The sequence below is a fragment of the Abramis brama genome (assembly GCF_963993115.1).
Source record: "Abramis brama genome assembly, chromosome: 14".
NCBI lineage: Eukaryota > Metazoa > Chordata > Actinopteri > Cypriniformes > Leuciscidae > Abramis > Abramis brama.
The window spans coordinates 30,313,450-30,457,628 of record NC_139976.1 but is presented as its reverse complement, the minus strand read 5'-3'; the positions used below and the strand labels follow the sequence as shown (position 1 = coordinate 30,457,628).

Below are 144,179 nucleotides of genomic sequence, written 5' to 3'. Positions count from 1 at the left end.
AGGGAACAGTCCAGGTAAAGGTCAGTGAAAGTGATTTTGTGTCTCTTTGGGATGATGGCACCACAAGGCGCCGTTCACTTGCAGAACACAAGCTTCTGGAGACACATAGATCTGAAGCAGTGAGTTTAGGTCTTGCTGCAGCATCTGGATCAGTTGCAGAGGTTTGACTGATGCTGGAAGGCCTGCCAGGAGAGCATTACAATAGTCCAGTCTGGATAGAACAAGAGCTTAGACAAGGAGTTGTGTGGCTCCGATAGGAAGGGCCGGATCTTTCTGATGTTGTATAAGGCAAATCAGCAGGATCGCATGGTTTGGGTGAAAGTGAAACCATAAGCAGTTTTGTCTTGGCAAGGTTGAGTTGAAGGTCATTCATCCAGCAAGAATTTTCCATCAGGTAGGCTGAGATGCGAGCAGCAACCGTCAGATCCTCTGGCTGGAATGAAAGGTAGAGATATATGTCACTAAGTGATAGGAAAACCCATGTTTCTAAATGACAGAGCCTAGTTACAATACCAAAAAAAAAAATTTATATAGATAGATAGATAGATATAGATGGGTGGAATCTAACACAATTGTGGTCTTACTGTAGCAAAACCAAACCTTGTGCAGTGGCCTCACAAGGATCAAATGAATATTCACATGGGAAAATATAGTATAAAACAAATTAAATTTTCTGCCACTTTTAGTGCAATCATATGAAAACAGAAGACTCTGCCATTACAATATTTTGAATTACTTCTTCCCATACCTTGTTTGCCATGATCATTCTGCTTTCCACTTGACCTGAAATCACAAAAAAATATATATATATATATTTATTTACAACTTAGTATTACATTTACACATGTCAGAATATGTTCAACTAGGACAATGTAAAACCTCAACTTACTTTAAGCCTAATATATGCACATATATGCATTATATAGCTACGTGTTGGCAAGCAGATGCAGCCAGAATATGCAATTTATCATGTGGTGTTCTTATTCTAGTCTCATGTGCTTTCCTGTATCATCAACAAGTACAGTATTTACTGAATTAGTTTTCTTAACGGTCTTGACAGCCTAGTTAACCCTCACGAAAATGAACTATGGTTTAAAAAAAACCAAAAAAAAAAAACCTTGGTAACGTTAGGCCTATTTGTAGTATAACTGTGGTTATTAAAAATTGTACTAAAAATCCGCCAAAAACGTGGTTACTATTTTTTAAGAGAAGAGTTTTCAGCTTCCAGACAGTGTTTCAAAATGTCCCGCCATTTAAGAGATTGATTTACTGACAGATACTATCGCGTATTAACAAAGATCTTATACACAATTAAACGGACTTTGATATGTATAACAAGTCTACGAAAGCTTGTTTTAGGTCTTTTGAGGTGTGTGTTCAACTGATCTTTCTTAAAACAGATGTAAAATGTAAAGACGCATGCTACATTTTCAGTGTTTTGCCTCCAGCTCTCGCCAGTTAACTGAACATTTAAAATGCTAACGTTAGCTTGAAAACTGTAACGTAAACTTAACACAAATGTAATATAAAATGTCGTTCACATGTAGACTCTTACCTCAGCCAGTGATAGGTTGGCATGATGTCCGCTGTGACGAACCAGGCTCACTGAAAAGGGCGTTATTTCCGAAGAATCCAAACCACTGATCCAGAGTGGTAGAGAAAACTCTCTCTATGGCTCTGCACTGATCTATATAGATCAGTGATCCAAACGGACTGACTGACAACAGGGCTCCTGCTCACGGCTGCTCTCAACGAATACGATTGCTTTGAACCACTGTTAACATCATAATCCACTTCACGAGAGTAGACTGAATTCAAATCTCCCGCTTGCCCTTGATACAGATCCAAAGTCGACTTCTTCTTCTTCTTATGGAGTTTTATGGCGGTTGGCAAACCAACTTTCGGTGCATTACCGCCACCAACTGGACTGGAGTGTGAAGCACTAATAATCGTTTAAAAATTAACAACGTAAACAATAAGGTTGAGAAAAAAAATAAAAAATAAATTAAATTAGTAAAGATTATATATATTTAAATGTTATATTATTTATACCCATTACTTTATATTCTCCAGTATACTCCTATTGCTTTAAAATATTTCATTATAACACTATATATTTTATCTTGTTCTGCATGTATTTTCAATAGGCTTTCCATATTAAATGATACAACCTCCAATTTTCTTACTTCCTTCATAAGTTCTACTCTTTCTTTTACATATTTTATACATTTTATTAACACATGTTCAATTGTTTTTGCCTGATCACAATAATTACATTTACCCGTTTTATGCTTTCCTATTTTGAACAATGAATGATTTAGTCTTGTGTGTCCTATTCGAATGCGAGAAATAATTGTATCTTCTTTTCTATTCCTAAAAACACTTCTTCCATTTCCTACTTGTTTCTGTATACTGTACATATGTCTACCCTTGTTATCACTATTCCATTCTTCTTGCCATTTGTTGTTTATGAATTCTTTAATTTTACTTTTAACCTCTTTTTTGTCCAAAGTCGACTGATCAGACAGCTAACCGTTGTGGGCGGGACTGAATAACAGCGGAAACGTAATGGCGGCGAATTTGAATCTGCGTCATCGCGCGCGCACCCACCCACACACACAACACACAAAGCCCTGAATGTGCAGCAACGGAGATTTGGAAAAATATTAATAAAATTAAATTATGGGAGAATAAGACAATGAAATAATGAGCAAAATGAGCATCTATTTTCAAGACAAGATTAAAAGACTATAGCCTATGCAATAAAAAAGAATTCAATACAGGCCTAGCCTATGTAGGCTAGGCTACTGTACATATTATTTAACCTTAAAAAAACTCACTTTAACCCCCACATGCTTAATAATCTGTAAGGACAACATATTGAATAGATGCAGATTTCTGCAGTTATACCTTCTTTTCTTTTTCTAATTTCACAGAAAAAATCTGTAAAATATTACTTTGTAAAAATACAGACAAGTTCCTTTTAAAAACGTAAAATTGATGTAAAACCAAAATACAAGCAATTACCTGTAAATTTAATAGTGGACCTTTAAATTACAGCAAATATCTGTAAAATAACAGGCATTCACTGTAATGACAAAACGGTAAAATTCTGTAAAAAATATACAGACCATTACCTGTAAAATTACACTTTTTTTTTACAGTGTAGGCAACATAAATAAAAGCCCAAAATGTAGAAATTTACATTATTTATTTACTTAAGAACAATCAAATAGTACAAGAACAAAAAAAAAGACAAAAAACTGAACAGAAAAAAAAACAATTTATCTTTTTGATCTTCTCAGCTCCGTGAGCTTCGAATTGATAGATGTGCCTATCTGAGCTAGGCATCATGTATGACAGTTGCCAAAGTGAGATATGAGCTACAAAATGACCAGATCCTGCCATGAGCTATATGACATATCTTGTATGTACATATAGGGCTTATATGTGGATATAAAGAAGCAATACAGGAGACCTATATGGCCTGTATATGCATATATATGCACCTCAATTATGCCTATATGTGGCATATATACGCATATATGCAGCATATATATTATCATATATGTGCATATATGCTGTATATATGCAGCATATATGTGCATATAAACAGCATATAGGTTTCATATATGCGCATATAGGCTATCCTCATGTAGGTTCTTTCCATGTGGGGAGTTTATTCTCAAGATTGTATTTAGACTTTTTTTCTCGAAATTTAACGAGTTTAATCTCGCATTATAATGACTTTAATCTCGAGATGGTTTTATTTTTTTATTATTGCTTGGCCCTAATCCTCTACCGTAGATTTCAGTGGTTTGTACATGGTGTACAAAAAGTTCCATCTCTAGTTATTTAAAATCTCGATAGTTAGACTTATACAATATTTTTTTAATAAGGAATTGTCAAAGCTCAGGCTTGTCATGTATTTGGCTTTTTATTTTTGGATAAGAATTGTGAAGACCCCCATACTGAGATATAGGCTAATTTAATTTTCACATTAAATGAAATAAAGTTTTCCGTGGAAAATGTATTTTCTGTCTTTGACCCGATTTTAGCAATAACAAAGATAACTGATGGATCCTTTATAATACATGATATGGTACAACTACAGTGCAATGCAAATAGTAAGTATAAGAGAGAAGTATAGGGAGAGCGGGGCACAAAGTAACACTTTTTGACTTTCTCAGTTTGTGTAAATCTACTTATGGTTCAGAGTATTTATTTTTTCCCACATTAATTTCCCACATGTCTAGTATAATTATGTGTTTTTGTTTTATTAATACAGTATATATTTTTTTCTTGATATACCCCGAAAGAATGGAAGTGAAATGTGACAACATGCCCCATAGGTGGGGTACATTGTAACATGTGAGGGGCACATTGTAACATAACATATGACAGCTTAAAATGTTATCTGATCTAATAAAAAAAAATATACAAAACAAACTAAAATATTTTCTAAATACAATACAATTAAACAACTTTTTCATATAAAATAATGGCAATTTTTAATAATTAAATATAAACTCATTTTTGAGTTTTGACTACGAACACATGAAAACACAGCTATACAACATAGTTCAAAAACAAATAAATAATTAGTAATTTCTGAATAAAGACTCTCAGTCTTTATTCACCTTTTTCTCACGTTTTCTCAATAAAATTAATAAAAGTATAGAATATAATAGCATATTTCTAATAGGGGCACATTGTAACGCAGTGTTACAACATGCCCCACCTGCACAACTGGGATTTAAACCCGGCTAGTGTCTTCTGCTAGTTAGCGAAGCATTAAATAACTATCTCAACTGTTAAATAACATCTTGGAGATTAAATAATATCAGATTTGTCTTATTTAAAATAAACACAAAAAATAGAGATGAAAAATTAACTTAAGTAAGAAATTTACTTTTGCTATGGTTTAATAAATGTCTATGGATATCTTCCAAAAAAAAAAAGTAAAATACAGTAAATATTTTATAGTATATATAGTAAATACACAAAGTTTCGTCATCAAAGCATGTGCGGAAGTATTTAAAACAAGCGTGTTACAACTAGCCCCGTGTTACGTTGTGCCCCGCGCTCCCCTAATAGTAAATAGTTTAGTGTATAGTCAATAAAATAAACAAACAGTAGGCTATACAGCTAATAAAATAGTAATGCAGAAAGCAGCTCTTTCGGCTAGCCTATAGCCTATGTAGCAGAAGCAGAGATGACACGGAGCTGCTGTGCTGTAAACTGCACTTATTTGGATCTATTTGCATCCTTATTTCCATTTCCTGGAGTATCTGGTAATGTTAAAATGCAAAACTCTGATCTCGTGTCATAAAACTTTATATCTTGAACATGACCACAAAGCACATAATTATATGCATCTAAGGATTTATATGCCCGCAGTTGTTCCTTTGTGTAGGCTTTTCCCCAGGCAGTTTTAAGCCCCTGTTGTTCCTCATGCGTCCAGCAGGGGGAGAAGGATATACGGCGAAATATCATTAAATCGACGCTCGAAACTTACACTTAAATAACCGTCCTGTCCATAGACTTTGACTAATTTAGTGTTTTTTGTTCATTTAAATATAAACGTTACAGTGGAATGATCTTGCACTACGGATTAAAATATCTGTAGATATTCAGTTGGGCTTCACTCTCTTCACTCAGCCTGCAGAAGACTATTTGTTTTTGTGAATTGAAAAATTAAAAATACACACAGTTGGATCAAATGGACAAAGTAATGATATATGACCTACTGTAGAATAGTTATATTCGTAGGTTTTAAAACAGGAGACTGAGTGATATATGTTGTGAATTTATATAAAGTTACATTTAGGTATTAACCATATTTAACCCATTAGACATACAGCACTGTGTAAATATGGATCCTTGATTAAATATCTGCTGTACTATTCACTATTGGTCACCATTGGCACTACAGCTACAGAACAGTGTCCTACAAAGCATTTTATGAAGACAAACACAATTGATCCCTTTTCTAAAATTCTAAGGGACATTTTAGAAGAAAGAGACAATATTCTTGTTCACAAAAAAAGTTATTTATTAACAACATGAATTAGGATGACTTCCGTAGATGACTGCCATATGGCGTGCCACTCTTCTTTAACTGGTTTTCTATCCTCCTGTCAAAGTGCTGCTCACTGATAAAAAAAAAAAAAGTTGGATAGTGGTAGAAAAAAATGGTTATTTGTAAATAATGGCATGATGTCATGTTTGACCATTTTTTCCTTTATAGGGTCCTTACAGTACCTTATGTCAATGACAGGTCCTCGCAGAAATTTTTCCTCAGCTTCCAAGATGGACAAATGTCCCACAAAAGCCAGGGCACAGATGTAGGCCATGAGACGGGACCCCAAATTTGGGCTACCGGTACCATTTTGAGGGATTAAATTTCTTTTTGATTTTCATGAAGGTACACATCTCTAGTGTTGGAAAATGTGTGATAGCATCCGATCCATGGTAGCTTTCATGAGAAATCAACACTTATATCATCCTATCTCAAGGTAAGGTGTTCAGTGACTACAAGAGAGAAAAATGCTTCTATAATCCAAACGGTTGTTTTTTGCATTGGAAGAGGCAGTGTCGGGGCTTTAAAATGATGTGTCAACCACCTTTCTAGGCCTCTGGGGCGCTGAGAAACTTTGAGTTGAAAATCGTTTAAAAGAAATCGTTCTATTGAACAACAGTTTATGGTGATGTGGCTGTTTTGTTTTGTATTTTGATCCCATGCTTTTTCTGATTTGGACTTTTTCACGTAATTCTACTTGAGAATTTTGTGCAAGTACTTTTCTGGAGGTGTGATAATCAGATGTTTTATGCTGTTTCAGGCTTAGTGGTGGTGCTATCCACTTCAACATGGAAAAGGAGAAGGGAATGCCAGAAGACAAGTGTATCATACACCATGCTTCCTCAGGCTCTGATACTATACAAATACAAATTATACAAATTTGTACAAACTCAATACTCTTATACAAACTCCTATACAAATTTCATTTATCCTTTTTCTTGACATATGTTTGAAAATCGTCCTCCGTAACCAAAAACTACCTTGAATCTAATGCTATCACACATTTTTCAAATACAGGGTCATATACCTACAAAAAAATCACCATGCGGTTTAATCCCTCAAAATGGTACCGATCAACCCTCTGTCTCACGGCCTAATGATGGACCACCAGAGAAAGAATTGAGATAGATCACACCCCAAATAAGCCAAGCATAATTTTGTTGTTTAATGTTTAATTTTTTACAACAAAATCAAAAGTGCCTTTTCTATATTAACCACAAAAACTATTCTTTATAGAGCAATGGTCTCACATTATAGTAAAAATGTGATTCTGACACGATGCAGAGCACAGCTAACACACGAGACCTACCTCTGGAAAAAGGACATCCATAGTGAACTTGATCTTGTCACTGTGGGTGGGTGTGGGTGTGCTGTCCAGAATTGATGGCAGGTGAGTGTGGGTTGCATCAATTTGCTCCTGATCTTGAATGTACAACGGCACAGGCACTGTCTTGGTGGAACACTTGGAAAAAGTGTCAAGCCACTTTGATTTCTTTTGGCCACTGATGATTGGACACTGATGCCACTGACTGTGCAGAGAAAATTGAAAATGACATTAAAAACATGTCCATGTATGTCTCTGTAAGTCGTTTATTTAGAGATGTGTGTTTATAGTTTATACAAGTTTAGAGAGAGAGAGAGAGAGAGAGAGAGAGAGAGAGAGAGAGAGAGAGATTTTCATTACCTTAAGTAGCTGAAGCAAACACACACCTTTATGAGAGGTGTGTGATCAGAGTACGATAAAACTCATGTTTAGTGCACATAAATTTTAGTCCAGATCAGTAAGCTATTTTAAGAAAAATGTAGCCTATATTAAGATATAAATTAGATAATTAGATCATCTCATTTATAAGAAACAACTCAAACCAAAATCTACAGTAGCCTACATTCAAACCATATGGGACTAAAGTTTTTAATGTGGGTTTTATCATGACGTCGGAAATAATAAAAATATGTTAGTGAGTGTGCAGTTCAACTCTTTACTTAGAGAGAGAGAGACATACATATTGTACATACAGTACATAAATGCCTATTATAAATGTGTCTTTTGTGTGTTCACACCAAAAAAACAAGTTCCAATATCACTGTTACTCCAGAAACCATGTGGAGTTTGTTTTAATGCAAGGATCAAACAGGGTCTTACCAGAAGAGGTCATCTCACGCAAGCTAAAGACAGACAACAAAATAAAATGAAAAATAAAATTAATTTTTAAAGTGAGTGAGACAGAGCGGGTAAAGAGAGGACTAGGGGCAACTAAACCTACACGGTTAAGTTTGAGCCAGACAGAACATCAACCTGACCGTCAACCTACTTTTATTGTCTCTCGAAATAAATTATAGAACCATCTATTGACATAATAAATTAATTGATATCAACCCTTAGCTAATCGTTTATAAATAATAAATGTTGCATCATTGCTAAACAACAAGTTAATTATTTAACATACCTCAATTCGTGTCGCTTGTAGGCTAGGGGCGTAAAACTGCCTGGGCCATATACAGTGGTGGTCAGAATTAATGGCACCTGGTAAATATGATCAAAAATGGCTGTAAAAAATAAATCTGCATTGTTTATCCTTTTGATCTTTCATTCAAAAAATCAGCAAAAATCAAACCTTTCATTGAAGTAAAAGAATTGAAAGTGGGGGGTAAATCACATTATAAAATAAATGCTTTTCTCCAAAACACGCTGGCCATAATTATTGGCTCCCTGTTATTAAATACTTTTTGCAACCTCCTTTTGCCAAGATAACAGATCTGAGTTTTCTTCTATAATGCCTGATGAGTTTGGAGAACACCTGACAAGAGATCAGAGACCATTCCTCTGTAGCGACACTGAGAAGGAACCAACCACCAACTAATCTTCTTCCAGAAAATTAATTCAAACTTTCCACTTCCTGCCGAACAAAGGGGAAGATTTGGTCAGGACTTCGTATCCTCATCAATCTTGTCATGGGGTCCAGGCATCACCGGTCTGACTAATTAAAAGAGCCCCCAGCACTAATGAAATACCTGGTCAATGCTAGCTTTGTTGCCAAAATACTGATTGGTTAAGAGAAAGACAGAGACCAAGGTCTCACACAAGAGTCCTCACATTCCAGATTCAAATTACCCAACCCAGAGCCATGAATCATTCACAGTCTCCAGAAAGTCTGCTAACCAAAGACTTTTATTGGTTAACTTTAAGGAAGAACGTTGTCAACGTTTGATAGTTTTGCAAGATGGATCGGTTCGGAAGATGGTACTGCTCAGGGCCCTAACAAGAGGTCACATGACCCCTGCGACTAACAGACCCCGTCTTTCTTAAAGACCAAGGTCCCATGAGATGAACAAAACAGACGTCAGCAGGAACTATACATGACCTCAGATCGGAATTTCTTAAAGCCCATAAACTTTACACACCAACACACTTTACATATCAAAATAAATAAAATCATCACAGAACAAGTTTCGATGAACATCATGCAACTACATAATCCTATGTGTTTCTACAATATATGTGTATGTTCAATAAGTTTAAATCCCATGTAAGTCATTTAATGGTTATAACTGTTAGATGTTTGAATGAAAGTGTGTTGTGTTTCATATCAGTATGATCGTATGCTCGTGATTCAAAAGATGGCTTGATTGAAATCTGTGTAAAATGTTTCGTATTCTTATAATAGTAATGATGTCTAAACTGTGGCCTCTGTACTCTCTGCTAGAGCTTGGAAAGTAAGGAGATCCCAGATAATGCATGATTTACGATGAGACAAACAAAGCCAGTGTCTAATTAGTCCGATCTCTTCAGGAGGGGGGACAAACTTTGAGTTTAAAATCTTAGACCCGAAACAAAGTTCTCTCTCTCTGTGCTGCTCTATCTCTGTGCTCTCTCTCGATCTCTGGGCTCTCTCTCTGTTCTCGCTCTCAACAAGGGCAGAACAAAAATGCAGCGGGAGATGAAGATCTAAAACCAGATTAGCAACCATGTAACCGCAGAGACAAAGAACCCAAATTAAGATCAGAAGAACGGGTTCAACAGCTTTATTCAAGCCATCTTACAACTCTCGTCTCAATTTTCTTTTCTTCTCTAAGTTTTCCTTTATTTTCCGTTGTGAGTCTCGGTTTTAAGTTAAGTTTTGCTGCAAAGTTTCGGTCCACGATTCACGGCTGCAACGCACGCTTTCAACTTCAAAGACTTTTCATTCCGCCAGCACACCACGTGACTGGCCGCCCCAGACACCAGGCACAAGGAGACCAGCCAACGAACCCGGGGAAACCCCCTTTTAGCAACGAAAGGAATTCCCAAAAAGGAACGCAAAGACAAGCAAGTACCTCCAGACTAAAAGTTGAACTGGTGTATTGATATAAATTTAATAACCTGTCTAAGAAACGATAGAAGGGTTAAATTAATGATTGATGGTTCGTTCCAGGTCATGTCTTAAGTGCATATAGAATCTTGAGATTTCATCATCTCACTCATCATCATCTCAATCTTTCCTCACTCTCTTTCTTTCTGCAACTCGTATGAATGTGTGTGTGTGCGTGTGTTTGTGTTAGATATTAGTTTTATGTGTTAGAATAATCAATAAAGTCATGTTTGTATTTTAAAGAGAAGTATTACTTGTGTTATGTGCTTACGAATTTAATGTCTTAAACTTCTGATCTAAGTTACCTTGCTAACCATAGTGTTTCACTATAGTTCGGATATTTATATCCGTTGCAGAGTTGATAGTTACAGCCAGTTCAAATGAACCGCGAACGAGTCATTTGCTCGGTTGTAATAAGTGACTCTTTCGAATTCCCTATAAATTAATTAATAATTCCTTTGAGCTAAATTGATGAATCACTACAAATACAAATATCTTACACCTCCATACAGAATCTCTCCAGATCCTTCAGATTCACAAGTTCATGTTGGTGCTTCTTCTGTTCAGTTCAGCCCACTCATTATAGGGTTCAGTTTAGGAGACTGGGACGGTCATGGCAGAAGCTTCATTTTGTGCTCAGTTACCCATGTTTGTGTTGATTTTGATGTTTGTTTTGGACCGTGGTCCTGATGGAAGATCCAACCACGGCCTATTATAAGATTTCTAGCAGAGGTTGTCAGGTTTTGAGTTTTTTTATCTGTTGGTATTTGCTAGAATCCATAATACCATGTATCTGAACAAAGATGTCCAGGACCTCCAGCAAAAAAATAGGCCCACAACATATAAGATCCAGCAGTATATTTAACCGTAGGCATGGGGTACTTTTTATTCCTGTCTGCACCAAACACATCTGGTGGGTTTGCTGCCAAAAAGCCCTTTTTTTGTTTCATCTGACCACAGAATCCGGTCCCTTTTGAAGATCTAGTCGTGTCTGACAACTGAATATGCTGGAGTTTATTTCTGGAGGAGCGAGGAGGATTTTTCTTGAAACCCTCCCAAACAACATGTGGTTGTGTAAGGGTTGTTTGATAATTTTTTTAAGGCTTTCTGACCCCCAAGACTCAAGTAATCTCTGTATTTCTCCATCTGTGATCCTTGAAGAGTCTTTGGCCACTCAAACTTTCCTCCTCACCGTGCATTAAGACAATATAGACGTCCTCTTCCTGGCAGATTCGTAACATCTTTAGTTGATTGGAACTTCTTAATTATTGCCCTGATGGTCAAAATGGGAATTTCCAATGCTTTAGCTATTTTCTTACAGCCACTTTCTATTTTGTGATGCTCAACAATCTTTTGATGCACATCAGAACTATATTCTTTGGTTTTACTCATTGTGATGGATGATTAAAGAAATCTGGCCTTTGTGTATTCGTCATATTTAAACTCCTGTGAAACAAGAAGTCATAGCTAGACAATTTCATGTTCCTAGTCACCCTGGTGTGCTAAATAAAGGTAAATATTAATGGGAATATACTTCAGAGATAATTTACTTGTAAAAAATTCTAGGGGTGCCAATAATTATGGCCAGCGTGTTTTGGAGAAAAGCATTTATTTTATAATGTGATTTACCCCCCACTTTCAATTCTTTTACTTCAATGAAAGGTTTGATTTTTGCTGATTTTTTGAATGAAAGATCAAAAGGATAAACAATGCAGATTTATTTTTTACAGCCATTTTTGATCATATTTACCAGGTGCCATTAATTCTGACCACCACGGTATCTGCCGGCTCCAGGTCTGCGGCCTCCCCATATAGCCATTTTTGGGCATGAAGTAGGCTACGTGTATTCGTGGGACATGTTACGGGACATGTTATAATTCATGTTAGGAATAATTGACGGCGGGACTTTCAATTATTAGAAAAAAAAAAATGCACAGCCGAGGTGGTAATGCGGTCACGACGTGAAGCGGAGTCAATTATTCCGCTTATAGGCCTACTACGTTACAACACCTCGAAACATTGTTCAGATGATGTAGGCTATTTGATTTCAAGACGTTTCTCAAGTTTTTGTCAGTAAAACGCTCTTGTGTGTAGGACTAATTTCTCACGCATCTAATCCCAAGCTAATTCCAAAACGTCATTTTAGAGCTATGGAGGTTTGAGCCACTAATCTTGCAGGTATTAATGCAATTATTAGAGAGAGAGAGAGAGAGAGAGAGAGAGAGAGAGAGAGAGAGCAATAATGAGCCAGAAAAGCATGTGTGTCAATATTATTTTATTTATGAATTCCTTTTGATTAATTAGTTATTTTTTCTTCTATTATTGACAGTAGGCTAGCCTATAAATGAAACACAAAGCCCTTTTAACAAGTAGGCCTAGGCCTATCAACATTTATTTATTTGTTATATTATCTGCTGCAATAATAACGAAAACCCGTGCAGCAGGACTATCAATTTATTCAAATAACTTTATTCAGTTTAATTTTCTATTTATTATAGATAGGACTATATACTTTATTAAAATTAAACTGACCGTTTCCATTGATTGTGAAGTTAGACATTGAAAATGGCAGATCGAGCGCATGGGGCTGCATGTTAGCATGTGATCCATTAAAAATCCATGCAACTGAATTGTTAAAATGAACAAAAACTTATTCAAAAAAAGAACCTTCTATATATTTCATGTATTGATGAGGAGTAAGAAGGGAAAGAGAGAGAAAAATGTATAAAAATGAGACGTTGGAGGGAGGGGAAAAGAACTGTCCATGGAACTGGTTTAACTGTTCAGCACCTCCCTGAGTATATAACTTTTTTTCCCCCTTTACCTGAACACAGAAATTTCATGAAGATTGTCAGCTGTCGAACTTCAAGGGAGAAATCTGTTTTCACTCCTTTCTCTCTTCTGCTGTTTGTCTCTAAAGTGGTCTCTAAAACAATAAATTCATCAGATCTCCATTTTTCCATCTTTTGGGTGAATCTGGATCCCATCCACATACGCCTTCGCTCCCACAAAGTAGGCTGTATTTCCAGCTTTCCTGGTGCGCTCCACCTCTGGCCACAGCCGGAGGTGGAGCGTCTCGTCTCACTGTCTCGCTGCTCTATCAGCGGGCGTCAAATCTTCCTTGAATTACAACTTGTTAGTCTTCAAGTACTTGCTGGTTTTGGCTGCCCTCCAGAGAATATCTTTCTCAGATCGTGAAATGAATCGAATGATCACAGGCCTGGCTCGCTGGTTCTCACTGTTGATCTTGTCCAGTCGATGAGCCACATCATCTGTGCTCGTGTTGAATTCTGGAACGACCGCACGACACACCTCCTTGACTCTAGCCTTGACGTCATCCTTGCTGTTCTCCTTTAGCCCGTAAAGCCGTAAATTCCACCTCCTTCCATAACTCTCCGCATCGGACAACCTCTCTTCTAACTTCGCAATTTTCTGTTCATAAGCTTCATGTTTCTGCTTGAGAACGTCCATTTCGATACGAAAGCTGCCCAATTCGTTGTATATGCAGTCTACTTTCTCCCGCAGATCTTCGACGAGCACAGCATTTTCAGACACCTTTGATTCAATTCTGTCCATCACTCTTACTTTTCTCAGCATTAGAATTCTTTGCGTAGGAATGTACTTCACTTTGTGTGCGCTTTTCTCCTTTCCCCGCCATGACTAGGCCCACTATGCACGGTTTAGTCAAAACACTTCTTGAAGAATAACACGGGGTAAAAGTTGATTGATTTCAAAAAATTCGACACAAAGTTCATGTAAAATATTTTTTTGTCGTCAGTTCATAATAAAAAGTAAAGTTAGAAGGGAAATCCCGGGAAAATGATCTCCACTTAGAAAAGGTCATCTGCACCCACCGCCATCTTGGCCCTTAGCCGTTTGTGCTGCAGATGCAGTTCAGAGAATTGGATCTGTTAGATTTACAACACGTGAATTCATCCACTTCTCCCGAAATACATAAAAGTAAGTGGCTGGTGAAGAATAGAATAGAAGAATAGAGTAAACTTTTACTTTTAAAGTAAAAAAACTTTTAAAAGTTACTTACACAATGTATATGAATAAAACGTGTCTAATTATAATGGAAAGGATTATTATTGCCTCTTCCTTTGACATCAGTGTGTATTTCACAAACTCTAAATGTATTGTTTTTTTAGTACTTATATGTCTGAAACCTAAAATAAACATTATGTGGTTGAAAACTCTGAAAAGTTGTGATATATGACAGCTCTGAGCACGCCTTGTCTCTGGCTCAGCGCCAGTCAACGCGCGAAAGTACATTTGAATTTAAGCATTTGATCACGTCATGCACTGACCGTTCTAATCACACCGGTGTGATCGTACGTGCGAAAGGATATGTGTAGCCTATAATTCAAAAAAGGAAATCTTGAACAACAAATGAATAATGTACTTGATTGTGTGGTGCATATATCGTTTGTCTTGCTGCAACTGTAATTATTTGAAATGTTCTAGACATCAATGAACGAAAACAAAATGTTACCTGCAAAAAGGCACTAATGCAATAAGCTATTGATAGAATTATATTTGAATCTATTTGGATAATTTATGGTGAAACTAGAAATACACAGGAGATGCATCTTTGAATATCATCTTACACCACATTAAAAACAAAGCATAGAAATGATATTGTAATCAAGTTGAAATACTGTTGATTTTTGCCATGAATAGCCATTGCTGCTGATATGGCATTGAATAAATAAATACACCACATGCATCATAGTTTAATATTTGCAAATGGGCAAAGCCGTTTTAATGTGGACTCTTTACCTTTTTAGGAAGCTGGACTGTGATATTCGTATTCAGCTGCCGCAGGTGTTAGATGAGCACTGTAAAATAGAGCTGAATGAGAACAACGAGGTAATTATGCTGTGGTATAACATTATAAGTTTGACTTTATCATTTGTTTCCTTAAACTGTTTTTTGCATATAAGAACACATGACATGCTGTTCATTTATTGTGTCTCTCTTGTTTAAGCTCATTTTGACCAATTTAAGCTCTGTGAACCCCACATGTATTAATGGACAAGTTCTCAATCAATCTGAACAGTTAAAGCATGGTGATCTCATCACAATCATTGATCGTTCTTTCAGGTGAGTCTGATTTTTATTATAATTATTATGAAAAAAGTCTACAGTTTTCTTTAGGAGATTTGGAGAATCCTTGTTCTGAGAATAATTTGTTTTGTGTGGTTTCATATTGTCATAATGCTAGGTTTGAGTACCCACCTCCTAAGACACAGAAGAAGAAGAGACTGTCCACGGCTGGAAAAGACAAAACAGTTCAGGTGTGTAGCTGATGTGAGTCTTGTGAAACAGATGATGGGTATTTTTGTTCATTTATCATTTATTTCTTTTGTTAACTTTTGGTTCTGTCATCCTGTAGGCTTTGCAAGACCAGCAGGAAAAAAGCACCCCTGTTAATGCAGAGAAGAGGAAGTCAAAGCATTCATTGGGTTAGTGATCATGAAATCTATTTTCTGTAATGTTCTATAAATTTCACATTTTACGTAAGTTGTTTTTCCCCCTAGTTTTGCTAATTCTGCTAGAATATAATTTTATATCCGTGATTGTGATGTGTGCTATATTTACAGACACTAGTTTAAAAGATGGGTCAAATTTACTGCCATCTGTGGATCAGTCTGTTGAGAATGAACCAGAAGATGGCAAAATTAAAAAGGACAATATGTCACCTTTTTGTGAGCTCTACCAAATGGTCAAACAGGACCTTGTTGCTAAATCACCATGTAAATCTGAGCTACCAAAAACACCTCTTGCAAGACCTCAGGTTGATCATGAGGAAGCTCCCGCTGCAGATGTTAAAAGTAGGCCTAAACCGGATACAACTCCTTTTACCAAGAAGCAAAGATCCTTGAAATCCAGTTCTGAAAATATTACTGGACCAGCTATCCCTCAGAGCTCACCTGCATCTGCTAGAAGAGCATCAACTTCAGCTGTTGAGGCTGCCAGTGACATGTCTTTAACGGAGACCCCCAGGGTGCAGGGGAGGTTTTCAGTCTCTCGCATCAGTACTCCATCGCCTGTCCAGGACCAGGAGGAGAAGTCTGAAGTAGAGTCAACCGTTGTAGAAGACATGCCTCAGAAGTGCGAAACGCCAAAGATACCCTTAAGGAGGAAGAGCATGAAGTCTTCTGCAAGAAAAACTCCTAATGGTGCGTTCACACCGGACGCGAATAGCGCGTCAGGCGCGAGTGATTTCAATGTTAAGTCAATGCAAAGACGCGTTACGCGCGTAAAAAATTCCTGCGGCGCGAATGAGGCGTTTAGCGCGGCGCGGTAGACGCGAATTCGCCTCATTCGCGCGTCAAGTTCGCGCGAATGACGCGAATTGAGCGTCTGGCGCGTTAAGCGCGTTACGCGCGAATGATTTTATTAGTGCTATTTGTGCATTCACGCGTTTGACGCGAATTCGCGTCTGCCGCCCGAGTTGAAAAATCTGAACTTCTGCGTCAATTCGCGCCGCGTTAACCAATCAGGAGCCTGCTTGCATGCTGCTGTCACGTGGTGAAGTGACAGTTTATAATGTTATTTTATGTTTGGCCTCAATAAATTATTTTGTAATATGACTAAAATGCACAATAAAGCAAATCAAAACATAAAACTCTCAATATATGAGAGATACTCATTTTGTATTGAATGCTATTTATTCCATATCTATTCTAGATTATATGAAACATTATTAATCTAATGTAAAGACAACAAACACAATTTAGTGTATAAAAACAAACAAAAATCACAGGACAGGTTTCACTTTTGAAGGCTGGCTCCATTTATTATCAAAACAAAAATAAATCACAGATAAGGTGCGGGCGAGGGTGAACCTCGCGCCGGGCTGTACAGCGCGGGCTCGTCAGGCAGCGACCACTCGAGGCCGAGGCTTATACGGCCTACGCTGTCCTCGTCAGCGTCCTCACCGTTAGGTCCACCAAACCTACCTCCTGGAGCAAATTGTGAAACTCCTGAAACCCTCCGGAGGGTTTGGTGGACCCGAGTACAGCGACGATGTCCCCTACGCAGCTGTTTCTGCTCTCCAGAGCATATACGAGCGGTGATTCTCTCGATTAATGCTAATGCTCGATAAACAAAAAAAAGATGGCCGCCAACAGGTTTCGAAACTTTCGCCTCTGACGCGCGTGACGCGCGTAAATTTCGCTTCAAACTTTTGATTTTACGCGCGTCAATTTCGCTCTTGACGCGCGAATGCACACAAAGTAGTCAAGCGCATAAATAGACGCGGCAGGCGCGAATTTGACGCGCTATTCGCGTCCGGTGTGAACGCACAGTAAGAGTGCAATTAAAAGTGCACTTGATGTAATTCGTTCAAGACGCAGTGGAGCGTCACGGGCTAATCTAAAAGGTGAAAGATTTAATCTGGTTATATTTATGTTGTCCTGTTTTGAAGATTTAATCTTTAATTGATTTAGATGGTTTAAATAAATATTTAAAATGTATGTTTGTTTCTCTGTTTTAAGTGTTGACCTCTTGGGCTGATATTGTGAAGTTTGGTCAGATCAAACCTCAAACAGAAGTTACAACTAAGAAAAAAACCACAAAGAGCAACGTAGTCAAAAGAAATGTGGTACTAAAACCCAAGGTAAAATGCAAAAGATTCTTATCAGTCTCAAAAATATGTTTCCCATAAGTTTTTTTTTTTCTGATTCATTTTTCTCATTTCTGTTGATGGTTTTAGCTCATTGAAGGGCTGATTAATCTATGACTTAATTACAAATTACATTTAATTACCTATGCAGACACCTGCACAGAGGTTGAAGGATGATATCAGCACTGGGCATGCAGCATCTCCAGTCACCATTGTTGTTGGCAAAGCCCATGTGAGGACTAACCAGTCTTTTGGGGCTGCACCTAAAATAGTCACCAACATAGCACTATTCAAGAAGGACATGAAAATGGATGAGGACTTTATAGGTTTGTTCAGTATTGAAGAAAACAATGTATGTAATAAATGTTCTGTGAAATTGTTAGTTCAAATTCTAAATGTTTTGTTAGGTGTTGCAGACATTTTCAAAACACCAGCCAACAGCAGGTCTAAGAATATGGTTCCCATAAATAATGAATGTCCCGATATGCCTTTGGATGAGATTTCAGTCATGAGAACACCAGAAGAATCGGGTTAGTGTTTTGGACTTGTCGCAAGTTAGTTATCTACTGTGTATTGTTTTGATATCATTGATTTCATGCCCTTGTTTTTCACTGCCCACACAGGTGAAATGATTGTCTCTCTAATAAGTGTGATCTCCACTGCCAAATGTGGACAGTACAAGAATGAAGCAGTAACACAACTTCTTTTGGACAACCAGGATGGTAGTTTATTGGAAGATGAAGGTCTTTCTCAACTCACTGACAACTCAAATGAGGCAAGTGGCCATGGCATCATTCCAGATCAAGAGATGTCCCCCAGTGACCAAACAGAAGAAGAGGCTGCCCCTGAAATGGTAGTCAAAACCCCAAAACAGAAAGCAGCACCATCCTTGTGTCTCACTGGAGTAAAACGACTCATGAAGACACCCAAACAGAGGGCTGAACCAATTGAAGACTTAAGAGGAAAGCTGCTCAAGACCCCCAAGGAATATAATCCTCCCCAGGAAGACAGTCTGGAAGGCATTAAGGAACTCCTAAAGACTCCCAAATACAGGGGAGCTCCAGTAGAAGACATGGTTGGACTGAAAAGAGTGATGCAGACCCCAAAAGAAAAGAATAACCCTGTACTGTGCGCAGCTGGTCTTCAAATTAAAAATGACAGTATGTCACATTTTTGTGACTTTGCTGCTAAATCACCATGGAAATCTGAGCTACCAAAAACACCTCTTGCAAGATCTCAGGTTGATCATGAGGAAGCTCCCGCTGCAGATGTTAAAAGTAGCCCTAAACCGGTCACAACTCCATCTACCAAGAAGCGAAGATCCTTGAAATCCAGTTCTGAAGATATGACTGGACCTGCTATCCCTCAGAGCTCATTTAATTCAAATCAGGAAGAGACACCTGTTGATGATATGCCATTTGTAGGGTCCATCACCCACTCATTGACAGAGAAAAGTGTAACTCCTGTCTCCCAGAAGAAGAGAACACCATTGAAAATGCCTCAGAATTGAAGTGCTGGTGAGGTTGTCCAGCAAATTCTCTTAGAGCCTCAGCATGAGGAGAAAACTCCTAAATCCCCGGAAGGAAGGAGAAGTGTTGGATCACAGGATCAGAGCCTTGATCTCCAAATGCCTTTGGGCCAGCTTCAGACTCCAGGCCTAATAGGCAAGAAGACTGAAGTGAAAATGTCACGAAGAACATCCGTAAGATCAAATCCTGGCAATAGGTCTGAAGTCCAAGGTGGTCCACATGAGATTAAAGCAATATCTAGTTATAGGATCAAAGGTGAGACAGAGTCTTTTTCTCCACATGAACACAACTATTTTTAACACCCTAGAAGTAGAGATGCATAAGTAACTGCTCACTCAATCTCATTACTAAATGACAACAATTCGCCTCTGTCTTTTAAACATTTGACAAAATCACAACGGAACATTCAAATCTGTGTTTGCGCTGCTGCTGACCCAGAGAAAGCAGTTATTATGTGTAGGTATGAAACAGCTTCACAAACAGTATTTTCAACCACACAGTATCGTTGTTTCTGTCTTGCAAATATTCAAATTATCACAGAAGCACTGGGATAAAGGTTTATAGTTCGGATATAAACACTGATGTCTACGGTAGCGATCATAACGGTGCGTGTCCACTGGCACAGAGTGTCCGCAGTGCATTGTGGGATTGAAAGAGTAGAGAGCGTCAAAAGGTTGGGCAGTTCAAGTTAAGTTAAGTCAAGTCATCTTTATTCATATAGCACTTTTAACAATACAGATTGTATCAAAACAGCTTCACAGTGATAACATGAAAATAATACAACAAAGTTTGTTTTTAGAAGAAAATTGCATCATCGTCCACCTTAAGTAAGGCAGATCAATAATATTGTTGAATATTAAATGTCCCCAACTAAGCAAGCCAAAATCCAAGGCAACAGTGGCAAGGAACCAAAACTCCATCAGGCGACAGAATGGAGAAAAAAACCTTGGGAGAACCCAGGCTCAGTCGGGGGCCAGTTCTCCTCTGGCCAACGAGCGAACAGTGTATGATTATGATTCAGGCAGCATTACAGGTCAGAAGTCAGATTGGATCAGAACATTCAGAATATTATCCAGTTCCATCTGGTTGGAAGTCAGAGTCATCACGCCGGTTTGGAGACGAGTTCTTGACTTTATGCAAATATCAAGTGAAAAAAGCGGTCGGCAGCCAATCGCTGTGAGGTTCGGGTTGTGACGTCTGTTTTGAGAGTTTAAAAATATGCAGATTGTGCTGGAGTTTATGCTGGATTTAGTGCGTAAATAATTTTATTTACAAATTAGACGTGGGTAGGTTTACAAAAGTTTATAAAATTGACAGAATATCTGTACTTGGAGCATTTGGAAACAAAGCTTGCCTATTTTTCCAAATCTCGTGCATCTCTGATGATTAAATTGTCCGTGTGTTGAAAAAAAAAATTGATTAAACACACTCACAACAGACACACCCCAAAGCGGAGGTGTTATAGCGTTGTCAGCGGCACTGAGCAGAGTTTTGCCACTGTAGTGGACACGCACTGTTAGAGCAATTCACATTTTGTAAAAAACTTGGCGCTTCAAACAACGATTGTATCGATTACATTGTTATGCCACTAGTTGGTGACAAGTGACTGTTTATAACAGAGGTCTTCAATCCTGCTCCTGGAGGGCCACTGTCCTGCAGAGTTTAGTTCCAACCTGCTTCAGCACACCTGCCTTTGAATATTCAAGCGATTCTGAAGAGCTTGATGAGCTGATTCAGGTGTGTTTGATTAGGGTTGGAACTAAACTTTGCAGGACAGTGGCCCTCCAGGAGCAGGATTGAAGACCTCTGGTTTATAACATGAGCTTTGTCCCAATTCAGAGGCTGTGTCCTCCGGAGAGGCATTTAAAGTGTGATTGCGTCACAGCGGCGCAACGAAGGCTGGATCCCAAATGGCACACTTCATGTGGACTTCCGGTCTCGTGGCCTTAAATTGCGCATGCTCGGCAAGTGAACGAGTCTGTAAAGTGTCCCATTCGGCATTTCAGCGCTTAGGAGTGTGCTTGCGAGCGGCGCTTTTGTGCCCCGCCTTTCGTACCCTCCACATGAATTGCCTACCCAGGAATCATTGCGAACAGATAAATGAGGGTAGAGTTTTGTGGCTGTTTGACTTTTGGTGGCATGATGTCATCAAGCCTGTCCCAAAATGCACTCTCGTGTACCCTTGTGGACTTGAGGCCAGGTCTACACTTTTTAGGTCTGCACTTCCTGAAGTCACCAAGTGTGAACTCGAAAGGGGTCCACAAGGCCATTTGGGATCCAGCCAAAGGCTACCCCGATTCTAAAGCGACTTCAAATGTGCCCTTCGTTTCTCGGGCAATTAAGGATACAACTGATGGACCCTTCGCTTGCAAAACTTGTAATTTTTTTTTTTTTTAGGGCTCCAGGTGCGGACAGCTGAATTTATTAAATTGAGGGCTGACAATGACCATTTATTTACCGGGGACAATAACTCGGACAGTGTGGCTTGGGGGTAAGGCATATTTCCACTAGGCTATCTTGTGTATTATTGCAAATAGTCCTCACCCTATACAAAGCCCACAACAATAAGACAACCAGGAGATAAGGCAATAGTCTTTCACTTTGTTGTTTTTTGTAGTACTGTCATGCAAGGTATGTTTACAAATGTTTTAACCAAACTTGAGGACTTTTGTATGCATGTCCTGTTGTGTCATATTTTGTAATGTTAAGATTGCATGTATGTCAAGATTGCGCCCGACTTAATGTTTTTCATAAGTGTTTCCTTTTTCTCTTGTTTTAGGACAGTTCTGAAGAAAATGGGCCTGCTGGGGAAGGCCACTCCCTCAGAGGCCAGAAAAAAATGGAAGTACTTACAAAAAAAATACAAAGTAAGCAAGTTAATTGGCACGTCTTTGCTGAAATGTATTGTGCTGTTGTTGTTTTTCTTAACAGGCATAGTTTATTTGCTCTGCCGTAGGATTGCAAGTGTAAGGGAGCAAGTGCTGAAACTTGGCGGTGGTTTGCCCTCATGGATGAGGTGTTGGGACAGAGGCATTCCACCAACCCCCCTGTCCTACTTGACTCCATCCCTGAGGACACATCAGGGCCAAGTTCAGCAGTGGATGACGAAGATGAGGAGGAGCCACGATCACCACCATCCAAGAGAAAAAGAGGCCATGTCGATGAGCTGGTCGAGGTACTTAGGGAAGACATCAATTTTCAACGAGAGGTAGAGGAGAGGAGAGCACAGGAAAGCAGGGAGAGAATGGACCGACTATTTTCTCTTATTGAGAGAATGGTTAATAAATAAAATTTAAGTTAAAAATGGGTTCATTAAAAATGTTCTATATATTTTTTTTTTTTTCAATGTCACTTATACATTTCTCAACGAAAAAAAAAAAAAATTTCTGTAGTTTATTTTTGTGATGCAAGTTAAAAATGAAAGTTGTATAGACCTTATGTATAGCCCCGCCCCTTTTCAGCGCTGCGCTTGTTGTCTTTTGTCTTCCGGTTTGTATTTCCACAGCGATCTTAAGAATTTATGAATGAACTGCCCATTTTAAAATACTGACATATGTTAAGACATCTGCTTTAAAGGAACGCTCCACCGTTTTTTGAAATAGGGCTTATTCACATTCTTTCATACATTTAGATAGGTGGGTAAATGCATTTTTGTCTCAGTGCATGCATTGTTTTAGTTTGACAGGGTCGGCGCTAGCTTAGCTTAGCACAATGAATGGAATCCTTTGTTGCCAGCTAGCATGGCCTGAGTAAAAGTGATAAAAAAAAAACAAAAAAAAAACACGTAATTACTTCTTGTGGCCTGCGTATTCACAACGAGTACAAATAGCGATGCAGATTAACACTAGGCGATTTCCTAGGCAGATATTGACTTGGGACTATATTAGGGGGAAGCACAGGCGAAGCACGGCTACTTAGGCGAAGCACTGCTAGTACTTGGGCGCAGAGATATCACGCAACACATTAAATCCCACGACTTCCGTCAACATACCGGTGTGAATAGTAGCTGGCTATTTTTCCTACAGTACATGAATGGCAATGAACATGGCTGATTTTGTGTGAGCCAGAACCATACCTATATGTACAAGAGTTTACAGAAAATGAGTGGAAATAGAACGACAGGCGGAGGTTGCGGTCGCTCAACAGCCCGAGGACGTGAGGATGAGAGCCAACACGAACTGGTGGTGTGAATGTGGGGGAATATGCCGACTGAAATAGTGTCTGTGCTGTGGCGAGTGGGACAAGTTACTGCCGTCGATGACCAGGCTCAACGCGTCAGATCAAGATGAGCGTGCCCGAAGTTGTGTCACAGCTACCGAGGATTTCACGGTGCTGATCCATCCGGCAGTATTCGATTTTTTTTTCCGGTGTGATAAAGTGAACTGGAAAAAACGCCCCACGCCGAATAGACCAAATGGACAGCTGTCCACAGAGTAAGTGATTATTTTAAACATGACACATGTATAGTAAACTGCTTGTAGCCTTCTCCTCATAGTAGTTGTACTAAAACTCCTGAGTCAAAAGAACCAGGCTAACGTTAACTCGGTGAGAGAAATAGCTAACTTAGCCCTCAGTCATTTCATTTTACAGGTAACGATAACAGCGATTTTTATTTTAGTTTCGTTGTTCATGCTAAACAGGTTGAATTCAACATGAGGTTATACTAGAGGAGGCTAACGTTATTTGAACCGTAGTCTATATACAGCTTCTCAGCATCTATCTTACAACCGAATAAAGACACAGATTAACATAAGGAAGAGTAATAAAAGACAACTTACATGTGCACTTTGTTCTGCCTGTGCTTTGAAAATAGATGGGATGGGACAGCCGTATGTTTCAGACGTAACTTAGTACCGTCTTTCTGGGCCCATATTCCATTTTTTCAAAGTAACTTAGTCCTCCGGTGCAAAATGCTCTTCGCAAACACGATACTGTTTAATTTTGTAGAGAGGCGTTGAAGTACAGATATCCAGAGCAGCTAGCCATTTATTTCTCAGTTCCACATTCGATGGAATTCTGTGAAACATTACATTCGTGTATGTCCTTTGCTTGTTCTCAAGCAAAAGTTATTTTGCTACGCAGGTAATTACCATGTTTGCTGTAACTATAGCTGTAACTTCTCAAAATAAACAATCCAAAAGCGAAGACACTCGGTGCAGGTCACGCGTGTTGTTCTTCTTCTTCTGTGTTTTGACTCGTTGCAATGCACACCGGTATGTTGACGGAAGTCGTGGGATTTCATGTGTTGCGATATCTCTGCGCCCAAGTAGCAGTGCTTCGCCTGTGCTTCCCCCTAATATAGTCCCAAGTCAATATCTGCCTAGGAAATCGCCTAGTGTTAATCTGCATCGCTATTTGTACTTGTTGTGAATACGCAGGCCACAAGAAGTAATTACGTGGGGGTTTTTTGGGGTTTTTTTTATCACTTTTACTCAGGCCATGCTAGCTGGCAACAAAGGATTCCATTCATTGTGCTAAGCTAAGCTAGCGCCGACCCTGTCAAACTAAAACAATGCATGCACTGAGACAAAAATGCATTTACCCACCTATCTAAATGTATGAAAGAATGTGAATAAGCCCTATTTCAAAAAACGGTGGAGTGTTCCTTTAAACATTACAATGCTTGTGATAACTTTCATTAACTCTACAATAAGTAAATCCACTTCACCAGCTAATTACTCTTCCACAGCGATGCCATAGAAATATACAGAGCTACCGCTAAAACGGAAGTTCAGAGACAATATTCTAAAGATGGCTGCGCGCATGTTTCTCTGGTGCATAAGGTCTATATAAGTTGTATACTGTGACAAGCAGGACGAGGCTGAGGGCCGTGAGAGAACAGCGTGAGGCCGGTGTTCTGAACTATTCACCGTGTCTGATCATTTCGGTGACACTGGGCAGAGCTTACATTAATATTCACAAGTTTCCTGTTTCTTGTTAAAGCGCCACTGAAAATATTAGTGCACGCTGCTCGGATCGTAAAAACTATTTTTCAGTGCTGAATGAAGTTAATTTTTTCATCTTTTTTATGTTTATATGTATGCTCGATAGTTTCTACATTGTATCATGTGATATGATTTAATTACAGCCACTGATTTGCCAGTGACTTATCATTATCATAATATGCTCCGAGCACTGAGCCAACAGCCATTGAGTTAGTTTGTTTGTTTTAATTATATAGGCTACTTCTGTTTTGCTTTGATGGTCTTTAAAATAGTTTAGTTTGATGACTTGTATAAGTGTATCTGTGGTAGCATAATAAAGATTCAGTGGTGATTATTTTGTCATTCGCTGTTGCTTTCTCATTTGGTAACCTGCCATCGGAGGTGGAAATAGATGTCCATCCTCAACTTCCTGGAGCCATACATCACAGACAGGGACACCTCTAGCAATTTTAATCCATCTAGACCGGCATCTATCATGGAATACCTGCTTTTCCCATATTGAACCTATTGCCTTTTTTCCCTTTCACTCCTACATTTGCTTCCAGTCCAACTTTGAGTCCAACACCCATATCTAAAAAATCAATCAACAAACGATACATACATAGCCCTACTTTCTTTTTCGACAATCTGTTACATTAGGAAGTACGTCACAGTAAGAGAAAAAAAAAGATACTTTCATTTCATCATGACTTCAAGCACAATTAAAGCTCCAATCTAGAATTTTACAAGCATAAAATCTGATTATAATGTACAGCAGAGATGTTACTTTTTAGTGCTCATTTAACCTAGCTATTTACTATTTGAATTTGAAAATTGAATATAAATTATCAGCTTAAAATATCAGACTTTTGCAAGGAAAAACAAATACTTGCCTAATTTAAACATAGGTGTTTTCATTTTTGATTACCTACAAGCCCAGCAATGTTAATATATATTTAATTTAAGTTATTTGTTCATGATACTATTGAATTCCTACTCCAGTATTGTATGTAAGGTTAGGTATCAGTGGTAGTCCTGTCCTGTTTAGGAGATGATGTCCAGGTGATGTCTTGTGACACATGGGTAACGTTTCTATACTTAAGTGGTTCCCTGTAAAGATGACATTATGCCCAAAAGATGGACATATGTGTCTGACATATTTGAACTCTGTCTCACTTTGACCTTTCTATAAATAATTGGTTGTATATACTTGGCCACAGGATCTAGGCTTACTGGTTATTTTAGCATATGGGCAGGTTTACTTCACTGATGACAGGATTTGAGACGTTTACTAAAGCATAGTATGCTAGCTCTCTTGCAGTTGTTAGTCAGAATTTGCAATGCACGAAGTTGATAAAATAACCAAGCCTGGTGTCTACTCCTGACAAATTCTTTGTGGGATCACAGAACAGTGACTCTGTGACTCCGGAAATCAAGGAATGTAACGATTCTGGTGTCAGTTCTGATTCCTATAGGGTGCAAGATGTCATTAAAATTATTTGCTGATGGTATTTCTTTATTTTTATTAGGCTGGTATTAGGATCCCCTACATTAAGTCTACTAAAAACTTTCCAGCTCTGATTCAAACTTTCTTTGTCCTTTTATTCTTGCATGTCCTTTATTGTAGCATACCTCTTTTCCTCCTGTTCTTTTCTCGCATCCATAATGTATAGAGTGGATCGCTTCCATCTTCACTCTTCAACCCATATAGACAGATGTAGGAGTTTTTTAAACAACATCAATTTCTCATGCTCAGGCTACTTGGAAACATGCTATTGAGAAAGCCAAAGCCATGCCAGATCCTTGGGCTGAGTTCCATCTGGACGAAATCGAGACAGAGCGCTGTATTCGATACAGGTGAGTGATTTTGAGCCCCTTTGGATGGTTATCCTACTCAAAGGGTTGAATCCATCAAAAGAGCTCAAAGAGTTGACTCCATCAAACACATGAGCAGAGTTGGGGAAGATAGTTGGAATCTGTAGACAGCCAAGCTTCAAGCTGTTCAACTACAGCTATACTCCCACCTACCAACAAACATCATCTACACTGCAGCTACTAAAAGGGTTAAAACATTCCAGACCCATAAGACTTGTGACGAATGAAGATATTTCTGTTGATCCATTAAAAATCCATGCAACCAAAACTTTGACAGTTCAAAAGTTCATACAGAGATTGTAAAAGTATTCTATATTCTATATAAATGGAGTGATTTAACCCAAGTGGTCTGAAGAGACACGATTGCTTTATATTGAAGGGGGTGGATTGGAATCCACTGCTGCTTCAATGTACTGTATATGTAATGAGTGATTATAATCAAGGTATTAATCAATATTTTTCGTTCTAAATATCAAATGAGTTGAATAACTTCTCTGGAGATTTTACTTTGTTATAGAAGTTACCAGTGTGATTACTGAAATGTTCTTTTCATATATTCTTTAATGTCAGTATTTGATATCTGAATGCAGTAACAATGCTTGCCTATTTATCCCGGCTTCCAGAAATGAAATAGGGACTGGTTTTGTGTTTGAGAAAGGTCTTAAACGTGTTAAAACATATAGGGGTCATTGAAGTCTATAGTTTAAGGGACCATTTGTCAGTTAAAGCCTATACTTTCCATTTAGACTAAAGTGCCCGATCCTGAGAGAAAGAACTTGTTATCTTGATGTTTTGAGACGAGACTCCTGTTTATAGTTAGAGCCTGGCCATATCCAACCTTGGAAAAGATGTGTGTTGGTGTGTGTGTTAGTCTTCTTGCTTACAAGTGGTTAAGGAACCGCTAGCATTGTTGGAGATTGACTGAGTTGTTGTTCGAGACATGCTGGCACCCAGCAACCCAAATCTGCGACCTGGAAGGTCACGACGTGCCTAACTTCAGGGTCCGAGTGTCAGCTGCATAATCGATGGAGATATGCTTCAGTCTATCTGTATATGTTTGGAAAATTACTATGTTTATCAATTTCTTGGCCAATGAGAATCATTCAACCTATAAGCAATGACGTAGCTTAGACCTTGGAAATGGTATAACTGCTGTGATCTTTGTAACTGTAAGCGGGCGGCCTACGAACTCCTGTGTGAGTCTTGAAGCTGACTTCTGCTGATGAAACTGCAAACTATCTTCAGTAAAACTTTTCTTCAATTTTTATAATTCTGACTCCGGGTCTTCTTTCAAACATCTGGTCCATGGGTCCTAAACTGTTAACCCCTAACAATATGATGAACAGATTTAATTTAGAATTTTATTCACATATAAATGTGAACATATAAATCGTTAAAGTGGCAATAATGACATGATTTTGCGATTATCATGTAAACACAACAATGTTTCGTGTACTGCTGTAACTGACAGAAACTGACATTACTTACATTAAAGAACAGCTGTAATACGACACGGACATGGCAGCCACTTTTCATCACAGTTCCCCCTACTGTGTGGATCAGTTTCTTCATTGTTACATTCTGAATTCTGCTTTCATAATTTTCAGTAGCATCTTTAGTGATTTTGCAACTGATTCACATGTATTGTTGTTCAAAGAGGTGGACTTAGAGGTATTTGCACAAAAAAAGAAAACATGGACTTATCTGGTTTTACAGAAAAAGACAATCAAATTTGTTAAATACCAATAAATTGACTAAAGTGACATTTTTTAAATTAAGGCATTTCAATAACTGACTAATAACCTTTTCATTGCCATTAAAGTGAAATTACTGTACCTAAACATAGGAGCCTGATAAAAAATGCTCATTTAAAAGAAAAAATGCCAGACGGACAGAGGTTTTTGCATCTGAACTCTTCATATGATGTACATATAAAAATGAGTGTTTTTGGTGACAGAAACAGAAAATACACCTAGTTATTTTGGAAACACCTGACCTACTCTCATGCTACTGAAAAACGTCTCTACTTTTAATCAGTGACTCCGCAACACTGGCCATGAGATTGACCCTTGTGTCCCATCATCACTGAACCTTCGGTTTCCTCCTGCTACCAGTCCTGAGATTTACCACTGTGCCACACCACAGACACCTGACACACGTCCAAGTCAATCTCAGAGAATTTGTGACTGCATGTTAAATAAGAGACACATAATGTCAGATGTCTCACAGTTTCAGACTCTAATTGTAAACATTTGTAACTTCACACCTCTAAAAATATCCCTTGACTGCTTGCCCCACATCATCACATAGCCTTCACCATACCTAGAGATTGGCATGGTTTTATTTCAGTTAGCCTAATAGCTGGTTTGATTTGCATTGAGAGATGATCTTATGGAAAGTACTCCATGCCAATCTCTAGGTATGGTGAAGGCTATGTGATGATGTGGGGCTATTTTAATTCCAAAGGCCAAGGGAACTTTATCAGGATGCATAGTATCCTGGATCCATGAAGTAACTGGCCTTTAAAAATAAAAATCTGCCTGCCTCTATGGGAATTTAACATAGGGGTGTCCAGACTTATGCACCCTGTATTTTAAGGAAGAACATTTATTTATTTACGATACATTATTCATTCACAAAGAAAACTGGTGTCCTTAAAGGTTGGATTTTTCCTAATTTTTTTTAATTAAGGCATTAAGTTCAATTTCCAAAAGATGATTTTTTATTCCTCTTTTTAGTCAACTTTAGCATGGGTGTCTAAACTTATGCATAGCACTGTATATATATATATATATATACATATATACCATTGACTAGGTAAATATTACTGTTTATTAATGAATATTTGGAATAGAAGTGAAAGTGTTATTCAGTTTTTCAGTTTTTTTCAGCCTTTTTGCAGTTAATATCAGTTATAATTTTTTTTAACCACTTGCCGGTTCCCGCCTCCTCTTTCCCTGAGCTTGAACTGTGTTACACTTATGTTCACCATGGACCTTTTTTCAGGCATTTAACCAAAAACTTCAGGACAGAAGTGCTAAAATACTAAATCGTTTCTGGGTTTTGGCCTACAAAAATACATCATTCCTGCTGATATGTCGATCCCTCCTTTTTTTCCCCATGTTTAATGAAACATTCAGTACTAAAATATTATACTTTGGTTCTAATAGTTCATTTTAAAGTATGGGTGTTTTTGTGGCATTGCCAGTAAAAAGTGTAAGTGGAACTGCTGACCCGATCAGACCAACAGAATAAAATTCATGTCTCTCAGCCCTGCATTCACAAACTGTTGCAGTTGGTTATGAATTTGGATTATTTAAACAATTATTTCTGAAAGTTTTCTAAATGAATAAATTTTTTCTAAGCAGAATTCAGCTCAGACTGTCCTCCGTGGATGTGAAGAGCAGTGTGGTTTGCCCAGGGTTCGGACAATCTCTCTCGGCCACATGCCTGTTCTTCTGTCCCGGCTCTCTGAGACTTCCTCAGTTGATGAAAACAGCGAGACAGACTCGGTTCCCTGTTCTCCACTTAGTATTGGCGTCTCTGCAGACCGATCATCCATGGGTAATACTATACTAATCCGGTACTATGTGTGAATGCACTTAAAGGGATAGTTCACCCAAAAATGAAAAGTAGCCCATGATTTACTCACCCTCAAGTCATCCTAGGTGTATATGACATTCTTCTTTCAGACGAATACAATCGGAGTTATTTTACAAAATGTCCTGGCTCTTCCAAGCTTTATAATGGCAGTGAATGGCCGTTTCTGTTTTAAGTCCATAAAAATGCATCTATTCATGATAAAAGTGCTCCACACGGCTCTGTGGGTTTAATAAAGGCCTTCTGAAGCAAAGCGATGAGTTTGTGTAGGAAAAATATCCATATTTAAAACTTTATAAAGTAAAATAACTAGCTTCCGGCCAAACGAACATATGGATTCGACCTAAGTCTAACTTTGCACTGACCTTTAATTGTTTTGATGAATATTATAAGGACACATATTCTAATTTACCTATACAGTATGGCTTTAGTAGAGTATACACTTGTCTGAGATATCAAAACTGTCATGTTAGCAATTTAACATTATGATTTGAAACAGTATCGACAAAAGTGTTTAAGCAATTATTACCAACAGCATCCTGATTGGTAGCACTACATATTCTTTGTTTAGTTAAAACACATTGATTTGTTTTAAGCTTTTCCTTAATTCATGTGCTCAAATGAAACTGCAACATATCAAGGCATTCTAGCTCAAATATAAAGTTAGCTCTCATACAGTATGTCAGGTGCATACGGAAATGCATATTTTGTTTTGGGACAAATGCACACTCATTTTTATTAATTTCACCTTCAATTATCTCTCGAACAGGCTGGTCATTGATGATTGAAATGAATGAGACACATCGAGCTAACACAGATCAAAAGGTCAGTTTGTGAACAAGAATATATATCCATTGTTGACAGTGGTATTAAATTCAGTTAATTAAACTAATTAAACTAAATTAGTGGAAACTGATTTATACTATTAACTGTACTTGCATTCACAGGACTCGGAGAATGGAGGAGACAGTGGTTACCCTAGTGAGAAACGCAGTGAAGGAGACTTAGTGGAACATCACAGCCAGGTATCGAATATCACCTGGATATTTTGTTTTATTTTTTATTATTTTTTATTAATCACAACAGTATTTGTATCCAGCACAGGGTTTTGAATGATTGTCAGCATTAAATCTGAACAAATACAGAACATTATTACATTTAAATTAAACTAGTTTACAACTATTGTTTTGTTTTTTAGATATAGATGGATATAGATTATGTTAATAATAAAGATATTTCATATGTTTAGTCCCAGGCTACTGAGAAATGTAGTTAAAATTATAATCTGTTCTTGCTTGATTTCTTTGTTACTCCATGACAAAATTTCCTTTCTACTGCATTATAAACTTGTTGTTGTGTGCTGTGCTTATGTGCATCATGAAATGTAGCAGTTGTACACTTTTGGGCTCCTAAGATATGTGATGGTAGGTTTTTAATTCATTCATCATTATTTAGGGACGTCCATTCTACAACAGACATTTCTCAGAATCGGATGAGGACAGTGTTCGTCGGGTAACTACAAAACCGTTGATAAAATCCCTGTATCTAATCACGATAGTCACCCATCACCCATTGATTCCTAATCTTTCTTCTCATAGAACATTGATTTAAAGTGGTGCTGTCTTGTAATCTACTTTTTTTTTATCTAAACCTCTAAACCTTTTCATCTCATTATTCTTTCATCTAAACCCCTTTATCTCATCTTACTTTAACCCCCTCACAAGTGGCAAGCTTTCCTTTCCCGTACTGTACACGCATATGCTGGGTTCCCAAAATCATGGAAAACCTGTCAATGTCAGGGAATTTTAAAACTGTGATTTTTGAATGGCATGTAAAAGTCATGGAAATGTCTCTTGTTATTTCATTGACTAGCAGTTGCTGCTTGTGAGTGAAATTTCTATTCAGGGTGCATGTGATTTTCTGCATGCATTGCTTTTTTGTGCATTTTAAGTTATTTTAAGTGTTTATTTTTTTGTGGTTTTCAAAGTCTCACAGATGTTAGTTCTTCTGCTATCCATATTTAAGGATTCAAGGAATGTAAAAAAAGTGAAAGCAGTTACATCTAAAAGCAGTTTGTCGAATGACAGAAACAAATAAGAAACAAATGGCACACCAAAGAGCGAAATGTTGCTGTTGGAGATGTGGTCTGGTTGGCTGATCAAAACGCCCTGAGAGGACAATACAAGCTGGCTAGAGTGGTCGGTGTCAATGCTGACAGCAAAGGCATCGTAAGAGATGTACTTGTTAAGACTCTTCCCAGCTATCCTGTTCACATCACAAAGGCAAACGGCAAAGAAGGGCCCACAAGAGCTAACGGAGAAAGAACCAAGAGACTCCAAACCAAAATCCCAGCCACAATTCTTCATAGAGATGTCAGACGCCTTGTCATTTCTACTTCCCACTAAAGAACAGCAGAGGTGTGAAGGGCTTGTGTGACCTCTCTGGTTTTGAAAAAACCAGGAGCTCAAGTGGGAGGTGTTGAGCTGAATCTCAGAAATGAGTCTCAAAGAACTACACTTCCCAGAATGCACCAGCAGCAGCAAACCTGCTGCTTGTCACCTGATCAGTCATTGTCACTGATTTGGAGCACCTGTGAAGACATGGAGGTTCTCAGTCATTCAGACAAACAAACTTCACAGAGAAGACACTCCAAGTTCACTCGTAGGTTCAGTCTAAAGACGCCAATGGTCGGTGAAAGGTTTTATATGCTTTCATGGTGTTTGAAATGCTGCTTAATATGTTTGAGCTATGTTTAACCGCTGTGCAGATTGGTTAAGGAACACATTGTAGCATTGACTTCATTGATTTTTTGTTAAATGGGTTCTTTATTCCATGTAAAAGGTCATAAAGTTGTTGTAAAACTAATCCATATGAATCAATTTTATTCCAAGTCTTGTTACGAGATACAATCGCTTAATATGATGAACAGATTTAATTTAGGGGTGTATTTGACTTTAACATGAAAGCTCAAACTTGCATGTGTCATACACTAGAACAAACCTCACTGGTTCTCCTGAGGCACATACACGTTTGAGCTTCTGTTTTTACCATATTTGATGTGCTCCTATATGTTTGTTAAATTAAATTAAATCTGTTGATCATATAATGTATCTCTTCACAAGACTTGGATTAAAACACTCAGTTCATATGGATTAGTTTTACAATGCATTTATGAACTTTTTGTACCTTTTTGGAAAGTTTTGTTTGCACAGACTTCCAGTGGAGGGACAGAAACCTTTCATTAACATCATCTTTATTTGTGTTTTGAAGATGAAACAAGTCTAATGGGTTTTGAACGAGATAAGGGTGAGTAGATGATGACTGAATTTAAATTTTTGGTGATCATGCAACATCAAACCATCATTACAGTATCAAACTGATATGTCAGAGGTATATATATGCAGGTTATAATGTGTTTTAGGTTTCTTCTCATTATGTAAACATGTATAAACAATGCATTCGGTGAACGTGAGAGTAGATCAGCACTGTGGCAGAATTTTTTTTTTTTTTTTTTTTTTTTTTTTTACAGATTACTGTACTATATACTGAATATAATGCTGGAATAATAATGCCTGATAATAAATTATTTCATTAGAAGTGAACAATATTATACTGAATAACATATCTTGCCATTATTGTGAAAATAATATTTTCCACAAAAAAATAAAGCAATGTTGTATTTTGAAACCATTTATCACATGTTAAATATGGTCTGAAAAATCTACAGAGAAGTCTGGAAAAGTATGGAATTTTAAAATGGAAAATCTGTTGGAACCCACTTTATAACTGAAAGTTTTATTTTGAAACGCAGGGCATTGGACTGGAAGCACGCCGTGCACTGGTACGACTCTGCCCTTAAGATGACAGACTATGACGAGGGCGGAGAGTTTGATGGGATGCAGGACGAGCCGCGCTACCTTCTGTTGGCACGATTGGCTGAGATGTACCAGGAGGGAGGGTTCAACCTGGATGCAGACCCCCAAAGAGCAGGTGAGTGTATCTCATGCTACATTCATCAACATCCAACACAGTGGTTCAGTACTTCAGATTTAACATCAGAAAATATTACAACAGTATTGTTACGTGCCACATGCACTAACATAGGCTATAGAGCGACGCCTATTAAAAGGTGTCGCCCGGAGTTCCATCTTCTGCTCCCGTAAACACACAACGAAACATGGTAATCAAAGAAAATCAATGTTTATTGTTACATGTAGGGGTAAGATTTCATTCGTTTGAAAGGGAAAGTATAGTTCAAAATGAGAGGGTTCAATCAGCCACAAAAACAACAAACAAAACGGGTCTTCTAACTAAATTTTAGGTCATCTTACTTGGATTTAGAAATAAACAAAATTTACAATTCTTACCTCCCTGCTAACCAGTAAACAGGAGAAAAAGGTAAAAAGGAAAATAGGGCCTCTGACCTCTCAATTTTTAGTAAAGGGTGCAGGACGTCACAATTACCGGCCTATACCGCTAACAATCAGAACGCCGCTCACAAGCAGCTTACTCTACAAAAGGGAAGCAGCACACGACAGCCGGCTTTCAACACCACTGTGTTGGGCAAAACTCGTTCACACACGCGCTCTACAACAGCATGAAGTAGGAGGGGGAACTCGATGAACAAGCCTTCCACACAACTTATATTCACGTGATGAGTCCATCAGCCCTGCCCTTCTAAGCAGCCGCACCTGTTACACTCAAATGAGCGTAAAGCGACAGGGAGAGAGAAAAAGAAAACAAAAAGAAAACGCATGCGCACACTCGCTTGTTCTACACAATATAAATAAAACAACTTTTATGTTCTGACACGTAACACTATGATATCAGATTGACAATTTTGGTTTCTAAATGTGTCCTGAATTTGCTTTCAATTGGAATTGTATGCATTTTGTAGGTGATCTTTTCACTGAGGCAGCTGATGCAGCAATGGAGGCCATGAAGGGTAGACTGGCCAGTCAGTAGGGGAGACCGGGGATGGTTGTAACACGGGTCAGTTGTAACAATTCCAATCTGTCCAATCAGGAACTAGTTACAAATCACCTGATTCACTTCGCACATCCTCAGTTTAGTTCTTATTCCACATGTGAAAAAGTAGAGCCCTGTGGCAGACACAGCACATGTTAGAGTGGAAAAAACAATTTTGAGATAAGAAAGTTACTTTTTTTACTTTTTTTGTTTTTGTTATGGGAATTTCTGCTTTGTAGTTAAACTCCTCAAACTTTTATTATGTTTATTGTGTGTTTGTGTAGATATTTTCCATGCAAGTTGTTAGTGCTAATGTTTTGCCTGTTAGCTGTAAGGTGAGCTAGTTCATGGCTATATGACTCTGGGTTAGTTGTAACAACAAGACTCTGGGTTAGTTGTAACAACAATGAAACATAAAATTTTATTATGGCCAATACTATAGTCTGACAGTAACAACCATGCTTACACAAATAGAATGTTCAAGTGTTCAAGTTCATTTTATTATGGTCAATTACTATGACAGAGAAACAACAGAGTCACACACACGCGCGCACACGCGCGCACACGCACACACACACACACGCACGCACGCACGCACGCACGCACGCACGCACGCACGCGTGAATTGTAACATTTCACTCCTCGTGTTTGAAACTAAACCATGCATTTTCTGTTTGTGTTGCAAAGATAATAGCTACGTAATTTAATAGCAGACACTTGTAACTAGTTTGGATCACATTTTGAACACACTGACTTCAAAGTACTACAAGCTATAGACAGAAAGGTCAAAATTGTTACAACCATCCCCGGTCTCCCCTACTACATGAAAGCAGAGGAAGCATGGGCTATGATGGAAGAATGAAAGCGCTGATTTTCAAAAAAACAAACAAAAAAACCATGAAATATTTTGCATCCAGCCCCTGTTTACATGCTGTTTTCAATGGTCTATTTGACAAATGTTCCATTTTGGTCTTGATAATGTTGATCTTGGATCGAGTTTTTAATGAATGTGACAAGGGCATGCACTGATTCTAGATCAGTGATATACTGAGGTGCTAAATACACACACTCTCATGGTTAATTGTTTTAATTAAGAATAGTTACAGTGTATGCAGCCTGTTCTAGCTGCTTCATGGGAATTTGGTTAGGACTAGAAGTGTGGAGAAGGGGTGGTGGAGGGATGCTGCTAAACTGTCAATGAATTGAGGTGAGACTGCTGAATATATATTCATGAATGTATAGTGCTCTTCACTCGTGTTAATTATCTGAACGTGCTCCTCCCGAACTTTGTTAATAAAACATAATTAAATTAAATAATAATAATAATAATAAAAATATTTTTTATTTAATATAAGTATATTTAAATATATATTTTTAATAATATAAGTAAGTCATAATATGCCTGTTTAACTAGAAAGTAATATGAAGTTCATACTAAGATGTCATTGCAGATAAATTAATGGTAATAAAGATAATAAAGTATGGAATAAGATGGAATTTCAGGCATGACAAGGACATCCAGCAACTCTAGCTCTTCAATGCACACCACAAAGATAAAATACATTCCTTCAGGGTGGTATAAGATTCTGATCACTCAGTCTGGAGATTTACAGTAATTATATACATTCAACAATGTCATTTCTTATATAGACAGTTGTAGGATTTATTTATTGCCCATTATTCTAGATTTTATCACCAATAGGATCAGTGTTAAAAAAGACAAAGAATCAAAACATTTATTTAACTCACTGTGAAGGTGTTTGCGAGTCGAACTGGCGGGGGAAGTGTGCATCCTAAATGTGTTTGTCAATGGTTTTACGACAGTTACTTGCACACAAAAACATCTTATACTGATTTAGTGTATATAAATTTGCCGTTACTTTTGTTATTTAAGTATTTTTTAAAGAAATATTTTAGTTTTTAATCCAACCCATAGTGTTTGTGTGTGTGTTGCAAACGAACAAATTACATATTTTACTTCAAAACTCTGAGTAAAATAAGACGCATAAGGATTTGAAATGTTTAAACATTTATACATTTGCTTGACCCAAAAGCAAGGCAAGTTGTCTATTTTCTTTAAATAAAACTTTTACTTTATTTTATTCATTAAAACATTAAAGCATTTTTTATTAGTAATGTAGCCGAGTGGTTTCCTCACACGAGTAAAACACAATTTTCACTTTTCACAAAACTTTTTAAATGTATGACTAAACCTTTTTCTCTTTTGAAAAACCTACATTTCAAATTATAACTGAGGTGTGTAACAACCACAAGGGATACACATTGATTCCTAAGTTTCAGGTACAGTGCAAACATGCAAAACTCAAGAAAGCTAATCTTAGTGTAATCTTTGTGAGGCCAGAACACAAAACTTTGTGTTGGGTGATCCAGACAGAGCTTCATACTAGAAAATATGATGGAAGTCATTTTCAAACTGTATGATTCAACATGTAATTATACAATATTTTCAATATGAATATAGTTTCATGTTGCTCTAAAGTTTTTGTTTGTGTTTACTAACATGTTTTAAACTAGCACTTCAACATTCAGCACAAAATTAAAGAGATGAGCTTTGGATGTTTCAACTATTACCATCTTCTTTGACCCCAAATAAACGGGTAATATCAAGGTTCTATCAAAGCGACACAAGTTAGATATTTGTGTGTGTGTGTGTGTGTGTAAATAGTTATGCTAAAATCTTTGCGTATTTTTACATGCCATCATATTTTGTCAGTGGCTATGTCACCGATGTGATGCAAAGTTTCACACTCTTGTAAAGGCTATGGACAGCTTTCAAACATAATCTTTATACAGAAATTGCTACACATGTGTCTAAAACACCTGTAAAATTCAAAACACCAAATTTCAAAAAAAAAAAAAAAAGCGGGTACAGCATACATTGAAAAGTACCATTTATAATAAATACACAAAATCCATTCATGAGCAATTATGAAAGTTTGTAAATTTGGTTTTGTATGTGAAGTTTGTATCACTCCACTAGTGTTAGTTATCTTTTTTTGTTTGTTGGACTCTTCTTTGAGAACTGTCAACATCCAGTGTTTATAGGAATAAATGCAAATTAAGAATTTAAGTGATAGTCTTTCTGCTTGAGTGTTTGACTAAATTGATATTTCTTTTAGTGCAACTTTACAGCTATCTATGATGTGGGATCACATGAAGCATCGACAAGAAAAGTAAGTCATGCTGTTTTACACTTTATCTGTTACAACTGAATCACATCTGCCTTGCACTGAAAGCTGCACATTCATTAAAGTTTGAGGCTGTTAAACAAAGTTCCACACTCTGGTAAAACCTGCAGATAAAATTAAAAAACGATTTGTGCAGAAAACACCATGTAAATTCAAGAGCCCAAATCACTAAGAAAATAAGGTACGCCATACAAGAAAAGCGCTGTTTATGATGCATACAGAATACAGAAAAATCCATTCATGAGCAGTTTGTAAGTTTTTTAAATGTGGTTTTGCAAACGACTTTTTATTACTCCACTAGATTTAGACATCTTGTTGAGATGACACTGAACACATTTCTTTGTTTGTTGGTCTGTGTTTTGTTTTAGGTGAAGACAAAACATGTAACCGGCACAAGGTTACTGGAGTGCAACCCTCTATTGCGCCAGAGGGTGGCGTGTACTACGGTGGCCCAGTAGTGCACAACACATCGAAATGTAAAAAGCAAACATAAGTTCACAACATAACGAAATTAAGCCATAACACAACGGAAAGAAGCCACAACACAACAAATCTACAACACAACGAAATAAAGCCACAACACAACGGAAATAAGCCACAACACAACGGAAAATCTACAACACAACGAAATAAAGCCACAACACAATGGAAATGCTCCCGACCACTAGAGGGCTCTCGGAGCCCGGTAAAGTTAGTTTTCCTAGCCATTGTTCTATAGAGTCAGCAGTCTTAATATATCAATACCACGATTAGTTTTAACAGTGTATATCGACATAAAATATTACTTCAAAATAACCTACTTGAATTATAGCTGCGTATTTGATTTATACTCGAGAATGCTTGGACGCGCTACCACAGCGCATGATCCATAAGGGAACGTCTGGCAATTCCACCAAGTGGTTAAAACGTAGAATTTATTATAATATAATTTGATAAATAAAAATAAAAACCATTTGGTGAAATAGGAAGGTATTGGCACAATTCCACCTATAATAAGTCAGTCTGGTCACTAGGAACCACAAGCTTTGTGACATGAAAAAAAAAAAACTTGATTTAGGCCTAATGTTTGCATAAAAAACAAATCTTGTACTGTGCATACAGGGAGCTATTGGCACAATTTCATTTGAAACATGATAAAAGAAAAAGAAACTTGTACAGAAATTTCCTAAAAAAAATGATTGTTTACTGTAAATACATGAGGGGTATTGGAAAAAAGTCACCTGTATTAAGTCAGTCTACTATCAAATACAATCAAGCTTTGGATTTTGAACATGTCTGTTTTTGAATGTTAAAAGTAATTTTAATTAATACAAATTATACGTTTTAACAACTTTTGAGGAATTGGCAGACGTTCCCTCAGGGATCAAGCGCTGTGGTAGCGCGTCAAACTAACTTTATCGCGCTGCGAGAGGCGTCTAGTGGTCGGGAGCATTTCCGTTGTGTTGTGGCTTTATTTCGTTGTGTTGTAGATTTTCCGTTGTGTTGTGGCTTAATTTCGTTGTGTTGTGGCTTAATTTCGTTGTGTTGTGAACTTATGTTTGGTTTTTAAATGTCGTTGTGTTGTGCACTACTGGGCCACCGTAGCGTACATCCCCAGTGAATTTTTTAATAAAAAACAATACATCTTTCCTCCGGTGGAGACGTTGCCAGAAAGCATCAAGGACTGGTATGGAAATATCCTCTGAGGGATAGAAATTCAAAGAAAAATCTCCATTGTCCATTAGGTTGAAAATTGTGAGAGAGAGTTAAGCCGCATTTGTCTCTGCGAGCTCCTCAATAAATCTCCAATTGTTTTTTAGAGAGTGATATATCATCTTTATCTGACCCTGGCGGTCAGTGGTGAGCCAACCGCAGAAGTCAGTGAACGGACCAAGAGCCTGGTGTGGCCAGCCGTGGCATCTTTGGAACCATCATCATCCTGTGCCTTCATTTGAAATACAGATAAGAACACACGTAAACCTACCCGGCTAGTGAAAAGAACATACATACTCCAAGAAACACACACACACACACACAAAGAACTTCCATGGACTCCTTTTTTTTTTTTTTTGAGGTTGTTTATTTTGGGATTTTATTGTGCGCTGTGCACTCAGGAAGCCGGCTTAGATAGGCAGGGAATGTAAATAACTGTCTTTAATTTTGTATAATACATTTCTCAAACTTACCTGTTTTGTGTTATCTGTTCTCTGCTGACCTTTTACTACTTCAGGCTCCGTAGTCGTACCTAGAGTTTCTGATATTAGCCCAGCTTTAATTCATAGCTAATTAAATTAGTCATTAGTTACACTTACCTGACGTGGGTTACACTATTCTTCACATGGGAAAACGTGTGTGATGAACACCTTTTATTTAAGAGGCTTTTTAAAGCAGGGCTATGCAGTTTCGGGAATTTCTTCGCTGTATTCTCGCTTTTTGCTCGCAGGTTTCTCTATAGAGCTCCCCCTACAGCTTCGGAATAGATATTTGACAACACTGTCGAAAAACTCGGCGACTCTCAGATACCAGAGGCTAGTAGATCAACGACATCAAAGCAGATGGGACATTCTTTAAAACGTCTTCTTCATTCGGGTTCGAATAGCGTGAGGGAGCACAATAATGACAGAATTTTAGCAGATTTTTAAATAAAGCAATTCGTTACATCGCGAGACCTGATATCACGCGATACTTCCTGACGCTGAGTTACCGGCCCAAAGTTACAAGGGTGGTTTTTCGGCTCACAGGCGCTTGGGGGGTGCGAGACGACCACCATTCAACCCGAAAAAAGTCATATAACTATTCCAATGACTCCGAAGCTGTTCGGTTAAGGTAAAAAAGTTACTTAGTTCACCTTTAAATATGACTGTGCCTGAGAGAAGCTGAGACAGTGAAAGTGTGTGAGAATATTCTGTGAGACCTGTAAAGATGGAGAGACGAGTCTGATGAAATTCAATGCACAATGAAAAACAAATTAATAAAAAGAATATAAGAAAATATACAGTTCATAAAATAAAAAATACTCCCAAATACTGGCTTTGCCGGCTGTTTGAGAAAAACAACCTATGTTAAACAAAATTATATAAAACGGCCGGGTCTCTCCATTTGTTACAAGGAAAAATAACAGTGAGAGTGTGTGTGTGTGTGAATGAAATCCCAGGTACGTGAATGAATATACTAACAAACTAAGTATATTTGTATTGATATAAAGAAGAAGGGAGGGAGAAAGGTGACAGTGATAAAAGAACCAATTATATTTTTTTTAAGCCTGAAGATAAGAACACATGTGGACCAGAGTGAGAGATCATTACGAGGCTAAGTATAGGAAGGAACTGAGAAAAAAAGAAGATGCCTTTAAACAGGCATTAAAACAAACCAAAGGCATCAAGAATCACTTTTGATTAGAAAAAGAATTTATAGATGATGAAGGGCAGAGACAAGAGTTGACAGGCCAAGGAAAGGACAAGTTCTTACAAAAATTGACAAAGATCACAAACTTGAACCAGCTTGAGCAAGAGTGGCCCCTAGTGGATTGGCATGATGTGATCAAAAAACCCTAACTCTTGAAGCCCTTAGACTGCACCTGAACAAATTAAGCCTTCCCAAAGCCACCCTTTTGGAATCACTGCTCACTGCATCAGAAATAAAGATAAACCCAGTATTCATCCCATATTTAAAAAGGAAGGCATGGAATCACTGGCCTATAGGGAGTTGGGAGGGGCAACCATTCCACGAAACGCATACATGATGGTGGGCTCATACATAAGGCCAGTACAATGGGAAAGTGACACAATTGTTAAAGTCGGACGGGGAGGGGAAATCAGACCAGCACTGGTAGATAATTGGACAAAACTGGTGGTAGTGGCAGTGTTGAGGAGCAACCCCAACCATACCAGTCATATGTGGGTAGAAATTTGTGAAAACAGTGAAGAGATAGAAGAGCAGTCAGTAACAACTGAGAATGTCGCAACAATTGACGAATAGGAGGGGCAGGAGAGGAAACGGGGAGAAATATCTTAAACAAAAAAGAAATTAATTTTTTTAATTGATTTATTTGAGCCATTAAAATTAGAAACATGCACTAAAAAGAAATTAAACATTTCAATCACCATGTGAGGAAGCCATGAAGTGAAATTGACCCCATCTCTCACTTATCTATATAGGGCAGGAAGTGTAACTGCACAAGGCCGGTGGGTTGAGGGGAACATAATCTGGAGTTTCGAACTGATGTGCCTGGGGGAGGACATCATTTGGAAACGCAATATACATGATTGGCTAGGAGACGTGACGCCACAAATACAAACCATCTTGAAGTATCTTCAAAAAACTAAACAGGTACCTGAATTCCTCAACATAACAGAAAAGTGAAAAACAAGTGATTTGGATAATTGGGTGGGGATATAAACAATTGGAATTAGAGCAATGGCTTCGACGTCACCACAACAAGAAACCCCTGTACTTGACTTGACTGTAGAGCAGCTCATATCACAATATCCCATAGATACAATTAAAAACCTATCTAAAAAGTGGGAAAAAAGGATAAAAAAAATTAAATACTAAGTGGCCAGTGGAGGGAACATTTGATTTGGTTATGTGCAGGGAAATGGGAGCACTAATAAAAAACCAGAAAGCAGAAAAAGACTCCCACAATGTAAATGGGTGGTGGTTGAACCAATGGCGGTTGAACCAATCAAATGAAAAAAAATATATACATTGTTAAATATTGTTACCTACATCCAAAAAAAATCGAGCACATTTGAAATAGTCAAATTTTCATCAGGCACTGACAGGCAGTAATTTGGCCTAGTCGCGTCTATGCAGGTTGCTTTGTTTATTATCGGAGATGGCAACGCCGGCAAAGGTGGTACGTGACAAACTCAAAAAGGGAGAACTAAAAAGCAAGGAAAAGAAGGTCAGAAAAGTGCTGCCTGGAATAAGTTTTATGAAGTGGTGAATCAGGATGACACCAGTGCAGGCTATGTCATTTGCAAAACCTGCGAAGCTGTTTATGTTCATGACAGTCACAAGACGGGTACGTCTAACATGGTGCATCACAAGTGTGCTAAACCCCAAACCTCCACGAACACCTTGACAAGTTTCGTCCGTCGAGATCCCAATAGAGTACCATAGGATGTCAAATCAAAGCTGACGGATGCATGTGTGGACCTGTGCTCTCTTGATATGCGCCCGTTCAATATAGTTTCTGGTATAGGATTCCACCAAGTGGCCCAGACGTTGATTGACATAGGAGCTAAGTTCGGTGCCGTTGACGCTGGTGCTATCTTACCCCATCGGCAAACTGTGTGCGATCGGGCAAAAAAGCAGGCTTCCATTGATAAGCAGAAACTTTCGGAGACCATCCAGAAAGCTCAACGGTGGTATTACCGTAACCACAGATATGTGGACAGATGAATTTAACAAGAGGGCATACACAGTCCTTATGTGTCATTATACCAGTCAGTGGAAGCTGGAAAATCATATTTTGGCAACGGTGGAATTTGACCCTACCCTGAAAAAAAACAGCGAAAACCTTCATGATCAGATAACCAGTGTGTTAACATTCTACGGAATACAGAGAGACAAAATAGTTTTTGTCAGTGACCAGGGCTCGAACATAAAGGCCGCACTCCGGTCATACCACTGGATTCAGTGCTCCGCACACATCCTTAACACGGTGCTGAGACATACGTTCAGCACAAAGGGTGACTCCGAGTCCGATGGCATTGAAGATGTAGTGGACATGATCAATTACTGCAAAGAGCTTGTTGCATACCTGAAGAGAACCGGTGCGATCTGTAAAGCACTAAAAAACAGCCTAAAGCACACCGTGACTCAAAAATGTGATGTGCGATGGAACATTAAAGTCACTATGACTAGACAAAAGGGAACTGGAGCGCTGCTGGTATCCCTTGTATCCTCTGGTGCTCATGGAAGGGTTAAATGTTCATAAAAAAGAATTTGGAAAAAAATCCAGGTCCAGGCACTCAGTTGGATGCAAAAGTTAAAAAGCCTTTATTGTTAAAAGGGCTAAAGCATTAAAACACCAACGCATATCGGCCCACTGGCCTTCATCAGGGTGTTGGTAACAAACAAACAGAATCAAGCCATACTTATAGTTGCATTGATTCCAGAGTGGCACACCTGAAATCAATGCAACTATAAGTATGGCTTGATTCTTTCGTTTAGCTTTTGTATAACCAATGTGCAAATGTGCAAACAGGACAGGCTCAAGCAATAGCAAAAATTAACTTTTCTATATAGAAAAAAAAAAAAGCAAAAAGATTAATCTGACACCATAAGGGTACAATAGAACTTTTTGCAACATTAGTAACTTGGGTTTGGGACCTGATAAGATTGTGTAACCTCTGTGCAATTGGACAGTGACAGTCTAAAGATTTATGCAAAATAAAGGCAGAACCTGTGTGAATATATGACCAAATGGGTGAATGCTGCACATACATTTACAGTTGATGAGTGTACATTGAAAAGTGCTTTGAGTAGTACAGTATATAAATGCAGTAGTATGAATGCAGTCCATTTGTTATTTCTCATTCACTTGACAAGAAAGTTTGATTAATATGTTGCATGCATAATGCATGCCTGTATTTATGAACTTGTGTTCCAATTTTGTTGCAAAAATGAATTCAACTTTATCTATATTCTCAATTAGATGATCTGGACAGTTTAATGTCATGGATGAAATTGCACATACCATGACAATGTTGTGGTTCTTCTTATGACCAACCACCCATTCCTCTCGCTTCTCATCAAACCTCTGAAGCTTCTTCTTGAGGTGCTGCTTCAGAGGCTGCTCCTTTTTACAATGGGAACCGATCTTCTGTGCGCAAAATAAAATGCTCTGACAAAAGGGACAAATCTTTTTTGTAGACCCCCCCAGGCATGATAACAAAATGACAAACTAGGACAGACTGACCGACAAAGACGGATAAGACAGACAAGACGACAAAGACGGACAGAGAGGAAAGATTAAGGAAATAGATAAAGACTGAGATAGATAAAGATATAGATTGGAGAGATGTATAGAAATACAGATAGTGAGATAGATGGACAGATAGTTTGCGAGAGATAGACAAGAGATAGAAAGAGGTTGGCTCTTAAAAGTGCCTTTGGGTGTTGAAAACAGGTGTATCTTGGTTCGAAAAGGTGAAGTTTGACAGAATCTGCAGGGAGAACAGAAAATGTTAATTATGTAGTGTAGGCTAGCTAAGTTGATATAGGTTTCAAAAAGTGTTCCCAATAGTGAGAGATTCCCATTTCCTTATAAATACTTAAGGTTAAAATGAATAGAAAAATATTGTTTTTAAAGATGTATGTGCAGTAACGTCAGGCCAAGTGATATTGTTATTATTGACAGTGACACTTTACAATGACTTTCGAGAGAAAATGACATCGTCTCTAGATAATGAGAGTTAGCTTATGTTGAAGTTAGCTAACCATTTAGCAAGCCTAATTTCACAAGAGTTTTATTTATTTTTTGCTGATAACGAGAAAACTATTGGTCGGGCTTTAATTCGTTGCCCTAATCTAATGACAAAGAAAGACATGAATTATGACATTTAAGCAAAACGTATTCATTAAGCCAATTTACCTGGACGGTGGTTTGAGATCACTGCACACAGCAATGACATCACTGAAGAAATCATCCAATCGCAAAGCGGACTGGCTCCGTCTCCACAGCAACGGATGTCGAGGTTCATGGGTAATGCTGGAGTCAACTAATTAAATTAAATTAAATTAAATTAATGTATTTAATTTAATTTTAATTTAATTAATATCCAAAACATATCCCCGTTCTCACAATCGAAGGAGAAACAATTTAAACTTATGGTCATATAAGTCGATCAGGCTCTGTAGATTACCATTAGATGACACACCAAACCAATGGAAAAACGGTATTTCTCGAAAAATAAACAGCAACATTTAGAAACGATAGCCGTAGCAGAACTCTTCAGTCTCGTTAATTGAATAGATTTAATATATTTTGACTGGAAGGAAGGAACCACGGACAATGGTTTACAATGGCGAGAAGCCTACAGAATATAAAGCAATAAAAACAAGGACAAAAAATGTCTGATTAAATGTTGAGTAATGTAGCACTTAAAGTAAAAAAAATAAATAATGACAAATGAGAAAAAGCAATGCTCCAGATTGGCAGAAAGAAAAACGTGGTGCAGACACGAAATGTACTTCCCATTGAAATACATTGGATTGAAAGTCGTGCTGAGTGACACGAAAAAAAGGGGAAATTCGTGTTCGTGTAAATTTCGTGACTATGACACGAACTGCCGTGAGACTGGGTTGAGCTAACATGATAGCATGTGTACGATCATTGAATGTTAGGCATGCAATATGCATTGCACATGCACTAAACCTTATTGTGAGGAAATATTTTGATGACATCAGTAGTGAAATTCGATCCAAATGTAAGAAACTTGTGACCTATTTCTGAACCAGCACTACAGCAAAAAAGAGACTGGCCCAAGTACAGGAGCAGATGGGGAGACAAGTTCTGAAAATGATAATTGAAGTGGACACTCGCTGGAACAGCACTTATAATATGCTAAAACGTCTCTATCAGGAGCCAGTGAGAGCATCACCCCTCCTACTGCCCTTGAGTATGAGGCAGTCCAAGATACTTTACATAGTCTTGCCCCTTTCTGCCAGGCAACAGTAAAGCATTCTGGAGGAAAAAAGGGTGTCTGCCTCCAAAGTGATACCTTTGATGAAGATGCTTAAAGGACAAATCCAGTGAAAAATGAACCTAGGGGTAATTAACACATGGTTACCGAGTCGATCGTTCCCTGCGATGCGTTTTCATGAAAATCGAATGTATAGAGTTTTATCTCTAAAAACAGATTAGCTCATAACACTAGTATATGGGGCACAGAGTAAGTAAAAGTAAATCGCTAGTTAATACCACTAACAAGGCTCAAAATAGCCTCACACTAACACGGTAGCATAATGAGGGTCCCTACATGCAAACCGAAGCATTGAGAACTTTGTAAGTGTACAGACAATAAGAAGATACTTTATAAAGACAGTACATTACACGTTTACAGACAGGCGTCATCTTGGAAAACAGTCTCGACTAATCGAGTCACGAACGCCGTACTAAGTGAGCTGGTCGATAGGAATTACGCATAGTGAAATCTAACGTAGCACGGCGTTCGTGACTCGATTAGTCGAGACTGTTTTCCAAGATGACGCCTGTCTGAAAACGCGTAATGTACTACTGTCTTTATAAAGTATCTTCTTATTAAACTGTCTGTACACTTACAAAGTTCTCAATGCTTCGGTTTGCATGTAGGGACCCTCATTATGCTACCGTGTTAGTGTGAGGCTATTTTGAGCCTTGTTAGTGGTATTAACTAGCGATTTACTTTTACTTACTCTGTGCCCCATATACTAGCGTTATAAGCTAATCTGTTTTTAAAGATAAAACTCTATACATTAGATTTTCACGAAAACGCATCGCAGGGAACGATCGACTAGGTAACCATGTGTTAATTACCCCTAGGTTCATTTTTCACTGGATTTTTCCTTTAATCATGCTGTAACGAGTAAGCTAGAAGGCCTCCAAGTCCAATTTAACAAGGCAGCTGGGTGACAGCCTTGTCCGGAGGGTCAGGGAATAAGCAGTACATTTAGAATCATACCCACATTATTGGATCCCAGATTTAAAAAAAAAAAACTGATTCTTAAGTCAAGGGAAACTGCAAGAAGCTGCATCAAGATTAAAATCTGAATATACTGTAATCAGATATTCTGGTCTCCATTCTGCTTCCACCAATACACCCCCAACTCAGCTGCCATCCTCTTCAGAAGCAGGTCAATCTTCAAACAACAGTAAGTAGTATATTTCTTTGTATCTTTGTATTTCTTTGTATAAGTAGTATAAGTAGTATATTTCTTTATTAGTGAGTAGTACTGTGAACCATTGTTAATGGAGTTTTTTTTTTCTTTGTACCTCTAATTTTAGGTGACCTTTGGCATCTGCTGGATAGCATGGTTGATCACAGTAGAAGGAGCTCAAGTGCAACAGCAGATGCTACTGTAGAAGTGGACCGGTATTTATCAGAAGTGAATCTCACAAGATCTGAGGATCCACTAGTATATTGGGATCAACAGAAGCATCAGTATCCTCATTTATACCAGCTGGCACTGGCATGCTTATGTTCCTGTTACGTCCCTAAAGTGGCTAAGGGCATGACAGAACACAACATAAAATAAATTAATATTTTCCCAGATCGTTTTGACCCTGGTACGTGTTTAAGGCGCTGGTGCAAAAGAACACTTAGAGAACTCAAAGAGAGAGAGACTAACAAAAATACTGTACACAGGGAATAGGAACCTGAGCGGGGCTAAATCAAAGAAAGAAAGAAAACAAAACCCACAACTATCTCCCCTTCCCAATAAGCTAATTCAAAAAGAAAAGATACAAAAAAAAAAAAAAAAAGTATTCTGCGTTCAACATGCCCTACCTAAACTATACTACTTAAGAAAACTCAAAACATACAATAGTGGCACCCTCTCAAAAAATGGAAGTCACGTGACATGCTTCCCTGGTCACTACTCCCTGGTCGGCTGTAAACCAATATAAAGAAAACAAAGACTTAAAAGTTTTTACTTGCTTCGAAAACAACAAACCACTGAGAGAAAACAAACTATTAATTAAAAAAACTTAAACAAAGAATCAGAAAACAAAAACAAAACACGCCAACAACCCAGCGTGGCAAAACAAAACAAATCAACTCCCTCCTTCTCTCTCCCCCGCTTCTGGTCTGCGTCACTTTTATAACAGGGACGCCCATTCAGGTGTAACCGTCGAAATGATGATTGACAGCCAACAGCACCGCCCTAAGAGGTGATAGTGGAGAAAGTGAAAGTAAAATAAAATCAACAACAGAACACCATATCCTCTGAGCACGTAACAGTTCCCCTGCATCCTCTGTTCCTTGCGAAAGGATCTTTTCCAAGGCTGGAGAGGTTTTGTCCAAGAAGAGGAATCGTCTAAACCCCAACACACTTGAAAAAATTCTGTTTCTCAATAAAAATCTAAATTTTAATCTTTCCTTCACCCACCCCAAACTGCAGTGTTGCAGTTTGCTCCTCCCCAGTCCCATAAGCACAACACTGCACTAAAACTAATGAGTAACAGTTCACTGCACAAACCCTCCCAGAAAAAACCCTGCTAAACCCAGTGTTTTCCCCCTGCTAAACCCAGTGTTTTTCCCCTGCTAAACCCAGGGTTTTCCCCCTGCTAAACCCAGTGTTTTCCCCCTGCTAAACCCAGTGTTTTTCCCCTGCTAAACCCAGTGTTTTCCCCCTGCTAAACCCAGTGTTTTTCCCCTGCTAAACCCAGTGTTTTCCCCCTGCTAAACCCAGTGTTTTTCCCCTGCTAAACCCAGGGTTTTCCCCCTGCTAAACCCAGTGTTTTTCCCCTGCTAAACCCAGGGTTTTTCCTGCATAGAAATTACGAGGCGGCTGCCAACATCAAATTTCGTGCCGCCTCCCGCTCTCGACAAAACTAGGACAGACAGTCACATGCTCAGATACACTTTTTCCACCATGACGGTTCTGTTGCGGGTTCCCGGCCTGTGTCCATTCTCAAACCGTATAGTTTGCCGATAGTGCTGTGCAGATCATAATCCGTGGGTCGGGCGGGCCAAGTAATAAAAACATAACATTCTAATTAATCGAGGATGGATGACAGATAAATCATTAGCCTATAATGTGTTGAGTTTAATAAAGACACAGAACTCTCATCACGGTAAAATGCATTGAACATGCGTCACTCTTTTACTTTAGCTTTCAACAACGTAATTCTCTTCAGGGAAAACCAATCAAGGAAAACATATCAGGGCTCGATATTAACGCTTGTCTGGGACACGTGTTTTTTTTTTTTGAAGGGACAAGTGAAAGAGAATTGTACTGGCCCAACTGGACAAATGCCCTGATTAAAACAATTTTTAATAAAAATTTAATAAAATAAAAAAATAACTAGGGAATCACCGAAAACGCGAGGATGATTCTGATTTTATTTCATTTAATGTAAGTGGCGATTGATAGCCTATAGTTGATAATAGGCCTACCTAATGTAGGCCTACTGACAGTAACAAAGTTGCGCTGTTGAGGCTTGCGCAGTTATTTATAACATATTATACAGTTAAGAACCATCACACGACCAGAGTGCTGTTTTCCTGAATACCATCACGATTGAAACCGAGACACTGATTTCATAACAGTTCAATAAACAAATTGTTAAAATTAAGTCACTTACATTTTAGACGCAACGACTGTTTTTGTTCTGTTTCAGCAGCGAAAATAGTTCCAAACAAAGATCACAGCAGGACCATTGTGCATCTCACAGGAACACTCAGCCATGTTTCATTACTGAATGATTCAGCGTTTTGAACGAATCGGTTGAGTCAAAGATTCAATTACCCATTCATAAACTGCCTCATTCTGAATAAATCAGCCATTTGAACACTGAATGACTCGCTTCTGGCGGTTTAGTTTCAAAGTATCATTCTTTTCAACATTCCTTATTTGTATATTCAAAAAATATTTAAAACACTCTCATAATCTCATTTAATACAGTTTTCAATGTAAATTATTTAATTTGATTGGTAACAGCCTAGTGTCTTATTCTAAGTGAATGTATTGATCAAATTTAAGAATTTGAAATGAAAGATGGAGCATACATTTAATAAAATTAGGTAAAAAATGCCCTTTATAAAGGTACAATTTTTTATACTGATAACAGTATTTTCCAACAGTGATGTAATGAAACATTGACAATTTAAGTTTGAAGGTAGTAAAGCCTCTGTTTAGGCTATTAAGGAAATGTAATTTTGCCAAAAGAAGAACTTTTATTTTAAATAAATGTTCATTTTAAATCAGCCTACTTCAGTGTGATATGTTACCATATTATCATGCTTAACACTGAGAATTTGAATTGTAATGTGATGATCAGATGCAGATATCTAAATCAAAGAATATTATAGGTTTGGGCGGTTGGTGGGTGGATTATTTATTTTTTAAATAAAAAAATAACACGCAGTTTCGGGTGACTCAAAGTGCACCAGATTAATTAATTTAGATTTAAAATGTACAAAATTTTCTTCGGTACAACAATACTGTGGGAAACACAGTAGGCTATAGGAATGTCACAATACCAAAATTTCAGTAGTCAGTAATGATACCATTAAAATGTTACGGTTCTCATACCAGTTTCGGTACCACAGCAAAATCTGTTGGAACTATTTTTCTATTCTATTTAACTACTTGAAAAAAATATTCATTCTACCAGAAACGTACATTATCTGTCCTTGAATTGTTACAGTGAATAAAAAAGTATTTCATACAAAAAGTTCTAAAACTGGCTCATAGTTGATTTCTGTGAGTTGTTCTGTAAAGGAATATGTCATTCACTAGGTTCTCAGATATTTTTTTCTTTATTAAAAACACTTTTGAAAATTACAAATCCTGTCCATGTCCTTGTCCTCAGCCAAATTGGAGCTAAAGCTTTCATAGTTTTGTTATGCTAAAAACTGTTATTTAGGAAAAAAAAACTCCATCAATAACAAGTTTAAGCTGTAATCATTCACATCAACTGATCAAAAACATGAAATTATATATAAATTCTACAAATAAATTCTATTTTACAACTGTCCCCATGTTTTGGTCAGTCCTGTCACGTTTACACAAAACTCTACATAAAATGTGTGAAATACGCCTTTAAGGGTATCACTCAGAGGAAGTGACATCATTTGACCCAGGTGAAGCTGACGTTGATCAAGGCTGAATTCTGTCATTGAATTGTATGATTTTAAGCTTGTCTTTGTATGTTTTTTTTTAGGAAGACGAGCTAAAGGGTCACGGTAAAACATTCCAGAAAATAATGAAAATGTTTTAAATCCAAAACATGTCTAAAAAGGTTACTGAAATTCCTTGCTTGCATGTTAACAATTTTTATGCTAGCATGCTGAGTAATGGCAGTTTAAAATGGCCAACCGTCAGGCCCTGTCACATTCCTGTGTGACACGGCCTTACAAATTAATTTTATTGTTCTTTTTTATTACATTTATTGCATATATTATGTATTTAACACATGCAATAGTAAAATAAAGGCCCAGGTGCTTGATTTTTATACAACTGTGGCCATGGAAGTGATTGGAACACCTGAATTCAATTATTTGGAGGGCTGTCCCAATACTTTTGGCAATATTGTGTATGTCCTTGGCTGAATTTTACCATAGTCTAATATTACATTAACATTAAAATTATAATAATAATTTAAAAAAGAAATGCCAATCAAAACTTAAATAAAGAACACAAAACATAACTTTTTCTGCATCATCAAAATCCATAAAGTCAGTCCTGTCACAGTACCGTCAGTCCTGTCACGCCATGGTCAGTCCTGTCACACAGGAAATTATGACAAAAGTGTACTATTTGAGGAAATATTAATTAATTAATCTCTTTAACTGTGTAGATGAAGGTGGGGGTATACAGTGAGGAAAATAAGTATTTGAACACCCTGCTATTTTGCAAGTTCTCCCACTTAGAAATCATGGAGGGGTCTGAAATTGTCATCGTAGGTGCATGTCCACTGTGAGAGACATAATCTAAAAAAAAAATCCAGAAATCACAATGTATGATTTTTTAACTATTTATTTGTATGATACAGCTGCAAAAAAGTATTTGAACACCTGAGAAAATCAATGTTAATATTTGGTACAGTAGCCTTTGTTTGCAATTACAGAGGTCAAACGTTTCCTGTAGTTTTTCACCAGGTTTGCACACACTGCAGGAGGGATTTTGGTCCACTCCTCCACACAGATCTTCTCTAGATCAGTCAGGTTTCTGGGCTGTCGCTGAGAAACACGGAGTTTGAGCTCCCTCCAAAGATTCTCTATTGGGTTTAGGTCTGGAGACTGGCTAGGCCACGCCAGAACCTTGATATGCTTCTTACAGAGCCACTCCTTGGTTATCCTGGCTGTGTGCTTCGGGTCATTGTCATGTTGGAAGACCCAGCCTCGACCCATCTTCAATACTCTAACTGAGGGAAGGAGGTTGTTCCCCAAAATCTCGCAATACATGGCCCCGGTCATCCTCTCCTTAATACAGTGCAGTCGCCCTGTCCCATGTGCAGAAAAACACCCCCAAAGCATGATGCTACCACCCCCATGCTTCACAGTAGGGATGGTGTTTTTGGGATGGTACTCATCATTCTTCTTCCTCCAAACACGTTTAGTGGAATTATGACCAAAAAGTTCTATTTTGGTCTCATCTGACCACATGACTTTCTCCCATGACTCCTCTGGATCATCCAAATGGTCATTGGCAAACTTAAGACGGGCCTTGACATGTGCTGGTTTAAGCAGGGGAACCTTCCGTGCCATGCATGATTTCAAACCATGACGTCTTAGTGTATTACCAACAGTAACCTTGGAAACGGTGGTCCCAGCTCTTTTCAGGTCATTGACCAGCTCCTCCCGTGTAGTTCTGGGCTGATTTCTCACCTTTCTTAGGATCATTGAGACCCCACGAGGTGAGATCTTGCATGGAGCCCCAGTCCGAGGGAGATTGACAGTCATGTTTAGCTTCTTCCATTTTCTAATGATTGCTCCAACAGTGGACCTTTTTTCACCAAGCTGCTTGGCAATTTCCCCGTAGCCCTTTCCAGCCTTGTGGAGGTGTACAATTTTGTCTCTAGTGTCTTTGGACAGCTCTTTGGTCTTAGCCATGTTAGTAGTTGGATTCTTACTGATTGTATGGGGTGGACAGGTGTCTTTATGGAGCTAACGACCTCAAACAGGTGCATCTAATTTAGGATAATAAATGGAGTGGAGGTGGACATTTTAAAGGCAGACTAACAGGTCTTTGAGGGTCAGAATTCTAGCTGATAGACAGGTGTTCAAATACTTATTTGCAGCTGTATCATACAAATAAATAGTTAAAAAATCATATATTGTGATTTCTGGATTTTTTTTTTTAGATTATGTCTCACAGTGGACATGCACCTACGATGACAATTTCAGACCCCTCCATGATTTCCAAATGGGAGAACTTGCAAAATAGCAGGGTATTTGTTTTGATACTATTAGTAGTATTAGTAGTATAGTAGTATAGTATTTGATACTATTTGTATCAAAGAAATTCATTAGGAAACCATTCTAACATATACAAATTTGTCTGTGACAGGGCCTGACATTTTAGGGGTGAAATGCGTATAAAAATGTATTTTATTCAATCATAAAAACATGCTGAGATGGCATGATATGCGTTTCTCATAGTTTAACATGTCCTCCATATGACTCAACGTTCAGATTTAAGAAAAATATATATTTTTCCCCCCAAGATTTTTTATAAGTGGAAATGTACGTTTCTGGTAGAATGTCCCATTAAATTCAATTCAAGGACTTTATTTATGACGGTAGCCTAATCATAATAATACTTATAAGCATTAAAGGCTATGCTGTTTAAACGTAAATATTGCTTATAAAAAAAATCCCATATAGACGTATAGCTAAATCTACTGTAGCCTAATATAATTATTTCTGTCAATTTCTTCAAGTTAAACCGACCTTTTATTTTGACGGGTTGTCGTGAAGACCTTTGAGTTTCTGTGTGTGTATAATACATACTGTCTATGGTATAATATGACGATAGTTTTTTCTCAAATTAAACGGTAAAATGCTCATGAAGTGACTCTCAGAGTGGCTCTGGATATGAATTTCACTATGTCATCATATCGTGAGGCAGAAGAGACTGAAAACAGCGCGAGCGTTAGTAGAGGGAAGTTCGGATCATTTTACTGACTCGGATCTTTGAGTCTCGTTCAGCAAAATGAACGAATCTTTTTTCGAGTCATTTCGTTAATTTCAGCATAATATAATTAAAATGGCATGTTAAATATCCCAACACATCTAGTAGCCTACTTACGAAAATGTTGATTAGCCTACATTTGTAAAAAGAATAAAAATAAACTATAGGGTAGCCTAATGCAGCCAAAGCCAGATTATAAGAAACCGAAATGTTTTATTAATTGATTAGTTGTTGGGTCTTAAGTTCAGGCTATTTCAGTCTGACTCTGTTAGTTAACCTCAACTCCTGATCCGAGACGTTCTTTCCTTTGCAACTAAATATTTATCACGGTTGTTCTCCTCTCGTGTCTCGAGACGTTAGTTGTCGACTAGTCAGTGTCTGACTCTGATCTGTCTGCTGGGCCGTGCCGTGTGTGATACAGCAGGGTCGGAAACAGTAATGATTAGTTAATCTTTCGAGTCTCGAGTTCGGGTTCGGGTCCGAGTCTTTCGTTCTTCCTGTCAGTCCCATAGAGGCTATGCTGTCAGTACCGGAAAGATAAAAGATTAGTTCATCTTTCGAGTCTCGAGTTCGGGTTCGGGTTCGGGTTCGGGTTCGGGTTCGGGTCCGGGTCCGGGTCCGAGTCTTTCGTTCTTCCTGTCAGTCCCATAGAGACGATGCTGTCAGTAACGGAAAGAGAAATGATTAGTTCATCTCTCGAGTCTTCGGGTTCGAGTCGTTCGTTTTTCAAGCCACAAACCCATAGTTTGTGCACTATGCAGAAACAAAAATGATAGTTCATTTTTTCGAGTCTTTGGGTTTGAGTAGGCTACTTCGTTCTTTTGTCACGTGACCGCTGGAATCTTGCATCAACGTTAGATTCGTATTATTGACTGCGTCTGAATATATATTGTTTTATATTTAGGAATTAAAATACAAAATATGTGCAATAAACATTATCTGAAAAATAATTATTGCCCCTGTCCGTCTCTTTTCTAAATGTTTCTTGTGCATCTGTGGTGTGTTTTATTATTATTATTATTGTTGTTGTTATAATATATTATAATAATAACACCACACATTAGATAGATAGATAGATAGATAGATAGATAGATAGATAGATAGATAGATAGATAGATAGATAGATAGATAGATAGATAGATAGATAGATAGATAGAAAGAAAACGAGGACACAATATGCAAGCAAAAAGCTCTTTATTTATAGTCAATAATGATGATGATGATCCGGGTGATGCAGGCGGTGGCGCAAGGTCTTTGATGGTCAGACACGGAGTGATGGACGAAGTGCAGCGTGCTCTGATGAGTGATGACGTGATCCAGACATGAAACGTAATCCAACAAGACGCGAAACCTGGAACTCAAAGACGGGACACGAGGCACGGGAACAGGATCAGACAACACAGAGACTTCACGCAACGATCTGACAAAGGAGATGAGAAAGTGGTGAGCATTTATAGGAGATGAGATGAGTGGCAGCTGGTGATGATGAGTGTTTGCAGCTGGATACTGATCAACAGTAACGATCCGGACACACCCACTCACACACTCACACACATGTAAACAACAAAGCACGAGACTAGAGAGAGACATTGGATCTATGAACCGTGACATATATATATATATATATATATATATATATATATATATATATATATATATATATAATATTTATTAATATATATAGGCTATAGGCCTATAAGCTATGTTACAAAGGTGTAGGTTTGTCACCTATGTAACTTTAGGTGACTAAAAAATCACTAAAATAACACTAAAAAACACAGTGAATGACTCAAAAATAGCCATGAATCCAAAATACATAACACTTCATTTCAATTTTTTTAACTGATTTTTATTCATTAATAACACAAGGACAAAAAAATCATATAACAACTCAATAGAGAAAAATAAATTAGAGTGGGTTCAAAATTAGTAATAGTCTAATTTACTTGAATTTGTGAAGTTAGACTTGAATAGTCAATATATTTCCCATATGTGTATATGTCTATGATATTAACTGAAAATTATAATCCACTGTAAACAATCTCATCAAAGTCGTTTCCCCCACATAAAGCTCTGCATTAACCAACTCTTAAATATCACATTCAATGTTATAGAAAATAATCTTCATGACAGAAATTCACAAATATAGCCTATATACATTTGAGAACAGAAACGCATCACGTAACTGTAAAAGTAAAAATAAAATAAAAAAATAACTACGCGCTTGTTTGTAACTACGCGCCCGAACCCGAACTCGAGACTCGAAAGATGAACTAATCTTTTCTCTTTCCGGTACTGACAGCATAGCCTCTATGGGACTAACAGAAGACTCGGACCCGAACTCGAGACTCGAAAGATGAACTAATCATTTCTGTTTCCAGTACAGATTCAGAACCCATATGTTGCGTATTGCGCATGCGCGGTCAACACAAAATGAACGAATCACTCTCGGAGACAACTCGGTAGTCCCGAGTCATATTAAAGATTCGTTCAAAAAAAGATTTCCGTTCAGGAAAAACCCTGAAACCCCTGCAAAACAGAAACTGCAAACAGAAACTTATGGTCCCAGCCAACCCATCACTTCATCACAACTTCACCATTCAGCTATAGGCTCAGTTAGACCTCATAACTCTGGAACGCCAGGAACCTTGGAGTTGCAATTGATGATCAATTGAACTTCACAGACCACATTGCTAGAACTAGCATCCGATTTCCATTGCCGTGTTTGTGACCCGTGACAGTGGATAGACTTTTAATTTTAATTTTAATTTTTTTTTATTTTAATTTTAATTTTTAATTTTTTTAATTTTTTTAATTTTTTTAATTTTTTAATTTATTATTATTATTTTTTTTGTGTGTGTTTGCTAAACAAGATAATTTATTTTAAAATGCCTTTGCTGGGGAAGATAGTGGAGATCGAAAAAAATGGAGAAGATGGCACTGAATTTCTCTTCATAGCACCCTGTCTGTTCGGAAGGTCAGTTACACATTTTATATGTATGGCTTAGCCTACATGGCTGCATAGGGCCTTATGAGCAATTGGCAAGTGCCCAGGGGCACCACGAAAATATTTCTCATATATTTCTCATTTTTGTCATGACGGCTATGAGGCTAGGTTTAACAAAAAAAAAATCAGATTTACGATTTAAATCGATTATTTCGCCCCTACTTAAAATTAATCTGCAGATGACAAAGAAATTGTTCAAAACAAGTTTTAACTTTATTTTGTTTTGATTTTCTCTTCTGGGATTTGATCTAGATTTCCCCCTTGGTGCCGTCAGAAACAACAAGCCAAAAAGACAAGATGGCACGCCCTACCATTTTAACAGTGAAAATGTAACATAGCATAACATAAAATGGGTGGATTGGGATTGGGGGATGTGTTAATAAAAAACAACACTTGCATCACTAGTGTATTGTGATTGTCAAAATATTTGGTAACTAAACAGAATTTTATAAGAAAAATATATTTTTTTCCCCCCAAGATTTTTTATAAGTGGAAATGTACGTTTCTGGTAGAATGTCCCATTAAATTCAATTCAAGAAGTTTATAGTGACAACACAATGTTTACATGGTAATAACTGGAATGCTACTGTTTTTATTATTGCTTGACACCAATTTCACCATTTCGATTTAATTCTTGTGATTTAATTCTGATCTTGATTCAATATCGATTCCTTTTGGATAAATATAAGGTAGCCTACATTAGATGCGTTAATGTGTTATGTTAATTTCAAGAGCCAAAACGGTGTTTATTGTTTGAATTTCGTAATTAAATTGACAGAATCTGAGAGCTGAGAATTTGTTTCATTTCAATAGTAACCTGCTCTTCCTTGTCTGTCGGTCTCCGTGTCCTCTTTGCTTCGTGATTTTTCTGTGCGTGAGAAAATGGATGTGTGAGAGCGTGTGAAAAGTCTCACGGTGAATTCTTGAGATTTGGCAGCCCTACGGATTCAGTTTGTAAACGGTTTTGGCGTGTGTGCTTGTGCTGCCGCGGTCTCGTTCATTTGCCATGTTGTTTGTCTATATCTCTATGTCAAACGCTGAGCCAGTTCGCAACTACGGGAACCCAGAGGGGAGCGATGAAATGAAAATGAAAATGAAAACCGATTTTCATTCAAACAACAAGTCGACGTAAACTACACTTTCGAGTTAATTGATAAAATCGATTTATCGCCCAGCCCTAGTGGGGCACCCTATGATCTGCGCGCTGCAAGAAGCTCGTCGGCCTTGGTTAAAATTCAATTCACGTTTATTTGTATAGCGCTTTTCATAATAGGCTACATTCATTTCAAAGCAGCTTTACAGAAAGTGCATGAGTCCATATTACAATTTAGAGTGTTCTGTTATCAGAGGTAACTGTCTAAGAAGTTATGCATTTCAGAAGTGTATACAAAATCACAGTTAGCTAAAAATGTATTAATTTAACAATGTAGAAATTTAATGGAGATACAATGAGCTCATTGAAGTAATGGATACTTGTTTAACAAATGATTATGGCATTTAGAAAATATAGCATTGGTGCATGACATGTTGATTCAGAATTTGCGTCATCTGAAGTCTTCGCAGGGGGTTGGCACCATAGATATGGTTGGCACCGTCACTTCACTTCATAGGTGTTGGGCATCTGAAGTCTTCATAGGATCCAAACTGGAGCTGATAAACGCATTAATAAAAGGATTATTGTAATGTGTGAACACGCTGACAATGCGAGTTGCTTGTTATTTTTATATTTTAATCAAATAGTTAACAGTGTAACGTTATCTATTGCATTTACCGTTCAATCACCATTTTGAGTTCTTTGCACGCACAGGTTGTATCAGCGATTGTGGGTGACGTCACTTCTGTTTGTGTTTGAAGCAGTAGCACCTCACTGGAGTAGGCTACACGAGATCCAGGGGGCGGAGTTGGATCCAGATATAAGGGTTGGAGATGGGTAGGTTTAGGGGTGGGTTTAGGGATCAGGGGATGGAGATGGGTAGGTTTAGGTATATGTAAGGTGGGAGGAGTTGGATCTGGATCCAACTCCTCCCCCTGGATTTCGTGTTCTGCAGTGACCATCTCGTTTGAAGCGAGATCCCAAACAAACAAAAGGTTTGTTTGAGATGAGCAAAATCTGCGCAGAACCGATCAGCGGTGATCAGCGCGAGATGCATGCCGGTTAGAAATGTGTCCGAGTGCGGTCCGCCTTGCTCTGATGTCATGCTGACATATGTAAAAAAACTCGCGACTGCAAGGCGCACATGTCGGATTCTGCAGTCGAGCGCAGTTGCTCTCCACTGACTGCGCTGATCAAAAGCATGATGGGAAACGACTTGCTGACGACACAGCTTAATGCTCATTGGTTTAAACAACTGTGATGTATTGTTCTCTTTTAAAATGTAAATGTTTGATTTTAAAACTCTAATATCATGTTTTATGTGTATATGTTATGTGTGAATATTCCCAAACTATCTGACAGTGCGATCTCTTTGGGTTATGCAATTTAATTTTTTATAAAAAAAAGAAGAATAATAAAAACACATATGTCTGTATTAAAGAAAAAAATATTGATAAACATGTATTTGGAATGGGATTAAATAACAAGTACTTTGGGTGTCTTGTTCATTTTATTTATTTTCATATAGAAGCAACATAACTTAAATTCCATCCAGTTTATACACTGTGCACGAGCGTGAATCCCGTGAATCCCGCGATATCCATCTTTGATCTCGCAGGTGTCAGATCCACTACGAGAATAGAGAACTGTCCGGCTTGCCTGCGCTTTTTTCACTCCTCCTCTCACTGCAGCCGCCTACTCTCGCATACATTTCAGGCGAGGCCAGGCGCATCTCAAACAAGCCTAAAGTTAGCTCGCCCCTCCCTCCCGTTTCGTGCATCATGAAAAAAAAAACACAGACAGTAAAATAAAATAAAAATCATCATGCACGCGCATTTCTTAAAGCGATCAGATCGATGTTCCAATGATGGCTCATTGGATCTGCACACAAAAACAATTGGGGCACGTTCAAGTTCAAAACGGTGCGCAACGTTTTGCTACGGTTTCCGGGTTGAACGTCATGTTTCCTGGAAACGGCGTGCACCGGTGTGCAACAGGAGGCTTGTTTGAGATGCGCCTAGCCTCGCCTGAAATGTGTGCGAGAGTAGGCGGCTGCAGTGAGAGGAGGAGTGAAAAAAGCGGAGGCAAGACGGACAGTTCTCTCTTCTCGCAATGGATCTGACACCTGTGAGATCAAAGATGGATATCGCGGGATTCACGATATTCACGCTCGTGCACGGTGTTGCTAATAAACTGGATGTAATTTAAGTTCTGTTGCTTTTATATGAAAATAAATATAATGAACAAGACACCCAAAGTAGCCTACTTATTTAATTCCATTCCAAATACATGTTTATCAGTCTTTTTTCTTTAATACAGACATGTGTTTTTGTTTCTTTTTTCTTTTTTCTTTTTTTTTATAAAAATTACATTGCATATAACCCATAGATATCGCACTGAGATAGTTTGGGAATATTACCACATAATGTATACACATAAAACATTATATCAGAGTTTTAAAATCAAACATTTTAAAAGAGAACAATACATCACGGTTGTTTAAACCAATGAACATCAAGCTGTGTCGTCAGCAAGTCGTTTCCCATCATGCTTTTGATCAGCGCAGTCAGTGGAGAGTAACTGCGCTCGACTGCAGAATCCGACAGGTGCGCCTTGCGCTCGCGAGAGATTTTTGACATACGTCAGCATGACATCAGAGCAAGGCGGACCGCAATCGGACACATTTCTAACCGGCATGCATCTCGCGCTGATCACCGGTGATCGATTCTGCGCAGATTTTGCTCATCTCAAACAAGCCTAGGGTTTGAGATACGTTTTCTCTTGTTTGTTGGGTGTGTCAGAACTGCAGTCCAATCAGCAGCAACATGTATTTAAAGCACGCGGTATTAAAGTGAACTCGCACAATGTGTTCGATGCAGTTCGGTATACGCAACAACTGAGGATATTAGAAGACATGTTTGTCGTAAGTTTTATTGTAAAAATATAGGATATCAACATAATGATGTAGTTGTTTATATTTTTAGCTTCATTGCAAGTGTATGACATTTGGTATATAAATAAACAATGGTAATTAATTGCTTTTTCTAAAAATGAGAAAGAAAATACAGGGTATTAAAACAATATGAACTACAAATAAAGTCAGTATGTGAGGCTAAATAGATGTGTTTTAGTCTGAATTAGGTAAGATGTGTGCTTCCATTTCAGTTTCAGCAATCCCGATTGGGATGTTCTCTTTTGTTCTGGGCGGCAAGTGCAGTAACTGTAACATTGGGCACATTTTGTAGTATTAAACACATATTTATACCGACTTCATCAGGCTCCGAAAATTCTTCACAAAGAACACAAAGAATGGCCTTCTCAGCTGCCATAGTTGCAACTCTTGCGTCATCAGAACAGTGTGTTCAACGCATCACCGTTTCTGTTTAAAAAACGTTGTGCAACGTTTTGTCGGGGCTGAACGCAGCCTTGGTTTCACCAACCACTCAAAACCAAAATAAATAGTGTTCCAACCAATCACCGACAGGGGGTGGGTGTTGTGAGGTTTTGCGCAGCCCGACCTCTCCCTCTTCCTCTCCCTCTTCCTCTCCCTCGTACAGAACTGTAACGTACTAGGTAAATAAATGATAATAGGCAACGTTATGACACCTTGCTAGAAACCATTTATATTTCAAATGACTATTCTGTTAGCTGGGAGCAAAGCTGGAAGCGAGCTATGAAGTTGATAACATAATGTTCATGCATACAAAGTAAAAAAAAAAAAAAAAAAAAAAAACATTCTCTGCATTTACCTATTTTAGAATACACAATATTGAATGTGCAAGTAACGGCTATTATAATACATTGGAGCACAGAAGCATCATCATGCCCATTCAAACAGCACCTGTCGTGCCCATGGTCGTGGTGATATTTGCTATGTGTGTTAACCCTATAGCCTACCCTACATACATTTAGGGTGATATTACATGACTTAAAATGTGATATTGTCCGCACACCTCTTGCATTTCGTTTGGTCACACCACAAGGTGTCACTGTGGCCTCAAAGCTTCAGCACTGCCACTCTGAGCTTGATTGCTGATGTCTGAGGTAAAACACGCCCCCCTCATTAGCATACGGACAAAGAAATGTAGAAATAAATAAATGTAGAAATAAATAAATGTGGAAATAAATAAATGTAGAAATAAAAAAATGTGAAAATAAAAAAATGTAAACATAAAAACATATATACATAAATAAATGTGGAAATAAATAAATGTATAAATAAAAAATAAATGTGTGAAAAAATACAATTATACATAAATAAGGAAATAAAAGTATAAATACTCATTTATTTGTACTTTTTTACATTTCCTTGTATATTTATTTATGTATTTATTTATGTGTTTTTGCTTTTTTACATTTCTTCGTTTATTTATTTATTTATTTATAATAAAGTCAGCTTTGGCATTCCATATGTTTCACACTTGTGCCCTGTGATGTGACAGACATGATCTGTGTGCTCTCCTCCAGCCCTGCCTCCAGTAAGGCTAGAACTAGTCTGTCATTTATTTTTCTTGTTATGAATTGTTAATTGTTATTTTCCGTTATTACAGTTAAATACACGAAATGATAAGGAACTGTAATGCGGTCAAGACCTGCCTGGAACTACTTTAGCTGTGCGTTCGTCAACCAATCAGATTGGAGCATTCAACAGCCCTTAGTATAATTATTTTTTATTATATTTACAGTTATGTTTTGTAAAAAATTCACTTGTCTAAGTTTTGTCTGTTGATAATAGTGGTTTATGAAAGTGGACAAGAGTGAAAAGGTGACAAATTAAACTAAACTGTTTAAATACGCATGTTTAATGTGTAGCCTATAATTCAAAAAAGGAAATCTTGAACAACAAATTAATAATGTACTTGATTTTGTGGTGCATCGTTCGTCTTGCTGCAACTGTAATTATTTGAAATGTTCTAGACATCAATGAACTAAAACAAAATGTTACCTGCAAAAAGGCACTAATGCAATAAGCTATTGATAGAATTATATTTTATTAATAATTTGAATAATTTATGGTGAAACTAGAAGATGCATCTTTGAATATCAACTTACACCACATTAAACAATGCATAGAAATGATATTGTAATCAAAAAGTGCATCATAGTTTAATTTTTCTCATTCACAAAATGGGCCATATATGCAAATGACAAAGAAGCAGTTTTAATGTGGACCCTTTACCTTTTTAGGAAGCTGGACTGTGATATTCGTATTCAGCTGCCGCAGGTGTCAGATGTGCACTGTAAAATAGAGCTGAATGAGAACAACAAGGTAATTATGCTGTGGTATAACACTATAAGTTTGACTTTATCTTTTGTTTCCTTAAACTGTGTCATATAAGAACACATGACATGCTGTTCATTTATTCTCTCTCTTGTTTAAGTTCATTTTGACCAATTTAAGCTCCCTGAACCCCACACATATTAATGGACAAGTTCTCAATCAATCTGAACGGTTAAAGCATGGTGATGTCATCACAATCATTGATCGTTCTTACAGGTGATTCTGATTTTTATTATAATTATGAAAAGAAAATGAAAGTTTTCTTGTTCTGAGAATAATTTGTCTTGAAAATAATTTGTTTTCATCTTGTTTTCATCTAATGTTAGGTTTGAGTGCCCACGTCCCAAGACACAGACTGCTGGAAAAGACAAAACAGCTCAGGTGTGTAGTTGATGTGAGTCTTGTGAAACAGATGATGGGTATTTTTTGTTAATTTATCATTTATTTATTTTGTTACATTTTTGGTTCTGTCATCCTGTAGGCTTTGCAAGACCAGCAGCAAAAAAGCACACCCGTTCATGCAGAGAAGAGGAAGTCAGAGCATTCGTTGGGTTAGTGATCATGAAATTTATTTTCTGTAATATTCTATGCATTTATTTTTTGCAGCACGTATACTGTAAGTTTTTTTTTTTCTAGTTTTGCTAATTCTGCTAGAATATAATTACATATCCGTGATTGTCATGTGTGCTATATTTACAGACACTTGTTTAAAAGATGGGTCAAATTTACCGCCATCTGTGGATCAATCTGTTGAGAATGAACCAGAAGATGGCAAAATACATTTTTGTGACTTTGCTGCTAAATCACCATGGGAATCTGAGCTACCAAAAACACCTCTTGCAAGACCTCAGGTTGATCAAGAAGTGGATTTATTTCAAGAAGTCGAGTATCTTTTGTCCTTGGTAGATGAAAATATTACTGGACCAGCTATCCCTCAGAGCTCATTTCATGCAAGTCAGGAAGAGAAAACTGTTGATGATATGCCGTCTGTAGGGTCCATCACCCCCTCATTGACAGAGAAAGGTGTAACTCTGGTCTCCCAGAAGAGGAGAACACCATTGAAAACGCCTCAGAATTTCAGTGCTGGTGAGGAGCCTCAGTCTGAGGAGAAAACTCCTAAATCCCCGGAAGGAAGGAGAAGTGTTAGATCACGGGATCAGAGCCTTGATCTCCAAATGCCTTTGGGCCAGCTTCAGACTCCAGGCCCAATAGGCAAGAAGACTGAAGTGAAAATGTCACCAAGAACATCCGTAAGATCAAATGCTGGCAATAGGTCTGAAGTCCAAGGTGATCCACATGAGATTAAAGCAATACCTAGTTATAGGATCAAAGGTGAGACCGAGTCTTTCTTCTGTTTTTCTCCTCATGAACACAACTATTTTTAACAACTTAGAAGTAGAGATGCATAAGTAATCGCTCACTCAGTCTCATTACTAAATGACAACATTTTGCCTCTGTCTATTAAACATTTGACAAAATCACAACGGAACATTCAAATCTGTGTTTGCGCTGCTGCTGAGAAAGCAGTTATGTGTATGAAACAGCTTCACAAACAGTAGCCTATATTCAACCACACAGTATCGTTGTTTCTGTGTTGCAAATATAAAAATGATCACAGAAGTACTGGGATGAAAGTTTATAGTTTGGATATAAACACTGATGTCTACGTAGCGATCATAAGAGCAGTTCACCTTTTGTAAAAAACTTGGTGCTTCAAACAACGATTGTATCGATTACATTGTTATGCCTCTAGTTGGTGACAAGTGACTGTTTATAACATGAGCTTTGTCCCAATTCGGAGGCTGCGTCCTCGGGAGAGGCATTTAAAGTATGATTGCGTCACATCGGCTACCCCGATTCTAATGCAACTTCAGATGCGCCCTTCGTTTCTCGGCAATTAAGGATACAACTGATGGACCCTTCGCTTGCAAAACTTCTTGTAATATTTTCTGTTGTTTTAGGGCTCCAGGTGCGGACAGCTGAATTTATTAAAATGAGGGCTGACAACGACCATTTATTTACTGGGAACAGTAAATTGAACAGTGTGGCTTGGCGGTAAGGCCTATTTCCACTAGGCTGAGGCTCTCTTGTGTATTATAGCAAATAGTCCTCACCCTATACAAAGCCCACAACAATAAGACAACCAGTAGATAAGGCAATAGTCTTTCACTTTGTTGTTTTTTGTAGTGCTGTCATGCAAGATATGTTTACAAATGTTTTAACCAAACTTGAGGACTTTTGTATGCATGTCCTGTTGTGTCATATTTTGTAATGTTAAGATTGCACTTATGTTAAGATTGCGCCCATCATAATGTTTTTCATAATTGTTTCCTTTTTCTCTTGTTTTAGGACAGTTCTGAAGAAAATGGGCCTGCTTGGGAAGGCCACTCCAACAGAGGCCGGAAGAAAATGGAAGTACTTAAAAGATAAATACAAAGTAAGCAAGTTAATTGGCACGTCTTTGCGGAAATTTATTGTGCTGTTGTTTTTTTTTGTTAACAGTCATGGTTTATTTGCTCTGCCGTAGGATTGCAAGTGTAAGAAAGCGAATGCTGAAACTTGGCGGTGGTTTGCCCTCATGGATGAGGTATTGGGACAGAGGCATTCCACCAACTCCCCTATCCTACTTGACTCCTCCTCTGAGGACACATCAGGGACAAGTTCAGCAGAGGATGACGAAGATGAGGAGGAGCCACGATCACCACCAGCCAAGAGAAAAAAAGGCCATGTCGATGAGCTGGTCAAGGTACTTAGGGAAGACATCAATTTTCAAGAGAGAGAGAATGGACCGACTATTTTCTCTTATTGAGAGAATGGTTAATAAATAAAATCAAAAGTTAAAAATGGGTTCATTAATAATGTTCTATATATATATATATAATATTCACTTATAATTTCTCAATGAAACAAAAAAAAAAAATTTCTGTTGTTTATTTTTATGATGCAAGTTGTATATAAGTTGTATACTGTGTCAAGTAGGACAAGGCAGAGGGCCGTGAGAGAACGTTGGTGTTCTGAAATATTCAGAATGTTTTTTTTCTCCATTCTGTCACATGATGGAGCTTTGGTTCCTTGCCACTGTTGCCTTGGCTTTTGGCTTGCTTAGTTCAACATTTAATATTCAAAAATATTATGGATCTGCCTTACTTCAGGTGGACGATGACACAATTTTCTTCTAGAAACAAACTTTGTTGTATTATTTTCATGTTATCACTGTGAAGCGCTCGATGGTGTTTTAAGCCCCCAATGGCTCCTTAGAGGCAGCTAACCCTACCCTCAACCTTAAACCTACCCATCCCCTCGCTGCCTGGAAGGCGCCGTTGGGGGCTTAAAACACCAAACACCCTGTGAAGCTGCTTTGATACAATCTGTATTGTAAAAATGATACAATCTGTATTGACTTGACCATTCACTGTGTCTGAGATTTTCGGTGACACTGGGCAGAGCTTACATGAATATTCACGAGTTTCCTGTTTCGTGTTAAAGCGCCAGTGAAAATATTAGTGCACGCTGCTCGGATCGCAGAAACTATTTTTCAGCGTTGAATGAAGTTAAGCTTCTTTTTTAATAACTGTTTATGTATGCTCGATAGTTTCTACATTGGATCATGTGATATGATTTAATTACAGCCACTGATTTGCCAGTGACATATCGTTATAGGATACGCTCCGAGCACTGAGCCAACAGCCATTGCATTTGTTTGTTTTAATTATATAGGTTAATTCGTCTGTTTTGCTTTGATGGTCTTTAAAATAGTTTCGTTTGATGACTTGTATAAGTGTATCTGTGGTAGCATAGTAAAGTTTCAGTGGTGATTATTTTGTCATTCGCTGTTGCTTTCTCATTTGGTAACCTGCCATCGGAGGTGGAAATAGATGTCCATCCTCAACTTAATGCAGTGGTTTCCAACCCTGCTCCTGGAGTACCCCCAACACTGCACGTTTTCTTTGTCTCCCTAATCAAACACACCTGATTCAACTCATCAGCTCATTAACCCATGTGATAATGAGCTGATGAGTTGAATCAGGTGTGTTTGATTAGGGAGACAAAGAAAACGTGCAGTGTTGGGGGTACTCCAGGAGCAGGGTTGGGAACCACTGACTTAATGGATCCATACATCACAGACAGGGACACCTCTAGCAATTTTAGACAGAACACTTCTTGTGATGAGAATGTCAGTGTAGTGGCTCTCCTTGAGTCTATGGTAACACCTATACATACATATATATATATATATCTCTCTCTACATACATATATATATACAAATATATATATATATATATATATATATATTTGTATATATATATGTATGTAGAGAGAGAGAGAGAGAGATAGATAGATGGATGGATGGATGGATGGATGGATGGATGGATGGATAGATAGATAGATAGATATTCATTTTTTTAAATTAACTTTCTGATTTGTCCCCCACAGACATCAGATGAGAGCACACAGTCCCTGACCCAAACCCAGGCCGACACCACACAGCCTGGATCTCCTGACTCCCCTAATGTGCCACCACTCTTCACACCTAAAACTTCTCGCCGTATTCTTGCTTCAAAGAGAAGGGCTGAGGCAGATCAGCCCTGTGTCCTGAACGGCATTAATAGCAAGCAGGATGAGGAAGAGCATTTTCTTTTAAGTTTAGCTGGGGCATTGAGACACCTTCCTCCATGCAGTCGATCCGAGGTTAAAATGAAATTTCAACAGATTTTACATGATGCAGAATTTAACAATCAGTAAAACAATATCATGCATACATAAACAAACATACAGACAGACATACAAAAATTCACTTTGGTGCCAAACACTGAAGGTGCGTAGGCACCTATTAAAATCGTTGACGTTCTTATCATTCTTCTTCTTCCGTTTCTTCTTCTTTTTCCGCTCTGGAAGTCTATGTCAGCCCATAGAACCTCTTGCGGGAAAGTTATGAAATTTTCACTCATGTTTATGCTAATAACTTTTGAACCATAAGGGCTAGAAACAAAATTATTTTTTTCCTATGATTCCATGGCTCAAGTCTATTCTATTGCACCTTATGTCGTCATTTTCCGTCTTGAAAATATGTCCGCCATTTTGAATTCTCAGAAAAACCTACTTTTTCTAACTCCTCATAGGTCATTGCTCTGATTTTCACGAAAATGTAGTTAGATCATCTTCAGACCATGCCAACAAAGTTATGGAATTCAGACCATGCCAACAAAGTTATGGAATTCATGTCGATTCATCAAACCATTCTCAAATACCATGCAAACTAATTTTAAGTAGCGCTTGCAAAAACAAAAGTAAGGCTGTATCTCTGCAACGCTTTATCGACCATTTTGAATTTTTGTACCAAAATGCTGTATTTTATGAACGCATTAACGTATCGTTACGGAACTTGGAATGGGTCATCAATACAATGACCTGAAGGAGCCTGAGAAGTTTCGAATCAGCGCCACCTAGTGGTAAAATACATTTTTCAAATGTATATAATTCTGGATGTGGTTGACTTATTTTCACGGGAGTCATCTCCTTAGGTTCCTGAATCCTTGCCGAGTCCAATGATACCAAACATGCTAGGTTTCGCCTTAAGATTTGGGTAGCGTTGTGATTTAGCGCTTAAGAAACATTTGCCAATATCTTCAAAACCGTTTGACCAATCGAGACGAAACCACCGTAGGAAGTTTGGAATCATAGGTCGTTGGCTAATCGCCAATACCTTAATGACAAAATATTAATAGTAAGTGGCAAGAAAATGCAAACAAAGTCAGGTGTGGGTCATTTTTTATGCGTTTATAAAAATAAATGTCTATAACTCCAAAACGAAATGAGATATTTTCACCGAATTTGACACACACATGTATGGGCTCACTATGAGAACACATTAAAAAAATGGTAGAATTCTACCTCTTGTTGGCCCTATAATAGAACAAAACATGAAATTGCTATTGACTTAAAATACAGTATTGTGATAAAAAAATTTATACTTAACGAATGCATTGGTGTAACTTTATGAAACTCAGTATGTGTCATCAGCACCATGCCCTGAAGGTACTCAAAAGATTTCGAGACAGCGTCACCTTTTGGTCAAAAGTTATAATGAAATTTCCCAAAATGCGAATACATTTTGAATAAATTAGCCTATTGCAATAAAATTGGTCTTAATAGATCTCTTGGGTCACGCCGAGAACATAGATACCAAGTTTGCCATATTTGGCTGCACTTCCTGTCTGCCATTTTTATTTTCATTCAATTCCTACTTTTTCAAACTCATCCTAGATGGTTTGTCCGATTTTCACCAAAATCGAATCATATCATCTCCAGACCATGCCGACAAAAAGTTATGGATTTCGTACCGTTTTGACCGTTTTGTTACCAAAATGACTGTAACTGTATCTCTGCAATTCCTTAAAATATTGACACCAAACTTTGTGTTGTTGTCACTTCACTCTAGTGATGTTACGTATGACACTGAAGCTTCGATGCGCATATCACACAAGCAACACAATTTCTAGTGAAGCCCCGTATTGGGGTGTGTATTGGTTTACTAGAGTCACGTGATCGATGACAAACGAAGCCTCACTTTCTGTCCAATCACTTGCGCATTTAGCTTTGTGTGTGTGTGTGTGTGTGTGTGTAGCAGTGATGCGCGGGTTGATCCAAAATAATGTGTGTGTGTGTGTGTGTAGCAGTGATGCGCGGGTTGATCCAAAATAATGAGCGGGTGCCTGCGGTCACCCGCGGTTACGAGTCATCCAAAAATATTTTTAATGATATTCGGGTCGCGGTCGGTCGGGTCGTTTTAAATAAAGATGCCAATTAAACCTTTGTAATTTATATAGTACTAGACACAATTGTCATGAAATACATAGGCCTACACTTCATAACTGGCAAGAAGTACGATGACGCACGAGCTCAGTCTGCAGGTAGAGATGGAGGCGGCATGAAAAGGTGAAGACTGGGGTCTGGGGAGTGGAAGCTCCGCAAATACACAAATAGAAAGAGCAAAGTGTGGGAGACATTTGCCGAAATAATGAAAGATGATGACCAAAGTGCTGGCTTTGTCATGTGTACTTCTTGCGATGCTATTTACACATTTGATAGCCACAAAACTGGCACGACCAACCAGGCACGGCGCCAGGATTCCAGTTTTGGATGGGCCAGACCAATTGTGGGTGGGCCTTAAATTAAAAACGTTAAAAAAACTAAAATAAAAAAACGTTATCCAATCACTGCTCAACCTAATAAAAAAAATATTGACTAATATAGCCTACTGTTATATTATCTGTGCGTAGGCTATACATAATATAGATTTTAATAGCTTGATGCTCTTTAAATATTTTGTTGCATTGTTAAAAGTTTCGGTGCATAGGACGGACCTATCCGCGATCGCTCTCCATGGTTCTGACCAAAGAAGAGCGGTTTGCCGACGTAGGATCGGAAGATGTCGTCGTCTGAGTCAGCAGAGAGTAGCAAGTCAAGCAATGAGGTTTCTTTATATTATATTTTATATTAAATTATATTTACTTAATTATTCAGTAAAACCACGTTATTGCGATTGTTATTTTTACTTGTTCATCATTGTGTTAGTCTTTTATTCACTGACTTTACCATAGCCTGTTTCCATGCTAGTTAGTAAGATAAGAGCTATGGATAAGATCATCAAAGCAGCTAGGTAAGGGGAAATAGCTAACGTTACGATGTCCGAGGCGTCGTTCAGACAGCATGTTTTTCTGCACGTTTGCAGAGTCAGGGACAACCTGAGTATTCTGCTGCGTCTTTTTCTGCTGCTTCTCATTCAAGTTAGTGATGAAACGTGCTCTGTAGCGCTGTTTGTTCGCTGTCAGCTACGGTAGAAACATGACCTCACAATATTTCGACCTTCATAGAAGGGGGGTGCCCGCGGTTATGTAGATATAAATGACTCATTCTAAGGTAATAAAAACATAACGGTTCATTAAGTAATGTCTTTATACACCACTGAAAACATAGTTATGGATCTTATATTGCATTTCTGTCAATAGATCCTCAGAAATATCACACATTGCACCTTTAAAAGAGCCTTTTTTATACAATTGGTGGTGGTCCTGATGTTACTGATGGCAGTGGTCCTGATGGTGGTGGGAGTAATTATCAGGCATTAGATGACAGAATGCTGCCATGCAACTTCATCTGCTGGAGAGGAGAAGTAGGTGGTATACCTTTGCCTAATTTCCAGTGCTTCCCAAGAGGCTTTGTTGCTGCCTACTCACTGCATGACCAACTGTGGGGAGCACAACTTCCTTCCTCTTGATCAACATCCTCATAATGTAGGAAATTATGAAGGATGCAAGTGGCCATCACCACTGCATCTGCCACTTTTGGTGAGACACCAAGCACTCTGTGGTAGAGTCTCCATTGGGCAGAAAGGATCCCAAATGTGCACTCCACCATCCTCCTTGCACGAAAAAAAAAAAAAAAACGGTAATTGAACACACACTTCTCTCTGTCGAGGTGTTTTCCTGGGTAAGGTCGGAGAAGGTGCCTCTTCAGAGGAAAAGCCTCGTCACCCACAAACACATGGCACAGGCTTGAGGTCTTCTGCTCCTGGTAAAGGTGCATCCTCTGGCAGGTTGAGGCTCCTCTGGTGGAGGGCCTTGCCAAAGTCAAAGGTACCATCACTGCTTTTCCCACCTTCATGTGTCCCCACATCCACCATCCGGAAAAGGTACCGGGCATCAACTACTGCTAGGAGAACGACGGAGAAGCTCCCTTTGTAATTGAAATACATGGACCCTGCTGAAGATGGGGCCTGTATTACAACATGCTTCACATGGATTGCTCCCAGACAGTTGGGGAAGTTCCAAAGCCTATAGAAGTCTTCAGCGTTCCTCTTCCAGTGGTGTTGTTCTGGGAAGGGCATGTATTCCTGGACCATGACAGATCATATTGCCTCACACACTTCTTTTACCACCCTTGATACTGTGCAGTAACCCACCCTGTAGCTAAAAGCTATTGATCTGAATGATCAGATACCTGAAATAAATACAGTCTATTTAATAAAAATATTCAATAAAACATCTATTTAAATAATACTTTTGTAACACTGTCAAAGTTAACCAAATACCATAAGGGTTGTATCACTGAATATTTAGGACTAGGTTCGACTCTTGGGAGGATAGAAATTAAGTTTAGGCCAAATAGTCTAGATCAGCAACAGCCAGCACATTTATTGTACATAGAACAAATTAAATAAAAAAAATATATATATATTGAGGTATATTGTCGTCACAACACTCTGAAAAGGGGAAAAGCAGTATTTAGACCAGGTTGTGTACAAAAAGTCCAAGAATAAAAAAAATGAAAATAAGAAAAATAAAATGTGCAAAGTTCTCCTCGTTCCTTGGAAAATTGGTGTGTGTGTAAAGTTAATTGTGTTTAAGGCCTTTTTCTACTACCCGGGTAGTGTGTGTATAAAGCAACAGCTTAGCTGTAATTGCACAGAATCCCACGATGCAAACAGATGCAAACTGGTCCGGGTTGGACGTCAAGTAGAATGCAGTAGGACCTTCTCTAAATCATGGACTGGCTCGCCTCGGTTCACGGCTCATTTCACAGATCTTTTCACAGGATGGAATCAGGCAACAAAAAAAAAAACAGTCTACACAAAACACAATTTACAGTTCACAGTTAACATCTCTCAAAATTCAAATATGATTTTTCTTTTCATTCAATAAACTCCTTATGAAATCGCAACAGCATCACTCACGTTTGTACACGTGTTAGCTCAGCTAATTAACATCAGTACACGTGAGATTAACGTCAGTACACGTGAGCATACTAATTAAGCACAAATAAGTCTGTTCAACACACAGATTTATCATCTGCAACTTCAAAATACACTTTCATGTATAAATACATTATTTGTCCTCCATATGTGTACAGGAAACATCATAAAATAAATGTATCAAGAATCAAATCTATCAGTTTCCCCCATCTCCGTTTGTATAAAGTGAATTCAAATACAAAAAAACATCTTGACTTTCAATAAACATCACATTTTAACTCTGACTGTTTTTTTCTATTCAGTATAACATATATACAATTCTGATCGTTAATCAGTTAAAGCACATCAACTAAACATTTCTTTAAACACAGAAACTCAACAGAGTTCGCAGAAAATTCTCAATAGAATCAAATGGAATTCCTTTTGGACTCATGAACATACTTCATAAGACTTATGGAAAGTTTAAACTCTTTTTGTTCAGAAAAATGCACTCTCTTTAGTAATTCAAAAGCAGCGCTTGATCACCTTGTGCTCATCCAGGCGGGAAGGAAGTCGACCGGAAGTTGAAGCCGGCCGCGTGCCACCATCTTGTAGCAGAACTTCACCTGCAGTTAGCATCCCATTGACTCCCATTCATTTTGGCGTCACTTTGACAGCGAATAACTTTACATCTGAGGCGTTTGAAGACTCCATTTGTCCATTATTTATTTCTAAAGAAACACGACAATGTATAAAATGCTCCATTACCTTATGTTATGGCCCCGTAGAAGCAGTTTTTGTAAAAGTAGGCTAACGATTGTGTCATAACCACGCGACTCTCTGTCGCACAGTAGAGAGATTACCGTATGGACGGGAGGAGAAGCTCGCGGGCAATCGGGGGGACGTGGAGGCAAAATGACAATATAATTAATCAGAATACCTAGCAAAAGTTGCTCCTGCTCCAAGCTCATGGACAGCTCCTACTCACACTCTCCGTCTCTGCAAGATTCGGAAGGGAATGATTCAGATTTCTCTTGGCACAGCTACTAGAAGACAGACGGGTTGCTCATGTGGTCCATGTAACGCTTTGCTCGGTTTGAGTCTGCGCGTCAGGAAAGGAAGTGCTAAGAAATCGCTAAAAATGGGCTTCACTTGTCTCAACTGAGATCCATCTGTGGGGAAATAACAGGAGGATGCAAGATGCAAGTAAAAACTCAGTTTATTATAAGTGGTCAGATGTAGAGACACAGGTCGGGGACAAACACTCAGGTGGCAGTTGAAGCAGGGACGAGATGGCGATCCGGTGGTGGTGCGGTGGTCAGCGTGCACGAGTGAAACCCAGGAACCGTGGAACATCCAGACGACACGAAGAACTGACGAAATCCAGACGACACGAAGAACTGACGAAATCCAGACGAGGAACCTTGTAGACGAGGCACGAGCACAGGACACACACCGAGGAACAACCACAACGATCTGACAACATGAGAGGGAAATTACTGGGCATATAAAGGAAACTGGGATTGATGACAGCTGGAGACACTAATCAACACAACGAGTAACCACACTCACACAATACACTCACGCAGACACATCAGCGTGAGACAGCCGATTCATGAACCGTGACACCAATGAGATGGCTCTGTCCACTTCTTATACTGTCTATGTGCTCATCAGCTATTCTACAGTCTTCTTCTCTCTATATTTTCTTCTCAGTCAACTCATTTGTATAGCGGCCCCTACAGGGAAACTACGGTACTGCATACAACTAAACAAATTAAAACAGTGTTAAACTCTAGGGGGTTACACTTTCATTAGTTATAAATTCAATAAAACATATTTTTAAATGATGCTTTAAAGGAGAACTCCAGTCAATTTTAACATTGAGCTAATTTTTTTGTAAATTTGGAGTGCTGTCAGTACAGAGAACAACGACAAAAATCGGTGTTGCCTACACCGTGTTATCCTCTTTTTAAAATTTGCACCCTGTTGACTTAAATGGGGCAAGTTTTAAACCTGCTTTTAGCCTCTTAACATCCTTGATGTGTCATTACAAGTGCCCAGCCATTGTGAGTGATTCCTTCAGAGTGAACACGGTGAATCTGACTGCAGTAGATGTGAAAGATATGAATAAAAGTGATGTTAATTCAGCCAGCGCACATACCTGTATTTACTTCCTGTTTTCGGTCGAAGTCCACAGTAGTCGATTGTCGAGTTCACACGCGTGATCATAGGTAACTAAGCAACAGTGGAGTTCTCCACTGTTGCTTAGTTACCTATGATCACGCGTGTGAACTCGACAATCGACTACTGTGGACCGGACTGGAAACTGCTTTGTGGCCACCTGCGCTTCTCCGGAGAGCAGAGGAATTATCCGCACTGACCAGTTTGCTTTTGCCCACCCACATGCCTCAGCGGACCTCTCAAACAGGTCGAGGAACGCCTCAGGGTCATCCTGCGGACCCATCTTATTGAGAGGCACGTGAGCAGGCTGGTTAGTTTTAGTAGCTGGAACCTCCCGGTCAATCCAGCTCCGGAACTGCTTGCGGTCTGCCTGCTGGGCCTGGATGAGTGCATGGAACCGTCGCTCCTGGTCTTCCCTCAAGGCCAGCAGTGCTTCATGATGTTCTCGATGCAGACTCACAAGCGATTGTATAACATCCGCAAATGGCGACCCTGGCGGTGACTGCATGATGGCGGCGGGCCCTCTTCTTCCTTCCCGGGTTTCGGCACCAGTGTGATGAGGCTCAGTGTGGGTGTTGATGGAAGAAGACAGTGTCGGCGTGACTGGGACTCGTACGGCTCTTTTATTTAAAGTAAAAGAAAAATATACAAAAGGTGTGCCACTGTGCGTTCACCGTAGGTTTTTACTACAGCACAGAAAATTAATTGACAGTTCACACAAGCTCTTCCCGCTGCATCAGCTTTCTCTGGTTCACGTAAACTCTTCCCGCTGTCATCAGCTTTCTCTGGTTCACGGAAACTCTTCCTGCTGTCAACAGCTTTCTCTTGCCACTGTCACGCTGCGTACGAGTCCTCAGTCCTCCTCTCTCCCTCTCTCTCACTCCCCATCGGCTTATATCCGGTCTCTCCACGCCGATTACTGCAACAAGACACAGGTGTTCGTCATTTGCACTTGACCTACTTACGCGCCACTCGTCTCCCTTCTCTCTCTCCCGCTACAGACCTCGCGGAACCACGCCCCCCTCGACACAATTAGTAAATTAAGCAATGTCGTACCACATATGCAGTGATGACTGTAACTAAGTACATGTACTAGAGTACAGTTTTGAGGCACTTGTACTTTATTTGAGCATTTTTCATTTTCTGCTACTTTACTTCTACTCCACTATATCCAAGTGTTGGGAACTTTTTCCTTCATCGAAGCAAGAAACCAGGAGAATTGAGATGGATCTTATAATCAGAAGAGATTTATCCTTCCAAGTCTGTAGTTCATCAAGTCTGACCATAATACAGTATTCATTGTAATTATACTTTTCAAAGAGGGGAGGGATTACATAGAGGTGGAGACTCTGAACAAAGCATGCAAATGAAGTATACAGGTTAAGGAACCCGCCCCAGACTCCAGCGTGTTACCAGTCTCAATCCAATCAGCATAACCATTCAAACGCATATGTGCTAATCTAATCAGCCTAACGATTCAACGTCTGGGCTGTGGCTCTGGCTCCAAGAGCCATTAAAGACAATAAGGAGAAAACAGGAATTGCAACTTTGCTGAGCAGAATCATTATCTTAACCTTAAAAGCTAAATACAATATTCTTTACCATGATGTTATGTATGGAAGCATATTTGAAATAGATTCTTAATATTTGTTATTCTTCAGTCCCCCGTTTGAGAGTTCTTAACTCTCACAAAATACAAATTTAGACACTTAAAAGTTCATTCTTGTAACTTGTGTAAGTTACAGGCACATAGCAAGTTCATTCTGGTAACGTGTGATAGTTACAGGCACATAGCATGATCTGTGTTGATTCCCTGTAATTGCATGCTGACACAGAAACAAACATGCAATTAGGGTCCGTGAAGTCCTTACGGGTAATAGTCTTTTCTGATTGAAACTGTTATTTCCTTGTGCTAGACGTGGTTGACACATTTGATGCTAACAGGTTTCCGAACCATGAAAAGTTATCTTCAGTCATCTGGTGTAATTTTGTTGAAAGATCAAGAATGTCTTGTTGTATTTTGTTCAAGTTCTCTGATGGATGACTGAAGCTCCTGTAGGTGAGTCTCTGCGTTGTGTATTTTTCTTTTTCTTTTGGGATAGTTCATTCAGCAGTGGGTCTAGTTGTCTTCTTGAGGTTGTGGCTTCACATGCAGGTGAGACGGTCATTGCATATGGATCCCGGCACAGCCATCAAGTGGTATCTGCACAGAGGAAGAAAGAAAACAAAAGACGACAGAGCAGTATTTGTTCAAACACTAGGGTTGTATCGTTTTCAGAGTCTGCTGTTGTTGTTTCATTCTTTCCCTATTTCTTAATTGATTTGACACCTATGGACCAGTGAGGTGGGGATAAGAGGGGGAATGAGGAAATCTTATTCTGTGGTATAACATTTAAGGCTGTGAGTCTACTTAACCAGGGTCCCCCAAAGGAAGGCTGAGACAGTCACTTTCCTTTTGTTCTATTAAACAAAAAAATCAGTCTTTCATCTTTGTTGTTGTTTCTGGGGAAATTAAGCACTCACAGCCCAAATGGTTAACACATTATCAAGTTGCCCCACAAGTTTAATGAGGAGAGGAGGGGCTGCTTCAGAGTAGCAAGCAGGCTGAGCAGAAGCTGAGTAACCTTGTTAACTTCTTTAAAGTTCTTTTTGTTTTTCCTACACTCTTTCATCCAATGCCCAGGTTTACCACAGTAATTACAGCTGCCCTCTCTCTTAGGACATTTGCGTTTCAGTTGATTCTCTGTGTTGACCTTAAAGGATGCTGCTGCAATTTTTACTCTTGCCTTGACATCAGAGTCTCGTTCCCAAGTAGCTAACCTGTCCAAGTTGTTTTGCAGAGTTCTACTGGACCATGTTAATTCTAAGTAAGGCAATGCATTTTTATGTTCTGACAAAAGACAATCAAACCATGCTCAAACTAGGAGACCATTATCATCTAACACCTTCTCTGAAGTGTCAGCAATTCCGCTGTAAGCTGCAGCGGTCTGGCAAAATCTTTCTGTGTACTCACATACAGTTTCACCCTTCTTCTGTACACAACTAGTGAGCTTCGACCAGTCCACGTTCGGTCCAACAATGTTCTTTAACACTCTCAGAACTCCCTCTCTCAATTCATCTTTTCTGGCATTTTGAAACTCAGAATTGTTTACAGCACTTTCAAAATCATTGAATTCTGACTCAGTCAAGATCTGTGATATTAGCTTGGTGACTTCAGCTAGAGACATATCGTAGAGCCACATCTTTTTAGACAATTCTCTCCTAAACTCAGAAAAATTTCTTTGCACTGATGGCAAACTTTGAACAAGTCTCTCAATATCTTTAGGACCTAAAGATGTTTTGACTGCTTGTATGGGGGTTGCAGATGGAACTGGATCAACCCCTTTTCCCCTACTCTGAGCCTTTTGTCTTGCTCCACACACTTCAACTGCATTTACATATTTCATCAATCCAGCATTGACATTGTCCTCAATTCTATCAAAAGACTGTAAATCAGGATAGCTTTCATCTGACTGTTTCATCTGAGTCACATTTGGTTGAGGCATTATGGCCCACCTTTTTCTTGAGACAGGACACTTGAGTGTGCAATTGTTTGTTCTGTTCTTTTAACTTAGCAATACACTGAGCTTGTTCTTGTGCAATGGATAAGCTAAATTCTCTGTGACAACAGATAATGGCTTTCACATTGTTCTTGCGAATACTTGCTCCTAGTATCTTTTTACAATCTTCAATTGACCATGCTTTGTCTGGGTGAATGCCAAATTTCTTTGTTAAATTCAATCTGACTGACTCAGTCACTATAGAGTCCATGTGCTATCCTAACAATGACTTGAACTCACTGTCTGTCCATAACGGAGTCGCAAGACCACCCTTTTCAGTTGTGGTGATTAGTCTAGCATTCCTTCTAACCATTTTGAGAGTTTCTTTGTTACCACACAAACAAACACTAAAAACTAATCTGATCAACAGAAGGTACACAGGTAAACTTTCCAATTTACCAACACTTCACACTTAACTTCCCTGACGACAAGAACAGAGGATAAACAAAATATTAGCAATTTACGCTTATCTTCCCTGCCTGAAACAGGATAAACCAAAATATTAGCACATGATGTTAATCTTCCCTTTAACGCAGAGGATAAATCTTCTCTAGCAAGAGGATAAAACAATATTAACATGTAATGCTAATCTTCCCTGCCTGGCAGAGGATATCTTTCATCTCTAAAAGCAAACTTTTTAGAGGATATCTTTAGTTAACCAAACTCTACAGCTGTTTGTTAACTTCTTCTCTGAACGGCGCAGAGAAAAAAACTAAATTGTACTGGTTTGCAACGGTTCTTTGAATGGAGTGAAACTCACCAAATCTTTTTGTTTGTAGAGAAAGATTCCGTCTGGAAAAGTTCAGTCTTTGAGATTCTTTGGAGCTTGAAGTTTTCAATCTGGAGGAAGCTGGAAAGATTCAGTCTGGCAATCTTTGTTTAGCTGGAAGTTTCAATCTGGATTCAGAAGATTCAGTCTGGAACTTAGTCAGATCTTTGTTGGGCTTGAAGTTTCAAGATTTAGATCTTTGAGCTTGAAGTTCTTTGTTGAGTTTCTTTTTTTTCCATCCGGGTCACACGGCACCAAATTGTTGGGAACTTTTTCCTTCATCGAAGCAAGAAACCAGGAGACTTGAGATGGAGCTTATAATCAGAAGAGATTTATTCTTCCAAGTCTGTAGTTCATCAAGTCTGACCATAATACAGTATTCATTGTAGAGCTTAAATCGGGACCAACAAATCAAACCCGACCCAACCCGAGCCCGAGCACGTTGTGTCCGAGCCCGGCCCGACCCGACACGTTCACTGTAATTATGAGCCCGAGCCCGATTTAAACCCGACCATTTTTAATACGTGGGCCGTTATAATCAGGGGCGGCGCCAGAATTTTTTTAAGCAGGTGCTGCTGTGCTAGATTATTAAGGCTACAGGGGGGAGCTGCGCAGCTATATAGGCTATATTATATACATACTATTAATAAATGAGCAAAAATTGGCCACTCAATATTCAATATTCAATTATTTTAATTATCACAATTAAAGTTTTAATTTTATTAAATTAAACAAGCACAACATTCAGCATTCAATCAAATATTCTTAAAGATTAATTATTATTAATAATATTACTTCAACATATTGTTATTTAAACATGTGTGTGAGCAACAAGCAAGATGTGCATTTGTAAATTCGGTGACAGCGTGTGTTACGAGTTTCAAGTGACCGCGGCGCGCCGGCGACTTCATGTCATGATTATAGTGTCTGCTATATTGCTTTTTATGTATTAAATCCAGGCAATTGGTTGATGAAAAATGTATTAAAATTAAGATACAATTTATACTAAACGAAATTCACTTTAAAGAAAAGCTTTCTTCAAAACAAAACTTAAACTTGAAACTATGTGCTTATTTAATGGCTAAAACACGTAGGCTACTACAGACTCTTTTTGTACAAATTGCAGCACATTCATTTAATTCTGAATTTTGCACATGTAAGTTGAAAGGCATTTGTTTGTGCAAAACATATCTGTATCATTTATCAAGTTCATAATTGTGCGTGCATTCATTAATTATTATCTTAATGAATAGACCTAATGCGACAAGGAAGAAGCATGCAAACTGCGTTGTTTGTTTATTCAGAAATGGATCGGAAAAGTAACAAAAGCAGATATTGAGGCCTGAGGCTGACTACTATAATAATTTCTGTCATGGCAAGACTGCTTGTCTGTTCATCGTCGAAGTCCCCGTTTTTTTGCTGTCATAGGCGAGCGGCGTGCGCATTTAATGCACGAGACAAAGCCAACACATTATGTTGTCACTCCCCACGACTAGTTTAAAATGTGTCCATACCTCCGATTTTCCTCCAAACTTGCTCAAAGTTAATTCTCCTGTTTTAATTTTTTTCTTTGCTTCTTCAAGATCCATGTCGCACTTAGAATAGCAACAGAATAGCCTACAGCACGCACAGCAGGTGTGATGCGCATGACACGTGACGTGCTTTATCAAGGGCCCGACCCGACCCGGCCCGAGGACAGTGGCGGGAAATATCGGCCCGACCCGGCCCGCGGATTGGGTCGGGTCGAGTCCGGGCTCGGGCTCGGGCAGAGAATTAAAGCTCTAATTCATTGTAATTATACTTTTCAAAGAGGGGAGGGAGTACATAGAGGTGGAGACTCTGAACAAAGCATGCAAATTAAGTATACAGGTTAAGGAACCCGCCCCAGACTCCAGCGTGTTACCAGTCTCAATCCAATCAGCATAACTATTCAAACGCATATGTGCTAATCTAATCAACCTAACGATTCAACGTCTGGGCTGTGGCTCTGGCTCCAAGAGCCATTAAAGACAATAAGGAGAAAACAGGAATTGCAACTTTGCTGAGCAGAATCATTATCTTAACCTTAAAAGCTAAATACAATATTCTTTACCATGATGCTATGTATGGAAGCATATTTGAAATAGATTCTTAAAATTTGTTATTCTTCACAAGAGACAAATAGGCTACTGCAATAGTGCACAAAATTAAATAAGTTCTGAATACTGAATCACCTATATGCACATACCTCAGACAAAATGCAGAGACGTTCTTCCGAGCTGATGGCCTCCCGGACTTCTCCCCATCTTAGTTTTCCGAACTTATTGATTTGGTTTGAATAATAATTTCCATTTATCCCAACATTTTTGTGAGTTTATAGATTTTTCAATTTCTTCAAACTGGTTTTGCAAACATTGTGCATTTTTCAGACAGTGTGGTTTTATATTGTTTTAGTGCCTCACAGTAATGAAGGTGGAGGTCCGGATTATCTGGCTGTCGGTATTTTGGATTTGATACATTTCTGAGTTTTTTTTTTTTTCTCAGATACTTACAGTCCAAATCAAACCATTTGTCAGTATCTAACTATTTTTTTATTTGATTTAACAGTTGTCAAATTACTTTTTGTGCTGTTTTGTATGTTGTTTATGTAGCCCAGGTGGGAATCTGTTAGAGGTTTTAGATCCTAATAGTTTTCTACAAAGTTGTATACAAAAATGTATAAAGTTTGGTTAAAATGTACTGTGGAAAACGTACTCGGTTACCTAATTTAACCTCGGTTCTCTCTAGAAGAGGGAACGAGTATTGCGTAAGTAGCTTACGCTGCGGGAAATTTATCTTTCTTCGAGATCTGAAGCCAAAAAATTATCCTTTAATTTTGTATTCATTGTCAACGCAGTGCGGCAGCCGGCAGACCATGGCAAGCTGTATAAGCGTGCTCATTGGTTGCCCGGCGGCAACTGCTTAAGCCTACCAGTGAGCCCTGTGTGACGTCGCGCCCTCCACACCCTTCTAACCGTCAAGGTGGGTGTGGCCAGTGTGTATATAAGCAGGGATCGTAGGCTAAAATTCTGGTTTTCACAGTCTGAAGCGCAAAAGCTCGTGGCGCGACACGGCCGGTTACGCAATACTTGTTCCCTCTTCTAGAGAGAACCAAGGTTACATTAGGTAACCGAGTACGTTCTCTTACGAGAGGTTCTCTCGTATTGCGTAAATAGCTTACGCTGCGGGAACCCATTGTCAACGCCGTGTGCGCCGAGCATCCAGTGCATGAGTCCCAGGGAGACCGGGGAAACAGCATGCTGAACAGGTGGCCGGTCAAGAAACGGGCCAATCCATGTACAAAGCACTTCACTTCATATGTAAATAGAGCGGCACAGCCGGTCCATATATATCAATGTGAACGATGCAGCCAGTAGCACGGGCCCGCATAGTACATAAGCAAAAGCAAAAATAGAGCGGACACACCGGTCTATATGTGGAGATAATAGCCTCAGCGCAACCGAGTGTAGGACAGGTGGCCAGCAGCGCGGGCCAGCACTGGTACACAGGCGCGTGGTGAGGAACAGAGCGGCATAGCCGGTCTGTGTACAAAAACACTCTTCCCTAGTGCCATACCAGAAATATTTGCCAGTACGTGAATGTGGTCTGCGCATGAGCGACTGGGCAGAACATACATGCCACTTATACTGACAACAGTTCAGCCTGCAAGGCGGGAACTTCCAGGTTATAAAACCTCACGAATGTTGATGGGGAGGCCTAGCCCGCCGCCAAACAAATATCGTGGATAGAAATTCCGCTGGACCAGGCCCACGAGGAGGCCATGCCTCAAGTAGAGTGGGCTCTGATACCCAAAGGGCACTGCAGGTGTTTGGAGGCGTAAGCTGCTGCGATCGCGTCCACTATCCACCTGGACAGGCTCTGTTTCAAGGCGGCGAGACCTTTGGTGCGCCCACCGAAAGAAACAAAGAGCTGCTCGGAACGCCTGAAGGCGGCGGAGCGCGTGATGTAAACTCTCAGCGCCCTAACGGGGCATGGGAGGTTATTACTGTCCCCGCTATCGGATGCTGGCAGAGCCGAAAGGGAGATGGATTTGCGCCCTAAAGGGGGTACCGATCACTTTAGGGATATAACCGTGCCTCGGTCTGAGAATGACTTTAGAGTCATTAGGTCCGAACTCGAGACATGCAGGGCTAACGGATAGCGCGTGCAGATCCCCCACGCGTTTTACTGAAGACAGAGCTATCAGAAAAAAACGGTTTTGAGCGAAAGGTATTTCAAATTCACAGATTCAAGTGGTTCAAAGGGAAAAGCCTTCAGGGCCTCCAGGACCAAGGACAGATCCCAAATAGGAACCGAGGGGGGCCGCGGGGGATTCATCCGTCTAGCTCCTCTGAGGAAACGGATAATAAGCTCATTCCTTCCTACTGCACGGCTGCGCGTCGTCTAGCGAACGCTGCAATAGCCTCCACATACACTTTGAGTGTGGAAGGGGACCTGCCCTTGTCCAACAGCTCTTGAAGGAAGGAGAGCACTCGCGGAACCTCACATGTGCGTGGATCGACGCTCTTAGTAGCGCACCATTTAGCGAACACAGACCATTTAGACGCATAGAGCCGTCTCGTAGAGGGAGCTCTAGATTGCGTGATCATGTTTACGACCCCTTCTGGTAGCCCAACGGGTATCCGTTGATTATCCATGCATGCAGAGACCAGCGCTCTGGATGGGGATGCCAGATCGATCCGCCGGCTTGAGATAGGAGATCCTTTCTCACCGGGATCGGCCATGGGGGTAAGTGCGACAGCCTCACCAGCTCTGGGTACCAGATTTGGTTCTCCCATAGCAGGGCTATGACAAGCACTGGGTGGTGCGTTTCCCTGATTCTCGCAATGACCTGTGGTAACAGGGAGATCGGGGGAAAAGCGTACAGCGGGAGGCTGGGCCAGGTCCGGGCCAGCGCGTCCTCGCTCCTCAGAAAAAATATCGGGCAGTGAGCGTTGTCTTTTGACGCAAAGAGGTCGACATCCGCTCTGTCGAATAGGCACCATAGCAACTGGACTGTCTGGGGGTGCAGGGACCATTCTCCTGGGGGAATGATGTCCCTGGACAGTCTGTCTGGGCCGACATTCAGGTGGCCCGGCACGTGCGCGGCTCTCAGCGAGCGCAACGAGCGATGAGCCCATACGAGAAGGCGTTCTGTCAGTTTGCACAGGTTCCTGGATCTGACACCGCCCTGTCGGTTCACATAGGACACCACGGACATGCTGTCCGAGCGGACTAGCACATGGTGGTCCCGTATGAGTGGGAGGAAGCGCTTGAGCGCGTTCTCGACCGCTATCATCTCCAAACAATTTATGTGGAGGGATTTCTCCTGGTCCGGTTTGCCTTCGAACAGAGCGCCCCAGCCTGAGGTGGAAGCGTCCGTCGAGATAACTTTGCGGTGCGAGGCGGTCTCCATTGCCACTCCCCGCTGGTACCAGTCGGCCGCTAACCAGGGCTTCAGTGCTGAAACGCAGCTCTGAGTCACTCTGATCCGGATGCGGCCGGAAGCCCATGCTCTGAGAGGCACTCGGGCGTTCAACCAGCGTTGTAGCGGGCGCATACGCAATAGACCTAGCTGAAGCACTGCTGCAGCTGAAGCCATACAACCCAGCATCCTCTGAAGTGTCTTGAGAGGTGCGGTGCTGCCCGGCTGGAAAGATGCGGCCAGGCGTCGAATACAGCGCGTGCGCTGTATCGACAGGCGGGCCGTCATTGCCACAGAGTCCAGATCCAAACCCAGGAAAGAGGTTGACTGACTGGGCACTAAGGCGCTCTTGGTCCAGTTGACCGTGAGCCCCAGGCTTTCCAGATGGCTGAGAAGCACTGTTCGGTGGGCGATAAGCTCTGCCTCTGACTGTGCTAGAATTAGCCAATCGTCCAGATAGTTCAGAATCCGCATTCCCTGAGCTCTCATGGGAGCGAGAGCCATGTCCATGCACTTCGTGAATGTACGGGGTGCCAAAGACAGGCCGAACGGCAGGACGGTGTATTGATATACCTGACCGTCAAAGGCGAATCTCAAGAATGGCCTGTGACGGGGTATTATCTGGATCTGAAAGTATGCGTCTTTTAGATCGAGAGAGATAAACCAGTCCCTCGGGCGAATCTGCGCGAGGATCTGCCTGGTTGTGAGCATTTTTGAACGGTCTTCTCATAAGAGCCTTGTTCAAATGTCTCAGATCCAAAATCGGTCTGAAACCTCCATCCTTCTTGGGAACGAGGAAATAATGGCTGTAAAAGCCCGTCTCGTTTATAGAAGGGGGTACCGGTTCTATAGCCCCTTTACACAGGAGTGTCGCCATTTCTGCTCGAAGTAGATGTGCTACTTCACCATTCACTCTCGTCTCGGTTCGCGCATGAAAGCGCGGGGGGGGGGGGGGGCGGCGAGCGAACTGCAGAGTATAGCCCTCTTTTACTGTGCTTAGCACCCATTCTGACGCACCTGGAATAGCTTCCCACGCTTTCGCGTGTGCAGCCAGGGGCAAAATGGCCTCCGAGCTCTGATTGCCGCGCGTCGCGGGCTCGAAACGGAGGCGCGGGCACAGCGCGCGCGCTCTTGGTGCTTAGATACGGCGGCTCGCATGCAGCGATAGCTGGCCGTTTTACACACAGTGTCCCGGTGGCTTTGGATGGGGAACATACAGTGTGAGGCGCGACGCGCGAGGGTGGCGTCGGGGCGAAATGTTTGTTAGTATGTGTGAGCGCTCGAGAGGGGACTGAGAAATGTGTGAGGAATGGAGGTAGGTCCGGCCAGGGCGGGACGAAAACACTCTGTTCTCCTTTCGCCGGTGAGTGACGCGCGAGGACGGAGTAGCTTTCTTGTAACGTAAAGAGAGCTCCAGGACCGTCCGCTTCTGCCATCCCTTGTGAGCGGCGCAGTAGCGCGGCTCGAACAGAGGGAGAGGAAGCTCGCTCCGAGACCGTCCAGTTCTGCCATCCCTTGTGAGCGGTTGCAGTAGCGCGGCTCGAACAGAGGGAGTGTGTCTATCTCATTCGCCTCATCCCCTGACTGAGAGCCGGCGGTTGAGCGGCCGGGAATGGGGGCGGAGAGGGCGAGAGAGAAGCTCGAGGGAGAAGTTCCGGCGAGTTCCTCAGTCACATCAGTCTCCGGTGGTCTCTGCGAGCGGCGCTTCTTCTTGCGCGGCCCGGCAGGGACAGGCGGAGCGACAGCTTGGTCGAAAACTTCAAGTCGAGCCCGCAGGGTCGACATTGAAAGTTCTTCGCACTCGGGGCAGCCGCCCGTATTGAGTGCGGTGGCGGCGTGCTCGCGGCCCAGGCAGACCTGCAGAAATTCAGACCTGCAGACAGGCAGAAATTCTTTTTATTTCTAAAGAAACACGACAATGTATAAAATGCTCCATTACCTTGTAGCTTATGTTATGGCCCTGTAGAAGCAGTTTTTGTAAAAGTAGGCTAATAATTGCGTCATAGCCACGCGACTCTCTGTCGCACAGTAAGAAATTACCGTATGGACAGGAGGAGAAGCTCGCGGGCAATCGGGAGGACCTGGAGGCAAAATGACAAAGTAATTAATCAGAACACCTACTAAAAGTTTTTCCTGCTCCTCGCTCATGGACAGCTCCTACTCACGCTCTCCGTCTCTGCAAGTTTCGGAAGGGAATGATTCAGATTTCCTTTGGCACAGCTACTAGAAGACAGACGGTTTGCTCACGTCACATCTACGTCGTCAAGCTCAGTTTGAGTCTGCGCAGTACGCTGGACCCCCAGGAAGTAAGAGTTTCTAATGGGCTTCACTTTGTCTCCGTTGAATCCAATGGGGTCGCTGTGTCCATTTCTTTTACTGTCTATGCTCAAATCACGCGCCCCCACCGACGTCATCCTGCGTGAGCGTCGCCTCCCACTGACGTCAGCCTGCGCGAGCGCAATTACGCCATCTGGTGGCGTTCTCAGATAATACCTGCTTTCAATTCCTTTTTCTCTCTCTGCATTCATTTTCTCTCTCAAATACTTAACTGCATTCAAAGCTTAGCTTATGCTGATATTATTTGGAGTTAGACAATTCTTTTTTTTTCTGTTTTTGACTGTCACACTTTAAGTGAAGTTCGAAAAAAAACTTTTTCGAATTAAAGCTTAGACTTGATTCACTCAGTTCATTGATAGTCCACCCAGTCCCAGTCTGCATTGAAGTGCCTCATTGCTACCCTTTTCGTTTGATTATTTTTATAATCAACACTAATAACTTCAGTGTTATTGTAAGGATTATAGGAAGTCATTCTGAATTTCAGTTTTAATTATTTTTAGTATTGATACGTCACTGTTATCATTCTAATTTTCTTTCCTTCCTTATTTGTATTATTTTGGACCTCTCCTTGCACGCTTAGTTGAATTTCAATTCAAACTAGTTTGGGTAGGTAGGTTGTTCTGATAAATCACCATCAGTTATCATAATTTCCCTTTTGTTGTATCACTATTTAGTAAAGCCTTTGCCTCTGACTCCTGCATACATATTTACTCAATTTGATGAAACCAGAAAGCCTTAATTTACATTAAGTCTAACCTCTTAATCCCTTATTGTGTATCTATTGGCAGGACTCAGTCAGTGCACTGTGGTGATTGAGACGTCATCACTGGTTGGTTTCCGGTGGGCGGGGACCATCTGTCCGACGTTACTGACACTGCGCTCCGTCTGGTGTTGGGACCGTCGGAGGGTCTGACCGCGCCCGCTGGTTTCCACCTGGATGACCTCTATTCACCCCAGGTAACCAAAATTTGATAGAACCCATCCACTTATTATGGACCACGGAATACTAGATATTCCTCCTGGTATATTTTAGGTGTTTGGCCCACCTTTTTCTCTCTAAGACACACCTTCTTTCGAGGTCCTGTCCCGATAACTCTAGCAGTGTTAATAGGCTTAGGCCTCTTGATTCATTTTTTTTTAATATATTATTTTTAATAACGCTCCCCGTGTTATTGTTTGTGACATTTCATTGCAGACCAGTTCACTTCCTTGTGTTGTGTTTCCCTTTTCTTCCCTACCTCCAACTTTGTCTTTCTCCATTCTGTTGTGATTTGTTTCTCTCATTTCACTTAGAGACAGAACCTAAGAGAGACCCCAGGAAAGCTGAATAATAGAGTAAACAATCCAAGCGGGCGTCGCTAGACGACCCCCAGGCTACCGCCTGTCAAAATCTCTATTGTGGGTTTCACCCATACCCACGAAATTGGCTCCTCTAACTGTCGGCATCAGTTAGCCCCGAAATTCTCATAGACGGCATAGCCCGTATGAGTATAGCTAATTAACCCTAAAACAAACTTGCATTTTGTCTCTTTTTGTGTGTGCTGTGCTTCTCTCTGCCACAGTAAGCCAAGATGTCGAACTCACCCAGCCCCGCAGTGCGCTGGCAGGACCTCCAGACATGGCTGCGAGAAATGACAGCAACCGTTGTACCCCAGGAGGCCGCTGATCCACAGTACCTGGACCAGTTTGAGACCTACGATCCAACCCAGAAGTACGACCACGAGCAGCTAGCCAAAATCTTCGGAAAACTCGCACTCAACCTCGTCACCAAGGCCTGGGCCAGCGAAAGGACCAACCTCGACCTGGAGCAGAAGGCAGCCGCACTACAGCTCCAGGCCACAGAGGCCCTGGAGGACCGAGCACACACACAGAGCCGTCTAGACCAGCTACTCTCCCTGACCGAGGAAGAGGACGCCACAGATCCAAAGCTACAGAAAGAAGTAGAAAGACTTCGAAATGCCCTGCAAGATCTGCACCTCGACACAGACCAAAGAGAACAGTTGGAGAGAGAAACCAGAAAATAACTCGATGAAAAACTCCAACAAAGTGAAGCCCTCCTTGAGAGAGCAGAGACTAAAATTCATCAGCTCGCTCAGCAGAGACACGAGCTCCAAGATGAACTTGACACTGTTCATGCAGAACTAAAACATGCTTACAGATTGCAGAGTGTCTGGAACGGAGAAACACACATCACAGAGTTTCTCCCGGCCAGCCACCCCAACCCTGTCAGCCAAACATCAAAAGCTGAAGGGGGCGGAGCTGAAAAGGGTCAGAATCCTCTCCAGGCGGATTGGGCCCCCAGCAACAGCTCTCCTCCCAAAAGCCTTGACAAGCTGGCCAGAAACATTCCTATGTTTGCCGGAGACTGCAGTGTTCATGCGTACCTTCAAGACATTGATTTTCACCTGCAAACTGTCGCTAACGTGACAGCTTGGGACAAGTTGTACTTGTTACGAATCACCGCAAATAGAGAAGTGCGTAGTTTTCTGGATCGCCAGCCAGAGGCTGTCAAAGCAGATTACAAGCAACTGCGACAAGCTTTGATCCGTGAATTCTCTGATCCAGAATCAGACCAAGGGTTTATCAAGGCCTTTGACGTCAAACAGGCCCGACTTGAACACCCACACTCCTACTATGGCCGACTCCGACAAACGTTCTTCGGAGCAGCCAACACTCCACATATGGAAGAAGATGTAACCTTTAGAACTTTGTTTCTGCGAAATCTACATTGCACTGTGAGTAAACATCTCAGTGTGCTCGTCTGCCCACGAACCATGTCTACTCGAAAACTCAGAGACTTAGCCCACAAGGCTTACACCAAGCAAAGGGCTATGGATGAAAAGACTGTCGAAACACACACCATTTACTCCGTCTCTGAGCACTGCTCAGAGCCAGACAGCAGGTGGCAGCACGACTGTGACGGTGCTCATCCAAAGCGTCGGACCGGGCGCTCAGAAAGATTCTGGAACCAGCATCATCCGCCGTCCAGAACTCCAAGCCCAGACCGTCGAACCTGCAACCACTCTCTCCAGAACCCTGGTGAGCCCGAGTCTTCTTACACAACAGATGAAGACAGTGCAGCCACGTCTGACACCGACACAGAAAACGAACACTGATACCTACTGCTTCAAGGTCATCTCTGACCTGCAGCTGTGTAACCAGACCAATGTCTGCGCCACATACATACCACCATCACGATTGCAGTGACTACACGGCACAAACAAACTTTACCAACTACACTGCACGCCTCAGAGCCGCTTACGCCACCTCCGCTGTGTACAAAGAAAAGGTCATGCGGGCCTCTGATGAACAGACCTTTCTTATGCCAACAATGACGCCCCATGTGCTGAACACCGCAGCACCAAAGCCACGCACGGGACATCAAAGCATGTGGCATACCAACCTCAGCGAAGCAACAAGACTGTCAAGGACATCCATCGCTGAAATTTTTCCTCCCTTTCTCTCTCTCTCCCCTTTTGCCTCTAACAGGATGCTGTGGTGGTTCGCGAGAAAGCAGCCACAATCGGACATCTCCAGGTCCGGCATCCGGCATCGCATCAAGAGAGAACACCCCCGACTCCTGATTACCAAGGCAGGACTCACACTCAGAAAGTCTAACACTGTGATGTACATCTCCACGGTCACCGACCACGCCCCGACACTCGTCTTGGCTTTCATCCTGTACCAGACTCAACGAGACGTGAGCATCCACAGCCAAGCTCACAAAGCCGTGTCTGGCGGTTTCCTACGAACCCTGGAAAAGGGGGTCCCACACCATCGACCCCCTCAACTTCATTTGAGCTGAGTCATCAGCCTAGCAGCCACCTACTATTTGACCATCATGATCCACCTGCCCTTCATTGTGCCTATTTGTTGTTCGATAAAAGTCCATCCCAGAATTTTATCTAACAAAAAGGGGGAATGTAGCAACAATGACATCTGCTTTTCGCATTAAGTGATCATATGGCAAGACACATCGTCTTGTGTCCGTACTGGTTAATAATTGCCCCACGAGGAGCAATTTGCCAGCGCCAGTTCGGCTGGCCTCGTGACATTCCACACACACACCATTCATGGAGCTTTTCAGAGAAAGTACCCCTAAAATGTTGATATGTATTCCTATGTTTCTCAAAGTGTCGTCACTTGCCATAACGGAAACACTGACAACTTTATTGTGTGTTTAATCAAACTTTATTTGTGTGTAATTATGCATATAAATGTAACGTTATGTTTCCCCAATCTTTACCTGTCATAATTGATATCTCTGTAATCCTCTCCATCTCACGGAGACGAATCTTGACTGCAAAGTACAATAATATGCATTTGTTCCAGGAAATATCATATTTCTAAGTATGAATCCTTTCCCTCATAAGACATATGGTACAAGGGGGCGTGTTTTTCTTTACACAAAGAGACTTCTCCCGCGTCAGATCAGAAGACCTGATTCGCTGTCGTTCCAAAGAGAAGGCGTAAACAGATGTCTTTAAAAGGCAAGAGACCCTGTTTCCTCTCTCTCTTCTCTCATCGATCCCGCTGATCCCACTTCCTTGCTTCTCTGGTCCCTGACCTCCTCCTCCTTCTCCACGTGCAGCGCTGCTCCAGCTGGACAGGCCTCGCCTTGGCCTCTGGGACACATGGCCCGCGTCATGTAAAAGCCTGCCATCTTTGCAACCAGGATTTGCAACCTCTCCCGTCCCGGGAGACGCACCTGACTTTCTCGGTAATATTACATTCAGTGAGCCCTTTTAAACTTCCCGCGGCACCGGGAAGACCCAGCAGAAACAGGACACCGTCCGCGCTGTCCACTTCCTGCCTCAGCCTCAGCCTCACCCGAAAGAGCACAGAATTCTGCAAATATATTGAGCTGATAAAAGCTGTTTCCAGGGGTCTCGTGAACAAAGGTTTCTGTATGTAATAATTACTAATTTTCTCTTCTCTTCTCTTTCTTTCTTTCATTTCATTTCATTCTGATCACTTATGTTATTGTTTGCTTATATGTTTGTTTGTTTATTGTTTGCATTTTTACGTACGTTTATATTCGTAGCTCATATAATCTCTAGTTTTGCATTTATTAAAATTCATAAATACTTTTCACTGTCTCTGTGTTTGAAAATCCACCTTATAAGTCAATGAAACTTAAAAGATCCAATTATAAGCTACAAAGCTCGATATATAGACTACTTGAGTAGTTTTAATTAATAAACTCAGAAAGTTTGATGTCCGTGGCCAGAACATAAACTTTCGTGGAGTTTGTAAATAGATACCCCTTCTTAACTGTGATAATCTTACATTTATTCGCGGGACGAATAACGATCATACCAGTTACAGAACAAGGTAATCTCTATAATTGATAAAATAAAGGTACATGCGACTTATGAATTATGACCATGAGTCATAATTATTAATATTTCCAAAATTCCCTATATTCTTGAGCTAATTCAAATTAACCCAGAGTCGTATTCGTTACAAGTAACACAACTTCTTTTGGACAACCAGGATGGTAGTTTATTGGAAGATGAAGGTCTTTCTCAACTCACTGACAACTCAAATGAGGCAAGTTGCCATGGCATCATTCCAGATCAAGAGATGTCCCCCAGTGACCAAACAGAAGAAGAGGCTGCCCCTGAAATGGTAGTCAAAACCCCAAAACAGAAAGCAGCACCATCCTTGTGTCTCACTGGAGTAAAACGACTCATGAAGACACCCAAACAGAGGGCTGAACCAATTGAAGACTTAAGAGGAAAGCTGCTCAAGACCCCCAAGGAATATAATCCTCCCCAGGAAGACAGTCTGGAAGGCATTAAGGAACTCCTAAAGACTCCCAAATACAGGGGAGCTCCAGTAGAAGACATGGTTGGACTGAAAAGAGTGATGCAGACCCCAAAAGAAAAGAATAACCCTGTACTGTGCGCAGCTGGTCTTCAAATTAAAAATGACAGTATGTCACATTTTTGTGACTTTGCTGCTAAATCACCATGGAAATCTGAGCTACCAAAAACACCTCTTGCAAGATCTCAGGTTGATCATGAGGAAGCTCCCGCTGCAGATGTTAAAAGTAGCCCTAAACCGGTCACAACTCCATCTACCAAGAAGCGAAGATCCTTGAAATCCAGTTCTGAAGAAATGACTGGACCAGCTATCCCTCAGAGCTCATTTAATTCAAATCAGGAAGAGACACCTGTTGATGATATGCCATTTGTAGGGTCCATCACTCACTCATTGACAGAGAAAAGTGTAACTCCTGTCTCCCAGAAGAAGAGAACACCATTGAAAACGCCTCAGAATTGAAGTGCTGGTGAGGTTGTCCAGCAAATTCTCTTAGAGCCTCAGCATGAGGAGAAAACTCCTAAATCCCCGGAAGGAAGGAGAAGTGTTGGATCACAGGATCAGAGCCTTGATCTCCAAATGCCTTTGGGCCAGCTTCAGACTCCAGGCCTAATAGGCAGGAAGACTGAAGTGAAAATGTCACGAAGAACATCCGTAAGATCAAATCCTGGCAATAGGTCTGAAGTCCAAGGTGGTCCATATGAGATTAAAGCAATATCTAGTTATAGGATCAAAGGTGAGACCGAGTCTTTTTCTCCACATGAACACAATTATTTTTAACATCCTAGAAGTAGAGATGCATAAGTAACTGCTCACTCATTCTCATTACTAAATGACAACAATTCGCCTCTGTCTTTTAAACATTTGACAAAATCACAACGGAACATTCAAATCTGTGTTTGCGCTGCTGCTGACCCAGAGAAAGCAGTTATTATGTGTAGGTATGAAACAGCTTCACAAACAGTATTTTCAACCACACAGTATCGTTGTTTCTGTCTTGCAAATATTCAAATTATCACAGAAGCACTGGGATAAAGGTTTATAGTTCGGATATAAACACTGATGTCTACGGTAGCGATCATAACGGTGCGTGTCCACTGGCACAGAATGAGCGGAGCGAGCGTTTTCAGTCCATTCTTATGGAAGTGAAGCTTCACGCTCGCGCAGTGTATTGTGGGATTGAAAGAGTAGAGAGCGTCAAAAGGTTGGGCAGTTCAAGTTAAGTTAAGTCAAGTCATCTTTATTCATATAGCACTTTTTACAATACAGATTGTATCAAAACAGCTTCACAGTGATAACATGAAAATAATACAACAAAGTTTGTTTCTAGAAGAAAATTGCATCATCGTCCACCACGTAAGGCAGATCAATAATATTGTTGAATATTAAATGTCCCCAACTAAGCAAGCCAAAATCCAAGGCAACAGTGGCAAGGAACCAAAACTCCATCAGGCGACAGAATGGAGAAAAAAACCTTGGGAGAACCCAGGCTCAGTCGGGGGCCAGGTCTCCTCTGGCCAACGAGCGAACAGTGTATGATTATGATTCAGGCAGCATTACAGGTCAGAAGTCAGATTGGATCAGAACATTCAGAATATTATCCAGTTCCATCTGGTTGGAAGTCAGAGTCATCACGCCGGTTTGGAGATGAGTTCTTGACTTTATGCAAATATCAAGTGAAAAAAGCGGTCGGCAGCCAATCGCTGTGAGGTTCGGGTTGTGACGTCTGTTTTGAGAGTTTAAAAATATGCAGATTGTGCCGGAGTTTATGCTGGATTTAGTGCGTAAATAATTTTATTTACAAATTAGACGTGGGTAGGTTTACAAAAGTTTATAAAATTGACAGAATATCTGTACTTGGAGCATTTGGAAACAAAGCTTGCCTATTTTTCCAAATCTCGTGCATCTCTGATGATTAAATTGTCCGTGTGTTGAAAAAAAAAATTGATTAAACACACTCACAACAGACACACCCCAAAGCGGAGGTGTTATAGCGTTGTCAGCGGCACTGAGCAGAGTTTTGCCACTGTAGTGGACACGCACTGTTAGAGCAATTCACATTTTGTAAAAAACTTGGCGCTTCAAACAACGAATGTATCGATTACATTGTTATGCCACTAGTTGGTGACAAGTGACTGTTTATAACAGAGGTCTTCGATCCTGCTCCTGGAGGGCCACTGTCCTGCAGAGTTTAGTTCCAACCTGCTTCAGCACACCTGCCTTTGAATATTCAAGCGATTCTGAAGAGCTTGATGAGCTGATTCAGGTGTGTTTGATTAGGGTTGGAACTAAACTTTGCAGGACAGTGGCCCTCCAGGAGCAGGATTGAAGACCTCTGGTTTATAACATGAGCTTTGTCCCAATTCAGAGGCTGCGTCCTCCGGAGAGGCATTTAAAGTGTGATTGCGTCACAGCGGCGCAACGAAGGCTGGATCCCAAATGGCACACTTCATGTGGACTTCCGGTCTCATGGCCTTAAATTGCGCATGCTCGGCAAGTGAACGAGTCTGTAAAGTGTCCCATTCGGCATTTCAGCGCTCAGGAGTGTGCTTGCGAGCGGCGCTTTTGTGACCCGCCTTTCGTACCCTCCACATGAATTGCCTACCCAGGAATCATTGCGAACACCCAATCAGATAAATGAGGGTAGAGTTTTGTGGCTGTTTGACTTTTGGTGGCATGATGTCATCAAGCCTGTCCCAAAATGCACTCTCGTGTACCCTTGTGGACTCGAGGCCAGGTCTACACTTCTTAGGTCTGCACTTCCTGAAGTGTGAACTCGAAAGGGGTCCACAAAGCCATTTGGGATCCAGCCAAAGGCTACCCCGATTCTAAAGCGATTTCAAATGTGCCCTTCGTTTATCGGGCAATTAAGGATACAACTGATGGACCCTTCGCTTGCAAAACTTGTAATATTTTTTTTTTTTAGGGCTCCAGGTGCAGACAGCTGAATTTATTAAATTGAGGGCTGACAATGACCATTTATTTACCGGGGACAATAACTCGGACAGTGTGGCTTGGGGGTAAGGCATATTTCCACTAGGCTATCTTGTGTATTATTGCAAATAGTCCTCACCCTATACAAAGCCCACAACAATAAGACAACCAGGAGATAAGGCAATAGTCTTGTTTTTTGTAGTACTGTCATGCAAGGTATGTTTACAAATGTTTTAACCAAACTTGAGGACTTTTGTATGCTTGTCCTGTTGTGTCATATTTTGTAATGTTAAGATTGCATGTATGTCAAGATTGCGCCCGATTTAATGTTTTTCATAAGTGTTTCCTTTTTCTCTTGTTTTAGGACAGTTCTGAAGAAAATGGGCCTGCTGGGGAAGGCCAATCCCTCAGAGGCCAGAAAAAAATGGAAGTACTTACAAAAAAAATACAAAGTAAGCAAGTTAATTGGCACGTCTTTGCTGAAATGTATTGTGCTGTTGTTGTTTTTCTTAACAGGCATAGTTTATTTGCTCTGCCGTAGGATTGCAAGTGTAAGGGAGCAAGTGCTGAAACTTGGCGGTGGTTTGCCCTCATGGATGAGGTGTTGGAACAGAGGCATTCCACCAACCCCCCTGTCCTACTTGACTCCATCCCTGAGGACACATCAGGGCCAAGTTCAGCAGTGGATAACGAAGATGAGGAGGAGCCACGATCACCACCATCCAAGAAAAAAAGAGGCCATGTCGATGAGCTGGTCGAGGTACTTAGGGAAGACATCAATTTTCAACGAGAGGTAAAGGAGAGGAGAGCACAGGAAAGCAGGGAGAGAATGGACCGACTATTTTCTCTTATTGAGAGAATGGTTAATAAATAAAATTTAAGTTAAAAATGGGTTCATTAAAAATGTTCTATATATATTTTTTTTTTTCAATGTCACTTATAAATTTCTCAATGAAAAAAAAAAAAAAATTCTGTAGTTTATTTTTGTGATGCAAGTTAAAAATGAAAGTTGCATAGACCTTATGTATAGCCCCGCCCCTTTTCAGCACTGCGCTTGTTGTCTTTTGTCTTCCGGTTTGTATTTCCACAGCGATCTTAAGAATTTATGAATGAACTGCCCGTTTTAAAATACTGACATAAGACATCTGCTTTAAAGGAACACTCCACCGTTTTTTGAAATAGGGCTTATTCACATTCTTTCATACATTTAGATAGGTGGGTAAATGCATTTTTGTCTCAGTGCATGCATTGTTTTAGTTTGACAGGGTCGGCGCTAGCTTAGCTTAGCACAATGAATGGAATCCTTTGTTGCCAGCTAGCATGGCCTGAGTAAAAGTGATTAAAAAAAAAAAAAACCCACGTAATTACTTCTTGTGGCCTGCGTATTCACAACGAGTACAAATAGCGATGCAGATTAACACTAGGCGATTTCCTAGGCAGATATTGACTTGGGACTATATTAGGGGGAAGCACAGGCGAAGCACGGCTACTTAGGCGAAGCACTGCTAGTACTTGGGCGCAGAGATATCACGCAACACATGAAATCCCACGACTTCCGTCAACATACCGGTGTGAATAGTAGCTGGCTATTTTTCCTACAGTACATGAATGGCAATGAACATGGCTGATTTTGTGTGAGCCAGAACCATACCTATATGTACAAGAGTTTACAGAAAATGAGTGGAAATAGAACGACAGGCGGAGGTTGCGGTCGCTCAACAGCCTGAGGACGTGAGGATGAGAGCCAACACGAACTGGTGGTGTGAATGTGGGGGAATATGCCGACTGAAATAGTGTCTGTGCTGTGGCGAGTGGGACAAGTTACTGCCGTCGATGACCAGGCTCAACGTGTCAGATCAAGATGAGCGTGCCCGCAGTTGTGTCACAGCTACCGAGGATTTCACGGTGCTGATCCATCCGGCAGTACTTGATTTTTTTTTCTGGTGTGATAAAGTGAACTGGAAAAAACGCCCCACGCCGAATAGACCAAATGGACAGCTGTCCACAGAGTAAGTGATTATTTTAAACATGACACATGTATAGTAAACTGCTTGTAGCCTTCTCCTCATAGTAGTTGTACTAAAACTCCTGAGTCAAAAGAACCAGGCTAATGTTAACTCGGTGAGAGAAATAGCTAACTTAGCCCTCAGTCATTTCATTTTACAGGTAACGATAACAGCGATTTTTATTTTAGTTTGGTTGTTCATGCTAAACAGGTTGAATTCAACATGAGGTTATACTAGAGGAGGCTAACGTTATTTGAACCGTAGTCTATATACAGCTTCTCAGCATCTATCTTACAACCGAATAAAGACACAGATTAACATAAGGAAGAGTAATAAAAGACAACTTACATGTGCACTTTGTTCTGCCTGTGCTTTGAAAATAGATGGGATGGGACAGCCATATGTTTCAGACGTAACTTAGTACCGTCTTTCTGAGCCCATATTCCATTTTTTCAAAGTAACTTAGTCCTCCGGTGCAAAATGCTCTTCGCAAACACGATACTGTTTAATTTTGTAGAGAGGCGTTGAAGTACAGATATCCAGAGCAGCTAGCCATTTATTTCTCAGTTCCACATTCGATGGAATTCTGTGAAACATTACATTCGTGTATGTCCTTTGCTTGTTCTCAAGCAAAAGTTATTTTGCTACGCAGGTAATTACCATGTTTGCTGTAACTATAGCTGTAACTTCTCAAAATAAACAATCCAAAAGCGAAGACACTCGGTGCAGGTCACGCGTGTTGTTCTTCTTCTTCTGTGTTTTGACTCGTTGCAATGCACACCGGTATGTTGACGGAAGTCGTGGGATTTCATGTGTTGCGATATCTCTGCGCCCAAGTAGCAGTGCTTCGCCTGTGCTTCCCCCTAATATAGTCCCAAGTCAATATCTGCCTAGGAAATCGCCTAGTGTTAATCTGCATCGCTATTTGTACTTGTTGTGAATACGCAGGCCACAAGAAGTAATTACGTGGGTTTTTGTTTTGTTTTTTTATCACTTTTACTCAGGCCATGCTAGCTGGCAACAAAGGATTCCATTCATTGTGCTAAGCTAAGCTAGCGCCGACCCTGTCAAACTAAAACAATGCATGCACTGAGACAAAAATGCATTTACCCACCTATCTAAATGTATGAAAGAATGTGAATAAGTCCTATTTCAAAAAACGGTGGAGTGTTCCTTTAAACATTACAATGCTTGTGATAACTTTCATTAACTCTACAATAAGTAAATCCACTTCACCAGCTAATTACTCTTCCACAGCGATGCCATAGAAATATACAGAGCTACCGCTAAAACGGAAGTTCAAAGACAATATTCTAAAGATGGCTGCGCGCATGTTTCTCTGGTGCATAAGGTCTATATAAGTTGTATACTGTGACAAGCAGGACGAGGCCGAGGGCCGTGAGAGAACAGCGTGAGGCCGGTGTTCTGAACTATTCACCGTGTCTGATCATTTCGGTGACACTGGGCAGAGCTTACATTAATATTCACAAGTTTCCTGTTTCTTGTTAAAGCGCCACTGAAAATATTAGTGCACGCTGCTCGGATCGTAGAAACTATTTTTCAGTGCTGAATGAAGTTAATTTTTTCATCTTTTTTAATAACTGTTTATATGTATGCTCGATAGTTTCTACATTGTATCATGTGATATGATTTAATTACAGCCACTGATTTGCCAGTGACTTACCGTTATCATAATATGCTCCGAGCACTGAGCCAACAGCCATTGAGTTAGTTTGTTTGTTTTAATTATATAGGCTACTTCTGTTTTGCTTTGATGGTCTTTAAAATAGTTTAGTTTGATGACTTGTATAAGTGTATCTGTGGTAGCATAATAAAGATTCAGTGGTGATTATTTTGTCATTCGCTGTTGCTTTCTCATTTGGTAACCTGCCATCAGAGGTGGAAATAGATGTCCATCCTCAACTTCCTGGAGCCATACATCACAGACAGGGACACCTCTAGCAATTTTAATCCATCTAGACCGGCATCTATTATGGAATACCTGCTTTTCCCATATTGAACCTATTGCCTTTTATCCCTTTCACTCCTACATTTGCTTCCAGTCCAACTTTGAGTCCAACACCCATATCTCAAAATCAATCAACAAACGATACATACATAGCCCTACTTTCTTTTTCGACAATCTGTTACATTAGGAAGTACGTCACAGTAAGAGAAAATCTTTCATCATGACTTCAAGCACAATTAAAGCTCCAATCTAGAATTTTACAAGCATAAAATCTGATTATAATGTACAGCAGAGATGTTACTTTTTAGTGCTCATTTAACCTAGCTATTTACTATTTGAATTTGAAAATTGAATATAAATTATCAGCTTAAAATATCAGACTTTTGCAAGGAAAAACAAATACTTGCCTAATTTAAACATAGGTGTTTTCATTTTTGATTACCTACAAGCCCAGCAATGTTAATATATAATTAATTTAAGTTATTTGTTCATGATACTATTGAATTCCTACTCCAGTATAGTATGTAAGGTTAGGTATCAGTGGTAGTCCTGTCCTGTTTAGGAGATGATGTCCAGGTGATGTCTTGTGACACATGGGTAACGTTTCTATACTTAGCCTAAGTGGTTCCCTGTAAAGATGACATTATGCCCAAAAGATGGACATAATGTGTCTGACATATTTGAACTCTGTCTCACTTTGACCTTTCTATAAGACACCAATGTGTCCCTGAGCAAGACACTTAACCCCTAGTTGCTCCAGAGGCGTGCGACCTCTGACATATATAGCAATTGTAAGTCGCTTTGGATAAAAGCGTCAGCTAAATGAATAAATGTAAATGTAAATGTAAATAAATAATTGGTTGTATATACTTGGCCACAGGATCTAGGCTTACTGGTTATTTTAGCATATGGGCAGGTTTACTTCACTGATGACAGGATTTGAGACGTTTACTAAAGCAAAGTATGCTAGCTCTCTTGCAGTTGTTAGTCAGAATTTGCAATACACGAAGTTGATAAAATAACCAAGCCTGGTGTCTACTCCAGACAAATTCTTCGTGGGATCACAGAACAGTGACTCTGTGACTCTGGAAATCAAGGAATGTAACGATTCTGGTGTCAATTCTGATTCCTATAGGGTGCAAGATGTCATTAAAATTATTTGCTGATGGTATTTCTTTATTTTTATTAGGCTGGTATTAGGATCCCCTACATTAAGTCTACTAAAAACTTTCCAGCTCTGATTCAAACTTTCTTTGTCCTTTTATTCTTGCATGTCCTTTATTGTAGCATACCTCTTTTCCTCCTGTTCTTTTCTCGCATCCATAATGTATAGAGTGGATCGCTTCCATCTTCACTCTTCAACCCATATAGACAGATGTAGGAGTTTTTTAAACAACATCAATTTCTCATACTCAGGCTACTTGGAAACATGCTATTGAGAAAACCAAAGCCATGCCAGATCCTTGGGCTGAGTTCCATCTGGACGAAATCGAGACAGAGCGCTGTATTCGATACAGGTGAGTGATTTTGAGCCCCTTTGGATGGTTATCCTACTCAAAGGGTTGAATCCATCAAAAGAGCTCAAAGAGTTGACTCCATCAAACACATGAGCAGAGTTGGGGAAGATAGTTGGAATCTGTAGACAGCCAAGCTTCAAGCTGTTCAACTACAGCTATACTCCCACCTACCAACAAACATCATCTACACTGCAGCTACTAAAAGGGTTAAAACATTCCAGACCCATAAGACTTGTGACGAATGAAGATATTTCTGTTGATCCATTAAAAATCCATGCAACCGAAACTTTGACAGTTCAAAAGTTCATTCGGAGATTGTAAAAGTATTCTATATTCTATATAAATGGAGTGATTTAACCCAAGTGGTCTGAAGAGACACGATTGCTTTATATTGAAGGGGGTGGATTGGAATCCACTGCTGCTTCAATGTACTGTATATGTAATGAGTGATTATAATCAAGGTATTAATCAATATTTTTCGTTCTAAATATCAAATGAGTTGAATAACTTCTCTGGAGATTTTACTTTGTTATAGAAGTTACCAGTGTGATGACTGAAATGTTCTTTTCATATATTCTTTAATGTCAGTATTTGATATCTGAATGCAGTAAAAATGCTTGCCTATTTATCCCGGCTTCCAGAAATGAAACAGGGACTGGTTTTGTGTTTGAGAAAGGTCTTAAACGTGTTAAAACATATAGGGGTCATTGAAGTCATGCTCGGACACCTGGTGGTGGCCATATGGTGTCACTCCATGCCAGGGAACTTTATCAGGATGCATAGTATCCTGGATCCATGAAGTAACTGGCCTTTAAAAATAAAAATCTTCCTGCCTCTATGGGAATTTAACATAGGGGTGTCCAGACTTATGCACCCTGTATTTTAAGGAAGAACATTTATTTATTTACGATACATTATTCATTCACAAAGAAAATTGGTGTCCTTAAAGGTTGGATTTTTCCTAATTTTTTTTAATTAAGGCATTAAGTTCAATTTCCAAAAGATTATTTTTTATTCCTCTTTTTAGTCAACTTTAGCATGGGTGTCTAAACTTATGCATAGCACTGTGTATATATATATATATATATATATATATATATATACATATATACCATTGACTAGGTAAATATTACTGTTTATTAATGAATATTTGGAATAGAAGTGAAAGTGTTATTCAGTTTTTCAGTTTTTTTCAGCCTTTTTGCAGTTAATATCAGTTATAATTTTTTTTAACCACTTGCCGGTTCCCGCCTCCTCTTTCCCTGAGCTTGAACTGTGTTACACTTATGTTCACCACGGACCTTTTTTCAGGCATTTAACCAAAAACTTCAGGACAGAAGTGCTAAAATACTAAATCGTTTCCGGGTTTTGGCCTACAAAAATACATCATTCCTGCTGATATGTCGATCCCTCCTTTTTTTTCCCATGTTTAATGAAACATTCAGTACTAAAATATTATACTTTGGTTCTAATAGTTAATTTTAAAGTATGGGTGTTTTTGTGGCATTGCCAGTAAAAAGTGTAAGTGGAACTGCTGACCCGATCAGACCAACAGAATAAAATTCATGTCTCTCAGCCCTGCATTCACAAACTGTTGCAGTTGGTTATGAATTTGGATTATTTAAACAATTATTTCTGAAAGTTTTCTAAATGAATACATTTTTTCTAAGCAGAATTCAGATTATAATAAGTCTAACTTTGCACTGACCTTTAATTGTTTTGATGAATATTATAAGGACACATATTCTAATTTACCTATACAGTATGGCTTTAGTAGAGTATACACTTGTCTGAGATATCAAAACTGTCATGTTAGCAATTTAACATTATGATTTGAAACAGTATCGACAAAAGTGTTTAAGCAATTATTACCAACAGCATCCTGATTGGTAGCACTACATATTCTTTGTTTAGTTAAAACACATTGATTTGTTTTAAGCTTTTCCTTAATTCTTGTGCTCAAATGAAACTGCAACATATCAAGGCATTCTAGCTCAAATATAAAGTTAGCTCTCATACAGTATGTCAGGTGCATACGGAAATGCATATTTTGTTTTGGGACAAATGCACACTCATTTTTATTAATTTCACCTTCAATTATCTCTCGAACAGGCTGGTCATTTATGAATGAAATGAATGAGACACATCGAGCTAACACAGATCAAAAGGTCAGTTTGTGAACAAGAATATATATCCATTGTTGACAGTGGTATTAAATTCAGTTAATTAAACTAATTAAACTAAATTAGTGGAAACTGATTTAACTGTACTTGCATTCACAGGACTCGGAGAATGGAGGAGACAGTGGTTACCCTAGTGAGAAACGCAGTGAAGGAGACTTAGTGGAACATCACAGCCAGGTATCGAATATCACCTGGATATTTTGTTTTATTTTTTATTATTTTTTATTAATCACAACAGTATTTGTATCCAGCACAGGATTTTTAATGATTGTCAGCATTAAATCTGAACAAATACAGAACATTATTACATTTAAATTAAACTAGTTTACAACTATTGTTTTGTTTTTTAGATATAGATGGATATAGATTATGTTAATAATAAAGATATTTCATATGTTTAGTCCCAGGCTACTGAGAAATGTAGTTAAAATTATAATCTGTTCTTGCTTGATTTCTTTGTTACTCCATGACAAAATTTCCTTTCTACTGCATTATAAACTTGTTGTTGTGTGCTGTGCTTATGTGCATCATGAAATGCAGCAGTTGTACACTTTTGGGCTCCTAAGATATGTGATGGTAGGTTTTTAATTCATTCATCATTATTTAGGGACGTCCCTTCTACAACAGACATTTCTCAGAATCGGATGAGGACAGTGTTCGTCGGGTAACTACAAAACCGTTGATAAAATCCCTGTATCTAATCACGATAGTCACCCATCACCCATTGATTCCTAATCTTTCTTCTCATAGAACATTGATTTAAAGTGGTGCTGTCTTGTAATCTACTTTTTTTTTATCTAAACCTCTAAACCTTTTCATCTCATTATTCTTTCATCTAAACCCCTTTATCTCATCTTACTTTAACCCCCTCACAAGTGGCAAGCTTTCCTTTCCCGTACTGTACACGCATATGCTGGGTTCCCAAAATCATGGAAAACCTGTCATTGTCAGGGAATTTTAAAATTGTGATTTTTGAATGGCATGTAAAAGTCATGGAAATGTCTCTTGTTATTTCATTGACTAGCAGTTGCTGCTTGTGAGTGAAATTTCTATTCAGGGTGCATGTGATTTCCTGCATGCATTGCTTTTTTGTGCAGAAATATTTCAAGTGATTTTAAGTGTTTATTTTTTTGTGGTTTTCAAAGTCTCACAGATGTTAGTTCTTCTGCTATCCATATTTAAGGATTCAAGGAATGTAAAAAAAGTGAAAGCAGTTACATCTAAAAGCAGTTTGTCGAATGACAGAAACAAATAAGAAACAAATGGCACACCAAAGAGCGAAATGTTGCTGTTGGAGATGTGGTCTGGTTGGCTGATCAAAACGCCCTGAGAGGACAATACAAGCTGGCTAGAGTGGTCGGAGGCATCGTAAGAGATGTACTTGTTAAGACTCTTCCCAGCTATCCTGTTCACATCACAAAGGCAAACGGCAAAGAAGGGCCCACAAGAGCTAACGGAGAAAGAACCAAGAGACTCCAAACCAAAATCCCAGCCACAATTCTTCATAGAGATGTCAGACGCCTTGTCATTTCTACTTCCCACTAAAGAACAAGCAGAGGTGTGAAGGGCTTGTGTGACCTCTCTGGTTTTGAAAAAACCAGGAGCTCAAGTGGGAGGTGTTGAGCTGAATCTCAGAAATGAGTCTCAAAGAACTACACTTCCCAGAATGCACCAGCAGCAGCAAACCTGCTGCTTGTCACCTGATCAGTCATTGTCACTTATTTGGAGCACCTGTGAAGACATGGAGGTTCTCAGTCATTCAGACAAACAAACTTCACAGAGAAGACACTCCAAGTTCACTCGTAGGTTCAGTCTAAAGACGCCAATGGTCGGTGAAAGGTTTTATTTGCTTTCATGGTGTTTGAAATGCTGCTTAATATGTTTGAGCTATGTTTAACCGCTGTGTAGATTGGTTAAGGAACACATTGTAGCATCGACTTCATTGATTTTTTGTTAAATGGGTTCTTTATTCCATGTAAAAGGTCATAAAGTTGTCGTAAAACTAATCCATATGAATCAATTTTATTCCAAGTCTTGTTACGAGATACAATCGCTTAATATGATGAACAGATTTAATTTAGGGGTGTATTTGACTTTAACATGAAAGCTCAAACTTGCATGTGTCATACACTAGAACAAACCTCACTGGTTCTCCTGAGGCACATACACGTTTGAGCTTCTGTTTTTACCATATTTGATGTGCTCTATATGTTTGTTAAATTAAATTAAATCTGTTGATCATATAATGTATCTCTTCACAAGACTTGGATTAAAACACTCAGTTCATATGGATTAGTTTTACAATGCATTTATGAACTTTTTGTACCTTTTTTGGAAAGTTTTGTTTGCACAGACTTCCAGTGGAGGGACAGAAACCTTTCATTAACATCATCTTTGTGTTTTGAAGATGAAACAAAGTCTAATGGGTTTTGAACGAGATAAGGGTGAGTAGATGATGACTGAATTTTAATTTTTGGTGATCATGCAACATCAAACCCATCATTACAGTATCAAACTGATATGTCAGAGGTATATACATGCAGGTTATAATGTGTTTTAGGTTTCTTCTCATTATGTAAACATGTATAAACAATGCATTCGGTGAACGTGAGAGTAGATCAGCACTGTGCCAGAATTTTTTTTTTTTTTTTTTTTTTTACAGATTACTGTACTATATACTGAATATAATGCTGGAATAAAAATGCCTGATAATAAATTATTTCATTAGTAGTGAACAATATTATACTGAATAACATATCTTGCCATTATTGTGAAAATAATATTTTCCACAAAAAAATAAAAAATAAAGCAATGTTGTATTTTGAAACCATTTATCACATGTTAAATATGGTCTGAAAAATCTACAGAGAAGTCTGGAAAAGTATGGAATTTTAAAATGGAAAATCTGTTGGAACCCACTTTAGAACTGAAAGTTTTATTTTGAAACGCAGGGCATTGGACCGGAAGCACGCCGTGCACTGGTACGACTCTGCCCTTAAGATGACAGACTATGACGAGGGCGGAGAGTTTGATGGGATGCAGGACGAGCCGCGCTACCTTCTGTTGGCACGATTGGCTGAGATGTACCAGGAGGGAGGGTTCAACCTGGATGCAGACCCCCAAAGAGCAGGTGAGTGTATCTCATGCTACATTCATCAACATCCAACACAGTGGTTCAGTACTTCAGATTTAACATCAGAAAACATTACAACAGTATTGTTACGTGCCACATGCACTAACATAGGCTATAGAGCGACGCCTATTAAAAGGTGTCGCCCGGAGTTCCATCTTCTGCTCCCGTAAACACACAACGAAACATGGTAATCAAATAAAATCAATGTTTGTTACATGTAGGGGTAAGATTTCATTCGTTTGAAAGGGAAAGTATAGTTCAAAATGAGAGGGTTCAATCGGCCACAAAAACAACAAACAAAACGGGTCTTCTAACTAAATTTTAGGTCATCTTACTTGGATTTAGAAATAAACAAAATGTACAATTCTTACCTCCCTGCTAACCAGTAAACAGGAGAAAAAGGTAAAAAGGAAAATAGGGCCTCAGACCTCTCAATTTTTAGTAAAGGGTGCAGGACGTCACAATTACCGGCCTATACCGCTAACAATCAGAACTAGGGTGACCACTTGTCCCGCTTTACGTTGTACTGTACAGCAATTTTACCCTTTGTCCCGCCTCACGCAAATTGAGCATCTGTCCCGCTTTTTCATTCGACCCTGCCTAATAAATACACGGATACGTCCATAGGCGTACTGTTAACTTATGTCCAATAGTTCAGAGGAGAGCAATAAAAGCGGTAGTCGATAGGCTGAGTCGTACCGTGCACCAGTCAACAGTTTGATTGACGTACGACTTAGCCTATCGACTACCGCTTTTTTTGCTCTCCTCTGAACTATTGGACATAAGTTAACAGTACGCCTGTGCACGAACGCCTCCTCAACAATGTCAACAATCTCAAATTGGAGAGCGCGCTGTTCGGTCAGGTTAAGCAGCCATGGCCAGTGTGGCCACGAAAAAGAGAAGATGCACTTTTAATAGCGAATGGACCGCAACATACTCTTGGTTAAGACCTGTAGATGGCGAAGCAGAGAGAGCTTTTTGCATTTTATGCAAAAGCAGTTTTTCTGTGGGACATGGTGGAGAATATGATGTGAAGCGACATGGTGCATGTGAGTACCACAGAAAAAAAGCACATCATCAAGAAACATGCAAATCAGTGCAATCGTTTTTCAATAAACCAAATGACCCACAGGCTGACAAAGTTTCGGCAGCAGAAGTGACGAGCATTTATCATGCCGTACATCACACACATTCATATCGCTCTACCGACTGCAGTAACAAGTTAGCCCCAGTAATTTTTCCAGATTCTGAAATGGCAAAAAAAAAATTTGTGTGGCCGCACCAAAGCAACATCTATTGTAACAGATGTCCTTGCTCTGGTCTCAGTGGAAAAATGTATTCAAGAACTGACATCACCTATGCTTGCGGGTGGAACGCACACACCGTTTTTTTTCAGTGGTGTCAGATGCTTCTAACCACGGCAGCACCAAGCTTTTCCCCCTGGCAGTGAGATACTGGACCCCAGAGCTTGGGTTAAAGCAGTGGTTCTCAATTCCAGTCCTCGTGACCCACTGCTCTGCACATTTTGTATGTCTCCCTTATTTAACACACCTGAACCAGATCATCAGCTCATTAGGAGAGACTCCATGAACTGAACCGAGTGTGTCAGATAAGAGAGACATACAAAATGTGCAGAGCAGTGGGTCACGAGGACTAGAATTGAGAACCTCTGGGTTAAAGAATAGAGGAGTTGATTTTTACGAGGATAGCGCAGAGACGTCAGAATCAATTCACCGCCAGATTACTAACAAACTGAAAGAGAATGGCCTAAGCCTCGACGATCTCCGCTTACACTGCTGATAACGCTAGTGTGAATTATGGAAAGTTCAAATCTGTTTATCAGAAGCTGAAGGCAGATAATGCTGGCATTATCAAGGCTAATTGTATGGCTCATGTCGTGCATAATTGTGCGAAATATGCTGGAGACAAACTAGACATAGACATCAAATGTACAACTAACAAGATTTACAGTCACTTCTCATCTGCAAAGTGCACTGAAGAACTGAAATCATAGTCTTGATCCACAAATTCAAACAATCATGCTGTACTGAGGCATGTACCTACAAGATGGCTAAGTATATTCAATTCAATTCAATTCAAATTTATTTGTATAGCGCTTTTCACAATACATTGTTTCAAAGCAGCTTTACAGAAAGTGCATTTCAGAAATGTACATAGAAAAATACAGTTAGTTAATTCATCATGCATTAATTTAGGGCATAAACATATCGCCAGCGTCGAGTCGTCTCTTCACAGGCGTCGAGTCGTCTCTGCACGGGTGTTGGGGCATCTGTAGTTTCCATGGGAGGCTGGATACAAACTGGAGCAGACAATCTGTATTTACCTCGGGACTAGCGTCCCGAGATAACAACAGAAAAGCAGATGGGAAATAATTAGCGTAGCTGCTGTTCATAACAATAATGCATTCAATCTGATTCAACTGTAGTATAAAAGGTAAGTATTATGTCAATGCTTGGCTAAAGAAATGCGTCTTTAATCTAGTTTTAAACTGGGACAGCGAGTCTGAGCCTCGAACAATATCAGGAAGGCCATTCCACAGTTTAGGAGCTAAATATGGGAGCTAAATATGAAAATGCCCTCCCTCCTTTAGTGGACTTAGATATCCTAGGAATGACCAGAAGCCTCAAATTTAGTGATCTTAAAGAGCGCGATGGATTGTAGGGCGATAGAAGTTCCGTTAAATACCCAGGAGCTAAACCATTTAGTGCTTTATAGGTCATTAGTAATACTTTGTAATTGATACGTAACTTTATAGGTAACCAATGTAGAGATGATAGAATTGGTGTTATATGATCATATTTCCTTGACCTAGTAAGAACTCTAGCAGCTGCATTTTGGACTAACTGTAGCTTGTTTATTGAGGATGCAGGACAACCAGCTAATAAAGCATTACAGTAATCTAGTCTCGAGGTCATGAATGCATGAACTAACTTTTCTGCATCAGAAACTGATAGCATATTACGTAGCTTAGCAATGTTTCTAAGGTGGAAAAAGGCTGTTCTTGTAACATGAAATATGATTTTCAAAAGACAAGTTGCGGTCTAATATAACACCCAGGTCTTTTACTGTAGTGGATAAAGTAACAGGACATCCTTCTAAAGTAAAGTTGTATTGTAAGAGGTTTTGTGGGCAGTTTTTTTTTACCAATAAGTAATACCTCCGTTTTATCTGAATTTAATAGCAGAAAATTACACGTCATCCAGTATTTTATATCTTTAACACACTCTGTCAATTTAGATAATTTATTGTTTTCATCTGGTCGTGATGAAATATATAATTGAGTGTCATCAGCATAACAGTGGAAATTAATTCCATGTTTTCTTATAATATTACCAAGTGGCAGCATATATATTGAGAATAGCAGAGGGCCTAACACAGATCCTTGCGGCACTCCATAGTTTACTGACGTTATCTTCGATTTTTTTCCCCATTTAAACAGACAAAATGGTAGCGGTCTTATAAGTATGATCTAAACCAGCTTAATGCCTGTCCATGAACACCAGTGTAGTTTTGTAGTCTATCTAAGAGTATTGTGTGATCTATAGTGTATATGGCCTGCTGTCTCAAGGCTGCATGCCAGCTGGCCTGCAGTGAAGGCCTACTTTCTGTCATTAGGAGAGGAACACTGTCCAAAGGTGTTATGGAAGCTTTTTAAAAAGGATCAACACTGTGATGGGCTCCCTCTTCAGTTACAGGCCTATCTGTCCTTCCTCCATAATGCACTGAAGACATTCCATGATGTTATACTGCTGTTGGAGGGAGACAATATAACTGTCTGTGAGTTATGACATTCTCTCCACTCTTCAGAGAAAGCTCCAGCAGCGGCAGGCAGACTCCTTTTTTGGAGTTGAAACCAGTGCACTTCTCCAAAAGTTTCCAGACTGTGAAGCAACCGCAATCAAGCAGGACTTCTCTAATTTCTACAGTACTTCACTCACCTACCTTGACAAATGGTATGACTTCTCAGACAGCAACTTTCACAAGCATGTGGCATTGTTAGGACTTAAGAGTGAATTCACGTTCTCTCATCTCTGTGATGTGGTGGAGATCCTCCAGATGAGAGAGAAACTAAACATGGATGAACTCTATGAAGAATACTGTGTGATTTTGCCACGCCAGCAGGAGGTTGTAAAGAGAACAGTTCCTGTTGTGGAGAAGTGGTCAACTTTGCTCCAAGGCACAAACACACCAAATTTGACTGTACTTGGATCCTTTCTCTTTAGCATCCCTGTGACAAATGCACATGTGGAAAGAGTGTTTTCACTGATGACTGCAGCATGGACTGACCAACGAAACCGGTGCTCTGTGGATCTTATCAAGAGTGAGATTCAAGTCGAGAGCAACTTTGGATATAGCTGCACAGAGTTCTACAGCTATGCATTGAAAGAGAAAACTCTCCTGGATGCAGTACGGACAGACAAAAAGTATAAATTCAAGAAGAAGAACAATTAAGGTAAAATGAACATTCGTGGTGTAAAATTTAGAATATATATTTGTGGTCCTCTTGCTACACTATGTTGGTTTTTATTTGGTTGGTTTGCTGCTACCCATGTGTTTCAGAAAAGTGCTATCCATGGTGCTGGGGAATGCTGTTGGCCTGCTACCATCTGGATTGTGTTGACACATAGGCAAAATATGTGTCTGCTTGATGGGAGAATTTTTTATTTTTTTATCCCATATAGCCATTCTTATCAAAAAAGATTTTGGTTTACCTTATTTGCACTGAAATAGTTAAACTTTCTATAGGCAAGCCCTAAATATTTTGCACTGTATAGGCTAGGCCTTATATTTTGTTGAACTTAAATAGGCTAGGCCTAATATTTTTTTGTGTCTTGTATTTTAAGGTGAATTTGATTTACTGAGAGCATTTTTTTTTTTTTTTTTAGTTTCGTAATGCCTGGTCCTTTGGACAGTTGACTAATTTGATAGTCCCAATAAAGACGAGATGTTGCAAAATTAGTGTTTTGTCTTTTATAGGCCTAGGCCTATGCCTTAAGCTGTAGAAACTTTGGGTGATATTTTGGGTCAGGTAGTGTCTTAATCTTTTAGTCGGTGGGTTTAAAAAATGTTTCTTGGTAAATTAGATAGACAATATATCTTAAGTTTAAAGTTATTACATCTGTCCCACGTTGTTCCACTTTACCATGCTACTTGTCCCACATTTTGTCTGACTGGAGGTGGTCACCCTAATCAGAACGCCGCTCACAAGCAGCTTACTCTACAAAAGGGAAGAAGCACACGACAGCCAACCGGCTTTCAACACCACTGTGTTGGGCAAAACTCGTTCACACACGCGCTCTACAACAGCATGAAGTAGGAGGGGGAACTCGATGAACAAGCCTTCCACACAACTTATATTCACGTGATGAGTCCATCAGCCCTGCCCTTCTAAGCAGCCGCACCTGTTACACTCAAATGAGCGTAAAGCGACAGGGAGAGAGAAAAAGAAAACACATGCGCACACTCACTTGTTCTACACAATATAAATAAAACAACTTTTATGTTCTGACACGTAACACTATGATATCAGATTGACAATTTTGGTTTCTAAATGTGTCCTGAATTTGCTTTCAATTGGAATTGTATGCATTTTGTAGGTGATCTTTTCACTGAGGCAGCTGATGCAGCAATGGAGGCCATGAAGGGTAGACTGGCCAATCAGTACTACATGAAAGCAGAGGAAGCATGGGCTATGATGGAAGAATGAAAGCGCTGATTTTCAAAAAAACAAACAAAAAAAACATGAAATATTTTGCATCCAGCCCCTGTTTACATGCTGTTTTCAATGGTCTATTTGACAAATGTTCCATTTTGGTCTTGATAATGTTGATCTTGGATCGAGTTTTTAATGAATGTGACAAAGGGCATGCGCTGATTCTAGATCAGTGATATACTGAGGTGATAAATACACACACTCTCATGGTTAATTGTTTTAATTAAGAATAGTTACACAGTGTATGCAGCCTGTTCTAGCTGCTTCATGGGAATTTGGTTAGGACTAGAAGTGTGGAGAAGGGGTGGTGGAGGGATGCTGCTAAACTGTCAATGAATTGAGGTGAGACTGCTGAATATATATTCATGAATATATAGTGCTCTTCACTCGTGTTAATTATCTGAACGTGCTCCTCCCGAACTTTGTTAATAAAACATAATTAAATAAAATAATAATAATAATAAAATATATTTTTTAAAAGTAAGTCATAATATGCCTGTTTAACTAGAAAGTAATATGAAGTTCATACCAAGATGTCATTGCAGATAAATTAATGGTAATAAAGATAATAAAGTATGGAATAAGATGGAATTTCAGGCATGACAAGGACATCCAGCATCTCTAGCTCTTCAATGCACACCACAAAGATAAAATACATCCCTTCAGGGTGGTATAAGATTCTGATCACTCAGTCTGGAGATTTACAGTAATTATATGTGCAACAATGTCATTTCTTATATAGACAGTTGTAGAATTTATTTATTGCCCATTATTCTAGATTTTATCACCAATAGGATCAGTGTTAAAAAAGACAAAGAATCAAAACATTTATTTAACTCACTGTGAAGGTGTTTGCGAGTCGAACTGGCGGGGGAAGTGTGCATCCTAAATGTGTTTGTCAATGGTTTTACGACAGTTACTTGCACACAAAAACATCTTATACTGATTTAGTGTATATAAATTTGTCGTTACTTTTGTTATTTAAGTATTTTTTAAAGAAATATTTTAGTTTTTAATCCAACCCATAGTGTTTGTGTGTGTGTTGCAAACGAACAAATTACATATTTTACTTCAAAACTCTGAGTAAAATAAGACGCATAAGGATTTGAAACGTTTAAACATTTATACATTTGCTTGACCCAAAAGCAAGGCAAGTTGTCTATTTTCTTTAAATAAAACTTTTACTTTATTTTATTCATTAAAACATTAAAGCATTTTTTATTAGTAATGTAGCCGAGTGGTTTCCTCACACGAGTAAAACACAATTTTCACTTTTCACAAAACTTTTTAAATGTACGACTAAACCTTTTTCTCTTTTGAAAAACCTACATTTCAAATTATAACTGAGGTGTGTAACAACTACAAGGGATACACATTGATTCCTAAGTTTCAGGTACAGTGCAAACATGCAAAACTCAAGAAAGCTAATCTTAGTGTAATCTTTGTGAGGCCAGAACACAAAACTTTGTGTTGGGTGATCCAGACAGAGCTTCATACTAGAAAATATGATGGAAGTCATTTTCAAACTCTATGATTCAACATGTAATTATACAATATTTTCAATATGAATATAGTTTCATGTTGCTCTAAAGTTTTTGTTTGTGTTTACTAACATGTTTTAAACTAGCACTTCAACATTCAGCACAAAATTAAAGAGATGAGCTTTGGATGTTTCAACTATTACCATCTTCTTTGACCCCAAATAAACGGGTAATATCAAGGTTCTATCAAAGCGACACAAGTTAGATATTTGTGTGTGTAAATAGTTATGCTAAAATCTTTGTGTATTTTTACATGCCATCATATTATGTCTGGGGCTATGTCACCGATGTGACGCAAAGTTTCACTCTTGTAAAGGCTATGGACAACTTTCAAACATAATCTTTATACAGAAATTGCTACACATGTGTCTAAAACACCTGTAAAATTCAAAACACCAAATTGCTAAAAAAAAAAAAAAGCGGGTACAGCATACATTGAAAAGTACCATTTATAATAAATACACAAAATCCATTCATGAGCAATTATGAAAGTTTGTAAATTTGGTTTTGTATGTGAAGTTTGTATCACTCCACTAGTGTTAGTTATCTTTTTTGTTTGTTGGACTCTTCTTTGAGAACTGTCAACATCCAGTGTTTATAGGAATAAATGCAAATTAAGAATTTAAGTGATAGTCTTTCTGCTTGAGTGTTTGACTAAATTGATATTTCTTTTAGTGCAACTTTACAGCTATCTATGATGTGGGATCACATGAAGCATCAACAAGAAAAGTAAGTCATGCTGTTTTACACTTTATCTGTTACAACTGAATCACATCTGCCTTGCACTGAAAGCTGCACATTCATTAAAGTTTGAGGCTGTTAAACAAAGTTCCACACTCTGGTAAAACCCGCAGATAAAATTAAAAAACGATTTGTGCAGAAAACACCATGTAAATTCAAGAGCCCAAATCACTAAGAAAATAAGGTACGCCATACAAGAAAAGCGCTGTTTATGATGCATACAGAATACAGAAAAATCCATTCATGAGCAGTTTGTAAGTTTTTTAAATGTGGTTTTGCAAACGACTTTTTATTACTCCACTAGATTTAGACATCTTGTTGAGATGACACTGAACACATTTCTTTGTTTGTTGGTCTGTGTTTTGTTTTAGGTGAAGACAAAACATGTAACCGGCACAAGGTTACTGGAGGTGCAACCCTCTATTGCGCCAGAGGCTGGCGTGTACTACGGTGGCCCAGTAGTGCACAACACATCGAAATGTAAAAAGCAAACATAAGTTCACAACATAACGAAATTAAGCCATAACACAACGGAAAGAAGCCACAACACAACAAATCTACAACACAACGAAATAAAGCCACAACACAACGGAAATAAGCCACAACACAACGGAAAATCTACAACACAACGAAATAAAGCCACAACACAACGGAAATGCTCCCGACCACTAGAGGGCTCTCGGAGCCCGGTAAAGTTAGTTTTCCTAGCCATTGTTCTATAGAGTCAGCAGTCTTAATATATCAATACCACGATTAGTTTTAACAGTGTATATCGACATAAAATATTACTTCAGAATAACCTACTTGAATTATAGCTGCGTATTTGATTTATACTCGAGAATGCTTGGACGCGCTACCACAGCGCATGATCCATAAGGGAACGTCTGGCAATTCCACCAAGTGGTTAAAACGTATAATTTATTATAATATAATTTGATAAATAAAAATAAAAACCATTTGGTGAAATAGGAAGGTATTGGCACAATTCCACCTATAATAAGTCAGTCTGGTCACTAGGAACCACAAGCTTTGTGACATGAAAAAAAAAAAACTTGATTTAGGCCTAATGTTTGCATAAAAAACAAATCTTGTACTGTGCATACAGGGAGCTATTGGCACAATTTCATTTGAAACATGATAAAAGAAAAAAAACTTGTACAGAAATTTCCTAAAAAAAACCTGTTTAAACCTGTTTCCTGTAAATACATGAAGGGTATTGGAAAAAAGTCACCTGTATTTAGTCAGTCTACTATCAAATACAATCAAGCTTTGGATTTTGAACATGTCTGTTTTTGAATGTTAAAAGTAATTTTAATTAATACAAATTATACGTTTTAACAACTTTTGAGGAATTGGCAGACGTTCCCTCAGGGATCAAGCGCTGTGGTAGCGCGTCAAACTAACTTTATCACGCTGCGAGAGGCGTCTAGTGGTCGGGAGCATTTCCGTTGTGTTGTGGCTTTATTTCGTTGTGTTGTAGATTAATTTCGTTGTGTTGTGGCTTAATTTCGTTGTGTTGTGAACTTATGTTTGGTTTTTAAATGTCGTTGTGTTGTGCACTACTGGGCCACCTTAGCGTACATCCCCAGTGAATTTTTTAATAAAAAACAATACATCTTTCCTCCGGTGGAGACGTTGCCAGAAAGCATCAAGGACTGGTATGGAAATATCCTCTGAGGGATAGAAATTCAAAGAAAAATCTCCATTGTCCATTAGGTTGAAAATTGTGAGAGAGAGTTAAGCCGCATGTCTCTGCGAGCTCCTCAATAAATCTCCAATTGTTTTTTAGAGAGTGATATATCATCTTTATCTGACCCTGGCTGTCAGTGGTGAGCCAACCGCATTAGTCAGTGAACGGACCAAGAGCCTGGTGTGGCCAGCCGTGGCATCTTTGGAACCATCATCATCCTGTGCCTTCATTTGAAATACAGATAAGAACACACGTAAACCTACCCGGCTAGTGAAAAGAACATACATACTCCAAGAAACACACACACACACCAAGAACTTCCATGGACTCCTTTTTTTTTTTTTTTTAGGTTGTTTATTTTGGGATTTTATTGTGCGCTGTGCACTCAGGAAGCCGGCTTAGGTAGGCAGGGAATGTAAATAACTGTCTTTAATTTTGTATAATACATTTCTCAAACTTACCTGTTTTGTGTTATCTGTTCTCTGCTGACCTTTTACTACTTCAGGCTCCGTAGTCGTACCTAGAGTTTCTGATATTAGCCCAGCTTTAATTCATAGCTAATTAAATTAGTCATTAGTTACACTTACCTGACGTGGGTTACACTATTCTTCACATGGGAAAACGTGTGTGATGAACACCTTTCATTTAAGAGGCTTTTTAAAGCAGGGCTATGCAGTTTCGGGAATTTCTTCGCTGTATTCTCGCTTTTTGCTCGCAGGTTTCTCTATAGAGCTCCCCCTACAGCTTCGGAATAGATATTTGACAACACTGTCGAAAAACTCGTTGGCGACTCTCAGATACCAGAGGCTAGTAGACGACATCAAAGCAGATGGGACATTCTTTAAAACGTCTTCTTCATTCGGGTTCGAATAGCGTGAGGGAGCACAATAATGACAGAATTTTAGCAGATTTTTAAATAAAGCAATTCGTTACATCGCGAGTCCTGATATCATGCGATACGTCCTGACGCTGAGTTACCGGCCCAAAGTTACAAGGGTGGTTTTTCGGCTCACAGGCGCTTGGGGGGTGCGAGACGACCACCATTCAACCCGAAAAAAGTCATATAACTATTCCAATGACTCCGAAGCTGTTCGGTTAAGGTAAAAAAGCTACTTAGTTCACCTTTAAATATGACTGTGCCTGAGAGAAGCTGAGACAGTGAAAGTGTGTGAGAATATTCTGTGAGACCTGTAAAGATGGAGAGACGAGTCTGATGAAATTCAATGCACAATGAAAAACAAATAAAAAAAAAAGAATATAAGAAAATATACAGTTCATAAAATAAAAAATACTCCCAAATACTGGCTTTGCCGGCTGTTTGAGAAAAACAACCTATGTTGAACAAAATTATATAAAACGGCCGGGTCTCTCCATTTGTTACAAGGAAAAATAACAGTGAGAGTGTGTGTGTGTGTGTGTGTGAATGAAATCCCAGGTGCGTGAATGAATATACTAACAAACTAAGTATATTTGTATTGATATAAAGAAGAAGGGAGGGAGAAAGGTGACAGTGATAAAAGAACCAATTATATTTTTTTAAGCCTGAAGATAAGAACACATGTGGACCAGAGTGAGAGATCATTACGAGGCTAAGTATAGGAAGGAACTGAGAAAAAAAGAAGATGCCTTTAAACAGGCATTAAAACAAACCAAAGGCATCAAGAATCACTTTTGATTAGAAAAAGAGTTTATAGATGATGAAGGGCAGAGACAAGAGTTGACAGGCCAAGGAAAGGACAAGTTCTTACAAAAATTGACAAAGATCACAAACTTGAACCAGCTTGAGCAAGAGTGGCCCCTAGTGGATTGGCATGATGTGATCAAAAAACCCTAACTCTTGAAGCCCTTAGACCGCACCTGAACAAATTAAGCCTTCCCAAAGCCACCCTTTTGGAATCACTGCTCACTGCATCAGAAATAAAGATAAACCCAGTATTCATCCCATATTTAAAAAGGAAGGCATGGAATCACTGGCCTATAGGGAGTTGGGAGGGGCAACCATTCCACGAAACGCATACATGATGGTGGGCTCATACATAAGGCCAGTACAATGGGAAAGTGACACAATTGTTAAAGTCGGACGGGGAGGGGAAATCAGACCAGCACTGGTAGATAATTGGACAAAACTGGTGGTAGTGGCAGTGTTGAGGAGCAACCCCAACCATACCAGTCATATGTGGGTAGAAATTTGTGAAAACAGTGAAGAGATAGAAGAGCAGTCAGTAACAACTGAGAATGTCGCAACAATTGACGAATAGGAGGGGCAGGAGAGGAAACGGGGAGAAATATCTTAAACAAAAAAGAAATTAATTTTTTTAATTGATTTATTTGAGCCATTAAAATTAGAAACATGCACTAAAAAGAAATTAAACATTTCAATCACCATGTGAGGAAGCCATGAAGTGAAATTGACCCCATCTCTCACTTATCTATATAGGGCAGGAAGTGTAACTGCACAAGGCCGGTGGGTTGAGGGGAACATAATCTGGAGTTTCGAACTGATGTGCCTGGGGGAGGAGATCATTTGGAAACGCAATATACATGATTGGCTAGGAGACGTGACGCCACAAATACAAACCATCTTGAAGTATCTTAAAAAAACTAAACAGGTACCTGAATTCCTCAACATAACAGAAAAGTGAAAAACAAGTGATTTGGCTAATTGGGTGGGGATATAAACAATTGGAATTAGAGCAATGGCTTCGACGTCACCACAACAAGAAACCCCTGTACTTGACTTGACTGTAGAGCAGCTCATATCACAATATCCCATAGATACAATTAAAAACCTATCTAAAAAGTGGGAAAAAAGGATAAAAAAAATTAAATACTAAGTGGACAGTGGAGGGAACATTTGATTTGGCTATGTGCAGGGAAATGGGAGCACTAATAAAAAACCAGAAAGCAGAAAAAGACTCCCACAATGTAAATGGGTGGTGGTTGAACCAATGGCGGTTGAACCAATCAAATGAAAAAAAATATATACATTGTTAAATATTGTTACCTACATCCAAAAAAAATCGAGCACATTTGAAATAGTCAAATTTTCATCAGGCACTGACAGGCAGTAATTTGGCCTAGTCGCGTCTATGCAGGTTGCTTTGTTTATTATCGGAGATGGCAACGGCGGCAAAGGTGGTACGTGACAAACTCAAAAAGGGAGAACTAAAAAGCAAGGAAAAGAAGGTCAGAAAAGTGCTGCCTGGAATAAGTTTTATGAAGTGGTGAATCAGGATGACACCAGTGCAGGCTATGTCATTTGCAAAACCTGCGAAGCTGTTTATGTTCATGACAGTCACAAGACGGGTACGTCTAACATGGTGCATCACAAGTGTGCTAAACCCCAAACCTCCACGAACACCTTGACAAGTTTCGTCCGTCGAGATCCCAATAGAGTACCATAGGATGTCAAATCAAAGCTGACGGATGCATGTGTGGACCTGTGCTCTCTTGATATGCGCCCGTTCAATATAGTTTCTGGTAAAGGATTCCACCAAGTGGCCCAGACGTTGATTGACATAGGAGCTAAGTTCGGTGCCGTTGACGCTGGTGCTATCTTACCCCATCGGCAAACTGTGTGCGATCGGGCAAAGAAGCAGGCTTCCATTGATAAGCAGAAACTTTCGGAGACCATCCAGAAAGCTCAACGGTGGTATTACCGTAACCACAGATATGTGGACAGATGAATTTAACAAGAGGACATACACAGTCCTTATGTGTCATTATATCAGTCAGTGGAAGCTGGAAAATCATATTTTGGCAACGGTGGAATTTGACCCTACCCTGAAAAAAAACAGCGAAAACCTTCATGATCAGATAACCAGTGTGTTAACATTCTACGGAATACAGAGAGACAAAATAGTTTTTGTCAGTGACCAGGGCTCGAACATAAAGGCCGCACTCCGGTCATACCACTGGATTCAGTGCTCCGCACACATCCTTAACACGGTGCTGAGACATACGTTCAGCACAAAGGGTGACTCCGAGTCCGATGGCATTGAAGATGTAGTGGACATGATCAATTACTGCAAAGAGCTTGTTGCATACCTGAAGAGAACCGGTGCGATCTGTAAAGCACTAAAAAACAGCCTAAAGCACACCGTGACTCAAAAATGTGATGTGCGATGGAACATTAAAGTCACTATGACTAGACAAAAGGGAACTGGAGCGCTGCTGGTATCCCTTGTATCCTCTGGTGCTCATGGAAGGGTTAAATGTTCATAAAAAAGAATTTGGAAAAAAATCCAGGTCCAGGCAGTCAGTTGGATGCAAAAGTTAAAAAGCCTTTATTGTTAAAAGGGCTAAAGCATTAAAACACCAACGCATATCGGCCCACTGGCCTTCATCAGGGTGTTGGTAACAAACAAACAGAATCAAGCCATACTTATAGTTGCATTGATTCCAGAGTGGCACACCTGAAATCAATGCAACTATAAGTATGGCTTGATTCTTTCGTTTAGCTTTTGTATAACCAATGTGCAAATGTGCAAACAGGACAGGCTCAAGCAATAGCAAAAATTAACTTTTCTATATAGAAAAAAAAAAAAGCAAAAAGATTAATCTGACACCATAAGGGTACAATAGAACTTTTTGCAACATTAGTAACTTGGGTTTGGGACCTGATAAGATTGTGTAACCTCTGTGCAATTGGACAGTGACAGTCTAAAGATTTATGCAAAATAAAGGCAGAACCTGTGTGAATATATGACCAAATGGGTGAATGCTGCACATACATTTACAGTTGATGAGTGTACATTGAAAAGTGCTTTGAGTAGTACAGTATATAAATGCAGTAGTATGAATGCAGTCCATTTGTTATTTCTCATTCACTTGACAAGAAAGTTTGATTAATATGTTGCATGCATAATGCATGCCTGTATTTATGAACTTGTGTTCCAATTTTGTTGCAAAAATGAATTCAACTTTATCTATATTCTCAATTAGATGATCTGGACAGTTTAATGTCATGGATGAAATTGCACATACCATGACAATGTTGTGGTTCTTCTTATGACCAACCACCCATTCCTCTCGCTTCTCATCAAACCTCTGAAGCTTCTTCTTGAGGTGCTGCTTCAGAGGCTGCTCCTTTTTACAATGGGAACCGATCTTCTGTGCGCAAAATAAAATGCTCTGACAAAAGGGACAAATCTTTTTTGTAGACCCCCCAGGCATGATAACAAACTGACAAACTAGGACAGACTGACCGACAAAGACGGATAAGACAGACAAGACGACAAAGACGGACAGAGAGGAAAGATTAAGGAAATAGATAAAGACTGAGATAGATAAAGATATAGATTGGAGAGATGTATAGAAATACAGATAGTGAGATAGATGGACAGATAGTTTGCGAGAGATAGACAAGAGATAGAAAGAGGTTGGCTCTTAAAAGTGCCTTTGGGTGTTGAAAACAGGTGTATCTTGGTTCGAAAAGGTGAAGTTTGACAGAATCTGCAGGGAGAACAGAAAATGTTAATTATGTAGTGTAGGCTAGCTAAGTTGATATAAGTTTCAAAAAGTGTTCCCAATAGTGAGAGATTCCCATTTCCTTATAAATACTTAAGGTTAAAATGAATAGAAAAATATTGTTTTTAAAGATGTATGTGCAGTAACGTCAGGCCAAGTGATATTGTTATTATTGACAGTGACACTTTACAATGACTTTCGAGAGAAAATGACATCGTCTCTAGATAATGAGAGTTAGCTTATGTTGAAGTTAGCTAACCATTTAGCAAGCCTAATTTCACAAGAGTTTTATTTATTTTTTGCTGATAACGAGAAAACTATGGTCGGGCTTTAATTCGTTGCCCTAACATGTAAACCATGTGAGTCTAATGACAAAGAAAGACATGAATTATGACATTTAAGCAAAACGTATTCATTAAGCCAATTTACCTGGACGGTGGTTTGAGATCACTGCACACAGCAATGACATCACTGAAGAAATCATCCAATCGCAAAGCGGACTGGCTCCGTCTCCACAGCAACGGATGTCGAGGTTCATGGGTAATGCTGGAGTCAACTAATTAAATTAAATTAAATTAAATTAAATTAATGTATTTAATTTAATTTTAATTTAATTAATATCCAAAACATATCCCCGTTCTCACAATCGAAGGAGAAACAATTTAAACTTATTGTCATATAAGTCGATCAGGCTCTGTAGATTACCATTAGATGACACACCAAACCAATGGAAAAACGGTATTTCTCGAAAAATAAACAGCAACATTTAGAAACGATAGCCGTAGCAGAACTCTTCAGTCTCGTTAATTGAATAGATTTAATATATTTTGACTGGAAGGAAGGAACCACGGACAATGGTTTACAATGGCGAGAAGCCTACAGAATATAAAGCAATAAAAACAAGGACAAAAAATGTCTGATTAAATGTTGAGTAATGTAGCGCTTAAAGTAAAAAAAATAAATAATGACAAATGAGAAAAAGCAATGCTCCAGATTGGCAGAAAGAAAAACGTGGTGCAGACACGAAATGTACTTCCCATTGAAATACATTGGATTGAAAGTCATGCTGAGTGACACGAAAAAAAGGGGAAATTCGTGTTCGTGTAAATTTCGTGACTATGACACGAACTGCCGTGAGACTGGGTTGAGCTAACATGATAGCATGTGTACGATCATTGAATGTTAGGCATGCAATATGCATTGCACATGCACTAAACCTTATTGTGAGGAAATATTTTGATGACATCAGTAGTGAAATTCGATCCAAATGTAAGAAACTTGTGACCTATTTCCGAACCAGCACTACAGCAAAAAAGAGACTGGCCCAAGTACAGGAGCAGATGGGGAGACAAGTTCTGAAAATGATAATTGAAGTGGACACTCGCTGGAACAGCACTTATAATATGCTAAAACGTCTCTATCAGGAGCCAGTGAGGGCATCACCCCTCCTACTGCCCTGGAGTATGAGGCAGTCCAAGATACTTTACATAGTCTTGCCCCTTTCTGCCAGGCAACAGTAAAGCATTCTGGAGGAAAAAAGGGTGTCTGCCTCCAAAGTGATACCTTTGATGAAGATGCTTAAAGGACAAATCCAGTGAAAAATGAACCTAGGGGTAATTAACACATGGTTACCGAGTCGATCGTTCCCTGCGATGCGTTTTCATGAAAATCGAATGTATAGAGTTTTATCTTTAAAAACAGATTAGCTCATAACACTAGTATATGGGGCACAGAGTAAGTAAAAGTAAATCGCTAGTTAATACCACTAACAAGGCTCAAAATAGCCTCACACTAACACGGTAGCATAATGAGGGTCCCTACATGCAAACCGAAGCATTGAGAACTTTGTAAGTGTACAGGCAATAAGAAGATACTTTATAAAGACAGTACATTACACGTTTACAGACAGGCGTCATCTTGGAAAACAGTCTCGACTAATCGAGTCACGAACGCCGTACTAAGTGAGCTGGTCGATAGGAATTACGCATAGTGAAATCTAACGTAGCACGGCGTTCGTGACTCGACTAGTCGAGACTGTTTTCCAAGATGACGCCTGTCTGTAAACGCGTAATGTTCTGTCTTTATAAAGTATCTTCTTATTAAACTGTCTGTACACTTACAAAGTTCTCAATGCTTCGGTTTGCATGTAGGGACCCTCATTATGCTACCGTGTTAGTGTGAGGCTATTTTGAGCCTTGTTAGTGGTATTAACTAGCGATTTACTTTTACTTACTCTGTGCCCCATATACTAGCGTTATAAGCTAATCTGTTTTTAAAGATAAAACTCTATACATTAGATTTTCACGAAAACGCATCGCAGGGAACGATCGACTAGGTAACCATGTGTTAATTACCCCTAGGTTCATTTTTCACTGGATTTTTCCTTTAATCATGCTGTAACGAGTAAGCTAGAAGGCCTCCAAGTCCAATTTAACAAGGCAGCTGGGTGACAGCCTTGTCCGGAGGGTCAGGGAATAAGCAGTACATTTAGAATCATACCCACATTATTGGATCCCAGATTTAAAAAAAAAAACTGATTCTTAAGTCAAGGGAAACTGCAAGAAGCTGCATCAAGATTAAAATCTGAATATACTGTAATCAGATATTCTGGTCTCCATTCTGCTTCCACCAATACACCCCCAACTCAGCTGCCATCCTCTTCAGAAGCAGGTCAATCTTCAAACAACAGTAAGTAGTATATTTCTTTGTATCTTTGTATTTCTTTGTATAAGTAGTATAAGTAGTATATTTCTTTATTAGTGAGTAGTACTGTGAACCATTGTTAATGGAGTTTTTTTTTCTTCTTTGTACCTCTAATTTTAGGTGACCTTTGGCATCTGCTGGATAGCATGGTTGATCACAGTAGAAGGAGCTCAAGTGCAACAGCAGATGCTACTGTAGAAGTGGACCGGTATTTATCAGAAGTGAATCTCACAAGATCTGAGGATCCACTAGTATATTGGGATCAACAGAAGCATCAGTATCCTCATTTATACCAGCTGGCACTGGCATGCTTATGTTCCTGTTACGTCCCTAAAGTGGCTAAGGGCATGACAGAACACAACATAAAATAAATTAATATTTTCCCAGATCGTTTTGACCCTGGTACGTGTTTAAGGCGCTGGTGCAAAAGAACACTTAGAGAACTCAAAGAGAGAGAGACTAACAAAAATACTGTACACAGGGAATAGGAACCTGAGCGGGGCTAAATCAAAGAAAGAAAGAAAACAAAACCCACAACTATCTCCCCTTCCCAATAAGCTAATTCAAAAAGAAAAGATACAAAAAAAAAAAAAAAAGTATTCTGCGTTCAACATGCCCTACCTAAACTATACTACTTAAGAAAACTCAAAACATACAATAGTGGCACCCTCTCAAAAAATGGAAGTCACGTGACATGCTTCCCTGGTCACTACTCCCTGGTCGGCTGTAAACCAATATAAAGAAAACAAAGACTTAAAAGTTTTTACTTGCTTCGAAAACAACAAACCACTGAGAGAAAACAAACTATTAATTAAAAAAACTTAAAGAATCAGAAAACAAAAACAAAACACGCCAACAACCCAGCGTGGCAAAACAAAACAAATCAACTCCCTCCTTCTCTCTCCCCCGCTTCTGGTCTGCGTCACTTTTATAACAGGGACGCCCATTCAGGTGTAACCGTTGAAATGATGATTGACAGCCAACAGCACCGCCCTAAGAGGTGATAGTGGAGAAAGTGAAAGTAAAATAAAATCAACAACAGAACACCATATCCTCTGAGCACGTAACAGTTCCCCTGCATCCTCTGTTCCTTGCGAAAGGATCTTTTCCAAGGCTGGAGAGGTTTTGTCCAAGAAGAGGAATCGTCTAAACCCCAACACACTTGAAAAAATTCTGTTTCTCAATAAAAATCCATTTTAATCTTTCCTTCACCCACCCCAAACTGCAGTGTTGCAGTTTGCTCCTCCCCAGTCCCATAAGCACAACACTGCACTAAAACTAATGAGTAACAGTTCACTGAACAAAACCCCCCAGAAAACCCTGCTAAACCCAGTGTTTTCCCCCTGCTAAACCCAGTGTTTTTCCCCTGCTAAACCCAGTGTTTTCCCCCTGCTAAACCCAGTGTTTTCCCCCTGCTAAACCCAGTTTTTTTCCCCTGCTAAACCCAGGGTTTTCCCCCTGCTAAACCCAGGGATTTTCCTGCATAGAAATTACGAGGCGGCTGCCAACATCAAATTTCGTGCCGCCTCCCGCTCTCGACAAAACTAGGACAGACAGTCACATGCTCAGATACACTTTTTCCACCATGACGGTTCTGTTGCGGGTTCCCGGCCTGTGTCCATTCTCAAACCGTATAGTTTGCCAATAGTGCTGTGCGGATCATAATCCGCGGGTCGGGCGGGCCAAGTAATAAAAACATAACATTCTAATTAATCGAGGATGGATGACAGATAAATCATTAGCCTATAATGTGTTGAGTTTAATAAAGACACAGAACTCTCATCACGGTAAAATGCATTGAACATGCGTCACTCTTTTACTTTAGCTTTCAACAACGTAATTCTCTTCAGGGAAAACCAATCAAGGAAAACATATCAGGGCTCGATATTAACTCTTGTCTGGGACACGTGTTTTTTTTTTTTGAAGGGACAAGTGAAAGAGAATTGTACTGGCCCAACTGGACAAATGCCCTGATTAAAACAATTTTTAATAAAAATTTAATAAAATAAAAAAATAACTAGGGAATCACCGAAAACACAAGGATGATTCTTATTTTATTTAATTTAATGTAAGTGGCGATTGATAGCCTATAGTTGATAATAGGCCTACCTAATGTAGGCCTACTGACAGTAACAAAGTTGCGCTGTTGAGGCTTGCGCAGTTATTTATAACATATTATACAGTTAAGAACCATCACACGACCAGAGTGCTGTTTTCCTGAATACCATCACGATTGAAACCGAGACACTGATTTCATAACAGTTCAATAAACAAATTGTTAAAATTAAGTCACTTACATAGCGAAAATAGTACCAAACAAAGATCACAGCAGAACCACTGCGCATCTCACAGGAACACTCAGCCATGTTTCATTACTGAATGATTCAGCGTTTTGAACAAATCGGTTGAGTCAAAGATTCAATTACCCATTCATAAACTGCCTCATTCTGAATAAATCAGCCATTTGAACAATGAATGACTCGCTCATTAAGACGGTCGCCTGCTGCCATCTTCTGGTGGTTTAGTTTTAAAGTATCATTCTTTTCAACATTCCTTATTTTTATTTTCAAAAAATATTTAAAACACTCTCATAATCTCATTTAATACAGTTATAATTTTTCAATGTAAATTATTTAATTTGATTAGTAACAGCCTAGTGTCTTATTCTAATTGAATGTATTGGTCAAATTTAAGAATTTGAAATGAAAGATGGAGCATACATTTAATAAAATTAGGTAAAAATGCCCTTTATAAAGGTAAAAAAATGTTATTCTGATAATTTTCCAACAGTGATGTAATGAAACATTGACAATTTAAGTTTGAAGGTAGTAAAGCCTCTGTTTAGGCTATTAAGGAAATGTAATTTTGCCAAAAGAAGAACTTTTATTTGAACCCTTTCATGCATGAATTATGATAACCTCAGTCAGGATTTTTTTCCTATGTGTTTTTATTGCTCTTAGGGCATGAAAAACAAGAATTGATTTTTATTTTATTTTTTTACAAATTTTTCAAAGAGATCTTCAGATGTCCACTTGAGTGGACAGCATGCGGTTGGTTTAAACTTAAGATATACTATATTAAATATAAGACAATAATCAAACACATAAAGTATGTGAATTTAACAAACTAATCAATACAATTATATCAAATCATGTGAAAACTATAAAATATATACAAAAAATCTAAATGCAAAATATTGCAAAGGCTTCATACAACTTCACAAGCACTTCGCGCATCTTTGATATCAGAACATGAGGACGTGATTCCATCAGAATTTTCTACAGAAATATAGCAATTGATGCATGACGTCCACTACAGTGTCAGAGTTTTCTCTCAATCTAAAATAAAAACTTGGAAAATTTTACTGTGATATGACTCATTAGATATTGCTTGATGCTGCAATATTTTTTTTACCTACAAGAGTCTCCTAGGATAGAAGGAATGGGTGGATATTCCGGAGCAACTTGGCATGTCTGACTGACCCTTGGCCATCTTGGTTTGGAGGGGGAAAAAATCGAAACACAAAGGCTTGCCACTTGGTTGCAATTTATAGGATGATGCACCAGGGTTCAATGAAGAGGCTGATGTGCAACTTTGCCATAAAAACCCGTGCAAATTCAAGAAAATGCTTTTTTAATAGCTGTCCACTGTAGTGACCACTATGCGTGAAAGGGTTAAATAAATGTTCATTTTAAATCAGCCTACTTCAGTGTGATATGTTACCATATTATCATGCTTAACACTGAGAATTTGAATTGTAATGTGATGATCAGATGCAGATATCTAAATCAAAGAATATTATAGGTTTGGGCGGTTGGTGGGTGGATTATTTATTTTTTAAATAAAAAAATAACAGCCGATTTCGGGTGACTTAAAGTGCACTAGATTAATTAATTTGTATTTAAAATGTACAAAATTTTCTTCTCCACCCACAACAATACTGTGGGGAAACACAGTAACTCTGCCTCGTTTTGAGTCAGGAAAAACCCTGAAACCCCTGCAAAAAAAGAAACTGCAAAAAACCCTGCTTCTGGTCCCGGCCAACCCATCACTTCATCACAACTTCACCATTCAGCTAGGCTCAGTAGACCTCATAACTCTATGAAGGGCAGCCAGGAACCTTGGAGTTGCAATTGATGATCAATTGAACTTCACAGACCACATTGCTAGAACTAGCATCCGGTTTTCATTGCCGTATGTCAAATTTGTGACCCGTGACAGTGGATAGACTTTTAATTTTTTTTTTTTTTTTTGTGTTTGCTAAACAAGGTCATTTGTTTTAAAATGCCTTTGCTGGGGAAGATAGTGGCGATCGAAAAAAATGGAGAAGATGGCACTGAATTTCCCTTCATAGCATCCTGTCTGATTGGAAGGTAAGTAACATTTTATAATTATGGCTTACATGGCTGCATAGGGCCTTATGAGCAATTGGGCTTTATGAGCAATTGGGCAAGTGCCCAGGGGCACCACGTCCAGGGGGGCACTACGCAAATATTTCTCATTTTTGTCATGATGGCTATGAGGCTAGGTTTCACAAAAATTCTGATTTACGATTTAAATCAATTATTTCCCCCCTACTTAAAATTAATCTGCAGATGACAAAGAAATTGTTCAAAACAAGTTTTAACTTTATTTTGTTTTGATTTTCTCTTCTGGGATTTGATCTGGATTTTCCCCTTGGGGTTAAAGTGCAATCAGAAACAACAAACCAAAAAGATAAACAGTGAAAATGTAACATAACATAACGTAGCATAACATAAAATGGGTGGATTGGGATTGGGGGAAGTGTTTTGTGATTGTCAAAACATTTGGTAACTTAAGATAATTTTATTAAGTTTAGTGACAACAATATGTTTACATGGTAATAACTGGAATGCTACTGTTTTTATTATTGCTTGACACAAATTTCACTATTTCAATTTAATTCTTGTGATTTAATTCTGATCTTGATTCAATATCGACTCCTTTGGATAAATATTAGGTAGCCTACATTAGATACGTTAATGTGTTATAAATGTTAATTTCAAGCGCCAAAACGGTGTTTATTGCTTGAATTTCGTAATTAAATTGACAGAATCTGAGAGTTGAGAATTTGTTTCACTTCAATAGTAACCTGCTCTTCCTTGTCTGTCGGTCTCCGTGTCCTCTTTGCTTCGTGATTTTTCTGTGCGTGAGAAAATGGATGTGTGAGAGCGTGTGAAAAGTCTCACGGTGAATTCTTGAGAGTTGGCAGCCCTCTACGGATTCAGTTTGTAAACGCTCTTGGCGTGTGTGCTTGAGCTGCCGCGGTCTCGTTCATTTGCCATGTTGTTTGTCTATGGCAAACGCTGAGCCCGTTCGCAACTACGGGAGCCCAGAGGGGAGCGTCGGCGGATGTTTAAAGAGAAAACCGATTTTCATTCAAACAAGTCCACATAAACTACATTTTCAAGTTAATTGATAAAAATCGATTTATCGGCCAGCCCTACTGGGGGCGATATTTTTTTCCCCAGGATGGTAGGGGAAGGTACCGCCTTTTTCGACTCTGATTGGCTAGAAGGGCTCTCCTCCGATTGGTTATTTGCAGGCTCTGAAACGTCATCTCACGTTCATAGAGACAGAGCGCAACGCGTCATAATCTGAAGACCACGCCCACCAAGGCGGAAAACAAACCAACCGTCTCCATTGACTTTGCATTGCGAGAGGCTGCCTCCTTGTCATTTCTTGCTTCTAAGAAAAGACAGAATAATGCCTAAAAGCTGCTATGTGACAAGGTGTACAGCAAACAAGCTAAGAAACCCAGAAATAAGTTTTCATAAGCTATCGACCCCAAAAAACGAGCGTTTGAGGACATAAAATTGGATACACGAATGGGTAAATTGTGGGATCCTGAAACTAAGTATGCACTAAAAATACACTACGTGTGCAGTAAGTTAAACATTTGGTCACTGGTGAGTCAAATATCCAAAAGTCAGTTTTATATATTATATTTCTGTAAGATAAACTATCCTGTAGCCGATTACGGTCTCCTCCAGCGGACGTACGTTAGTTCTCAGAGTAATGAGACACGTGACGCTCTGTCTCAACTGCCTGTATTCACTTTTATGTCCTAAACACTCGTTTTTGGGGTCGAGAGCTAATAAAAACTTATTTCTGGGTTTTTTAGCTTGTTTGCTGTACACCTTGTCACACAGCAGCTTTTAGGCATTTTTCTGTCTTTTGTTAGTAGCAAGAAATGACAAGGAGGCAGCCTTTCGCAATGCAAAGTCAATGGGGACGGCTGTCTCTATGGCAGGCTGTCGGCTAGTCTGTTTTGATCGTCTTTACAACAGAAGTAAACTTTTGTTTAAAATGTTATAACATTTGGTAATAATTTGGACGTAATAGTTTCATTAAATAGTTTCTGTTGAGCTGCCTGCCTGCTGGATACAAGTTAGGACCAAAACATCTCTCGTCACCTCAGGGAGCCTTAATGAACTTTGTTCACTGTTCTGTTAATTGTGCTGCTGTTCTAAGCCTATTTGCTGCTTGGGAAAACTTGTAGCCTATTTGTTAGAGGTGGTTGTCAATGTTACTCCACTGCAGTGTGCAATAGTCATTACATGTCTCACTGCTTTCCATACCTAGTTCCCTCTGTGTAATTGTTTGTAGGCTATTATTTAATGGACCTTAAGTCAAAGCTGAGCATGATCATGCATCACTAGTTCTCTTACGAGAGGTTCTCTCGTATTGCGTAAGTTGCTTACGCTACGGGAAAGTCTTCTTTCTTCGAGATCTGAAGCCAAAAATTATCCTTAATTTTGTATTCATTGTCAACGCAGTGCGGCAGCCGGCAGACCAAGGCAGGCTGTATAAGCGTGCTCATTGGCTGCTCGGCGGCAACTGCTTAAGCCTATCAGTGAGCCTCGTGAAACGTGGCCTCCAATGAGGGCCCTCCACACCCTTCTAACCGTCAAGATGGGTGTGGCCAGAGTGTATATAACGAAGGCTCACAGGCTGAATATCTGATTTTCTTGTCTTCAGCGAAGCTCTTCGCATCGCTGGATCTTGAGAGCCGCCGCCGTTGAAACCAGTGACCAGCAAGCCTAGGACAGCGCCTGAAGAAGCCGGCCGCCTTCGCCGCCTTCAGCCATCCGTGCCTGCTATGCTATCCGGCGACATATCCTTTTACTGCTGTGTGTGTTCGCCTACTGCGACACATACTTTCTCTCATTCTAAAAGAGCACGAGGCGTTTTTCTAAAAATGCCTCGTTTTTTCCTGCGGCTTGTGCCGCGCCCTGCTCAGCAACGGAGACCGCCACCTCATCTGCGCTCTCTGCCTGGGCCGCGAGCACGCCGCCACCGCACTCTCTACGGGCGGCTGCCCCGAGTGCAAAGAACTTTCAATGTCGACCCTGCGGGCTCGACTTGAAGTTTTCGACCAAGCTGTCGTTCTGCCTGTCCCTGCCGGGCCGCGCAAGAAGAAGCGCCACTCGCAGAGACCTCCGGACACTGATGTGACTGAGGAGCTCGCCGGAACTTCTCCCTCGAGCTTCTCTCTCGCCCTCTCCGCCCCCCCTCCCAGCCGTTCAACCGCCGGCTCTCGCCCGCGCCACCGCCGCATCAGGGGATGAGGCGAATGAGATAGATACACTCCCTCTGTTCGAGCCGCGCTACTGCGCCGCTCACAAGGGATGGCAGAAGTGGACGGTCTCGGAGCGAGCTTCCTCTCCCTTTGTTCGAGCCGCGCTACTGCGCCGCTCACAAGGGATGGCAGAAGCGGACGGTCCTGGAGCTCTCTTTACGTTACAAGAAAGCTACTCCGTCCTCGCGCGTCACTCACCGGCGAAAGGAGAACAGAGTGTTTTCGTCCCACCTCCATTCCCGGGTTCGATCCCGGCTCTCGCGGCAGATAAAAATGTATGCTGTTCGCTTCTCCAAGCTCGCGGCAAGCTTTTCTTACTTACAGAAAGGGAACCCGCTCTCCCCCTTGTTGGGCCGCGCAGATTGCGCCGTTCACAAGGGATGACAGAGCGGACGGTCACGAGCAACGTTCAGCGCGCGCGCCTCACTCACCGGCGAAAAGAGGAGAGAGAGTGTTTTCGTCCCGCTGTGGCCGGACAAACCGCCAATTCTCACACATTTCTCAGTCCGCTCTTAAGTTCAGGCGGCTGGAAATATTACTATTGCAGTAAACAAGCCTGTTTTTATTACACGCACGCCTGCAAACAAACTTGAGGTCGCTCACTTATATGCTCGCGCTAACCGAAAGCTAATGTGTTCTCCCCTGTGGTACAGTGGCAGAATTATAGGCTTTCACGCCAGAGACCCGTGTTCGATTCCGGCTCTCGCAGCAGATAAAAATTTATGCTGTTCGCTTCTCCGAGCTCGCGGCCAGCTTTTCTTACATACAGAAAGCGAACCCGCCTCTCCGCCTCTCCACCCTCCTACTCATGGTGCTCGATTATTATTGAGCCTCTATACACGAGGGAAGAAAAGACGGTTAAGTCCCGCTGCGGTTGGACCACCGTCAAAGCTTCACGCTCTGTCAGTCCCCGTTGCCACGGCTACTGCAGATGTTTACCTCGCAGCCAATGAGCCGGTATATCTACCCGCTCGCCTGCGCGCAACCACCGTTCTCACGGCGACCCAGAGAAATCTCAAATGAGCATAATGTCTGGTTGCACGGCTCACGCCGTATGTGTTTCAAATGCAATGAATGTGCCCAAGTTTCCGTGTTCACCCCTGCACACAAGTACTATAAATCCCGTGTCTCTCACAGAGCCCACTCTCATAAAGCAGGCAGAAGCCGCTCGAGTGTTAAAAGTAGGTCATGTGTCCACCTCCCCGTGCCCACACCTACTCACTGCCCGCTCTGTCACACGGCCTCTCACGGCCGGTCATGTTTTAAATGTAAGTCCTGTGCCCGCCCTCGAGCGCTCACACATACTAACAAACATTTCGCCCCGACGCCGCCCTTGCGCGTCGCGCCTCACACTGTATGTTCCCCGTCCAAAGCCACTGGGACACTGTGTGTAAAACGGCCAGCTATCGCTGCATGCGAGCCGCCGTATCTAAGCACCAAGAGCGCGCGCGCTGCGCCCGCGCCTCCGTTTCGAGCTCTCGAGCCCGCGACGCGCGGCAATCAGAGCTCGGAGGCCATTCTGCCCCTGGCTGCACACGCGAAAGCGTGGGAAGCTGTTCCAGGCGCGTCAGAATGGGTGCTAAGCACAGTAAAACAGGTTTATACTCTGCAGTTCGCTCGCCGCCCTCCGCGCTTTCAAGCGCGTACCGAGACCAGAGTGAATGGGGAAGTAGTACATCTACTTCGAGCAGAAATAGCTACACTTCTGTGCAAAGGGGCTATAGAACCGGTTTTCCCCTTCTATGAGCGAGTCGGGCTTTTACAGCCGTTATTTCCTCGTTCCCAAGAAGGACGGAGCTCTCAGACCAATTTTGGATCTGAGACGTTTGAACAAAACTCTTATGAGAAGACCGTTCAAAATGCTCACAACCAGGCCAATTCTCGCGCAAATTCGCCCGAGGGACTGGTTTATATCTCTCGATCTAAAAGACGCGTACTTTCAGATCCAGATAATACCCCGTCACAGGCCATTCTTGAGATTCGCCTTCGACGGTTAGGTATATCAGTACACCGTCCTGCCTTTCGGCCTGTCGCTGGCACCCCGTACATTTACGAAGTGCATGGACACGGCTCTCGCTCCCCTGAGGGGTCGGGGAATGCAAATTCTGAACTACTTGGACGATTGGCTAATTCTAGCACAGTCAGAGGCCGAACTCATCGCCCACAGAACAGTGCTTCTAAGCCACCTGGACAGCCTGGGGCTCACGGTCAACTGGACCAAGAGCTCATTAGTGCCCAGTCAATCAACCTCTTTTCTGGGTTTGGATCTGGACACTGTGGCAATGACGGCCCGCCTGTCGACACAGCGCGCGCGCTGCATTCGACGCCTGGCCGCGTCTTTCCAGCCAGGCAGCACCGCACCTCTCAAGACATTTCAGAGGATGCTGGGTTGTATGGCTTCAGCTGCAGCAGTGCTTCAGCTGGGTCTGTTACGTATGCGCCCGCTACAACGCTGGCTGAATGCCCGAGTGCCTCACAGAGCCTGGGCTTCCGGCGGCATTCGAATCAGAGTGACTCAGAGCTGCGTTTCAGCACTGAAGCCCTGGTTAGCGGCCGACTGGTACCAGCGGGGAGTGACAATGGGAGCCATCTCGCACCGCAAAGTTATCTCGACGGACGCTTCCACCTCAGGTTGGGGCGCTCTTTTCGAGGGCAAACCGGTCTTTGGCCTGTGGTCAGACCAGGAGAAATGCCTCCACATAAACTGTTTGGAGATGATAGCGATCGAGAACGCGCTCAAGCGCTTCCTCCCATTTATACAGGATCACCATGTGCTAGTCCGCTCGGACAACATGTCAGTGGTATCCTATGTGAACCGACAGGGCGGCGTCAGATCCAGAAACCTGTGCAAGCTGACAGAACGCCTTCTCGTGTGGGCTCACCGCTCGTTGCGCTCGCTGAGAGCCGCGCACGTGCCGGGCCACCTGAATGTCGGTCCAGACAGACTGTCCAGAGACATCATTCCCCCGGGAGAATGGTCCCTGCACCCCCAGACAGTCCAGTTTCTCTGGCGCCTATTCGGCAGAGCGGAGGTCGATCTCTTTGCGTCAAGAGACAACGCTCACTGCCCGAATTTTTTCTCGAAAAGCGAGGATGCGCTGTCCCAGACATGGCCCAGCCTCCCGCTGTACGCTTTTCCCCCGATCTCCCTGTTACCACAGGTCATTGCGAGGATCAGGGAAACGCACCACCCAGTGCTTCTTATAGCCCCGCGTTGGGAGAACCAAACCTGGTACCCAGAGCTGGTGAGGCTGTCGCACTCATCCCCATGGCCGATCCCCATGAGAAAGGATCTCCTCTCTCAAGCCGGTGGATCGATCTGGCATCCCCATCCAGAACGATGGTCTCTGCATGCATGGGTAATCAACGGATCAGAAGGGGTCGTGAACACGATCACGCAGTCTAGAGCCCCCTCCACGAGACGGCTCTACGCGTCTAAGTGGTCGGTGTTTTCTAAATGGTGCGCTACTAAGAGCTTAGATCCACGTGCATGTGGGGTCCCACGGGTGCTCTCCTTCCTACAAGAGCTGTTGGACAAGGGCAGGTCCCCTTCCACGCTCAAAGTGTATGTGGCGGCTATTGCAGCGTTCGCTGAGACGACGCGCGGCCAGACATTAGGAAGGAACGAGCTTATTATCCGCTTCCTCAGAGGAGCCAGACGGATGAATCCCCCGCGGCCCCCCTCGGTTCCTATTTGGGATCTGTCCTTGGTCCTGGAGGCCCTGAAGGCTTTTCCCTTTGAACCGCTTGAATCTGTGGATTTAAAGTACCTGTCGCTCAAAACCATTTTTCTGATAGCTCTGTCTTCAGTAAAACGCGTGGGGGATTTGCACGCGCTATCTGTTTGCCCTGCATGTCTTGAGTTCGGACCGAACGACTCGAAAGTCATTCTCAGACCGAGACACGGTTACATCCCCAAAGCGATTGGAACCCCTTTTAGGGCACAAATTATTTCCCTTTCGGCTCTGCCAGCATCCGATAATGGGGACAGTGATAACCTCCTATGCCCTGTCAGGGCGCTGAGAGTTTACATCACGCGCTCCGCCTCTTTCAGGCGTTCCGAGCAGCTCTTTGTTTCCTTCGGCGGGCGCACCAAGGGTCTCGCCGCCTCAAAACAGAGCCTGTCCAGGTGGATAGTGGACGCGATTGCAGCAGCTTATGCCTCCAAACACCTGCAGTGCCCTCTGGGTATCAGAGCCCACTCTACTAGAAGCATGGCCTCTTCGTGGGCATAGTCCAGTGGAATTTCTATCCACGATATTTGTATGGCGGCGGGCTGGGCCTCCCCATCGACATTCGTGAGGTTTTATAACCTGGAAGTTCCCGCCTTACAGGCTAAATTGCTGTCAGTATAAGTGACATGTATGCTCTGCCCAGTCGCTCATGTGCAGACTACGTTCGCATGCTGACGATATTTTATTATTATATTAAGTGTTTTATACTCAGACCGGCTGGTCCGCTCTGTTTCTCATTCCCCGTTACGCGCTGTTTACCGGTGCTGGCCCGCGCTGCTGGCCACCCGTCTTCCACTCTGCTGCGCGGGGGGTTATTCTCTTCATAAAAGACCGATGATGTCGCTCTTTTCTTCCCCTAATGTGTGCTTATGTACTGTGTGGGCTCGCGCTGCCGGCCCCACTGTTTTGCACTGATATATACTTATAGACCGGCGGCGCCGCTCTATTTTATACACTGAGTGAAGTGCTTTGTACTGTGTTGGCCCGTCTCTCCGACCGGCCACCTGTTCCAGCAGAATGTTTTCCCCGGTCTCCCTGGGTTTCAAGTGCTGGATGCTCGGCGTGCACGGCGTTGACAATGGGTTCCCGTAGCGTAAGCAACTTACGCAATACGAGAGAACCTCTCGTAAGAGAACGTACTCGGTTACCTAATGTAACCTCGGTTCTCTCTAGAAGAGGGAACGAGTATTGCGTAACCTGCCGTGTCGCGCCACGAGTTTTTGCGCTTCAGACTACGAAAACCAGATATTCAGCCTGTGAGCCTTCGTTATATACACTCTGGCCACACCCATCTTGACGGTTAGAAGGGTGTGGAGGGCGCGAAGCGCCCTCATTGGAGGCCACGTTTCACGAGGCTCACTGATAGGCTTAAGCAGTTGCCGCCGAGCAGCCAATGAGCACGCTTATACAGCCTGCCTTGGTCTGCCGGCTGCCACACTGCGTTGACAATGAATACAAAATTAAGGATAATTTTTGGCTTCAGATCTTGAAGAAAGAAGACTTTCCCGTAGCGTAAGCAACTTACGCAATACTCGTTCCCTCTTCTAGAGAGAACCGAGGTTACATTAGGTAACCGAGTACGTTTTCATTAGTCTAGAATAGTGCACTGCACTGCACACAGCTGGGCAAAATAGTGCCGTTTTATTATATTGCATACATCTTAAACCCAGGCAATGCATAGGCCTAAATATGCTTATGCACTCTAACTGTTCAGTACTTGAGAGCCACGGCGAGTTTACGAAACGTAGGCTGGTCAGATTTGTACTCCCAAGTCCACATGTTCGTCACAAAATTTCCCCAAACAGCTAAGACTAATCTAAACACGCTGACAATGCGAGTTGCTTGTTATTTTTATATTTTAATCAAATAGTTAACGCTGACAATGCGAGTTGCTTGTTATTTTTATATTTTAATCAAATAGTTAACATTGTAACGTTATCTGTTGCATTTACCGTTCAATCACCATTTTGAGTTCTTTGCACGCACATGCTTAATGTGACACGATGCAGTGCATGTGAAATGGTGCATGTTAAATGACGTTATTAAGGTTCTAAACGCAGCAGTAGTTTAGCTTATGTATTTCTCTTGTGTGTATTTGAGCGACACATTTGTGAGAAACCGCCAAAAACCGCTTTCCACTTCATTAATGGCAGACCCACGGAAGATCATCCCTTTAATATTTGGCCACTTCTTTACGATATAAATGTTACAATCACTGTAATTTCTTTAACAATTACACCTGGACATCAAAACACCCACAATCATGGGGGTTTACATTTTTATTTTGAAGTTGCTATGAATGAAACGTTTCCATATTAAGAAACATACTAATATATTCTCTTGTGTTGGCGTAGCTTTATAGATTTTTTACCTTACAAATCTGGTGAAATGGCGCACATTGCGTTCCCATATTCAACGTCATTGAGAAACACAAACTCACACAGGGGCGTCGGACTGGGGGTAAAACCAGTACTGATTACCAGGGCCCCAAGGGGAGAGAGGGCCCTTGAAAAGTCTGGAATATATTTTATTTGGAACATGGGGGCCCATCAGGACTGCCTATACATAGGGCCCGGGATCTTGTGCTACGCCCCTGAACTCACAGCATATGCAGGGATGGCATTTGTTAAACGAGCTGCCGAGACGCGCATCAAAGACCCGTCTACTCCAACTCACAAAACAAAATAATTAAAAATGTTCTTATAAGATGTCAGGCCACTTCTTCATTCCCCCACTGTGTTATACATCATGGTGTTTTGTACATGCTCCTATAATGGCTTCTTACTTACCGGTGTGGTCTGTGGTGGTGAAGAGCATAGATATCATATATAAACACGAAGATGAGTCCCAATCCGATTGGTTCAAAGCACGTCTTATGGGTAATCGCTTTAGTGCCTGGTTACAAATCAGATATCACTTTATTATATAAGTCGTTTGAACTGGGTTATAACGACCATTAATGTCTTTTAACTTATATGTTTCATATACTAGAATATAACCGAAGATAGATTGTGAAATTAAACACTTATCGTTCTTAGTGTTTTTTTAGTTAGAGATAGTTTTTTTTTCACCATCTACAATATTTTTCTAAACAAAACTTCGATAACAATTACGATACAAGCATAAATCAGTTTAAGAATTATGAATTAGTTTAAGAATTAACTGTTCCTTTCACTTTAACAAATAATCAGGATAAAAATAAAAGATTATTACATGAATTAAAGTTTGATTGATTACATTAAGAATTGTGAGAACATCTTTAGATCAGGCATACCACTGGGGTCCTAAACTGGGACTCATCACTTCACTACTTTAGCCCTATTCAGACGGGACTAGTTTACATGGAGAGATGGGGTAAAGTAATAATTAGCAGAGCTTCTCAGTGATTTTAGTCCCGTCCGAATGTGCCATCTCAGTAATACGGACAATGTCATTAAAAGTATGGCGACTTTTACCTTCATTAAAAAGGTCCGGAAAAATTACCTCAGGTAATACTAATACTGAATGTGAATAGACCCGCTGTAAATATGTACGTAAATATTTCGTCATTTCCTGTTTAAAAGTAGTTCCCTTTCGAGAATGGTCACTTCGTATTGTGTAGCTAATACGCAGTGGGGAACTCCTTTCCTCGAGAATTTTGAAGCCTATAATTTAAAACGCAGTGCAGCTGCACAGCAAATACCAGAAGAGCTACTAGCTCGCCCATTGGCTGTGCTGAGGCAACTGCACATCCTATGGCAAGGCGGCTCAGACACGCGAACCAATCAGGCAGCTTGGCGCCAAGCACGTCAGAGCCCGCCAGAATGGCCGTGGCTTATAGTCATAAAAGCCCATCTATTTCGCCATAACAACATATTTAATCTCCTTCAGCGACCTTCACATCACTGCCTCTTACGAAGCCTTCGCCGTCGAAACAAGCCTTCTCAGCTAGAACAAGCCTTCATACAGCGGACAGCGCCTTCTTCACTCTGCTAGAAGCCGCTCCTCTTCTGTCGCCGTTCTCCTGTGGCCATCCGGCAATCAAACGCTATTTCCTTTTTCACTGCACTTACTGCGTGTTCGCCGTTGGAACACACAGTCTAAAAGAGAAATTTCCAGATAATACAAGCTTTGTTGCAAATGCCTCGTTCTCTCGGTGCCTCGTGGCACACGGAGTGCGCCAGATGCCTGGGACTGGCCTACGCTGAAGCTGCACTCTCTGCCAGAAGCTGCTCTCTGTGTGAGAGCATGCCCATCTCCATGCTACAGACACGGTCCTGTTCACTCAGGCTGACCAACTCTCTCCTCTGTTGACGGTGCTGCAGAAAAGGGATACGAGAAGCTGCCTCCTCTCGAAGAGGCGGTCGCCGCCCATCTCTGCCCGCCCACTGCTGCTGGATGGAGAACTAGAGCAGTTCACCCATCCAAGCCCTGCCGAAACACTTAAGCCCTCGCGAGACGCGCCTATTCTGCTTCCGACCAGGCTGCTTCGGCCCTGCACACCATGGCGGTGCTGCAAGTTTTCCAGGCTAAGCTTCTCCAGGCAATGGACGAGTCTGGCCCGGATCCTGAGTCATTTAAAGACCTACGCAGCGCCAAGGACTTAGCACTGCGCGCTACAAAGTCCACCGCTCAGGCTATCAGCAGAGGTATGGCTAACCTGATCGTGCTCGAGTGCCAACTTTGGTTAAACCTCACGGACATCAAAGAAGCGGACAGGACGGTGTTTCTCGACACGCCAGTCTCCACCAACGGCCTCTTCGGCCCAGCTGTTAAAGGATTCTCGAAGCTCTTCACCGAAGCACAGAAGTCATCACAAGCTATGCAGCACTTCCTGCCTAAATGCTCCAGCTCAGCCTCGAGCCGGCTGGCAAAGTCAGCGCCTCATTTTAGACCTCAGACAGCTGAACAGAGCCCTCATGAGACGGCCATTCAGAATGTTAACTACCAAACAAATCTCCAACTGGGATTACTGCACAGCACTGCCTAAAACGTTGTGTGCCAGCCCATGCATGGCGTTCAGGATGCCTGCACATCATGGCTGCATCAGAGCCCTGGTTCCCTGGAAGGTCCTGGACTGGTACCTGTCTGGAGTGACCATTGGAGGAAGGCACACAGGAGGCCACAGGAGGAAGACCCTGTTCACAGACGCCTCCAACCTGGGTTGGGGGGCGCTGCACGAGGGCAAGCCTATCTCCGGCCTCTGGTCGAGCTCGGAGGAGAGCTTACATATCAACTGCCTTTGTCAACTGTTTGTCTAGCCCTAAAGGCGCTTCTGCCAAACCTGGCGGGACATCACGTCTTAGTCCGAACGGACAACATGTCGGTGGTGTCCTACATAAATCGCCAGGGCGGCCTCTGATCGGGCAACCTATATGCCATGGCCATAAACCTCCTCCTTTGGGCACATGCCAACATGCGCTCTCTGAGAGCTGCTTATGTTCCGGGCGTCCGGAACGTGGGCGCGGACATGCTATCCCGGGACAACACTCCCCCAGGGGAATGGTCCCTTCACCCGCAGACAGTTCTGATCTGGAGCGTGTTTGGCAAGGCAGAGGTCGACCTCTTTGCCTTGGAGAACAACACGCACTGTGAAGAACAGGGATGCGCTGGCCCATGCCTGGCCCAGATGCCCCCTCTATGCGTTCCCTCCCATCTCAATGATCCCTCAGGTTATCGAGCGTATCAGGGAAAGCAGAAGCAAAGTCCTTCTAATAGCACCCCTCTGGAAAACCCAGGTGTGGTTCACCCCTCCTCGACCTCCCTCTATACCGGTATGGGACCTTTCCACGGTTCTTGCAGCCCTGAAAGGCTCACCATTTGAGCCGCTTCAGTCGGCTGAACTAATGCCACTTTCGCTAAAAACTGCTCTTTTGCTGGCACTGGCATCAGTTAAGCGAGTGGGTGATTTGCAGGCGCTCTACAATTGGGGTTGGTGATTCCAGAGTCACCCTCAGACTGAGACACGGCTATGTGCC

General features: G+C 40.3%; 4 protein-coding genes and 1 long non-coding RNA gene across 5 annotated transcripts in view; all 5 read left to right on the top strand.

Annotated features, from left to right (window-relative positions):
* Positions 1–15,464: 15,464 nt before the first annotated feature.
* On the top strand, positions 15,465–22,105 carry LOC311096544 (uncharacterized protein; the record flags this gene model as incomplete). The annotated part of the gene is made up of 10 exons (XM_084135741.1): positions 15,465–15,472; positions 15,659–15,731; positions 15,830–15,899; positions 16,038–16,548; positions 17,748–17,821; positions 17,937–18,058; positions 18,216–18,390; positions 18,472–18,594; positions 18,688–19,848; positions 21,991–22,105. 9 exons carry the CDS (start codon positions 15,465–15,467, stop codon positions 19,572–19,574), a joined length of 2,043 nt encoding a protein of 680 aa, XP_083991867.1. The 3' UTR covers positions 19,575–19,848; positions 21,991–22,105.
* Positions 22,106–30,762: 8,657 nt separating this feature from the next.
* LOC311096405 lies at positions 30,763–106,130 on the top strand. The gene is made up of 3 exons (XR_014609024.1): positions 30,763–30,956; positions 105,804–105,859; positions 105,974–106,130. It is a non-coding gene; the product is annotated as an uncharacterized lncRNA (long non-coding RNA).
* LOC311096668 (uncharacterized protein) lies at positions 58,801–70,842 on the top strand. Its single transcript, XM_084135957.1, has 10 exons — positions 58,801–58,973; positions 65,284–65,365; positions 65,478–65,593; positions 65,704–65,758; positions 65,859–65,928; positions 66,077–66,709; positions 67,339–67,432; positions 67,727–67,814; positions 67,905–68,123; positions 69,812–70,842. The coding sequence occupies exons 1-10, from the start codon at positions 58,885–58,887 to the stop codon at positions 70,118–70,120; spliced, it is 1,755 nt and encodes a 584-aa protein (XP_083992083.1). The 5' UTR covers positions 58,801–58,884; the 3' UTR covers positions 70,121–70,842.
* A 1,119-nt stretch (positions 106,131–107,249) lies between the features above and the next one.
* Positions 107,250–114,765, top strand: LOC311096543 (eukaryotic elongation factor 2 kinase-like; the record flags this gene model as incomplete). The annotated part of the gene is made up of 3 exons (XM_084135740.1): positions 107,250–107,386; positions 108,826–109,004; positions 114,626–114,765. 3 exons carry the CDS (start codon positions 107,250–107,252, stop codon positions 114,733–114,735), a joined length of 426 nt encoding a protein of 141 aa, XP_083991866.1. The 3' UTR covers positions 114,736–114,765.
* A 16,195-nt stretch (positions 114,766–130,960) lies between these two features.
* LOC311095669 (uncharacterized protein) overlaps positions 130,961–144,179 on the top strand; it is a 25,684-nt gene continuing 12,465 nt past the window's right edge. The window contains exon 1 of the mRNA XM_084134316.1: positions 130,961–131,258. Coding sequence (XP_083990442.1) covers positions 131,170–131,258 — 89 coding nt within the window. The 5' untranslated portion in view covers positions 130,961–131,169. The remainder of the gene's footprint in view (positions 131,259–144,179) is intronic.

Bases quoted from the DNA above. Each gene is read 5' to 3' on its own strand.
- LOC311096668 (XM_084135957.1), top strand. From the start codon at position 58,885: ATGCCTTTGCTGGGGAAGATAGTGGAGATCGAAAAAAATGGAGAAGAT. The intron at 66,710-67,338 runs GTGAGACCGAGT...CTGTTGTTTTAG, and splicing joins ACCTAGTTATAGGATCAAAG to GGCTCCAGGTGCGGACAGCT. The intron at 67,433-67,726 runs GTAAGGCCTATT...CTCTTGTTTTAG, and splicing joins TTGAACAGTGTGGCTTGGCG to GACAGTTCTGAAGAAAATGG.